The sequence below is a fragment of the Enoplosus armatus genome, chromosome 9 (assembly GCF_043641665.1).
Source record: "Enoplosus armatus isolate fEnoArm2 chromosome 9, fEnoArm2.hap1, whole genome shotgun sequence".
Lineage (NCBI taxonomy): Eukaryota > Metazoa > Chordata > Actinopteri > Centrarchiformes > Enoplosidae > Enoplosus > Enoplosus armatus.
The window spans coordinates 7,666,925-7,811,103 of NC_092188.1; the positions used below are offsets into that span (position 1 = coordinate 7,666,925).

General features: G+C 39.6%; 1 protein-coding gene across 1 annotated transcript; it reads right to left on the reverse strand.

Annotated features, from left to right (window-relative positions):
• Positions 1 to 4,716: 4,716 nt before the first annotated feature.
• grik3 (glutamate ionotropic receptor kainate type subunit 3) lies at positions 4,717 to 89,956 on the reverse strand. The gene is made up of 16 exons (XM_070912060.1): positions 89,842 to 89,956; positions 41,545 to 41,718; positions 41,058 to 41,315; positions 40,696 to 40,877; positions 38,561 to 38,614; positions 34,840 to 35,010; positions 32,666 to 32,809; positions 29,723 to 29,830; positions 27,315 to 27,428; positions 23,526 to 23,729; positions 17,957 to 18,180; positions 14,344 to 14,462; positions 8,966 to 9,183; positions 6,122 to 6,347; positions 5,639 to 5,889; positions 4,717 to 4,911 (listed from the first exon to the last, which is right to left on the reverse strand). The coding sequence occupies exons 1-16, from the start codon at positions 89,954 to 89,956 to the stop codon at positions 4,717 to 4,719; spliced, it is 2,757 nt and encodes a 918-aa protein (XP_070768161.1).
• Positions 89,957 to 144,179: the final 54,223 nt, after the last annotated feature.

Sequence of the window (144,179 nt, forward strand, 5' to 3'; positions counted from 1 at the left end):
GCCAGCAAGGTCAATCTCTGCCCATGACAGTCGACTGGCTACCTCACGTCACGACACATTCATTAATGCACGGACACCATTTGAAGTGACATTTTGAAGTGTTATTCCTTTCTCCAGCTTCAGTATTCTGTGTTTTACATGACAGACTTGAGCTGCGTTACCATGGAGCAGCTGTTGCATGAAAGTGTAACATACTGTTTTGAATTTGTAGACTCCAAAGAAAAGACTACCATAAAAATCATGGCCTTACAAAGTGTACTTTTTATTCTTGTCTAGTATGAGACAATAGATAAGAAAAAAAACAAGCCCATTCCATGGGAAGTATTTAATGGTACTAAATAATTTGTACTACCTTGAAAAAGATTTTCAGATGTTCCGTCTTCAAAGGTTCCTCCATTTCTTGTTTGTGGCACACAGAGCCACCACATGCATTAGCCAGTTACTGACCTGTGTCTTGCTAACTATCTAGGCAGCTGTTTTCTCATCCATCTTCTCCTATCTAATCTCATTGTGAGCAATAAAGCATTATCTGTTTCAGCATTTTCTGTTTTGCTTTGACCTGAATAATAACTGTGGCAAAATGCATTGTGGATATTAATCATGCTTATTATAAAAGGCATTTGGCTAAGGACATTTCTTTATCTTATGTTATTATGTTTATGTGTCCCTCTAGTTTGAGTTTTAGTCACATAATGCTGCCTGGAAGTACTTAATCCCAAAAGTGAAAGTCCTTAAATGGTGGACATTCAATACTTGGATCAAAAGGATATTTCTTCCAGAAAGATCTGTTCACTAAATATTTGTAAGTAATATATGTATGTGTGTTTGTTTGTATATATATATACATATATATATATATATATATTTTTTTTTTTTTTTTGCATGCATGCATGCATGCATGCATGAAAACATCTGTACAATGCAGTTCTCCTGTCTGACATCTGGTAAAAGAGTCAGCAAAGCACACTTGGAAAGTCTGTTAATGATAATGGCGTATCGTTATTTCTATTTTTTTAAATTATTTTCAAAACATTTGCCTGCATCATTAGCCATATTTGCATCTTACATTGTGCTGTGATCCCCCACTGCTTCCATTAAAAATATAATTTTATCTAATCTAAAGTAATCTAATCCAGTCTAATCTAATCTAATCATGTTGCTGGTAATTTGGACAAATATGTCTTTGAGTTAATACTGGGTTTGAAAATTGAGTCGGTGTCAATATTTTACTCACTTTAAATTTCCTAAATGGTTCAACTTAGTATTACAAGCAGGTGTTAACAGTTGAGTACCAATGAACCATAAATAAAGCATTTCTTATGATCTAATCTTAATTTTAAGACTAAAATGAGAGTTCAAAATAGTTAAGTTTAACAGTAAGTTGATTGTCCAGATAAAAGGGACACATACTTCACTTAACTGTGCTAAATTTCGCAACATGTTTTTAACATAACGCACCAATCAATCAATACCTCAACAGCAAATATAAATAGTTTGTATTTTTTATTTAAAACTTCATATAACCCATACAGCAAACTGTACAATTGAATTATTCACAATGTGTTAAAAAGAAAATAATTCAATAGCTTTTCTATAATATTTCGTTGAATTTCCCCATGTTTTACTCAGATGTCGGTTATTCTAATGTTCTCTTAACACATACAGTTACTAGGAAAACAAAATCTTTTTTTTCTCCCTTTTTTTTTTACAAAACCTTACAAAAACTATATTCATAGAAATTCTGCATGTCCACAAAGAAAACCCTGGTTGGCACCAACATATTTTCCGTATTGTTTGAGAGGTTTTCTGCCAAATGATAGAAGCTGTGCAACTTAAAAGAAAGGTATACATAAAAAGGCATACCGTTGTGACTGCTGGAAAATCAAAACTCATATCACACACTGCTAATGGAACACAGGTTATGTAGCTTACATTTTGCATTACTTTTCTCTCACGTTTCATACAAGTTTGTGTAAAATGACATTATTATTCACATTAATTTATAAAAAAGATGTATATATTCAGTAACCAAACTGACTGAATCAGCCAAATCAGAAACCCTGTTGTAAATTCCAACAAATTTTGATTATGATGAAATTTTCAATTCTTTTCACATATTACATAGGTGAAATACAAGCAAACTTGAGTCTTTGAATCACCTGCATGGAAAGCTACAGTACACATGAGGGTAACAGTAATATAGTATAACCATGTAACAGCCGCGGCTATACTTAAGACCAGGTCCTAATTGGGATTTCAAGAGTAGTAAAGGTCCAGTTACATAAGGTAAACCCTACTCTCCCTACTCTAAGGGAGTTTCCCCTGAATTCTTGGGGAATCTCAACATTTCCATTTCTTGTTCACCTTGTAGAAATATATTAGCCATCATAAAAGAAGATTTACATACATTTTCCCATCTGGATGATAGTAATCCAATATACCATAATATAATGCATTTCCATTAAATAAATAAACAAGGTTTGGGGCTGTGGAACTGGGGTGAAGTGAGGAAGTAGGTTAAAGTGACCTCTCTAAGGAAATAAATAGCATCTCTAACATATTTGACTGTGAACAGAATTAATTTATAACAGTATAAATTTAGCAAAATACATTTTCTCCTGCTGATCTTATCTACATACTCTACTTTGCAGAAGGGAATCGATAAACAATTATACAGTGAATCTCTACCAAACCAATGCTAAGCTTTACAGATTGGAGTTTCCTTGAATCATAGATAGTTCCGATTTTTTTGTCTCAACGTATCGGCAACATAAACCTCACAGAGGTTTGCTGTTTGTTCAGCTCCCAGGTGAGCTCATAGCAGGTCACAGACTTCTCGAATCCTCCTACGACATGACACTTTAAAGTCAACATGAACACACAAAATAATCATCTGTCTTCTGTCTATTCACCACATTATCTGTCAGCATGTTCACACACTACAAGTATGGATTGACTCTGTCCACATCAGGTCATTAAACAGAAAAAGTTGGAGATCACCTTCAAAATCCAAAATCACATTTAAAACCAAACCCTTTACCCAGTTTTTGTGACGTTCATAATGCAAAACAATCAGTTTCCTGCCAAAAAGCCTCCAGATCACACCTGAAAAATTAAGTAACTACTCAAAAATGTCTTTTGAAGTACTTGGGACATTCAGTGGTCCTGTAGCCACACATGGACAATGTCAAGCACGTAGTTCGATGGATGTGTCACAATTAAATGCACTGAAAAGTTTACTTTAGTTTTAAGGTCACAGTCTCTTACCTATTGTCTCTGTGACTTACAATTCTTTATTAAACTAAGAACAGAAATAGCAGATCCACTGCCTTCCAACCCAGTCTGTACATATACGTTTTTGAAAAGTACAGACATGCTACCATTTCATCAAAGGTGAGCACGTTTGATTCATATAATTGCCATTATTATTTCCACAATTACCCTTTTGGAATTCATACAGGACCAGGGTTATGTTTTAAGAAAGACATTTTATCAGGAAATTCATGTTTTTTTCTGTTTGCTTCTTATGCGATGATTGTTTTACATTACAGTGTTGATAACAATATTTTGAAGTGAGGTGGTTCGCAAAAACCAGCAAATACAATGCCATGACTGTGCCAGATACAATTCACTTAAGATACATATTATTCTGCACGGTTGGAAAAACTGTTATAGCAGGATCCCTTAAAAGCCGCATTTAAACCACTTCAATTTACTTTGCATTGAACACAAAATAAGTGCCCTCTAAAAAGCTAAGTGAGCAGGAACTGGCCCGTACTGTATAGTTCTGTTGAATGGTCAGATCTTTGGCAATTTAACTGATTAAAAGTCAATCATGGACAAAATGATTTTTGACATAAAATGGACTTCTGCTTAAACAAATCTAATCCCACAACAACATGGTCCAATGGTCCATCGTGGAATCTTTGAACAAAGACATCTACCCCAGCTATGCTTTGCATCAAAGATGAATTGCTTCTGTGTGACAATGTAGTTGGTTTGACAACTTCAACAAACATATATTCACTGTTGAACAGTTGTATCTTGCTGTGGGTTTTCACCAGTAACAATACTGCAGATACTGAATGAGTATTCTTACAGGTTATCGTATGTGTCCCTGTGAACCATGCTTTCAAAAGATCTTGCCTCAAAGATAACCGTTCAAGCCTGGTCAACATGTTTGAGGTAACATTATTTTCCACTGTCAAAGGCCATTCAGGAGTTTGTGTAAATCAACGGGATAAAGGTAAAAACTTGATATCATAATTTGAATGTGTGGTAAAACTGATCTCCAATGAAAACTGCTCTTCCTTGTCCTCCATGTATATCTGTCATTTATTGCCATTTTTCTTGTTTCAGTCCACATTTTCAAATAAAATTGTCTTTTCTCTGATTCCTTCAATGACGTGTATTTTCTTGTGTTTTTGTGTTGCACACGTAAACATCAGACTTGAAACTGATTATTTGGGTAAACAGTTTTCTCAGAACCTCCCTTAACTATTTCTTTTACCTCTTGTGGTTTGGAATACAGTGGTGAATGTTGTCATACCTGTGTGGCTGATGCTGCCATTTTGAGTTGCCCATGTTTTGTTAGTGTCCCCATGTCACTGTGGTTTATGGTGAATCTGGTGATCCCGTCTATGCCATTGTCTCTAGTCTCTGGCACCACCCCTGACACGTTGCTCAGGAGGTTCTTGCCCTGGGGGGAACACATTGTCATGGGAACACGGGAGTCATCCCAGTGCTGCAGCTCATGTTGTCCTTTCCTGGGAGTCGTCGGTCGTTGTAGGCGTGCATGTTGATCACTGCATCCGTCTTCACCATGACTGGAGGCTGAGGTTTGTGTTTCACCCGCCTCTCGCAGGTGAACGACAGTCTGATCTCGTCCACCATGGCACTGCACAAAGACCTCTGGGCAAAAATGGGGATGCGGGGAGGGGAGCAAGAAGGAGAAGAGGGGAAAAGGGACGGGGGGTAAATGCCTTAGCTTTAAATTGTTCTGACAGCAGAGAGTGTCGACAGTCTACAGAGCACAAAATGCATTAGAACATAACATTCATGCTGTGTTACTGTCGGTGTGTGTATGTGTGCGCGTGCGTCCATGGCTGTCAGCAATGTCAAATCGCAGCACCACATGTAGCCTGCACACGGTTCATTATTGCTGCTGTGTCAGAAAGAGTGAACAAGTATGGTGCATGAGCATGCATGCAACTACTCACTTAGCATGACTCAAATTAGTGATTTACAACAGTAAAGGGTTCATGCTATTCTGTCATCTCCAATGACTAATAATGGATTAATTCTCTATGCTCCAATTTGCAATTATGCCTGTTAAAATAAGTAAATGTTGTGGTGTTATGGCCAAGTACTCCTAGGGATTAGCCAAAGGCATGCAAATCCTTTTATAACATGTTTGAACTAAAAGCCATGAATAGTGCACAGCTTTGGTTTAGAGGCTATGTGGAATAAGTATCATAGCAAAATAGGCATGGTTAGCAACTTCTTTGCTAAAATTGGGGGTGAAATAAACTGAAATCCTAGTGGAGTGTAATTAAATTAATGTTAGATTAATTTCCCATCCATCCAAACCACAGAATAGAAATCAAATTAAGAAAATGTGATTTATGGGGACATATACCTGCTCACGTTCTGCAGTCTTCCTTAGCTTGTAGATGAATTCAGCAATTGCCACAAAGACAGACAGCACTAGGCCAGATGCCAGCACAATGAATATACCACCCAGGTTCTGGATACCCATGGGGCCTGTCTCGCGCCGCTCTTCATCCAAGCAGCTGCTCCCACTCCACCACTTCTCCTTCAGCATGTGTAGGCGCCCATCCTCCAAGACGCTTAAGATTGCTATGGTGATTTTGTCCCTGTACGGAGAGCCTAGAAGCAACATAAGGCCTGTTTTACTTTGGAAGAAACGCCAGCTGGATTCTGTGATAATAGGGTTCATAAACACGTTGTGGCATACTGTCTGACTAGTAGCTAAAAAAAAACATGTCTTATGTTGCTGTCTTACCCTCATCCTTCAAAAGGCTAGCTTATAAAAAAAGGGCTTGAATTCTTTATTGCTTGGTAGCCTCAAATGTATTCTCTGGTCATTCACAGGTCTTACCGAGAGGAGTGCCGATGCCATAGCCTTTGCTGTCGATGATCCCTCCCACCTGTGTCAGGTTACAGTTCCTCCTAGTGATGTAATCGATAGTTGTGGACTCCATAATGAGGGCATAGTCAGACTTCAGCACCCTCTGAATCCCATCCTCAATAGACTTCACCAGTGCTGTGCTTGGCTTGCTGCTCATAAAGGCCCACATCTTCTCAAAAGTAGAAACCTTAGATTTCTGTAAGGGATGGAAAGAGACAAAATGTGCCTTTGAACCTCATTTGAACAAACTACCTGGCTGCAGATGAGGAAAAAGTAGTAGAAAAATATACAATGCTTTTACTACTAAAGAAAGGTTGAGCTTTAACAAAATTACTTTCAAACATTATAGCCCAAGGTATTAAAGCTAAATTTACCGCTAACCATGAAATCTTGCTACTCCCCTTGTAGCCCTGATGAATGGAATAACTTTATACCAATAGGGATTTTTTCAAATGCTAGAATAGAAAATGTCAAAGATGACAGATCTAGTATTTACAGCATTGATTCCTCTCCATTGTTACAGCATTTAGGGGCAGTAAATTGAAGCTTTGCGCACATCTATTCTCATAAGTGCTACTGAAGCTGCAATAATAGAATGCCTCTCCATTAGTCTTGCATGAGGCTATGTGGTATTTCATGCAATTTTATATGAGGTCACATTTATGCCATGTCTAATCCTAGATAATTACTGTCTAAAGACTATAAGCCATTTCAAATTGTGAAAGATGCTATTATAAGAAGCCCTACATTATGTGTAACTACAGTAAATGCACATTCCTGGTTGCTTAAAACTGAGATATATGATAGTTGATGATATTAAAACTTAAAAGTGCCAATTAGGATGTATAGCAAGGGCTTCCAAGTTGGCATCTTTGTAACTGGATTTAGTGACCCCTCTCCCAGATGAGTAGACAAGGTCAGAAAGGAAAATAGACTATATTGCAACAGCTGGTCCTGGTTTGCATTACAGCAATGTGTAATTCAAAAAGGTCTCACGATAAAGAATGCTTCCCGATTGATCCCTTCTCGCTGCTAAGAGTGCAAAATGGCATACAACCACATCCAGTAATTTCTGTCAACCTTTTAACAGTAGGTGAAAACTACTTTCCTTGGAAGCAGTTGACTTGCTTGTGGGCGTCCTTCAATGCTCTCAATACAATGTGCAATTTAACAAAACAACAGCTCCTCATAAGAGGGCTTTCAGGTGACGTGACAACCTCTTGGCAAACACCAATGCAGTGTCTCATGAAGGTGGTGGAAGTCGTGAATCACATCAGAAATCGCAAACAAATACATACAAGCAAAGATGTGTCACAAGTGGATTTTTCCCACGATCCACACGAATATCCTCGATATTAAGTAGTTGTCTCCGGACATTCTTTGTGTCTTTGTGTTTCAATGTCACAGAACCACACCTGGCTCATAACTAACCATCTGCTATCTAGTGGCTAGTTATTTGAGTGGACTCTTCTCAAGCTATATCTTGTATCACGTTTGAGTAGATTTGAGTGGCAAAAAACACAGTGTAGTGTGTCACCGTAACATAAGTTTAGCACCAAATCCATCCAGTTACATACATACATCTGCAAAGCCTTTATCTACTCCCCGGTCTCCTCAGTATTTATCATGCTTCTCTGCCTCATTGAGTCGACATCATTAGGCTTTTCTGTAAGAGCAAGAGGCGGCAGAGGGCACTTGAGCCATGCAGCTCTGATGAGGTAATTAAACACCTGTGTCTCCTTCTATTTATGACGCTACAATCACAACTACGATTTATCAAAGTACACAGAATGATCTAAGATAACTTTTTTTTACATAGCTGTTTAGAGGAACTGAAGGTTGATTTCTCTTCAAAATGTCAACGAGTTGAGCTCGATCCAGCGCAGTAATTGTCATTACAGGACATTTCATATTCATGGGATGCAATGCAAAAAGTAAGCAATCTTACAATATCGTCATTAGTAACTTAGGAAACACGATTAAACGTACATGATATCAGCAAAAACCCTGAACCTAATTACATAATCAAAGCAGGGGGATTCAGTATACACATCGCTCAGCAGATGCAACAATGAGGCACACCGTATTTATGAGCTCAACTATAATTTTTTTTTTTTGTGGGGGGCAGACAGATGCCCTGGAAGGATCCATTTTTTGCTGTCTTGCTATTGAATGTCATAAACTTATGGACCGTCTTCAACAGAAATGTGCAGTGTTTTCATTTTCTTACTCGGAGAAACTGTAACTGTGTTACATGTGTTATTCAGCAGCAGCAGCATCTAAAGCAAATCTCAAAATAATAAAATAAAGTCAAAGACCCTGCAGGCAAACGCTGAAACTTCGGAATAAAAAAATCATTATGGAGGAACACATCAAACACTGTAGAGTAGTGAAGAAGCTGGAGTATTTGGATTTGCTGTGGGAATTAAGATCTAACTGAAAAAAAGGAAAAAAAAAATATATGTACTATATACTGTATATATCTACTATATAGAAAAAAGTTGTTTGAAAAGTCAGTTTAAAAACTCAAGATTCAACATCTTGCCTCATTTCTTAACACATACATTTTACAACATTATTATTACTGTACATGTTTGTACTTGACATGCTTCAGCTGCAGCATGACTGTTTTCACACTGTAAAATACACAATGAAATCCATTTCAGTGACTATATTACGGTTAACATATTTTATTCTATATCTGCATAGCACCTTCAGTAATTGATCCAACTTCGATTTTTTCTAAATATGAAACTTCATAATGATAACACAGCTTCACCCCATCATAACTACTATTTATTGTTTGTACTGTACCTTGAAGAAAGACATGGTGGCACCATCTTTGACCACACCATACTCAATCTTGGTCTGCTTAGCGATGTCATCGGCTGAGTCCACAGGTGAGTCCATTCTTTCCACAGTGAGGAAAGCTGCTAAATTAGCCGTATAGGATGATATGATGATGAGCGTGAAGAACCACCAGATTCCGCCAATGATCCTGGTCGACAGGGCTTTGGGCATCAGTTCTGAGCCTGTGCGCAACACAAAGTGAGAGAGTATTAAGCAATTAACTAGATACAATTGTACCTGCTAACACTGTAACTGAATTGAACAAATGCAGAGACATGATCGCTTGCGTTTTTGGTAATTAGCCTGCAAATGTTTTTGGCAGTGCCACTGGTGTTGATCAAGGTACTGTCAGCGAGGAAACAGAAAATGAAGCCAGTTTGGCAGGTTAGCCAACCTAAAAGTTAAAAAAGGAGATCAGACCAGCAAACTGTATGTTCCTCAGGCTTCTACATTAGATATAAAAGCATTTCCCAGTTCATGTAAGCCTTCAGAGTTGACAACTTTCACTGTGTACTCTATCAAACTTCGTAAGTTTGTTGCAGATGATTATCATTTCATGTTGCTTTGGAAGGTAACGTAAATCAACAACAAAATGTGTTTTGATTGAACATATATGTATCAAAAGCTTTTAATGAGGGAATATAAAAACTATCCCCACACCTAATTGCCTTATTTCTAGTATGGTGTAGTTAATGTCCAGTCATTGATGCATTTACTATTATCACTATAACATGGAAGATAGCTTTCTTGTGCAATTCAAACAAGAGCCTGATTCATACTCTGCAATTAGGCAACTGTTCACCACTGTAATCACACTTAACAGCTTTCTACAGCTAAAGCACTGCCGGCATTAAGTTACCAATTTAGATTTATCTCATGAGGATTAATAGCGTTTGCAGTTCATCCTAGTCTACTACTGACTCTTTGGTCTGAAATGAGTTTTGGTGAACCAGTTGCAAGTTGATCTGTGAAAACAGCATCAATGCAAGATGTGAGATGAAATATAAATGAGCAAACTCAATTCATTCCAATGCAGTGGCTCTGTTAATCAAGTAATGATAAAGCCTATTTTTTGACATATCACATGTAATTCACACAACAATAATTCCTACCGTGTTCCAATTTTGTCATTTTATAGCTCATCAGGTTTACTGGATGTGCACATTCATATATTTCGCAAACAAATGATCAATGTCGAAAAAAAAAATAGAAAAAGAAAAATCAAGATGGTACTATACCTAGCCAGACTAACAGTACACCTCTGCATCAGCCTTGACTTTGAGTGGTCCTCTGCTGAGTAATACTATGTTTACAATGGCTCACTGACTGGTGTTAAAGTTACTTTATATCTCATCTCTGACAACCTTTAAAATACCCTTGTGCTTTGAGCACTCTGTTACTTTACTGTGAAGATTTATGAGGGCAATTCTAAAGAGTAACAAGCCCACAGAAGGGGGGCAGAGTGGTCAGCTCTTTAACCTCTTCTTCCAAATTTGATTGGATATGTCCTTTGTGGTTTGACAAAGACTCCACATGGTTACAAAGAAGGGAAGACAGTAGCATCCCTTAATTCACTGTGACTTCAGAGAGGGAAGATCCAGATGCATTCTCTGGTTGCACTAAAAATGAAGTGAAGCAAGCAACGGGTAACTCAATTGAATCCCACACTATAAAGTGCTGTTGTCGGCAGGGAGCAGTATATGGCGCTGCATCAGAACACTCTAATAAATACAAAAAGCATATCAGTCATATGGTGCCAGGGAAATAAAACGGTGTCAATAGCCATACATTTCCTTGAGGAAGGACTCATGTCTTGTAAACCAAGGAAATATAAATGCTTTTCTCAGGGAAGACGATACTGATACTATTTCAGTAACCAAAGCATCATATCTATCTAGCTGACTGCTGCACTGCTCATTCACATGAATGATGTAAATAGCTGCCTAAGACAATACATACTATTACAAAACACTGAAGTGCAACTATCATTGTGGGATTAGTGTTGTGGCAAAATAGACATTTTTGTATTGTGACCAGGTTCAGGAATTTACTTGTAATCCAAAACAAATAAAGGCTTATTATACCACATTATTTTAAGAATTGAGAGTGCTTCACAAAGCCACTGAAGACGATACAAGAAAAAGTACAAGAAAAAACAACATGGAAAACAAGCTAATGTTAGCTACATAACGTGAGCTAATGCAGCCTAGCAAACATTAGCTTGCCACAACTCTTGTTTTATTGTCCATTTGTCAGTTTACACTGGAGTAAAAATGCAAATTAAATTTTGAATATGAGCTATGCTACCTTTAGCTTTTACTCATAGTTGAGGTAGTGCTAAACCCCACCTGGGTCTGTTTGTAATGTTGCTTAGATAAGAAATTTTGTAATGTAGCGTAGGTGTCATTGTTATATTCTTATAGGAAAATGACATGTTTTATTGATGGCACATTTGAACGTAAACTATGTTGAAATATTGGTGACATTTGTTTGGCATGATTTAAACAATTTTATTTTTTTCAGCAGATGGTTCAAAAGTGTTTTGACAAAAAGTGTTACCTCAAGGTCCACTTACGAGCTTCAAAAATGGCTTTACGGAGCTTATTTGTTAATAATATAAAAAAGTAGTTTTAATTGAGGTCTGAGAAAAGCTGTGCTGTTGCATTTTTAACTCTGTTTCGATGTGTTTTATCATCCAGTCTCATCATTTGTAGCTTTATCAAGGTGAGCATGGAGTTTTGAGGCTTTCTCTTTCTGTTCTATGCTTCAATAACTCATCTGTAATGCATAAATATTCTTAGTTAATCGGCACTCAGGGAAACTGTCTGTGGTTTTAGACTTAATGTTGACTGAGGCTAACAAGAAATGAATGGACTTACTTGAATTGTTCAAGTAAGTCCATTCATTTCTTGTGTGTGAGCCTCTTCATGCGACATCTGTGAATACCATATACTAAAGGGGAGTTAATGTAAAAGTCTAATAGATTACTAACACTACAGAACATATTTCAAGTCACTCTGACACTGCTCTTCTCCTTTGACTAAATTAATGTTTAATGTTTAATGTCTTTTTCAAATGTCAGTCTGGTGGAAAGCTGTTCTCTGTGGATTCAGTAGTGCATGGTACTAAACATGATGCTCGGGTTTTCTGGAGTTTTTCTTCCCACCAGCAACGCCTCACCTTAACATGAGAGAACTAAGGCTTTCCCATGAGAATGATTACCTGCACTTAGCATTCTCTCTGTGGAGTCACTGCACAAAAACTCCCTTTCAGAGCTGGAGGCTTTTACTAGTCTTTAATTGCTTTTAAATAATGACACTTGTTTATTCCATTGCAAGTAAATCTTGATCTGAATCTCAAGAAGGGGCCAAGTCATAGCTCCAGTTTCTTAACCACAGACAAAATGCCACCACAGGTAAGTTCTTGCATAAAGAACCAAATAATGAATACAATATTTTAGGCTTCAAACCATTCATCTATATGGTGATATTTAGAGTAGAAATATATTTTAGAAAATCAAAAAATAATGTCAGTGAGAATGAGAGAATTGGGAATAAGTCGACTCATAAATCACTTTATATGGGGAAACCAATTTATGGGAAATGATCAGACATATGTTTGTTCTGAACAAAAGCCTACTGAGACCCCCAGGAATGCATTTGAAGTATACAAAGTGTTTGCTTTTGCACCTCCTCATATTTTGTGTTCTTTGTGTTGTCTATGACACCTCCCTCCCACAGACAAGCTGGTAGATTTTTTTTTGGATCTCCTCAAACACGTCCATTTGCATTTTAAACATGTCAAGGAAATGGCTTCCGTCTCAGCTGCTGTCACTGTGTTTGGCAGACAAGCAGGGGGATGTCTGTTTATGTGACACAGACAAAATACACCTCGCTGCAGATACCACCATGCAGCATGTGTTACAAGGTACTGTAGCACAAATGAGTGTCACGGAAAGCCAGAATCAGTCTGTCAAATTTAAGCTCTGACAAATTCTATGTTCAAGATCATAGTCAAGGTATTTTTGACGATACTCATTTTACAAATCATGTAGAAACAGTTACGCAACATAAAAAAATCCTGCATCATATGTTCATATTCATAATACAGATAAACGTAGAACTAGAACACACACAACATACATGAACTTCATATTAACTTCATTATCCCAATGTGAAAAATTCTATTCAGATAACTGTGAATAAAAACTGATTAGCAGCAGCAGCTTCAGTTAACTACCGTAAATATGAAAACACTGGCGTTCAGGCATTGACAGACAACACTGTGAGCCATAATATGAATTATAATGAGGAATTCTCCCCTGTTTAGTTTAATAATATGGACTACTAACTACTGTTTTGAGTCTCTCTCTCCTTTCTTTCCCGGCACACTGGTGCTGCACTCGTAGCCCTCTGACTGCACCGGCAAATTGGCAGAGCTGCTATGCAGTTTCACAAGAGTGCTGCCGAGCTTCTGTGCTTAATGAATTGCTGAATGTGTTTGCTATCCTTACGGGCAAAGATCCACTGCCGAGACTCACTAAGCCTCCTTGATTTGTCTTGTTACATTGAGGTTAAACATTTTATTACTTGGGTCTTTTTCCTCCACAGTTGACTTCATTATGCTATTTCTGGGCCTTCATTTGCTTACCTATCCCTTTAAGGGACACCGAGCAAGAAAACCTATTTGTATCCCTTTGGTTTTTCAGTCAAAAGGTAGAATTAAACCTGCAGTTAGTAATACATGTTGGGTTCTTTTGCTGGAGGAAGAAAGTGCTTCTTTTATTCTGAATGGTTTCAAAATTATACATTTGAATCAAGCCAGATCGCAATGACATTTAATTGGTAGGCTAGTTGGACAGTTAGACATGAAACATATGGATTCTCTACAGCGGGTCACTCGCAGTACAGCGCTGAAAACATCATACCAGCCAGTTCTAGCATGGCTGACAGCTGGCATTTGTCAGACATGTTCCTGAACGTACCCTTTTTGTCCCAACACTCAAAAAGCTCTTCAACAGGGCCAGTGCCTGCGTTATGCGGAAATAAATGCAGCAATGTTTTCCATCCTTAGCTGACAATCTCTGACAAGTGCCTGGCATGTACTCTTCCATTTTTAAACAGCAGGTCGGTGACAACAGCCTTCCTTTGTCATGTAAGACTGAGCTCTGAGGTTGTTCTTGACAGGTAAAATGTCTTATGAAACAGTCATGGAATGGAAATCATGGAGCTTGTCAGTGAAAGAGGCAGAAAGGGGGAGCTAGTAGTGCACAGGAAAAGGGGGATGATGGTGGTGTGATAGTATTGCTTTTGACAGAGAAGAGGATGTGTGCGCCGCCATACCTTGTTGCATTAAGGAACCGACTCCAAACCAGAAGCTGTTGAGGAGAGTAAAGTTGTTCTCCACCACATCTGATCCAGGGTTACAAGGATGGGCGTCGTACCATTCATATGGGCTGAACCTGGGAACGAGACAGGAAGTTGGAAAGCTGTTTTTGTATCTTTATCAGTTATGAGATCAGAGAAGATGCAAGAATGATATCTTCTTGATCCTTCTTGAACACCATTCCCTCCTCAAAAACTGAATCACATTAGCTTGAGAGCTATTCTGAGAGTCACAGCTATTTTAGAGTTCCACCTTTGGTTTGGAGTAACACAACTATTGATGACTGCACTAGAGCAGCAGCTCTACTTGTAGTAGTTAAAGCAGCATTAACTGATTTTTTTGGCCACTTGGGTGCAGCAGGACAAGCTTTGAATACAACCCTGACAAGCCTTATGAAGTTGTTGTGGTGAACATGTTAGCTAACAGTTGCCTATTTACATATCCAGCAAATACAGAGCAACACTAGCACTAATTTGGGGTCATGTTTCTGGCCACCTGATAATGTAAGTTCAATAATCACTCTCCTTTCAGCTCTGTTTTGGTCTCCACCTACTAAGAAAAGCGGCAACATGCTCCATTATGTTCACCAGTAAGAAGCTAACTTTGTTTGTCTGCCCTTTAGTGCTGGGCAGTCAGCATACAGTCGGTTTATCAGAGGTTGGAAAAAAGGTTGATGAGAGCAGTAAGAGGGAACCAAAACAAGCTGCGGGCTATAAAAAAGACAACAATGACCTGGAAGACATGAAAAAACTCATAGTTGGGTTCATCACTATGAGCAACAAATTTCAAATTAAACATTTGATCCATTGTTCACATAAAAATATTGACTAGTGCAGCTTTAAGAATGTGACTTGGCGCGAACACAACATGTGTGGAACAATGTGACCACCCACCCATACGTTTCGAGTTGTGTATATGCAGTTTCTCTGGTTTTATAAGTGTAAAAACTTTGTCAATCTATTATCAAATGTCACATAAAAACATTTAAAAATAAACTGACCCTGGTTTAGCCTTACCTTCAGGTATCCCCTCAACTATTTCTTATACGCTTTGTACTTAATGGTGACCAATGATAATTTTTCAGAGGGTATAAAATGTCACGTTTGAGAATGTGAGGTATGAAGATTCCTCTTAAAGTCACATGAAACCATAAAGCATGCATCTTTCCATTTCTCTGCCATTTAGTGAGACACCTGCTGAAAATGCTGCACACCTTTTATTGCACAAGTCATTTTCAGAGGGAGATGCTGAGATAAAAAATGCTAAATGTCACTACTTTCCCCTTTTTAAAATGTATTTATATGTGAAAATCTTTTTTCTGGCTCTTCTGGGTGTTCTCCTAAGTAGAATTGGATCCCTTGGACTCCAGATAGTATCTCCTCGAAATGTGGCATATCTGTTACGTTGATATGATATAGTAGAAAAAAACTTTTTCTTTAAACAGATAAGTAACTAAAATTGTCTGGAACACACTGGAACCCACAATGGTGAATCCTCGAGTGCATATTCTCAGTTCTGAAGGGCCATGGTGAGAATAATCTTGCAAGATTTAATTGAATGAAATGTATATTGTTCAAGAGATAGATACACTTCAATCTAATTACATGCTGCAGAAATATTTTCTAATATGTCAGCATAGTCTATTTTAATCAGACACTGAACAGGACTGATAGTTAATCATGAAACAGCTCTTTAATGGAGTCTTTTCTAGCCATCATTTAAGTATTTCTCATGTTAGTTAAGAAATCAGACATCTGAACTGATGGACAATAAGAGGGTGCCAAAATGGCTTGCCTAGCTTTTGTCTCTTGTACATTACATTGACTACTGTCAAATATACTCAATAGTGTTTTCATCTCAAAGCGTTTCTCTTAACATTCCCAACTCACGTCACTAATAACATTTGCAGACATCAGAGAGGCCTCGGGTTGTACAAATGTGGTACTCCCAACCATTTATATGAATTACTTCAGCCTCATTTTGTTTTACTTTAATGTTAAATTTAAAGCCATGGTCAAACAATATGTGATAGTCAAGAGGTATGGAAAATAGGAGAGGCTTTATGCACATCCAATCTACACATGAACTGGACTTAAACAGGCCACAAATGAAGACGAAGAAAGCAATGTAAGTTTAAATACCACAGAACAGAGAAGTTTACCCAAAGACACTCGCACCATTGGCTATAAATAAATGTAATCACGAATAAGTATTGCCATTTAAGTTATTTAAAATGTATTTCAAAGGCTTTAACTAGCTATAGATAGACACACTGTATTAGCAATCGTTTTGTATCCACAATCTGATGAGAAACCTCCATCATTACACACTTAGTGGACATCAGTACGTTACTGAAATCTTCTAATAATCTGCACTCAGTAGCTTATTTTTAATCAAGTTAGTTTAGTTATGGAGTCAATGAGATATATTCTCTTCTTACATCCTCTTAAATCATCCTTAGTTTTAAGGGATAGGCTGATGAAAATAAAGGGCAACATTTTTACAGTATATTTTACATGTAATTTATCTTAAACTATGTACTAAAGTGTGCCTTTGTTTGGACAAATAAATACAAGGTACCTTGCTACATAATTATAATGGTACAGAAGAGCTTTTGAAAGCCAAAGTGTTTTCTGCCTAATATTGTTGGTAATGACTTGACACCTCTGTCCAGCATTTAAAATGACCTACTTGTGCAGAAGTAGCCCTCTTATTGTTCACCCCTGTCTGTTTTATGCTCATGTGATGCACTTTTAGGGACTCGGCTTTTCAGCTATGTAGGCCGGCCTCCAAAAAACTGATGCAACAATTTAAGATGATTTTGTACTTATGTGAAGGCACTCCAGAATCAGTTTGGTCTCACAACAACGAATGAGGATAGAGGAGAGCAGCTGTTTGCTCTCAAGCCCCAGAACTCCTTTCACTGCCTGCTTTTCTAGAATTTCCTCAAGCACCACTTTGCATGAGAAGCAGCAGGAAATACTGACAATGATACTAACAGGGTATTCATCATATTCATGACCAAAAAATCATTTACCAGTGAGATACTTTTCAACCAATCAAACAGATAATCTCCATCCATAATAATTTTATGACTTATTACTGCCAAGGATTTCATTTTTCTATGTAAATGCCGATGATCAACTATAAATAGCCTCCTCTGATGAAATTTCACATCAGGTGTGTATATTTCTCTTTGTACTGCAAAATGTGATAATTAGAGAAGTTATAATTTTTTGCTTCAGCAAGTATTTCTTCTTTTTTTAAATGATCGTTTTAAGGTGCATCAGCTGCATTGCCAATTCCAAAGACATCACACAGGAAACAAGAAATTGCCCACTGAATGGGACTTCTTTCTATTCCTCCTCCCACTGCTGGGCTGTAGAGAGCCCATGCAGACATAACTGCCTTGATCACTACCCAGCAGCTAACACAGTATGAGAAACTGGCTGGTGTACTCGAATCTCAGCCTGCAATGATAACATAGTAAATGTCTATGTCTATTGAAAGAACTCATGGAAAATGTATGAAGGATTGATAGGACAAATAGTATGTAACTTGTGGACTTACCTGGCAATGACAAAAAGGACACAGCTAACACCCAGGTAGGCCAAGAGGATGTAGACCCAGATGTCAGGAGTCATGGGGTTCAGGAAGGAGAAGAAGCCGTTGTTGGTGGCATTGGGTTTGCGATAGAGGATGCTGATGCCCATGCTCATGAAGGGCTTGGAGAAGTCGATGACCTTTTCACGCATGTAGGTGATGGTGAGAGGAGCAACTGCCAAGTCTGCTCTCTGTAGTGGAAAAACAAAAAAACATAAATGGACGATTGCAACTGTTCTTTCAGTATCAATTTCAGTTTCAATATTGGAACATTATACCTGCTTAACATCAGCATGTTAGCATTGTCATTCTGAGCATGCTGACGTTTTTAGCATTTAGCTAAGTACAGTCTCGCAACAGCTGCTAGTGTGGCTATAGACTCTTAGTCATGTTATATCACTGATACTGTGAATTATGTATGTTACAACAGGGTGATATAACATGTCTTTTATTCAAAATTTGAAGACACACAATAATATATGGCTGTGACATTCTCTGTTAGACTAAAGATTTGAAATATGTTTCTGTCTCTTCGATGATGCATTTTGGGGGAAAAAGTAGAAACATCGTTCCAATGTATCAGATACAGTATCATCTATAAAGCCATTATCTAGGATGACATATGGCACCATATAGCTTTATGCAATGGACATGGCTGGGCATGACAGATAAGTTGCTGTCACCTATTATTTTATGCGTACGACTGCATATTCAGAAGGTTACCATTTAAATTGGCGAACCCAACAACTCCCCTGCACCATGTCTGGACAGGAGGTTAATGAAACCAGCTGCTTGGTTCACGCTCGGATACCTCTTTCCTCCACGAAACGGCACAACTCACAAAGGGAGGCTTTCTTTTCTTCCTACATGTTGAGTGGTGAGAGAGGAACAGGGCTTGTTCATACAACAGTTCACCGTGCAGCATTTTCGCCAAGTAAAATGAAATCTCGTGTTTGTGTTGGAACTTTCTGCAAAGCCATTAGACCTAACTCTACAGGAATTGAATCTGCTGGTTCCAGAAACACACACAACCTCAATAAGATCAAAAGAAAATGATCTGAATGATGCAGACATGTCCTGCCCTCTTCTTGTCAACCGATGTATTGTATGTATTGTATGTTGTATGTATTGTATTTTTTTCTTTTTACTAAAAACACAGTTTCTGCAGCAGGTTACTACTTACAAGTGAATCTAGCACATAAACAGCAGGGAAGCTACAACTTCCTCACACTAAAGTTATTCTTAACATGAATTTAACTCCCTGTAGCTTAACAGCTCTTCCCTCAGATTCATGTGGTAGCTACCACATAGCAGTAAACAAAGGTCAAAAAGAAAACATTTCCACTTTGAGTGTGGCACTGCGGATTACGTACTCCTGTGGTCAGCACCATGGTGGCTAAATACAAGGTGGCCTCTGAAGAGATGGAAAGATGAGAAAACCAGTGCATCCTGCCGTGCATCTGCTGTCTCTCTTAAACTATTCAAATTTGTACATCACATACTGTTCCCTCTGTGCTCTGCTGCCAACTGCAGCTTTGAACCAACCTGCCACTCAGCCGGAAGATCAACCAGCATGCGATTCCAGACATCCCTACGGTGGGCTAATATACATGCCGCATGTCCTTGTTCTGCTTGCTGCTTAGGCACACAAACTGGGCACAAGCAAGATAACCTGATAGTGCCCTGCTGCGTGCCACATGGCTCAGTGTTATCTGGGTTTGCAGATGGTGGGCTTAGTGGTGTTCTCCCTCTGGACCTCCTCACCTGATGATAGCCAGGAGGATTCATGAAGTTACGGCAAACATTTTTCATTCATTTCCAATCTACTGACTGTACACTGAACATTCTTAGCATTATTACAGCATTATTATTATTCTTTATTTTTGTGAAAGGATTAAAGAGAGCGTAGGACATTAGTGCATTTGCTCCAGCTCAACATATAGTAATTATATACTGCTTAAATCAAGGCTTTCTATCCCCCTAACAGTCTGTATTTGCATTTTACAGTTTGCAATCACAACGCTGATATAAAGATTGTATAATACTTACATATAATGCTGTTGCGCTGCTCCTTTTGTTCTTTTTATGAATATTTAGAGCAGATTCAAGCAAATGTTGCTTTAGTGGAATGTGTTGCAAATGCAGAAACACACTTTGCTGAACTATGCAATGGGTACCGCAGATAACAGACAGCAATTTTTGCTATAGGGATGCTGAGGGAATATAAAAATGTCTGATTGGCCAGTTGTACATGTATCTACAAAACCTGTGGTGAGAAATGAATGCACAGCGTGACACTTCTGTGCACAACAGTATAGATATGCCTGAACCCTCTTATATAAAGCAGTCTTATATCAAAATATATGAAGGTAATGATGAAGCATATGCAATGTAATCAAGAAATTGTTGCTTTGCATAAGCAGCACGTTCAGAGCCTGGTGGCCCGGAGCTGTGATTTACTCGAGGGTGCTTTGGCAGGCGGCACAGACATGTTTGCTGTTGAGGCCGTTGAACTTTTGGCCCTTGCAGCTATGGGTCAGCCGCTCTCACTTCCAGGTCACCACCTGCTGCCTCAGATAAAAATCAAAACCACACTGGTCCATCCACTTGTAGTCACATGCTTCCCTGAATCACCAAAAAAATCCACAATTGAGCATAAAAACACAAAATATGTGTGTTTTACCTAAATACAAATACACTAGTGTAGCTTTTCATTCAGACCTAAATTTAATCGACTACAGCATCTATCTGTGTAGACAAAGTGGATGTGGGTTGACTACAACCTTCTGTCGAAGCAAGTATTAATTGCCATGACAGAAACAAATGATGTGCTAAGCACGCTATTAACATTTGCATCACAGCGTGATTAAAGTGATCTTCTATTGTGACTAAATGAAGTTTAACAAGGTCTGTTGCATCATTTAGCACCTTCCATACAATGCCCTTTGGCACTGCAGTGAGCTTTGTGACCACGCAGAGGAAATTAAAGGGCTGTAAGTTACACAATGCTAAATCATTGCACTTGACAACATAGCAGTTTCTCATTCAGAAGAAGCATCAGTTACATGGTGAGTGAATCAAATAATAGCATCATACCAAAGATTATATGTAAAGGCAAACACACATAAACACTCTTACAGCTTTATTCTGTATCTGTCACATCACCTACTTGATGAACTACAGAGTCTTGTTCTCTTAAAAATACGTCAGTCAAACGGTTTTGTGTAATTCTGTAATGCAACTATGATTTATGAGGGTAACCTTTGTGAGCTGATAGCATGAATGCATGAGTCTTGTGTTTCAGCCCCAGTTTATCAGCCAAGACCAAGTGTTTTCCCCTGTTTTCTACCTCAGACCTTATCTAACTCTGTGACCCTTTTTTAAGTAAAGGCACTGATACCCAGTAAACTGTTGCACATCTTATCTATCTGTATTACAATGAGGGGGCAATGGGTTTTTAAAAGGTTAATAGAAAGTAGTTATGAATAAAAATATAACAGATAACAACTATGACAGCCCTTTATTTCTCCCTTCTCTATCTGGTGTACACAATGACGACAATTCATGCATACAATATGTTTCATAAATGGCATTTTGCATAGAATAGATATATGAGAAATAATCTTCTTGGTAGAGTTGGGAAGAAATACAGCCCCAACTTATTGCCTCAATGAAGGAGATGTGGTAGTTTGAGGTTTACTCTTAAGAAATCCTGACCTCTCATATCATTCCAGGGTCAGATCTCTTGAGCTTGCCTTAAAGTTTATGTTTCAGGTCTGCTGAATCACGATCAGCTTATCCATACCGACCAGGGGTAAGGAAAGCACTAGACCACAAAATAGAACCAACTAAAAATCCACAAAGAAGACGTCATGCGTCCTTGGTCATGCGATAAGGAGCAGTAAAAGCAATAAGTAGCATACAGACTCTAATCTTCACTTCAGCTGCTATTTACAAAGGCAATAGACCTAAAAATAAGATAAAATATATACATACAGTATATTCTAAAAGTGCATGCTTAAGTGCATTTCTTTAACTATATTTAAATGCTTTATAAGTTACAATTTCTCTTCTATAAAACACAAGCAACTGGCGCTACTCATTGATGGGTGTGTGTTGAACAGCTTACGTTCATATTTATAGTAAGCTCCGTCCAGAGGTCTTAATCACCAGATGCTACATCTTCACAAAACACATGCAAACCTTATGCCACAAACAACAACAACAACAACACTCTTTTTTTTCTATTTGGCTGTAAGATAGTGAACAGACTGTCCGTGGCCACCTGCACATTGTCTCTTTAAACCAAAAAACAGACTAATACAGAGAGGATATCTGCTGTTTAATGATAGAGGCATGTGTCTCCATTTCGTGGCAGCATTCTCTGCCTTTAGTAATCCATTTGTTCCCCTCAAGGTTATTGTTATTAACATGGATCTAGCAAAAAGCTTGGATGGAGAAATAAAGTGCTGCAGTGGGAGCCCACCTTTCCCAACCCTTTCAGCACCAAGCCATTGACTCCTGCCATACGATTCCCTGCACTAAATGCCACTTAAGCTATTACAAGTTTTCAGCTGAGTACAGCGCTGACCCGATGGTGCTGAGGACAAAGAGAGAGCACTGACAGGGACACTTATGAAATGCCAGCAGAGAATTGCCCCCATCACTTCGTTGTGAGGCTGTTTCATGGCCGCTGAGGCTTTAAGTTTGACACAGACAGCTGTGATTGTTCACTATGCCTCAGCAAGATGATAGCTGGTGTGTTCTCCGGTATCCTTACAATATATGCAGTATCACATGCTCATCCTAGATCTCTGGTTTATCCAGCTGAAGGAAGTGGTTTGTCTCATTGAATGGCATCAACACACTTGTAACTTTTAGGCAACCTTGATATAATTGTGCCATAAATGTAACTGACAGCTCTGCAGGCTCTTGCTGTCTTGCACTCAGTCATTACTATATCACTGGTCACATAGAGGACATGACCTGCAATTCAGTTCAATGGCATGCTTTTGTATGTTTGGGTGATGGTGTGAAACACTTACAGTGTATGAAGCTGCATAATTGTAGAGATGCAGATTGTAAAGGAAGAGTTTGACATTTTTGGAAATGTGCTCAAATCGCTTTCTTGCGGAGACTTAGATCAGATTGATACCATTTTCATATCTGTATAATAAATATGTAGCAGGAGCCAACAGTTGATTAGCTCAGCTTAGCATAAAGACTGGAAACAGGGGACACGGCTAGATGTCCAAAGGTTGCAAAACTGCCTACCAGCACCTCTAAAGCTCACTGTTTAGCATGAGATACCTCATTTGTTAAAAAACAAACAAACGTAAAAATGAAAATACGCCATTTTTAGAGGGTTATATCCCAGACTATTCCATGGCAGGGAGCAGTAACTTCTTGGAGTCTGCTAAGCTAATCGGCTGCTTCTACAGACATGAGAGTGGCATCCATCTTCTCATCTAATGCTTGACAAGAAAGCAAATAAGCAAAACAAAATGTGAAGCAGACAACATGAAGTACAACTTACATGTTCTATAAGTTCCCTGATCATGCCGTTCCACTGGCCCTTCTCGTCCTGAGAGCCGTATTTCCCATCAGGCACCAGACGGATCTCATACGTGAAGCCCAGGATGCTGGCCAGCTCTTTGAGCAAGTCGATGCAGAATCCTTCGAAACGGTCGTTCCCAACAAGCGCCTTGTCAGACTTCTTAAGCATGACATATGGCTCCTCCTGCACAGACCGAAAAGATCAAATGAAAAGCAATGGTGAGGTCAGCTTTTTCAATTTGTTTCAGCACATGCCTCTAATTGAAGCAAAGTGATCCGAGCTGATGAGCCACTGTTGCATTTAACAGGCAGTGACAGCAGATTCAAGTTCAGTGTGCGGAGACAGGGAGTGTTAAAATATGAAAGAAGGCTGAGGTTTTTCCTACATTGATATATTAACGAAAAGAGATTGGAGCTAATTTAAGACTGTAATGTCAGTAAATGTCTTGTAAATTGCAAAGCTGTGACCAGTGTTTGCTATAGTGATGGTTATGCACACAGAAGGAATGTATGTTTATACTCTCAGTGTGCCTGCAGTTTTAAGCTGCTGTGCGTTGACCTATATAGCTGGTGCACAGGTCAGTTCATTTTATGGTCAGGTGGCTGACACTCTTTACTGGCCTGTAATATCCTGCCTGGCTGCTTATAATTTGGGCTGTATAAAAGCTTGATTAGGAACAGAATGCCGCAGTGAAATGGAACATGCCCGCAACGTTGCCTTCATCAATTCACACCAACCTCCGAGGGAGAGCCGCTGAGCTGATGCCTGCAGTGACAATGACTAACACAGAATAGCTCATAAATGATTTCCTTTATTTAGTGCCTGTTACCATTTCCCTGCCAGATAGACTTGCATATCCTGCTGTGCATTTCAAAACATGTTGGTCCATTTATGCAAGGGCTGTAATACAATTTATTGCCTCCAATAGCCAGATGTATAATTTACAAACTGAGCTCTGAAGCACAGTAATTGATTCTCTGGTGAAGGTGACTCCTTGCTTTGTGTTTTTTTTTCAACTACAGCTTGTGTGGCGCAAAGTAAACAGATAGAGTAGAAAACAGGCAGTTACGACACTCTTTATTCCCTCAGGAAATTGTTTTTCATGGGGGAAAGTGGAGGTGGCAATGGTGGAGGTGGGGGCAACAAAAATACAATATCATGTGCTGGTGGCATGTGGACACAGTTTCACTGTTGAGGTTAGTTGCCTGTAAAGAATAGTATAGACCAAACTTAACATCGAGCAGGACATAATTTATGCCATATATTCAAACAAAATAAAAATGCCTCGAAAAATATACAGCAAATAATAAACATCTTTAATTGTTTGCTATCAAAAAATGAAGCCACTTGGACATTACAATTAGGATGGCCTCTTAAATAAATAATAAGTTATGAATACTTGATGACAATGCATTTAGAGAGCAAGTGCTTAGCCACAAACTTTGCTCAAGTTGTCCAATTAACTTGATCAAAAAGTTTGCATGTTAAGGGAAAAAGTCATTACCATCTGTTTCTAGCCTTCCAATTCTTGCTATTCCCCAAGGTTTGGACTCAAATCAAATACCAGTTCTACCCTCACAGTCGCAGCATGGGCGTGCATAACAGAAAGAGGAGGGAGGTGGGCTTGCGCAGAGACATCATGGGCAATGGAGTGCAAACAATTAATGTAAGTGGGAAAACACATTAAGTGCCTTAATCTCTTCGACAAAGTTATCACTATAAAGCTGTCAGACGTCTTGTTCATGCATCACCGGAATCAGTTTGATGCAATGTCATTACACTAAGAGGGGAGATTGATATTAAAGTTCAAACTCTCTCTTCAGCAATGTAAAAGTAGGTAGTTTAAAATCTTAAACTAATGACTCCAAACAAAATAGCAAATTGAGGAGCATGTCAAAAAAATATTCAAATACGCTTTTATAGCAAAAATGATCCAAAGAATTTAAGGAAACTTAAAATGCAACTGAAACACTTGAACCACTTGGTGAGAAAACACATCTACATGAATACTCTAACTACAGCATGAAATCAGCAAATGCTGGCACTTCCTAGCCCAGTAGTTCAACATTATACCACTTAAATCCTTGTTCCAATTCTCCTCTTTGAGACTGAATTAACATAGATGGCACCTGATAGGCATTAATTATGTCTCGCCTTGACCTCACTTCTCATAATTACAGCCTTGTGGTCCAATATAGGCATAATGATAGTGTTTATCGTTGTAGCTTGTATATCTGTCCTGAAAAGGTGCACGGGGGACATCTGTGCCAGCACCTCCCTGATAGCTCCACAAAGACCCCAACATCCAGTGACAGTGTTAAGTACATACAACTGGGGATCTTCGAATGAATGTGATGTGGAGCTGGGGGAGGGATCATCTAGTTCTCTGCACATGTAATTAATGCGTTCTCAGGAGTAGTTCATTGTGCTTTTTTTTCTTGCTCCAGGCTTTCTCACGTAACATGATCATTATATGACATTCAAATTTCATCTGAATCATTGATAATTGACTGTTCGCTAACCTCATGCCCCCTTAGTGCTGCTAAATCTGTCAAGCTTCCCGTTCTTGCACAGCACACATATGCAGTTTATGATAATGGTGGCAGAATTTATAATTCTTTGTAATTTTTCAAATAATGTCCTTTATTTTTGATAGTAGTAGACAAAAGCAAGCTTCTCATTTATAGCCGGTGTTTAGCTAAAATGACAAAGGTCTCCGGCTTTTATCAACGTTGACGATGGTTAAAAAGGCTGTCTGCGTATGTGACTTCTTAATGTTTCCAGCTGACTTGTTTTAAAACCAGAGCCATTTAAAGGGGATCTTAAATATGCCCAAGATGGCCATGCATGAAAGACTGAGGCTAAAGCTGAATGTCTCAGACAAAAACAGCAGTGTTTTTGTACTGCGGTGTAGTTAACTAATTAGTCTATGGGAAAATGTAAGATCAGACATAACCACCTTTAAAGGTTTAAATAGCTTAGAGTTTAGTTCATGCTTTGCTATGCATTATTGTTCACGTTCTGAAACTGTATGTTTCACTTTTAACATTTCAGGCATGGAGGATGAGGACTAAGCAATAAGTTGCACAAAGGTAAAGCTATTTTAGGTAATAAGTTTGGCGTTGCTAGAGTGTAAACTATAAATCCAACTTCCCCACAGTGGGGAAATACGTAAGCTAGCTAGCCAGGCATGCTAATGTTTGCATCTTACGTTAAAGCAGATAAACACACTGTTTAATCCATTCCTCACATTTTCACTGTTGTATTTTTGGTTTAGAAAGACTGAAAAAAAGGGAACACTACCATCTAAACTCCTTGAATGCTGAGTGTCGCTCTTATAACAGCCCCATGCACACCGCAATATGTGGGGGAATCCAAAGCTTGACAGGCCTGCTGTGCTGAGTTATGGTTACTAAGCTATGATTGGACAATCTCTGTCCGGCGGATGGGTTTAGTGACCAGTCAATTATAATACAGTATCTGATGTGAGGTCTGTGATCTATGTGCTCTGTTTAGATTTAGCAAATATCTTATGTGTCAGTCAAAGAGAAAATAAATGTAAACTGAGCACAATTTGCAATGCAATGTTGCAGCACATTTAGAATAAAATGTTGCTGATGCTTTCTAGATTGCAATGTATATCACTGCTGGAAAGAGCAGCGTATAAGACCTCATATTGTGAAGCTTGAATTTGTATTAGCTGGAAGGAAAACCGAGGAGACATGAAGGGTAGGACATCTTTTACGCCAGGCTACACAGGTCACCTACCAGGATGGTGCTGATGACGAGGGAGCGGTTAGCCAGGGAATCAGTGATGTTCATCCCTTTTCGCTTCGGCACTTCTGTGATGTTAAGACCTCCCGACACACTCCACTTCCCGACCTGCGGAAGATGAAAAGCGTGTAGCTAAGTGTTCTGTGTCTGTTGGTGGGCTGTGACCCCGGCAAACTCCTCCGCCAACCAGTCTCCCACATTAGTGCCAGGTTGAACACATCTCCGGCAGCATTAGATGATTGGCTGAGTCACCTTTTATATCAGCCGGCCAGGATGTTTTTAAAAGCAGGGGATAGTTCGGTGTATGTCATAAAAGAAATCAAGCGTGACGGGCAAATCAAAGAAACTGGAATCATTTGATGAATTCTATGTTAAACCAGTGGACTTAACACATATTTTTGTAAAAGGAAAAATACTGTGGATTGCAATGAGATTAGTCTGATACTCAAAAATATAGATAAACAATTTCAAAAGATATAAACCTACTATATCACCTGTCCTCATCTTCAAACTAAGCTATGCCAAAAATAATGAAAAAAGATGCAAGCGTTGAAATAAAGATAATAGCTTCTGTTTAACTCTTCAGTGCAATGAATCACAAACATTACATACATCAATTAAAGTATACAAATAATGATATACTATATAAATGATAATGATTCCTTATATTATACTGGTATATTGAGTCTCTGATGTGTGTAAATGCAAATTAAAAAGAAATATAAGGCTAAACAATGGTGCTAAAACAGAACAGAACAGTATTAAAAATAGCAAAGAAAGGTTATAGTTAATTTGAGTGAAGGTACAGCATAGGGTTGCTGGTTGAATTACATTGTGAAAGTAATTTTGTTCTGCAGTCTCAGTGAGATAAGCCAAGAGATTTGAACAAATAAAAGGAGTTATACATGCGAGAAGCCCTCAGGCAAAAAGCTCTGCATATTGTAGAGACACACTCTGGAACATATCATTAGCACAAATAGTCCTGTGGCTGTCGGTAACAATCTCTGTTTGCAAGTCGAGCCTTCCACCAAACCCTCCTCCCATCCTGCTTTCTCCATTACTACAGACACAGCTTTTAATATTCACTGAGGCTTGTGCTTGAGGTGGATCCATACAGCCCCCCACACAAAAAAGCATGAAAAACTTCTGTTAATGTCCTCCCTGCCTAATCCAGAGAGAGGCATATGCTCTAATTTGAAAAGCACATTAGTTACAGCTTGTCACACAACCAAAGAGGACTCCAGGAGAGAGATTTAAAAATATCTGTGAATGCTTTCCGCTTTGCAAAATTCTTTCTAATTGTACCCAATTACAATTAGCTCAATTCATTAAACATGATTAGCAAAAGTCTTGTTTCAAAAGTTATTTACTCATGCAACCACACGGAGAGCATCACATTTATTTCATCCTCCTGAGCATGCCGGCGTTGAGGGTGGCACTCAACCTGTTCATAATTCCAGCACGAGCTCAAACTTGGGCTAATATTCAATTACAATGGATTAGTTGAGAAAAGTCCACATCTTAACCGGCTCAAACAGTTAAAGCCGATTCCACGGATATACAGGAAAAGAAAAAAAAAAATACAGCAATCCGCAGCACACTGCTGGATCAGCGCTAACACGCTTGAGCGTAGGATTTGTCAGAGACACAATGAGAAGATGCTAATATAGCATCAAATACTTTTGCAAGATGTGCTTCAACTTACAGTAATTGACCGCACGCAGGACAAGATGCCAGTGAAAGGGAAAAGAAGAATCATTTTAAAGCAGCAGTGTTACAAGCTCCATTCTTGAACAGAAGGGTTACAAGCTGAAAAGCCCCTGCTATTATATAATGTTGAGCCTTTAGGGAGTACTTGAGGAAGTCATAATGGGACTTATCCCTATTTGATGTATTCATAATGTATGAAAGCCCTCTAGTAGAAAAAAGCTGTTATAGTCCAGAGGGTACTTTGCCTTCCAGTATAATAAAATAAGTTCTACATTACAAAGCTTTTAGTTGTTTTTTTCCCCTTTTTGTAAAACATGTTTATACAGCTCATTACCACCAAACAGCATTTTGGGCATCACCTCAAATTATCATTAAGAGAGGCTGCAATTAACACCCTAATGTGTACCCTAATCCAATTTGCTTTATGATCTACTAACTTATGCTTATGTTGAAACAGCCAATTTGCTTCCTTGTTAGGAGGTAAATGATATTGTCAAATTTGCATTATCTGTTCCACATCAAGAGGAAAAATCTGAAACGTATTTCTGAAATCAATAACCCATTAAATTCTTTTTATGGTATACTCATCAAAGAAGTTCTACTTTTTTATAGACTGCTTGTGGTGACACATTGTTGTGCTTTTATTCCATCTGAGCATTGAAGACTGCATCGAAATAATAGACAAAATATACCTTTTCAAGTCCGTCCTCCTTCAGACTGATGATGTCCAGGTCGAAGTCTGTACGTAGACCAGTTGTCTTGTTGAATGACAGTCTCCCCGTCAAACCATCCCAGTGGGACTGAAAGATATATGTACGATTACCAACCTTATATTGGCAATGTAGAATACTGCATGAGTCTAAACTGTACAATCCAATGCAATCAACACAATAATCATATAATAAATACCATATTTTGGGGGGCTTATAGTGCTTGTATAATATTGTGTACCCCTATTGTCTTGTACGTATGTGTACGTAACAAAATATTTGGTATACATCACAATAATGAACAAATAAGCACAGAGAAATGGGCAATGGCTGTCAACAAAACACGCAAGTGCACCTGTCACACACGACAACACCCTCTATCTTTCTCTGAGAGTAAATTCACACCCACACACATATACACACACCCTGAGACCAAAAGAACAAACACAAACCATACAGGCTGCATTTCCTTTTTTTAATTACATTTTACATCTCAATGCCTCCAATGCATTTTCCCTCCAGACTACAGAGTTAATTAACAACCATCTCCTTTTGCTTGATTCCCCATGAGGGGGAAAAAACACATACCTGCCCCCTATTGTGATTCCTTGATACCCGCCACCTCCACAGACATGTTGTTCAGCAAACACACGACAGTCTCTGCTACATACCTGTTCTTCTCACACTTGTGCTAATGGCGGGAAGCCATCTTTTAGCACTCATGACGCTAACTCTTACCTGTATCTGATTGCCATAGTCTTGGCATTATCTTATTTATTTACTCTTTTATCTGCTAAAACAGATTTTAAATTGTCCATCAGTGTCACTTTCATTCAGTCACAATCTGTGATGCAGGCACTAGATCTTTAATGAGTCTTGGTACAATAGAGTAATCAATCCTTGTGTGTCGAGTTGCAGCACTTTTCTGATATCTAAAATCCACACCTTGACAACCCTACAGGCTATAGCTCTCACCTGTCTTCCCTTTAGCTTGCCAGAATTTGTTGTGAGAAGATCGAAGCTTCAAGGAGAAATTTGTGACACTCTCCTTTTCCAAACCACCTCATACCTCATTCCATCTGGCCTATTGCCACCGAGGTGGGTGGCATGTTCAAACAGCTCTAATTCAGAGAGTGACATAAATGCCTCAGGCACATTACATCCGAAGGGCCAATTCGACCTTCAGAACATGTCAGACGGCTGTCTTGAAGAGAGTGTAAATCAGGCGCGAGTGAGTGTTTTTATAACCGAACACCACAGTATGTTTGCATAAGGACAATGCAATAATTTCATTGGCTTTAGTCATGATCACTACAAGCTATTGGTTCAGCTTGTTAGGATAACTAACAACACTCACTGTTTCAACTGACCATATGTACCACACACACACACACACACACACACACACATACTAGACATTGTTTGTTGTGTGTTGTAATGGTATAGGCCTTTGCAATATTGTGTTTGTACATTTGGCAGACAAGCAGAAGTTGTTGCTACAACTCAGACACAAACAATAGCATTCATGGATGTTGTGCCTGTTGGGGATGTGTAGCATCAGATTTCAGAGCACACTTTACACAATACATTTCCTGGTAGGTTATACTTTTTCTCCTTTCAGCCTGGATTCTGCCCCTGCCTACCACTGAAATAAACAGCTAGCCAGGTCACCAGTTACGTCATACTCAACTCTCCACATCCTGGTACCCAAGTTCGGGGTCACCCTGGATTCTCTTAAAGGTACAGGTCAATGGACGTACAGCTTGTGAGAGAGACTGCAAAGTGAAGCCCAGGCAATGGTATGACAAAGGGATTCTTTTTTTTTTGTGAAATTTGAAGGTGGCCAGCCACAGCCAAAATGGCAGCATACCCTGACTTTGGGTCCTGGGGCCTCAGTGTTGTTGTGTTGTAGCAAATGTATTATTTAGTGTCTTTAACATCTTGATGGAGAAGGATGCTGCCATGCTGTGGATGGGTGAGTCAGGCTCAGGAGATCTACCGCCACACTCTCCCTCACTGTCATCACAGTAAAGCTCAAGAGGGATCATCACTGGAAAATAGGCCCACACCAGCCAAAAGGCATGCTTGAAACTAGTCACAGGATGCATAGCACTGAGTTGTGTAAAGCACCAGCAGATTTGGTCAATCATGAAGACCTAGCATATGCATGTAAAAATCGAAGCCATGGGTGCTGAACAGAAGTCATCCATTTTGCTAATGAAAAGTGGATGAGAAAAGACGTTTAGCTCTGCCCTTTTATATGGACAGCCCCCTGTAGCCATCATTGTGATTGCTCTGTGGGTATATGCAAATTTACTGGGCAGTTACCACAGATGAAAGATCCTGGTTAGAGGGTGAAGCCTGTGCAAAATGCAGTAGATCCAGGAGGCTAATGCTTTAATTTTGCAATAATATGGGTGATTATAAGAGTGAAAAACTAATGGGATTCCTGCCATTTTTAACATTTCCGAACCACACCCAGGACAAATACAATTACAAATACAAATAATTTTGTTGTTTGAACAAATCAAGGTACAAATAGTAGAATCTCTGCTCACCCTTAATCTGCCATTTTATGCAGGCTTGTTTGTGTATTCTGAGACACTGTCAGACCCTCATGTTAGATTAAATAAGAGCTGATTACTCTAGTTGTGCTTTCAAAAGGTTACAGTATGTGCTTCCTGGAAAACAGGTTATGAATACAGGGAATTTATAAAGCTGACAACAACGCTGCTTTGATGTGTCTATCAAGGCTTGGTTTGCTTTGTATGTTGATATGATTGATTTGCTGAGTAAATATCTAAATCCCAAATGATTACACGGTTCTCACTCCACTTCCTATTGTCGTGTTCATCACTTAATCTGTATGCTCTAATATCAATAACACTTGAATCAAATAGCAGCAGGCCAAAGGTGTCCCATCACCTCTTTGATGAAACTCATGAAGCGCCCTCCAAATCTCCAGGGTTTGTGGCGGTGGCACTGCAGCGAGTTCACCGTCATCTGTGGAGCGTGCTGGTATGAGACGGACACAATGTGGACTGCATCATAGGTCAGAGCTGCATCTGTCTGGAATAAGGGGTGAACATTATTTCAGCTGATGCTTGTGCGAAGACAAAATAGTTTGGTCACCATCGATCTAATCTCCACACTGATATGGAACGATCTAAAGGAATTCTGACACAGGCCTTTTTTCTCATATCATCCTTTTGATACTCACAACTTAGTATTTAATGTGATTTCAAGTTTTTGATTTTAGAGGCCAACTATAGACAACATTTAAATGATATATGACATATCAGCAACCTTGTGTGTTTCTCAACTGATAATTCAATATAGTATAGAGTTGTAGTATACTGTTTTTGTCTTGTTTACATAACTGACAAAAACCTTCAGCAGCTTTAGACAACATCAGTAGTCGGGATTTAGTTGCTGTATACTGTTAGACAGTGTACAGAAACACCTGTTATGTAATAGCAGGTTAGCAATCCTTAGTTAGTGTTTCTTTATGGTCAGCCTATGCTTTTGCATTTGGATAACAGACCTTTAAAACACTTATTCCAAAATAATGACACTAATAATGAAAGAAAAAATCTATGCAAATTTGCTACATTATTCATTTACACTGGATGATAAAGATGATTCTAAATGTGTAATATCAAATCAATGGTAATTGCACATTATTGGGGTTTGCACATTAGTGGACAGGTCAATATGTATAACAGCAATTAATTTCTGGCAGTATGACGCAAATGGGACAAATTTTTAGCACTGGTTTATCATCAACACTTGCACTATAATCAGCATTTATTTCAGACTATATATCTACTTACTGACAACACTACTGTGGCTACACAATCTGTAACAGTATGAATTCTCCTGCAGAACAGCCTGAACAGCCTGAAGTTATGGATTCAACAAGGACTGGAAGCCTTCCATAAAGATCTTTCCGTCTTGATGGCATAATAACGTTTCTGCAGATTTGTTGGTGGCACATTCTTGCTGTGAACATCTTGCTCTCTTATCCCAAACAGCCTGTACTGAGTTTGATATCTGATAACTGTGTGGGCCACTGGAGTCAGCCAAAGTCCCTATCATTGTCCTAGAACCATACTGAGACAATGGTGCCTTATCCATTAGAAACTATCCATTTAAAAAAGAATGGCTGTAAAGGGATGCACCTGGTCAGAAACAATGTTTAGGGAGACTGGCGCTTTCAAAGGATAATTGGTGCAAAAGGGCTTAATGAAGGTTCTCCAAGCCATTATATCACCGACTTCTGAACTGTTGAAAGCATAAAAGATAACCCTGTGGGTTTATGCTATTCTTGCCAATATCTGACCCTGCCATCAACATGCCATAACAGACCCAGGAATGTTTCTGACGAGGTGGCATTTTTTCCCCCCTCTTCAGTCATTCAGGTTCAGGGATCTTACCTCACTGTAGCTTCAGCTTTTTGCTTGGGTAATGGGAGTGAAATCCGTATGGGTTCAAGGCTGGACAGGTTGTTCTTTCTGAAACCACTTCTACAACTAAATGGTTGAGTTGTTATTTACATACTTCCCATACCTATGTGTAAGCTTGACTTATTTTTGTCTTCTAACCTCTCCAATCAACAGGACATTTTTGCTGACAAAAACCATGAGCAAATACGAGACATTAAGGAACACAATCCCAGGACAATAGTTGTTTATAGGAGGCTGAAACCAGGCTGGAGTATGGTACCCATGGTCATACCACTTTTAAAATCACTTAAAATATGTATCTTTCCCATTTAACATTTAGTCGAACTGTAGCAGAACCTCTCAAATCTGTTGACGTACTTCAGTTCATATTCTTTATTCATATATGAGCCATAGCCTGAAAGGGTCAGCTGTTTGTGCAAATCAGAAGGTGTACCGAATAAAACCGTTACTGTATATAGTAATACTAATTGCGGAGGTAAAATAGTTTGTTATGGGTTACTGTTAGGGTTAAAACCATTTCTTACAATAGCCAAAAACCATGATAGATAGATAAGACAGATTAACAGGGTCCCTTTATATTGACATTTTGATGACTAACTTTAAATGGAACAACACAGAAGTAATAAAACATACCGTCATAATGCCCTCCAGCAGGCCTGAGTCAGGTTTAGGTGGCATCTGTCTTTCCATCGACCATTTCTCCACAATGGATGCAACCTGGGGATTATCCACATTGAGGATGCGGAAACCGGTCATGTTGACACCACAGAAGCGATACGGCTCCAGGTCAATGGCCATCAGGTCCTTTTGAGAGACAACAGTAATGAAGGATGCATTCTCATTTAGTTTGCCAACATTGAGCATCTTTGTTTTAAGTATTTATCCTGGATGCTTTCTCATCACATGAAAAGAGAATGACGATACTATATTAAGACCAAATAGAGTGAAAAGATGGAGGAATACAGTAGTTTTCAATGTCAAATCAGGAGATTTAAGCATAGTGTGAAGCCGTGTCTGTGTAATAAATGAAATCTAAAAAGGCTCTGGTGGCAGAGTGGCTTTTCTGCTGGCAAATCCTTTTAGAATTGACAAATTGTTATTGCTTTTGCACCTACATAATAATGAATTATCTTGCCCAAGCTACAAGCTTGTGATATATTTTATCTTTCTCAACCATGTTCATGTGAAAGAATCTTTATACACACATTTCTTATTTGGCAACATTCAAATTATTGTGTTTAGCTGAGAAAAATTAAAGAACGAGAAAACCCCCCCAATTCTGTTGGATCATATTAATAATTCAACTCTGGTATTCCCTTGGCAACTCCTAAGCAAAAAGCAATTCAATTTGAGCCGCTGTAATTTCTGGGGCAGCCATTGTAGCTGAAGTGTGAAGTCACATGTTGACACATGTCGTGTCGGAATTGGCCAGGGGGCTTGGAAAAGACATTTGGATGAACATAGATATTTCATTAGCACCCTGTGGGGTTAGTACTGGGGGAACAAGAGCGTGTAAGACACTTAGTGAAGAATGGTCCCCGCCAGTCACTGAAATATTTCTCCTCCATTTTTCTTCCTTTCCCAATAGGATGCAGTACAGTACTCTCTTTTATGAACAGAGATCAAAGTAAATCACTGTTGTTCTATACGACATTCAAAATTGCTGAGAAAACTAGATCAGGAGCTTTGAAGCTAAGAATACAAACTAACTGGGACAGAATTGTTTGTAAAAAATATAATTCATTTTTTGTGACATCCTCATTTCTAGTGGGGCATTTTGGGATGTCAGAGAAGCAACTTGTTCCAATTATAAGTTCACTTTTTTTCTTTTTTTTCCAGTGCTGCCTTGTTCACACACCTATCACACAAAATCAACATAATTTTGCAACAGCATTACACTCAAATCATTACCCGGAGAACATGCTGCATATGTCTGAGTGCATACAAAAGTGTTATAGACGTGGCAAACATAACAAAGTTCTCAGCTTTAGCTTCTCAGAGATAGCTATGGCAAGGCGCGATAGCTATAACAGACTAATTTCAAAGGACAAAGAAGTTATTACCCCATACCACTCTGCTGTTGCCTTTTCATGCTCTAATAGGTCGGCATTTCCCTCACCTCAGAAGATAAAACACAGACATCAGTGGGTTCTATCGAGAGGAAATTGTATTGCCATGTATACCATGCAAGTATTCATCATTTTGGATCAAATCAAGCTGCCAGATACAATCTTCTTAATTATCAATATGACAGCATATTGCTGCTTTAGATAGACACCACACTGATTCTATAAAGATAACCTGCATTCATGTGAAAAATATTGTTGTTGCAGAAATATCATATAAAAGTTTTTAAGTTAATCCTGTGGTATGTATTTCTTCTGTTCTGTCTTCCAGGACACTGTTACACATTAACATACAAACCAGCACACTGGCAATAAAAAGGAGTTTTGGATTTCCTTATTAAAGCAATAGACATGCTACACAAACACGACGCATGGCAGACCAATGTCATTGCCACGCTGTCGAGCGTGAAAGATGACATACATCATGCCTGGACCTCTGTGTCATATCACATTATCACATCAGACTGGCCAAGTCCGGAGAGACAGGGAGTGTGTGTGCACACGAGAGAGGCAGAAACAGAGACAATAACAGAGAGTGAAAGGAACAGCACAGATCATGCTGGTATTCATTCCCATTCAGTCTGTTTGTCACCAGATAGCCAGCGTCTCAGTGAAACACAGCAACGGCTCCCTGCTGGGTCTGCTTGTGTTAGTCAGACGGGATCATTTCATCAGAGTGGGAACTTAAAATGCTCAAGATGGGAATGAAACAACAGCATACCCAGGTTTGGTTAAACAGATATGATACTGGAAAAAATATTTTGTAATTTTAAAAGATGAGGCCGGGGATATATGTTTTTTATTATTAACAAATTTCATGAAAAACAACAGCATTTTATACTCTCAATACTTTCTGACTTCTCTACCCTGTCTGAGCCCCAAGCTCATTTATTCCTACTGAAGACACACTCAGTTGAAAGTTTATTGACTGTTTATTTAGGCATGATTAGCTAAAACTAATACAGTCTAAACAGTCCTGCAATAAATCCTACCTTCAGGAAGGTTATAATGTTCAATTTTTGATATAAATGGGGTGGACAAAATAATAGAAACACAATGCAATTCAAAAACATCACAAACTGCAGCCTCTGAAATGACCATAGAGTTGTATAAACACACCAAAAAAAACCCTGAACATTATAACCTTCCTGAAGTAAGAATGTATTGTAGGACTGCTGTACTAGACTGCATTACTTTTAGCAAAGTGAACCTAATAGACTGGCAAATGTATAGTTTTACTTTTTGAAAAGGCTGAATCATTTCCTAAAAATGCTGGGCACTGTAGTTTATAGCAAATGTTACTCAAACAGGATTAATTGTTGGGGACTATTTTCAGGCGCCGATATGGTGTTTACGGCATCAGGATGGTGTATCTGCAATCAACTCAAGATAAACTACAGGGCCCATGTTCACCGTAATGAAGAGACATGTCACCCAGGGCAAACATGTTTTTAATAGTTTTCACTAGGTTTTGGACAATGGAAGGCTATTACCTACATGGACGATACGTGTTGGTGGGATCAATTCATAGCTGGATTTGTTCTTTTCATTGGATTTGCTGTTTATTGAAAAATATGGAATATCCACGGGAAATGGTGAAAGGCCAAATGATCTATGACCACATAAATCACAGGCGTACGCAGTACACATATTCATTGAAATGTAAGTAACTTTTGTATCTCACTTCATTATTGGAAATAAATGCCTGTAGTTACTCATGATTTTATTGACAAACCTTTAACAGAGTATGAAATCAATAACTTAGATTTGGCCTAATGATCTAGTCTGTTTATTAAAAGCCTTTTAGATTAATTAAATGGGTTAAATTTATGTTTTAACTTTGCTGGTGGAGTGTTGCCATTTTGTTCACATTTTGATTGAATTTTCACTTAAAAAATATACAGCATTTAATTGAATTATATATCATGTAAGAGCTCACAGAGGAATTTTAGTTGTTTTCAAAGTTGGAAGTCACATTCAGTTTTGAATCTCAAGCTGTTGTTTTTAATGCTGCCACCTCATAGACTTCTGTCGACTTTACTATAAAGCGGAGTGTTTACTACAGCACACTGAAGACTCCATTATGCCTCCCGCTTGTCAAACAAAATTGATATTATGGACTGGATCCAAACCCCATTGGCAATTAGCCACTATTCATCAAAAACTCAAGCGGTGGGGAGATGAGAACAAACGAGACTCTATTTGCATTAACAAGCATGGTACATTACCAGAGTGGTGAAGATATAGTGGTAATACTCTGTCATCATCCCCATGGTCTGGGCCTGGAAAGATATGGAGACGGAGGATGGGAAAGAAAGGTGTGAATGAATAGAGACAGGATAGAGAAAATGGTCAATTTGTAAGGACATTGTTGAATCAACAGCACAGTCTGAACAAACGCTAAAGAGATGCACAAAAAGACTTCCATCAGTAAAGACAAAAATAGCCAGGTTTTAATGAGCATATTGACTAACACGCTGTTCATTTTGTGGGCAGGACACTTGTGTCGCTTGCTGGGATTTCTGCACCATATGTGGTCCACAGAACAGAATAGCAACAGTACTTGCTTTTCTATGCATTTAAATGGTTTGCAATGGTTTTGAGGCACGTGACGTTATCCCAGCAGAGAAGAGAGCCTTCAATCAAAAGAGCTCTGTAATCTTTGCCTCATATCCGAACACTCCATCACCACCACTTGTTTCACTCAATCTACATTCAAAGGCACCATATTCCCATGGCGGCTGTGCTTCCTGTTTAATTGTACCATCTGTTGTGAAAAAAAGCCAAGGTTATGTAAATAAGATGCTACGCTTATGTGAAGACAAATTCACTTCTCCATCTACAGACAAATGCACGACATTGAAACTTTGTGTCATGTTTTGTATTGTAAGCATGAGTTGTCATTAATTAAAGTAATTTTTACACTGCTGCAGAATGAATTGTCAGCATGATATGACAATGCCTGTCTGCATATCTATTCTTCTTCAACCACTAATATTAGCAAACCTCCATATACCCGTTATATACATATGACAACAAAAGGCACACAGAGTTCCTTTAAAAGACGCCAGGGCAATGCTTCCCATTTTCTCCCGTCCAATCTGAGAGGGAATATAACCTGACAAAGGCATGTCGAATGCAAGTGAACATATTGTTGAGAATTATGGCAAGTGCAGTACTTCAGAGGTGACATTTAAACTAGTTGCGTCAGATCCTCCTTCATACGCATGCACCTGCAGTACCACTCAAATCACATTACACATGAATTCAGTGCTTCTGATTTCTACTTGTTGTCTTGGATAGGACCAACCTTTTTGTAAACCTGTAAATGTAACAGTCTGCAAATCTTAAGATACTGTAGTTGGTAAATTTAGCCACTGCTGCCTGCAAATCAAGACATAGGTGATATCCATTCCACATTTCACCCCTATCACCCGTTTCCCCTTATTTCATAAGCTGTGGTGTGTGCTGTAGCGCTCTGACAATTTGGTCATAGAGGGGAACTGTGTGGAGCATTTCTGCCTCAAAACCTTCTGTCACTTCTTCTCTGAAGAGGACACTGATTCCTCAGTGTGAGATGTGCAGACTGGCCACAAGCGGATATATGTCACTTTAAATGACTAGATAACTTGGGAGGACTGAGTTATTTAAACAACTTGGGAGGAGATGATGCATTTGGTAAACATGTTAACAGAAGCTGACAGCAAACTGAATGGAGGGGCGGATCCACCAGCCTGTTCCTGACATCTACAGAGCACTAGACCACCTACACAATCTCTACTCTGTGCCTCATGCTGACAGTTCTTTGTTGACTGACAATCATTTATATCTAACACATGCATGTACAGTTTTGATAATAAGACATTTTGGATCTTATTCCTGTTTGTGGGAAGTCAAACTGGCCAACAATTCATCCATTAAAAGTGTTCTTTTGAACAAGATAAGAATGCATACATACTGTAACATATTAAGGTTTTCACTAAAAACAGAATAAGCTTTTTTGGCCTTGTTTTCTGTCCTCTATATTTCATTTTTATATATTAAACCCTTGATACATCAGTATCACAGTCTACAATACAAAGCCATTTGCCACAAGTGCAAAAATTTACAGCTGTGCATCACCACTGACCACAGCTTGACATCACACACATTTCTCTTCTTTAGATCACTCCAATAAGTTTATCCTCCACAAGTTCATAAATATCAGTTGGTCAATTTTAGATTTGATATCTACTGTTGGACAGTAGCTGTCTCACTTTTAATTTGTCTTTAATGACAGCTGTGTGGAAGAGATTTGTCCGGCCATGCTAAGATCGGACATTATCGGTCTACGCCACACACACACAGTAGGACTCGTACGTACCTGTTTGAGGATCTGTGCAGCCATTTGGTGACTGCAGTCAAAGATGATGCGGAACTCCCGGCTTCTCTTCATTTCTTTGAGAAGGGGTCTCGTGTCCTGTGTGTCAAGAGGAAGCTGCCGGATCTTTAGCCTGATGTTGTACCTGGATGGGGCCATTATCAGCTCCTGTAGTCTTATAAGACCTTAAGAAGAGAAACGGCACAAATGAAGGCATGGCAAACGGTATCACACAGAAAATGCAGTGAGAATGAGGTAGATGGTTAGGACTCACTCAATTCACCCTTTAGCTTAGTACTTTGCACATGTGAACTGTGTTTGTGAGAATATAACAATATTACATAGTAGTAAAATAGTCTGTTCACCTGTGCTGTCATCATATACGACAGTGGCTGTTTTCCATTTGAGAAACTGCACCAGGTCCAGGATAGCATAGCTTAGTGAAGAATAATCCGGGTATAAATTGGCATAAAAGCTGTCCCTGTTGTCCATGGGGTGGTGTTTCCACCGCACCTGGATGTGCGGCACTTCCAACGCATTGCAGATGGACTGCACAGCGTTTGACGATGAACTATGCGAGGGCCCAAATATTGCAACCACACCTAACGACAGCTGGTCACAAGCTAGAGCAGAGCAAGAGAAGAAAGCTTGAGAATAGTTAAGGTGCATTTATTAAAGATTCCTATATACTTAAGGTTTGTTCCACTAAATAGAAGATGTTGATTTGCGCGCTAAAACAATGCTTATTATCAAACTAATGCAGATATTTTGTTGTTTTTTGACTGACCAGATTCTTGCCTTCCTCCACACTGTAATCACAATTCTTGAATAAACACAGAACAAGCCACTCACCTTTTCTTGACGCCTCAAAACTGTCGTAGATATTTATCCTCTGTATGTCATATGTTAATGTAGTGTTTGGCAACAAAGTCCTGTTTCTGTTAATGTTATTGACAGCAAATTTAAAGGCAAGCTCCTCAGCGCTAACAAGTGAAACAGGTCCATCTGTTTGTTCGAAAATCCCACCTGAAAAACAAAAGAGAAAGAGACGTTAATTCCCATGGCACTGGTCTCAAACATAATCACAAGAAAAAGGAGAAGCACAGACACAATTCCAGGTACAGCTAAATGGAGAAACGTATTTAGGGGCATTTGCACTTAGGAGAGAGGGGAGCAGTGCACATTACACAAGATATTAAATTTGCTCAGCAAACATGGAGCAACCCTCTCCATTTTCGGGGAATGCTGAAAAAACCAATATCAGCTTTGAAGTCTAAAGCCATAATGGATTTAAGGAGTGTGTGTGTGTGTGTGTGTGTGTGTGTGTGTGTCTGTCTGTCTTTCTGTTCCATCAGGGCAGCAGAATATCTCAAGCTCTTGTCTCTCCATTAAGATGTCCATTTATTTCACCAGAATACCACATTGGTGGAGCAGATAACTGGACTTGGGCACTCTTCTTCTTTTACATAAAATTCAAAGGAAAGTATTTTTCCATTTTTTAGATAGGCTGGGCTACTGCTCAAAACTTACAAAACATGTCTATATGCACATCAAAGTAGAATATCGCTTCAGATGGTGGTATGTATCAGACCAGCAGTGCTGCTCTACATCCTGCAGTGTAGAGAAAAAAGAGCTTTTTCAACAGTGCCAGATGAATGGGGTTTTTCATTATATATCCCCCTGAAGGACAGACAATAAGGCTTAAAAAACTAAAATACAGTATTTAAAATTACATTTATGTCACTTAAAGGGGAACTCCTCAACCTGTGAAAACAGTTGAATGTATGTACGTCTTCTGTAGCTCTAAAGGGAGATTTTAATAATCCTGATGATGGCCTTGGAGACTTGAAATGTATAACATGTATAAATGTAGGATCCAGTGTTTTTGGAGCTTAATCCATACTAGGGACTTAAAGGAGTACTCCTTTAAATGTGATAGAAAACTCATACTGAACCGGAAAACCAACCAAAACAGTTGCATGATGTGAAAAGGTGTGTGTGTGTGATGAACATAAACTCATTTACGCAGGCTTGTATGAAATCCAGTTCAGCACCCCACCAATCCAGTGCCTATCCTTGCATAAGTGTGCATGTGCATACACGTCTTCATAGCCTCTATTTAAAATGTGATTAGCCTTAATTATGTTCCATTGCAACGTTGTGTGTTGTTTAAGCAGTCTAACACTTCAAAAGTCCCGGAGTATTTTCTTTGAAATGTTTCACTGTCATGTCCTCTGCATCTAACATTAAATTCCACTGTTTGTGTGTAATTGGTAAAGTAACAAACATTACATGTACTGTCAAATGTAAGACAACAAAGTCCCTCTGTGGCTCAGCTGCAGAAGACAGTTTAGACAGCTTCTTAAAAGATGCCTTTAGGAACATCAGCTTATGGAGAGACTGACTCCTCCACCTCCTCTCTCATCATATTAGCCATTTCAATAACAAAGCAAAATGTCTCTGCCATCTTCCGTCAATTGGAAAAAAAGTTTACTCTTATCTAAAATGTCTTTACTTAGGTTGAACTTTTACGGCTTTTGGAAACCTGCTTTTTTCGGCACTGCGCTCACATTTCTAAACACTAAATCAACATAGTAGATATCTTTAAAGTTATTTATGCCGCCAGTTAATGCATGTTAAAGCTGATTTTGAGTCAGATCTGTCTTTAGGAGTTGATAATCATTTCCAAGCTCTATCTAGACTCCAATTCTGTTAGGAAAACTGAAGTACTTTATGGCAATTTTGTTTTGGTATTGTGGTGTTGTTGTTTGTTTTTCCTCTATGCCACCATTACACACTAATGTGTTTTCAAATATTTCTGTATTCAAACAATGTGCCTTGTTGGTTTGATGAAGTACAGTTGTTGGTCCAGTTCCAGCCATTCCTGTGAAAAACAAAGCTTTTATAAATCACCTGCTTTTAGGGCTTATTGTCTTATTTTTGGGGATAATTTTTATGATCTATTAATCTATTGATTGTTTTTGCATTTTCCAAGGTGACATCTTCAAACTGCTTGTTTTGTTCTCCCAACACTCTCTGAAGATATCCAACGTACAACGACATAACAAAGAGAAAACCAGCAAATCCTCAGAGGCTGGAACCATGACAATGTTTGACATTTTTTCTTGATAATTGACATATCGACTAACCAGCTAGCCTAAATGACTAATGGGTTCAGCAGTTGTTTTATTTTGTTGTAGGAAATGAGCTTTTAGTAGATTTTGCTGGTATACTGATATTTCTTGCCTTCAGCTGGAGGATCGAAATACTAGTTAAAGTAATCGTAAAAACATGTTGAATTAGGTGCACTTTGCCACCCAGTACATAATCCAAATAGTTATTGGATTCATATGAACACATTACCATTATCTTATAATAAAAGCCACAGAAAAAAAAAAACAATCAAAAGGCTTTAATTTAATTCAGCCCAATGGGATTCAAAGAGCACAAAGTGATTTATTTTTGTGTTTTTGTGTGTTATTTGCGTTTTGGATTTTTGCACTCCCATGGCCTAGCACACAAACACTGCCTGCCAGTCCGGTATTATTTCACTAATCCTAGAGGATACCTGGTTGCAGAGAGTTGAGCTTCAAAATAGCACCCGTGACCTGCTGATGCCCCTGAACAGACCCCCAGTGCCTGGATCACAAAATCATATATCTCTATTGGTGTGGGTAGAGTGACAATTCTGGAAGCCAAGCTCATCTAACTATTTATGACTCAAAGCCCCCCTGGATTGCGAGGGGACATGATGCATAAACCGCTCGGTGGAATGCGTCACATTAAAATAAATGAATCCGTCCATTTCATGGGGAAATCTCATTAGAGTACATTAAGTAATTGCTGGAGTATATAGTAATTTGACTGTTAAGAGGATAAAATGTGCATTGCTCAGAAGCACTTTAACAAATTTAATAAACAGAGGGAAACCTGCTCCTTGGGAGGAAAATCCTGCGGATAATTTGCTTTGCCGTTTTCAGAATTCAGCCATGAGCACAGTGGCAAGGCTTAATGTACAAGAGCTCCTCCATCAAATAAGGGATAGGCAGTTCTTTTTAGCATCGCACAGAATTTACCCTAATGATGTAGAATCGAATATTATGGAACTTGTTTACAAGTTCCCATTTGAACAACTACACTGAATGTTCGTTATTGCAGTGGGCGCGAGCAAATTGAGATGCATGAATCTCAGACTTGTTCTTGTGAATCTCAGTCAAAAGGCTTCAAATTAGCATGTCTCCAATAGACAAGAACACAAAGGCCTTTAATTAGTCTCTAAGGTCCTACCACAATATATAAATCAGCCACTAATTGCAGCTGTTTCCATAATTTGTCCTTTGAGGACCCTGTGGATCAGCTGCATTCAAAAGCCACAGACTGATGTGAAAAGAGAATGATTCAGATTTAACTCTTAAACTGCAGAAAGTGAAACAAGACCTTCCAAACTTAATAGAAATATTAACAGAGACAGTAGAGACAACTAGTATTGTAAAATATAATGAAATGTAAACTGCAAATAAGGCTAGTCAGGCTACCGTTGGTTTCTCCAGCTATTAGTATCCAAGTCATTTCTTAATTTCTCACTTAAGTTACAAATCTGTAAATCTTACCGCAAGGCTCCAGTAGTGGTGAAATAGCAAGCCTGAGACATACGTCCGTAGCCGATATACCAGTTGTGTTATAATGGTGCCAACATGTACTGTAACATATGATAAGCTTTCTAGATTTCAACATCTAGTTACACAAAGAACAGGCATCAAGAAAGTACAAAGTCAGGATATATACGGACAGCTAACCTACAAGGTAAGTTATAGATAGTAGTAGATAGTATATTATGGTGTTAAATATTGATATTGGAACAAAAACACATTCGAAAATATTTAAAAACAGTTCAACTAACAAAAGCGCCGATTACAAGTGCAAAAATGTTCATGTATTATTTATGCCAATAAATTGTAAATGAATAATTGGTCATCTGTGGCGTAAGTGAAGATCAAGCAGAATTTTATTCTTAAACAGAAGCTGTGAGTGCAGCGGGGTCTGCGAGGCCTAAAGGAACTGACATGCTGTGCAGAGTCAAAATCATAGGTTTCACATTTCAGCTGTACATGCCCTTGCAAAAATCCATGTTGTAGCATGAAAGCCCCACATATTATGTACTCGCAAACAATGTGGGCAAGTACACAAGCATAAACCCACCCTCTGCTGTTATGTAGTGGCAGACTGCCTGCGAGCCAGCTTAGTTGGTTAGGTTGGAATCATCTGGGTTCCACTGAATACTTATTTTTAACATCTACTGCATTTACAGACTTCACACTTCAAAGAGCGTGATCTGAGTGACAGAATGACAGTCTGCCAAAACAAAGCCGCATTAAAATAGAATGATGCCGGGGGTTGATTTTTGCTATTTTTGCTTTTTAGTTTGATGACTCTTACAATATTATGTTAAAGTTATACATTGTCCAGTTTGGAAGTAACATTGTTTATTTAAATTCAATGTCCTGCTTTACTACACAAGTACTGATTTTCTGATTTCTGATGAAATAAGAGGAGATTTTCTTCCTACTGTCTTGAGTTGTACGGACTTAATTCAGTTGTTGGAGAAACACATTGCATTTTTCTTTCATTATCTGATTAATTCTTTATCTAAACTGAATGTAGGCAGTGTTTAATTTAACTTGATCTCAAAGCAGCTGTGTGATAGCATCTGGTATGTTGTCATCCAATTGTTTTGGCTTACATCCAAGATTGAAGAAGTCATATTTGTTTGTAATGTACTGCAAACATAGGCTTTCATGAGAATGCGTGTGTCCCCATCCTTACAACAATCACACAACAGCACAAGCCAAAGATCGTCAGAATTGACAAAACATTCTGATTTTTAACTGAAAAATCCCACTTACTCACTTTCTAGTTTGACAGCAGACTGGCTTTATTTGGATTCCCTCTTTCCAACAACATTGGTAAATAAAAAAATGCAGTACCTACAATTTAAGAGCAAGGCAAGGTCATTTTTGGTGTCTGCTTTACTACTGACGCAAAAAGCTGTGATAGCATTGCCCTTGTGAAACATGAAATTTGTGCAGAAGAGAGGCAAGATCAATGACCTTTCTGTTATTTTCTGCCAAGCAAGAATCTGACCGTACATGCAGTTCCGACTAGCTTCACAACAACAGTGGATGTACTTTCATTACCTCACCTGTCCTTTCTAAACTTGGGTAACAACATATTTTGGGGGGTTCTAAACCAGACTGATTTCACTTGGCCCTGTTTTAGGGGAAATCAGCAACAAATGGGACATGCTGTATAATAGATAGATAACAATTATCTGTATATAAATACAATAAAGATCCATACCCCGCCAGATACATAGATAGGTAGATGGAGTACATACATATTTTATTTTTTTTGCCGTCCATTATATGATACGTTGAGCTTGTTAAAACAAACTCCTTGCTGCCAGACAAACCATTGCAGAAGCCCAAACAATGAAACTAGCTCATTATGCTCTTGGATACGTGTGTGCTCGCCCACTGCATTTCTGAGTGTTGCTCTTTTGTACTTTCTTTTCACTGGTGGGATTCCCAATCTCCCTGTGAATAGCTTCCTGTCTCCCTGGATGTGCAACAGCACTCAGTTTCACAATGATGGCAGCAAACAATGACCAGCACAAAGCACACACACGAACCGCCATGAACATTCCGAAATGCAGCCAATTTCTGGAAGAATATGTTCCTCCGTAGTTATGGGTAACAACACAACACTTGGGACTAACTGTTACACAATACCAAGACCAGTGGTTAAGGGCCAACGCTGCGTTTTGTACCACACATAGCCGAAAAGCAGGCCAGGAATCTGTTACATTTAATCAATGATAAGTATCATGAGAGGAAATTAACAGTGCTGGTTAATTAATGGTGTCTGCCAGCATGTTGGCTCATTAGTTAGCAAAGTCACCTCACAGCAAGACGGCTCTGAGTTTGATCTTAGCTGTGCTTCGTCTCCCCATGTTCATGTTTCCTCAGTTCAAACACATGCAGGTCAGGTGAATCAAAGACTCTAAAATCGCTTGTAGGTGTTAGTGCGAATGTGTTTGTCAATGTGTTAGCCCTGCAGGGGATCAGTGACCTGTTCAGGGTGTTTCCATGTCTTTCCCCACCCTGTCTTTCACCCTACAACCCTTGTCAGGAATAAGGGAGCATAAATACATGGATGATTAATTACTCTACTGAATAGTCTGCTAACTAGTGGTTTAAAATCTTTAAATCTTACCATTACAGGAACAATATAGGCAAACACATATGAAGTGTGCGTGTAGAAATAAAACACCTATAATGGGTACTTTAAAAGTACTACACTACCCATGAGCCTCGGTCTCTGTTGCCATGGGGAAGAAGCCAGTCAGAGGTTCAAATTAGAGCTGTAGGGAGTTCAAAACACTTTGTCATTGCAGTTTAGAACAAAAACCGGCGTCATAGTTGCTGAAGTCATCCAAGATTGACCCAGAATTTAATTGATTTAAGCTGCAGATTGTAGAATCAGTTTTCTCAACACCGCCCGCCTAGCAATGTACGTCACAAGAGTTTTAAGTTAGTTGATAACATGTTTCTTGCCAAAATACACCTTGAGAGTCTTGCTAACTTCTACCTCTAAGTAGAACCAGATATTTTGTAGGCAGTCTGCAGTTGTGTTTTTCTACTGATGGTTCAACCGGGACATTTTCATGTCCACCCAAGCCGTAGAAGTACTCCAACAGTGAGTCACCTAACTTAATCAGAAAAATGACCGGGAATTTTACTTCCAGAACCAGTTGCACCTGAAATAGCTCCTCTCACATGGCAGCTCTATACAATATACATCACTAATACAAAATCATTGTGTTACTACCACTCTGGCCACTACATTGTGTGATATACTGTATGTTAACAGTCACAGACAACCAGAATATACAGCTGTCCACCTGCTACACTTGCTAATGTCGAATGTGTTTATTGTCTTAATCAAAGCAATAACTACTGGATTATAAAGGTCTCTACTGCTGATATTGTTTAAACTAAATGTATGACGAGGGTGACAGCGACTGACGGCTATGTGCCGACATGCTGGTGTTGCCACAACTGACTATTAAAAGTGTAAAGGAGTGATGATTCTGATGAGTGAATTTTAATTATGGAAGTGTTATCTGAAACATTTGTTTGAGTGTGTGCTCATCTTGTATTGCAGCCATGCACATGTCAGACTGTGACAGCACCAAGTAGGCTTATTGAAAGCATACGATATTGTTGGACTATTTAGAGTAAGCCAAAAAACACATTACCTTATAAAATAAACAAGTTTTGTTTCAAATTTAGACTATGTAAAAAATATCACTTTGATATGTTTTAGCCTTTAGTCTTTCCAGTACTATGAATATATTTACAGACATATGATTAAAGATTAAAAAGATGTTGGGACCAAAAGGAGAATATTCTTGTTGTAAATGAATCAGATTATTAGATATTATATATGTTACATATGCTAAAGAGTGTTATAGCTTAAATGATTATACTACTTATGTTATGGTTGGCATTTGCTGTTATAGAAGTGTTTGTGTTTACTGATAATGCATAAAAAAACAAAAACAAATGGAAGAATAAAACCTGCAGTTAAGTTTAATGGCAGCTAATGTGCATCCTTCATTGTAGCCACAGCAATTCTAGTCAACAGTGACCTTATACTAAGCTCTTATTAATGCCTGTTTAATCCCTTTAAAAATTATTTCAATCTCACAAACATATAATAAGACAACACTTATCACAGAGGAATTTGTGTTCTCTAGCAAAGTAATTGCACTTTAATGGTGGCACATTCATATGTCACTGAGCTGTGGGAGCATTCTGTAACAATATGCTAGATAATGCTTACAATATTAAATATTAATAATAGTCTTTTCTAAGAATGTAAATGAATTCTAAAATGAATATCTAAACAGTAATATCAGTTTCCAATGAGTTCTAGTCAGAAAAATATGGTTTAATTGAAACTTCTTTCTTTCTTTTAAATGTCCTAAACAGTGGTTTGGATATTTACAAATTTCCATTTGTTGTTCACCAACAGTATTTGAGTTCCCTTTGTAAAGATTTGAGTATAAACACATTAAACCGTTGTCTTAACTTAATCTTTGATAGATAGCTTGATAGTGGCACAAACATAACATGAATACCACCCATGCACATGCGTTAAAGGGAATACTTTTTTACTTTTATGTTAGTACTTGTGTTTGACATTTGTTTTTGCACTATTCTTTGTACCATGTGGTTTGTTTGTGTTCTGCTGCATCTATCTATCTCACAACCATAAATGATAGAGATAAACGTTTAGCTTTTAAAACTGGTTGACAAATATGCCAAATACATGCAAATCTGTCAAGAGGGCTTTAGGCTCTTGAAAAAACATGAAACCAACTGTTACAAAATTGCAGATATAAAAGTGCCTTGCGACCCATTGTTATTGATGTTATTAGTGTGAAGACCATTGCACTATTACAGATATAACCATCGTTATCTATTTGAAATCTCTAGCAATAAACATCAGGTAAAATATTTCCCTGTAGATTTATCACCTTGGGGAATAAAACCCGCTATATATTTATTCATAGTGCAACACATTTGCAGTGGTTCTCACACACACACACACACACACACACACACACACACACACAAACGCACTATTTCTTCTTGGAGCATACAGTAGATAAAGCTTGCCTCAGTGACTTGTCTCTCACACACACTGTCTCTCTGCTAAGCCAACTTGAATTAGAGCTTCCATTCGTCATTCAGACTGATTCTTTCAGTCGTCATTGTTGTCTTAATGATGTATTTGACTTACTATTTGTAACCAGCAATAACGTGGCAAATAATTGTTTCCTCAAATACTCTGCTTCATGGCAATCCATTATACGTTATGACACTTTATATTTCGTACTTTGACAGGCTGTGAATATGATAAATGTATGTTTTGTTATATTTCTCGAACTAATTTCTTCTAAACAATGAAGGCAGTAGAGTATCCAAAGCAAAGACATTCTTATTGTTAAAACAATCACGTCGGTAATTGAAAGCAGCAGGAATGTTTAATGGTGGAAAGGACAGATGATACATGTTGAAGCCCACTTAATATCAAGTATTTGTGCTCTTGAACCACAAATACTGTATACAAAGACTGTTCTGAAGCTTTTACCATATTAGAAACATTATAAAATAACGACAAAAACGCACATCAAGGAGAGAAATTTCACCGACATTAAAAAAAAAACAGTTATCCTGAAATTCCAAAAAAGCTTTTCTTCAAAATGTGAAATCAGCAGTCAGTGACAATGTTTAAGTGTCACTGCATTTAGACAAATGTGTCGTAATGTGTACAGCTTTCACAGAGCATAATATATTATCATATAAATTGAATTTGGGCTTCTAATGTTGGAGTCCATAATGAGAAAGCCTGTTTTAATTATGTTATTTCTCCCTCTAACTCACTGTCCACATTGAATCTCCATCCAGCTCTATCACAGCTGAGAGGCATTCTTATTTATTTGATACGATTAGTAGTACTCATGCAGCCCTATAATGTTGTGATATCTCCTCTGTCAGAGGACTGTCAGGTAACAACACATTTGTAAAATCTAATTTTATGCTCAAGTGGTTCTGCTTCTGCAATTTATCGCAGCTATCGCTCACCCTTTCCCTTGCTTGCTCTCGCTCGCTTTTCCTTACTCCCTCTCCAGTCTCCACCCTCTCTTCCCAGCTTAGTGAGGTGTTTTGATCTCATTATCATTCCCAAACATTCACACCGGATAATCTGTCAGGGCGGGAGCCTGTGCTCTGCACCGTACAGGGCACCCCGGTCATGATTAGGGGTGTCGGGGCGTGCTTGCAATGAAAATACCTTTTTTTCCCCCTTAAACCAAACTAGAAATAATGGGTATATCTTTCGTCCTGCGTGCTATAAAAACTTGGCTGTGTCAATTAGATCCTTTAGTAAAGAGAAACTGCCTCATACTGTATGAGGACAATTGTGGGACAACCCAGCGAGGACACTGAATTGATTAGCCAAACCGAGCAGCGGGACTCGGATGCCCTTTTAGAAACCACAAATCCCTTTCCAGAAACGTTGCACAATGCACTGTGAACCTCCATTAGACAATCCTGTTCCACAATGCACAATACACACAGCCACCTCCCCCGTCTGTGGCCTATTGTTATCGCGGAGGTAAAACCCTCTCTATGCCAAATCCTCACCTCACCGCCAGTTCAATCAAAGGCTGTGCCAGGAAAGCAGGGAGCAAGACAATGGTAACTAATGCCAGGTGGATGGGGGCTCTGAGCTGTGCCAAGCTACCTGTGTCCATCACCATCCCCACCCCTTCTATCTCCTCACCCGCTGCCACCTTTCTTTGTCCACATATGGTGGCAGAAAATATGCAGACCTGCAGCCTTGGCACTTTGTCATAGTAGGACATAAAGGTGGCCAACAGCAAGAAAAAGCTCCATACTGTGCACAAACAGCTTTGGTGAAGGTGCACCTTCAATAATGCGTGTGTGTTTAAGAAATGGAGTTAATAAACATAAAAATAAATACAGGATACAGTTAAATATTGTATCCTTGGCAACATTTGTCAATAAGTAATTTGATCATGACCCCAAACAAGCTTACTCACCAGCTGCGCTGCGGCTGCCTCCTCTTTCTCTGGTTTAAAAATACAGTGCACATACTCTGCTAAACTCTAAACTTATGTAATACAAAACTAAATATACACTTTGTTTTGTAATTTTATACTTTCTAACTCATTTTTCCGACATAGATATACTATGTCCATCCAGGTCTTATCTGGCTTATTAGCATAGAACTATAACCTCAATTCACACAGTCCAGCTGTGAAGCCTCATAGTTTTTCTGCCGTTGGCCATGCATACCCTCTCTCTCAACACACCCTAATTTTGTCGGTAGCATTCAAGCATGTATGAAAATTGCCAAACTCATCAAACATTTCTCTAAAAAAGACTGGAATTGACCTTGTAACAGTTCACTTTTAAATGGTAATTAAACACTAAATCATGTTGTGCAGAAACCTGCTGCCTCTCTACTGTTATGTGCTGAAACTTTCGAACACTCTTCTGGCCACAACAGAAAGGATGTCACGTTGGGTGTTTTTCATCAGCTATGAAAGGAAAAGCACCAGTCAAATAAATCCTTTATCCATAATATAACATTATTAGTGCAACAACAATGAGAAAAAATATATAACAACATGAAATAAAAGTGACAGAGCAGGATTATACTTGATAAGGCTAATTACATACGAGAACTATTTTGCAAGTGTCTCAATACAAACAAATGACTGTAAAAACACAGTTTGAAACATGAAACATTTCATATATATTTTAACCCCTTGCCCTATAAACTGAAATCTTCACAACGTGCAAAAAACAAAGTCACAAAACATCAAGCAGACACTAAACAAACTGTAGTCTTTGCAGGACAGATTGGTCTGAAAATATTCATTGTCACCTATAAACACATGGCTATGTTCCTTTTCACAGCCAGCACCCCAAGTGGGCTCTATCTGCCAGGGAAGCAAAAGAGGGTGATTTCTCTCAGCATAGGACGTGTTCATACCGACGACAGCACAGTGTGAAAAAATACAGCACCTTCCTTCATCCAATGAGACCACTGCGTTGACACAGCAGGGGTGCCATCGCAGAGGGCTTTGGCAAAAAAAAAAAAAAGAAAAAAGTAGAACCTGGCTCCACATTTCACAGCTTAATGTGACAGCATATGGCAAAGAGCTGTGTTGGCTAATCAAATACATGCAAGCCCACATTCCTGGTAGATTACTTTATAACATATACAGGGTATTTCCACTCGTCACCCGCCCATCCTGGGGACAGAGGATAAAATGATTGATAAATTTCCACAGTTGTATCATCGTTGCTCACAGTATTATAGTATATGAACAGTGTTTTGGCATCTGATAAGCCTTCAACATAATGGATCTACTACTTAAACTGGCCTGGATTACATCTCATGGTCTCACCGGTACTTGCAATAACATGCCTCCACAAACGCGGCCCCTTTAATGTCTTTTTCTTTAGGTATGTTGTTCCAGTTCCAGTTGCTGAAAAAAAAATTTGAAGAACTACTTTCAAGTCTTTCATTCTTTCATTACTGTATGTTACATTTTATGTTACAATCAATATATTGTGACAAGTGTCAGTGAAACGGCAGCACTGAAGGCTGAGTGTAATAGCCTCCCACCTCAAGGCTTCACCATTGAGTTTTATGTTCATATCCTCTGTGACAGGTCACTTGGAGGCTCCAGGGCTTCATTTTCATTAGCAGCACTTTGGAAGGACCTTTTAATTTTACTGTCACAAACCTGTTGCGGACCAATTGACTCATCCGGAGGGTTAAAGCACCACAGTTGGATGTATAGTCTCTAAAGTGGAAGGTTAGATAACTACTGTGGGTCACAAAAAAATCATCCGGTGTAATTGACATTGATTTTACAACTAAAGGTGCAATTAATATCAAGGCTTGTGTTTATCCCTGCAAGCTGCTTCAAAGTCCATGCTAAAATGGAAAGGCATTGTTTAATTTAGGCCACCTTATAAGCGTGCAGTTTTGACAACCACTTAGTTGCTTTAATGCGTAACATAATTAGAACAAGAGTTTGAGTTCAACTACGTATAAAACTCTTTGACAGTGCTATTATCATCCCCCCGCCCACAGAAATTAGTGTCTTTTGCCAGGGGCATGATGAAAACAGGGCATAAGTATATTTTTATGATCTCTTGTCGTATTTTGTAAAAGGCAGCAAACATCTCAGAAAGGCTTTTATTGCATTTTCAACTGCAAGACAGAAAAACACAGTGCTTGATTGTAACCCAGATAATGACAAAGAGGCAGAAACTTCAAAATTGATATACTTGATTGATATCAAAATGAAAAATAGAGCTCAAATATACTATAGAGACGAATAAGGGCCTTGAGCTGAGAGGTTGACATGGGTCTGAAGACAAGAGTCACCCTGAAAGTCATTGCATGCGTGGCTAAATATAAATCTGTCCCACTTATTATTGGACGGACCACACATGCAAAGTTAATGTAGACAAATGAGGAGGAGGTGCAGGTCAGATCATTTGGGACACCTCTGGCTAGTTTTCTGGGACAGGAGGCACTCGGATGGAAATTCACTGTGTCTGCGAGAGCAATCTGAAGACCAATCTGAACACATCAGAATTGGAGCCCTGGGCGCTCATTTTTATCCACGTTCTCCAACTTTTCTGGTGGTATGAGGAGGGAGATTACTCCCCTCAGGCCACGTAGAAGGGCCATGTACTCATGAGGATTAGCAGAGAGCACGGAGCAATGAATGTGAGGGACCAGTCAACCGAGGGACATTAACTGATACCTTCGGAGCGGAATTCAACATTCATAGAATCTAAATTTAAGCTATTACAGGTAGACCTTTTCATTTCACTGCTGTAAAATCTGTCATGTTCAAAGCCCAAGACTGCAAAAAAAACTAGCCTCAATGATCAGCTTCAAAGCACATTCCCTAAAGACTGTATGTAAATCAACATGTTTGACTGCACTGATGTGATTGACAGCCCGCATTAAGCCTCTCTTGTAAACACACTATCCATAGCCAGTCGTGCAGTTTCATGAAACAGATCAGGCAACATAGGTCCATATTTGAATCACACTGACATACAAGGAGTTTTTTTCAATTTTTTTCTTTTTATGATCTCTATTTCAAAACCTACTTGTTAAATAAACATATCAATCTACAGCTTCCAGACACATCAGAGTTGTTCCGGGGATGACGAGACAAAACAAAATGATCAGACAAGAGACAATGTGTGAGAAAACTGTTGCGTACATGGCCATGTCCTGAATGAGAGCCATTTACTCTCAGTGTGGAGAACAAAATGCGCAGAGCTTATATTTTAGTTCTTTTTCAAACATGGCTTCACTATTGTAGGTTTATAATAAAAGCTGTCTGTTTTATCACAGAGCACAAGCATTATTCCTAAGCACTTTGCACCGTCTTTTCAAAGCCGATTAGAGCACGGAGAAGGAGGCCAGCTCATCCTTGCAAAGGCAGGATATTTACATTTCAGTGCCACGTGCAGTGAATTTTAATTTGGCTCCTACAATTTAACACGCCGGCTTCCTAGCAGTTTCACACATGAGTGCTTAATGGCTTCGTTAACATCCTGAGGGACTTTCCTCATTACCTGATCTGGTCAACTCTGACAGGTGCAACGAGTCTCAACACTGATCTTTGTTCATAGTGCCAAGTTCCCTCGCACCATCGATCGCGGTGAAATCGAAATCAAAGAAACACGTGTGAGTCAAAAAGCCAAAGCACAAAAAGAAACGTCAGTCATTGACATAAGGGAATAATTCTAATGAGATCAGTGCCCTTGACAAAAATATACGGCCCAAAGTTAAATGTCTAAATTATTCCTGTATTGCCTTTCTGAATATCTTTGGACACAGACCAAGAACACCATTAGGACATTTTAAACAAACCCATTAAGTATGTGTTTCATTACACAGGCACTGAAGTCCTAAGGCCTGAGCTTTTTTATTTGTTTTCCTCTATTAAATACACCAAAAATATCACATTATTAGCTGCATGTGTCCTTGAAACTGGGATGCTGTACTATATTGTTTATAATCTTCCAGCATACCATGCATTTATCTCTACTTCATATACATGGAAACCCCCTTACAAGTCATAATTCAAAACATTTTAATACATCACGTATCAGGTTCTAGCCTGTAGGCCACTGAAGTTATCTAGAATTGAAGGCAGTTCATCTTTACGAAACAATAATTCAAAGGCCTTGTTTCCAAGCAACTTGTGTTTCAAAACATTGTGTGTCATATTTACAAAATATCAAAATGAGCTCAATGTCATATTGTCTTAACAAACCTTTCTTCTGTTGGATTATCTGTATTATGAAAAGCGTACCCCTGCTTTCTATTGATGTCCATCCTTATAAAAACTAAGCTTTGCAAATTACACAGATACACAGATGAAAGGCATCCTAACAGCAGCACTGTCTTCCTGCCAACATCTTCTGACCGCCGCAACAACTTGTTTTCTCACATCACTTCCTCCACCCTCGCCCTCAGAGTGATGGTCACACACGCTGCACAGCATAAATTGTCTTCACTGTTTGCTTTGATCCCTGACATGGACATGGCATCCCGCTAAAGCGGCTCCGTGTGGAGTACTGACAATCAGCCAACACTTTGTTGTTGAGAGAACACATAACATGTGAGCACCTTGTGAATCGCCTATACGACAGGCTGCGCATCATGTCTGGTCATTCACCTGAAAAACACAGTGGAAATACTGACCTGTCTGAAGTGGAATTGTGATTTACAGTCAGACTTCAGACAACTTTGAAACTGTAGGACAGACTGTGTGTGGAATATATTCACTCTTTATAGGGCATTCAAATATTTGTTGAATGATTTAAATCACTGTCATTCCAATGGAGCAAGGTCAAGTAAAGCAATCAGATATGACAAGCAACGGAAGGAGCTGTAAATATTCTCTCATAATTTTTGGAACATGAGCATGATAACTTTTAATAAACCTTTCTCCGTACTATGATTTTTATTTTGCAGTGAATCCTGCCATTATTACATTCTTGACCTTGTTTAAGTGCTCACTCAAGGGCTGTCCATCATTTCTGATAATAATGTTGCTTCTGTTATTCATGTGAGCCGCAGTTTTTTAATTGCATCCATAGTAAATTTAGTTTGGAAATGTTTCATAAGCAGGAAAAGTGATAGTATTGCAATTATTAATTAGTTTAGCTATATAATTTCTGCATATTATTTTCTTGATTAATGGATTGTCAGAAAATTGTGAAAAAAGCCCATCACTGAAATCTCTTGCTGTGCCCAACCAACAACCCAGTCCAAACAGTGCAAAACCCAAACATATTCAGTTTACAATCATATGAAACAGAGAAAAACAGTAAATCCTCACATTGGAGAAGCTGGGACGAGGGGAAGTTTGGCATTTGTCCCTAAAAAGTCAATTAAATCATGGTTGGTGATTAATTAATCAACTAATTCCAGTTCTAGATATTAATGTGAATAATTGTCAGATACTTGAAATATACTAATAAACATATACCCCATTTAGAAACATCTACTTACATGCTCAAAACATCTTAGATATATATAATTACCCCATTAGTCAATATTATTGACAATAATATAAGTTAATGTTATAATGGCGTTGTGTATTGTAAGTTTTATTGCACTTTCATCCCACTTAGAAAAAGATCTTCATACATTGTGTTGTTTAAGTGCAATGTTACTACATGATGAGGCAGTTATCGAATAATTCCCTTTTAGCCATGAATTTGCTTTAAAATATCACAAGGCCTTACAAGGTATCATAAAAACTTCATCCCACCCACTGCAGAGCAATGTATGCTACCTGAGCCGACGGCATTTTCCTCTGCCAAATGAAAAAGGCAAGAAATCTCAAATGAAGTGAAAAGGGACTGAGGCAAATCCATACCTCATACTAACCTCGCCTTCTTGTGCAGTCAAGTCTCAGTGCTTTTATCTGGCAGGCCTAATACTATTGATGGGCTGTTGAAAAAGAATAGAAAATCCCCATGCTACAACAGCATTTTGGCTGCTTAGCATTTGTGGGAATACACAGTAGGAGCATTATGGGAGCAGATTATTTATTTTGAATGAGAGGCAGTTCGATAGCTTGGGTCCAATGGGAGAAACTAAAATGTGTTCCTGGTGCAAAACAAGCGGCTGAGCGGAGACTTGAGAAATCAGTCGGGGGAGAAGAGCAGCCAAGGTGCTGAATTGAATAATAACAAAAAAACGACAAAGCCAACAAACTCTAAAACCTCAGAGCTGACAAGTTCATTACCCGCTGAAACCACCTGGCTAGCAGCTTTTCTTATGAGGCTTTTACTAATAAGAGGTTTCAAAAATAACTGCACACTCTGCGATTTCTGTCTGGCCACCACAATGCTTGTGGCTTGGTGTCAAATCGAGGTCATGTTTTTAATCCCATACTTCCCCCTTCTCACACTCGCGCTTTTCTATAGCTGCTGCTACTTATCAAACCAAGTATGTTTTTGTTCTATTATTTAAACGCAGGGGCTGCAGCTTGTCCAGTTCATACAAAATGCATTTTGATGAACACGAATGAGAGCTAAAGCGAGATATTTTTAATGATTAGACAGATTAGATGGAATAGGAAATACCAATGTGCCTAAGTGGCAGGGTGTGGTTACTGGTGCACACATGTACAGTACACATGCATGTGCATACAAACTGGACAACACACACACAGCAGATGCCATAAGAAACTCCACCGTGCACTAATCATACTGTTGGGGATATGTGCCAGTTTCTGCCAAGTCACAAAATGTTGATACCAAACGTATAAAATGTTCACTGACGACATATATCATTTGTTTTCCTACAATATCTGCTCTTGCAATACAATATATCCATTTGTAGAAATTACAAGTTAAATAAACTTGTTTGTGGCTATGTTTAGGCACTCATAGCACTTGGTTGAGGTTAGGGAAAGATCGTTGTCTTGTTTAAATATTGAAAAAGTCAAAAGTGACTTAAAGCACAACTTTACTTTATTATAATTTAACCGTAGTTGTTTTCCTAAACTTAAAGGTGCCCTGTGGAGTTTCTCGTGAACAAACAAAAGTTATGTTTACATCCAGTGTTTATCCTTGGAGTCAAACAAACACGTCTAATGCTAAATCTAGTTTGCAGTCTTCTTCTTCACTGCATGCATTTTTTTGACCAACAGTCGATCAGTGGAATTGTCTTAACCAATGGCAAGATGTGAACTTCGCTGCCATCATGCTCACAAGACAGGGACCCTCTCGTAAAGACATGGATCCATAGCGCTATTAGTTGTCAAAAACTCCGCAGGGTACCTTCAAAGTGCTTTTGTTGCCCAAACCTAACCACATGCAGGACTCAGTATTCGAACCCCAGGCTTTGTACGCCCACCATAAATGTAGCACTTCCAATACTAAAATAACATTGCCAGGGAACATAACCCAGGCACCACTACATTTCTCCTTAGAGCGTGTTTGGTGAAACACGTTAGTAGTATATAAACGGTATTTCTAGGGAACAGGGTTGTACTGTGGGAGGTCGGTGAATGCTGTAGGCATGTTGGGTATTTATTGCGGACACCCATGAAACTTGGGGTGGGACCCTGCAACACAGAGAGAGAGAAAAGTGCAATTGTTTCCTTCTGCCAATCTAACACAGTATAATAAAGGCCATATGCCAGGAGGCAACTACTAAATCTGACCAATCTCAGGGGTGCTTGTGGGATCAAGAGACCAAAGCAAGCATAACGCCTGGCCTAAAGAGAGCCAGCAGTGTAGTGAGAAGAGAGACTAGCACACAGAGAAACAACTGTGATACACTTGCTTCCTTAAGGACTTTCACACTGCACTAGTTTAGTAACAGTCACTCCAACGGTAGCACTTGAAACGTGAAAGCAGAGATACTGTAAAGCCAGTGAGTGGATGGAGTCAAGGACCTATTTTGCCATTCAAAGCAGAGACAGCCTGAAGCACTAAGATGTTTTACGAAACTTAAATATGAACTGCTCTACCTTGTCCATAATATCCTGTTACAGTTTTCTGAGGGGACATGGCAGACTGCAGAAAATCAAGTTGTACAGCTGCATAACTGTTGTGCATCACTGAGTCCTGATCCCAAACATCAAGGGAGCCTCACTGTCAACTTTTAAAGGACACTGCACTAAATCATTTTGGGTGTCTGGAGGAATCAGGAAAGACTGGTTCATGACTCATTACATGTGATGCCTAATGTTTGAGACACTGTCATAATCCGTTAACAGTCTTAATTAAAAAGCCGAGTGACTATGCAATCATAATTCGGTCTACTCCCAAACCGACGTCTCCTGTTTGTTTATATAACCTGGATTCAAATGGGCACAGTCAGTCGAAATCAAGTCATCACTCCGTAATGCCCTCGTGAATGCGTAGCGCGCCACCAATGACTCATGAAATATGTTACTCCGATCACAGGTTACATCCACACCATCAATCCTCAAGATTAATTTGGCTTGGGAGATGAGTTATTCAATAATTCATTGTGTAATATTTGCCTGCAAATTAATCCTTATTCAATGTGACAAGGAGAATTAAATGATTGCTTACCAGGTAATTTGGACATAATTATTCTTCTTTCAAGCTATGGTCTACTGTGCAAAATCTACAGGGTTTATCTTGTTTCTGCCAGGTGTTGTTGTTAAGACAAAGAACCAGCCTGTATGCATTTCCCAAAAGATGAAAAAAGCTAAGTTTAGACTGGAGCATATGAAAATGATGCATGTGCTCTAGATGTTGTTCATCTCCCTGGAAGAGATTTATGATTGGTATGTTACACAGGATATTAAATTATCATGTTTCTGCCACATGTCCTAATAAAATCTAGTGTTTCCTTTAGGTTTGTTTGACTTAAATCTAGTGTACGCAGGGAGGACACTTTTACCTTCTTCCCCTTCAAACCTTAGGAGATACAAAGCAATTAAGCTTGCTCAGCACCCACCCCTCTCTCCTTCTGGTGACCCACATTTAGTCTTAATATCTGTTGTGAACTCGCTGTATGAAATTTGACACTAACAGCAGATTTTATTTGCCTTTGAGTGCATTCATGCAAAACAAAAATTAAGACAAGAAAATGCTGAGGTCAGCATTCATTGCACACTTAAAAAGAGTGGATATTCATTACATGTTCAGCATTGTTGTACAAATCAAAGAGCAATTTATTTATGGGAAATAACCTTACTGGAAATTAGTTAAGGCATAATCCTTGCAGCTTGGTCTTTCAAAATAAACACTACATTCGCCAAGACTGACAAAGTGCTATTTTACACTGAAGAAGCTGCCGTGCTTGTGAATTAAATTCAAACAGAAGGTCAACTTGATTAAGAGTAAAGTTGGACAGGAATTAATTCATGTGAAGCTGTTAACTCCCAAGTGAACTCTAATTATACGAGTCTACAGAATGGAAACAGTAGCACTTCAATGAAGTGACCTCAGAGGCAGTTTTTCATTCACTGCTTTTTCCAATACAGTTGAAAGACTGAAAGAGTTATTGCATCAGGTCGCCACAATTACTGTTGAACAACAAACCCTTACTTTGACATTTTAAGTACAACTTGAAATCTACAAAGCACACCACTGGAACGGGACGAATAGATGGATTTATAACTTTAAATTAAACAGAATAGAGAGAAGACTAACCGCAGTCCACACATCCGAATGCTACAGTTTTACAAACATGACATCAGAAACACTTAAGAGTGATACAGCCCACTCTGCAAAGGTAGTATATCCTGTTAACTCACACCTGCAGTCTACCTGTCAAAAGCCTTCACTGTACTGCTGCCCCCCCCCCTCCTTCACTGCCAGCCCCCCTCCACTAGTCGAGCCTATTCACAATTGCAGGCCCCCTATTGCGGTCTGTCAGATGCCAGCCTCAGACATAGTGCACCACTGCGCTGGAGTCTCCGGAGCTAACTGTCACTTATTTTTCCCTGTGCTTCTCATGAGGAGAGCAAGTCAAAAGCACCAAAACACACTCGGGGAGGAAAGATATGGCTGAAGCTGTCAGCCAGTGCTAGAAATCATTAAGGCATACACATGTTGGGAGGCATGTAACATTAGTGTTGTCAGTAATGCACTACTGTATTCTAAGGGAGAATTTGAAGGCAAAGGCAAGGGTGTGTGTGTGTGTGTGTGTGTGTGTGTGTGTGTGTGTGTGTGTGTATTATATCTTATATATCATTTATATAGAAGGGATGGGAGATAATTCAATATTTTGGTTAGGAAGCTGCCCCTTTTTCAAGGAACTAAATATCGCAATTATAAGTTTGATTATCTCATGAAAGCAGCTAATATTAAAGCTGCACTTTTCAATATTTTTATATCAACAATGGATCAAATTACTATGTGCAATGTGAAAGGTGTCACTCGTAATGACAAACCCACAGAGAATTATCACCAGACTCCCATCGGCACTATGGAGCATTTTAGTGTCTTTCAGCTCTTTGTTTTGGTTTTAAAGCCCACAACTTCTCTGTTTTGGTTCACTCTCATTGCTCTAATCAACTCCATTTTCAGCCGCATTTGGAAGCCGTTTTCAGTGAAAATGCTCTATCCCACTGTACACTATCTGCCCAAGACCAAACACTACACAGACAAGGTTAGCAACTAGTTGGTGAACTTAGTGGAGCATTTACATCCGTTGACTCTAAATTAATGTTTATAATCCTCTGTATCTGCTGGATGATTACCATGTGCTAGTTTTAGAAAAAATCCTTACTGATACAAACATTGTGTTATCATTTCACACAATTATGTTGTCCAAATGAATGATTCTGAGCAATTAATTATTAATAACTTGGGAATATGTGTGTCAAGTTTGTGTTTTACATGTGTGGAGAGTTTGCTCTAATGTGTTGCGTAGGACTGGAACAGAGTTGATGGCAATTTGATGTGATATACAATATTTATAGAAAAAATACTTTAATATTGTGATACTGATTTCAACTGTATCTCCCAACCCCAATATACAGTATATACTATATCCTGCCATACACTCCTAGCATCAACTTCCCTCCCCGTCCTCCATCCCTTTTGTGCTTTCCCCCTTGTGCCCACCACTTGAGGTGATGCTTTTGTTGTACATGATACTGGGCAAGTACAGCTCAGCTGAGTTAATCTGTTTTCTGCATCAGTGACTTGCAACAAGTCCACTCTCTTTTTCATTAAGTGACTGAGAGAAACTGCAGGCTGAGCAGAGCACAAAGCAGAGCTGCTGTCAAAACGCCCTGCCCAACTACCACACACATTAGCAGGCACCCATTTTGAGAAATAACAGGTTTGCTTACATTTGTGCTTATAAACAGACACACACAAAATCACAAAAAATATCACATGCACACATTCTCTCTTGTTGGTTTACAACAAGTTAGCTTGCTGTTTTCCACAGCAGAGGAATCCAGTTTGAAATGTTTCCAAAACTATGTGCTGTATGAAAAAAAACATATCAGATGGATTATCCTGAGGCAAAAGTATTTGGCAATCTGTTTGTGTTTGGATTTTTTTCTTTTCCCCCCACTCTTTCTCGGTTAGAAACTATTGTTTACAGCTTCTTTGCTTCCATAAGCTAGAGGAAAGAACAGGAGGGATCAGCCTCCCCGGCCATGAGGTGCCACCATCTCCTCTCTCCATCTGTCTGCCCACTCTTCCGGGGGCTAATTATCCTAATCCCTTGAATCCTGAATGTAGGCTGGTGGCACGCGCCTCAGTCCCAGGACGCTAACGTTTTGCCTCCCAGTTAAAATGTGGAAATTAATTACCGCCTGCCCTGCTGCCAGTGGGAGGAGGAAGAGGAGAGGCAACTGCAGGAAGGCCTGTCCCTGGCAGGTGTGGGAGGGTGCTAGGGACTTCAGCTGGGAGCCTGATGTAGGGGCCATGACTGCAGTTCAGTTTGCTGAACACTGTAAGGTACCACAGGAGACCTGTAAGCGGTTTGAAGTCTCTATAGGCCACCATACTCTTGACTCCACCAAGCTACATATAGAATAGGTTTAAGCCCATGTTTACTTAATTGAAAAATACAACAACAGAAAACATGGGAAACGCCTACCCAGAGGCCTGAAACTTGGATTCTGCTTCCATAAATATGTCCAAACTGTTTTAACCGCTTTAAAAAAAGAGAGAGAGAAAAACAGCTACAGCATCAGTATAGTTCAGGAACTAGGTATGATTATTTTTTTCTGCTACAGAGCAGTTTATTTGAGAGTGACTGTATCATGAAGCATGGAATAGCGTCATTTACAGTATGGCTTAATCTTCCGTTTGAAGAATGATGAATGGAGAACCAACACGGATGCAAAACAAACTGAACAGAAATGTCTTATTTACCATTAAGATGACAGGCAGACAAGAATAACTTCAGTTTACAGTTCAGGAGAAGCGTCATCCATTGTGAACCGTGGAGGGCCATTTTAAAATAGTGTTATTATGAGCAAACCGTAATAACTAATATATGGCATATGTTTTCACCATTTCCTTAGCACAGTTGAGTGAATGAAAAAATAACCTGCAAGATATGTGAAAGCTTGCAGTCTCTTCCAAAACGCCCACATGGCGAAATGACACGCTTCTACCTTGCCAAGGGAAACGGGGTGAAAAATGCCACTATTAAAATGATATTCATAGTTGAGAAATTACGGTTTTTGGCATCCACAAAATCACACTTTATATTTTTCTCGAGGGGGGGGCGCTTGCTCTCATTAACACAAGTACTGGTCTTGAAAATGAACTGCCTGAAATGATGCCAGTATCTAGACAAGGTTTGTTGTGAATTTACATTCTATACCTCTAAGACCAACAGAGGGAGCCACATAGAGTTGTTGGCATTTGATATTGTGCCCTAGTTCTGTTGCACATGGCAAAGCCTCACACCTGTGGACATATCAGATGAAAATGTAATGGAGGAGAGTGTTTTCTCACATGGACACAATCAGCTCTTGATCATAGACACCACCCTCTCAGGTCTGGCCAAATACATGCCAGCATGTTGTTGCTTCAGATCCTCAAGTATCCAGCGTGCCCTAAATTTCACAAATGGAGCGACACTGCCAGTAAAAAGAATTCAGCCTAGCCAGTCATGTCATTCTCTGCATTTAGAGTGCATTTAGTGTTAATCCTGAAGATTTCTGTTCTGGTTGGTTTGGCAAAACTGTTGTGGTTGTTGGTAACTCCGCTGGAAACAAAGTCTGAAATAGCAACCTTAAGATGCGATAGATAAAATGTCTAGCAGTGTAGTCTGCTCGAAATTCCTTCGAAGAAGAGACGGTTGTCTGTACTAGAGCCCAACCAATGCCAATATTGGCTATTTACAGATATATCGTATCAGCATATAAATCAGCCAATAAGAAACAAGAAATCGCTGTCCAGAAATGCCAAAGATATGTTTGAGGTAATTCAAATGTTTATGTAAAAATATTAGCATATATATCCTTATTGGAGTTTTTTAAACTCTCAAATATCAACACCAATATCTGCTTCAAAAATCCAGTATCAGTCGAGCAATACAGTATAGTTATGAGCTTCTATAAGTTGCAAACCAGGGATTGGATCCTCTGAAATGCAAATGCAGCTTTGTTTTGCTTTGAGTTTTATTTTGAGTTTGGAGGACGCAACCAGAATAATTTGACAGAAATAATTTAAGACAGAAAAAAACATTTGACCATGTTGTATTGACAATGTTTTTTTTTTAGTTCAGATAGTCATCAGTCACTGTTAAATTTAAAACCTGGAAAAGCCACTGCAAGCCATTACCCAGGCATAACAGAAAAACACATTTTTTGTCAATGTAATGGCCATAAACTTGCTACAGTATTAACCAAAAGTCTGTTATGTGTTACACATAAACTTCAAAACTTAATGTACTGTTAACTCCAATGGTATTTACATTTTGTCTCTGTTAAGAGCAGCTTCTTGACCGTAAACGTGTATTGTAAAACTGTATCACTTTAGGAGTCGACCAGCGATGCCTGAATGCACCATTCAGGTTTGGTTTAGTTTTGGTCTCTGTGAGGATAGACCATTTCATTTGGGGAGATTATGCAGGATCAGCTTCGCCATCTGAAGAACACACCATTGTATCTATAAATCCACTGTTCACGTCCCTTAATGTCAACAATCGATACCCCTTTGCAACTGTCAAAATAAAGATGTGTATCCTTATTTAGTGGTGGACTAACCATGTGAAAGAGTGGAGAGCAGAGTGAAGTGGTGAGGAAATGAAATTGCAATTCAGCACGTCAACTGCTTCCAATGCCCCTCAACACAAATACATATTTCTGAAACATAATTTATCTCCACATAGACATCTGTGAGGGATAATACAGTATGTTGCAGTGCAGCTCATGATTGAATCAACCAATAGATGCACAGATGGTTCCATTGTTGTCGAGGACCCTCTCCCAGCCTCTCCACATTTTCTGTGGCCTTGCGTGTGGGATTGTCAGGAAGTACTTTTTATTTGACGCAATATGTGCCTGACCTGTGTGCCAGGTAGGTAATGGGGGTCATCAGTGAGCAGGTTGCTACTGAGATAATCAAATACCCGGCGGTGCTGAGAGAGTGAGCTGTGTCAGTCGTGTCATGCTCTTTCCTGCCCAGACAATGTTGTCTTCCTAAAGCCAAGACAGAGCGGGGCTCAGTCCACGCTGTGCCTACACTGCTCATTTACTGATGTGCTTCAGACCTTCAGACCATTTCAGCAAAACAAGGTTTCTTACTGAAACAAATGTGTTGATGTATATATCATTATTATTGTCAAAAAAGGGAAAGGCAGTTGGACAGCTAAAATCACTGAGCTGAAATACCACAACATGCAGGTAGTTTTGAGGGGTAATCCAAACTCAAATACACTATTAACACAATTAACCTTTTTGTGCAAAGAGGTGTCCAAAGTGTGAACCAGTGTCCACCTCCACCAAATGTAGGTAGGTAGCTAGTGGCATGCATTGCTGTCTACTACAGTGTCTGTCCCCAATGTCAAAAAATAGCTAATGTTTTAGCAAACTATTGCCTTTCGTATCCAGCAAACACTGAGCAAAGCATTTGTAGTCATGTCATCCAATATTTACTCTCCTATATAGCGCACAGTGGGTTTACCTGAGCTTTTTTTCCCCATAAAATGGCTGCTGCTGTAAACAGGTTTGCTGACAGCACTAAGACTGGACTGTACAGTACATTTGCTGGCTGTAAAAATAAAACAATGAGCTAAAAGAAACTAAAAAAAAGCCTATTTGAAAGATGATTCTGAGTGCAGCATTGTAAGTGACCACTTTCATGTAAAAAAATATTATTAGTTTTAGTTTTATTAGTATTAGTGGAGCTTTAACAGAGATGAAAGACATGTTAGCATGCAATAAGTACAGTTCCCATCAGGCTTTGACGATGTTTCTGTGGCTAAGACTCATGGAATATGGTGTTGTCTTTGACAGCTTGAAACATGGTGCACAGCAGAAATCTACATCCTATATGGAAAATTATCTAGAAGAATCATGATGTAAAATTTATAGTTTAAATAGTGCATTTAAACTTAGTGGCCCTTTTAACACAGATTTTATACAAGAATATACCTTTCTTGTATGGTAGTATTCTATATATTTTTATATAATCATGAAAGCAAAGAACTTATTATTTGAATCTTTATTTCCAATCAGTTGAAGTAGCCAAAAGAGAACTGGCCGAGCTCAGCTCATTCTCTATTATAAGGCAGGGATAAGCAACCGTGTGACAGGGAATGTCCGAGAGTGTGCAGGTTTTCGTTCCAACCAAACACTACACAGGGCGATTTCACTGATTAGCATGCCTTCTAGCTGACAGAGGGAACTAATTAGTGTAATCACCTGCTGTACCACAGCACATGGTTTCCCATCGCTGCTTTAAAGCAAAGCAACTTTGTTTCTCCCTGAAATAGTGCTAGCTAAGTTGATTACAGCGTCTAATGACCTTGATAGTGTGATGAGTGGGTCTGTGTGCATTCATGGCTTTTAGCATACTGCTGGAATCTTAACACTGCACTTGACTTCCAGAGATGTGATCCCACCTTCACATATCCTCATTAGGAACCCTTTGCTGATCATTAGCGCCTTAAGTGCCTTTAATTGATAGTCATCTCTCACAGATGACTTTCCCATTATTTGCTGACTAGCCCCTGCACTTGTTAGCCTTACAATTCCCCACTCTCCCACCTCTCACCCCTGACTAGATTGCACAGTGATGCATTGAAATGCAGCTTATCATTCCTTGGAAATCAAAGCATCTCCCATACTATACTGCATGATAGTGCTGCAAGACCTGGCAGGTCATTTGTTTTACTATTCAAAAATAATTTTCCCATAATGCAGCGTATGATGCCTCTGACGGTGCATATCACTTTGAAGGTGAGTCAAATTAGATGATATTTTGGGATTCGTTCCCATCAACAGAGCGCCGTAGCGTGAGTGACAGATGACACTAGGTGACTGCTACAGTCACAGCCCTCATTACTTTTTCTCTCTTTTTCCCTATTAACCTCTCCCTGACCACAACCATCTATCTATCTCTTTCTCCGCCGTCATCTACGTCATCTGTCGCTGTGGTTATCATCCATCTTCCAATAAATCTCTGCCTTGCTGTCCTGCAATCTACATCAGTGACGTAAATCCTTTGTGCTCCTTCACAAATTACTGCCAAACAAAATAATTCCCACACTCCGCTCATATATATTACAGTGTGGGGATATATATCTTATAACCTTATGATGAGGCAAAGCACATAAAGGCGAATTCCTTCCGGATGTATACTGAACTCTCCATTAGCAACTCTCAATATAAATTATTTGCCATGACTGATGTGATAGGCATCTTCAACAGCCTCTCATGTTCAATAATATATATATATGTTCTGTAGTCATATTAGCTGAGCTGCAACTGGTGACATTTTAAATAAGGCACACCTGTAGTATGTCCCCACCAGAGAGTCCAAGAATAGATGCAGCAAAAAAAATGTCTCTTTAAAACAGAAATTGTGCTCCAGTTACCTTTTTCTTGCACTGATTTTCTTAATGTTGAATACTAATACAGTATTATGTATTTTAAGTGAGATATACATTTGTTCCTAATGCATACAGGACACTTCATTAACATTTGTCGTTGCCTACATTTAAGCTTGAAGAACTAAGCTGCTACTCTGTGGAATCAGCTATTAATTTGAGATTTTCTGAATATCAGTGTTTGCTGAGTTGGTCAGTTTTCTATTTTTGACACAATACATTTGAATGTATTTATTAATCACAATCCCTACTAAATCCTGAAGAAATGTTCTAACTCTCGTAGAGACATGTCTGCGCTAGTGTTTTATCTGTTCACAAATGAATGAACAGACATCTAGAGCCAGCTCTTCTTTTTCTACAGCAGCAGGAATTTGGCAGGCAGTGTCTGACCTCCAGGCACGCTAACAGGCTAACGATACGCTAATGTGTCCCATTACGCCCGATTTGCCAGGAGGGGATTCTTTTTGTTGAGCATCATGCTGCTGGTGGATTTCAGATGGGCACTGTATAATGATGCGCGCCTTTCTTCCTGGCTCATAAAAGATACAAGGAGTAGTCCAGCTGAGAGTCATTAGGAGGGCCATTTACACTGCTTTTCTTATTCACACACGTTTTTTTGAGGTCTTTGAAGAGAGCCACAAGGCTACGCAGACATCATGAAAATGAAACGTGAGCCACCTCTCGGGCTGAAAGTACATCTTGTGAAAGACTGCTAAACAGCTGTTCATCTCTCATCATTATTACCAAAACCAGCGTTTTGAAGTTTATGCTTTCAGTAACCAAATAAATAAATAAATCAAAGTAAAAAAATAAAAAAATAAAGTAAAAATAAAAATCTAATTCTGTGCCAGGGTTGAGGGGGAGAAAAACTGTGGTCTGGCTTGCATTTGCAGAGCATAAAACACAAATTAGCATGGTGTGATGCAAGCGAGTTGGGGGAATCACACACCATTTTCTGCCTCCTCTCTGTGGCCTTACTATTACCATTGCATCGACAAATTGAATCCAAGGCTAATTTGAATTGCACCACTGTATAACCTGTTATTTATTCATTGCTTTTCTCTCCCCTACATACTATTAAATCTAATCATTCTTTTTTTTCAGTACAGCAGCAGCCACAAACTGTGAACACCAGAGTGATTCCATGCTTCCCAGTGCACACTTCCCAGTGAAAAGAAAAAGTGAGATGAAAATCTGCCACATGGTTTTTAACTCCCTCGTTTTCATCTTGGATCCTGTTTTGCAATAAATTTCCATCATACTGATCGGTTTTGAACAAAATCCTTGACAACTACTTTGCTATATCATTACTTGCTTCTTGGCCTGTGGCTCTTAAATATGTACAGTGATTAGATCCTCTATAACAGTATATGTCATATTTTATCACATTAACTATAAATATAGTGATATATTACATTTTCTAGAGAATCAATTGAGAAATTTTAGATCGATTAACCAGACAGGAATCTTTGTCATCATCACATCACATATCAAACATATGAAATACCTGAAATCAAAGTACTAAATCACATTGATGCAAATATAATACAAAGATCCGATATTGTCATATAGCAGTCCTACTCATTCATTTGCACAAAAGACATTAAAGGGATAGCTACCACGGTAAAAACAGTATGGCAAAATATCAGGCGATAGACTAATTTATGTCATCTCAAAGTAAATATCGTTACATCACCCACAAAATAAGTAGCTGCAGCAGCCGCAGCTAACATTAGCGCAGCCAGGGCAGAAGAAGTTGAACCCTCTATGGACGACGAAACTTGTTCTGACTGTGACAGGCTGGAGGTTGAATTTAACCTTATTTAATAGATGTTTTGGGGATAGATGGGGAAATTGCATCAAGGTTAAAAAAATGGACTGACTTATGGTTTTAGAAACTAAGCTGCCAGTAATTAAAATTGAATAGCTTAATTGTAGATTCCTTTTGATTCTGTTGGACCAGAGTGTTGGTAAGCAGCCCTGTGCAGTCCCCAACTGACAGGTAATTACTCCATTACAGTGATACATCTAAAATCTCTCCACTGTTTACTCTGTGCTTGCCCTCTTGCATTAGGCTGTCTGCTATGCTTGACAGGAAAATTATGAAAGAGGCTGGGCCAGGATGAACTGAGGTGTGTGTGTTTGTTTGTGTGTGTGTGTGTGTGTGTGTGTGTGTGTGGGGGGGGGGGGGGGGGGGTGATGGTATTAAATGGAGCTGTGCTATTTTCCACTACAGAACCAATCAAGTTGTTATAATGGATGACTTGTCTCATATTCATCCTTGCCTGATGTGAGAATATAGCTTGGAAAACACAAATGTCTTATCTGAGTGTGTGTGTGTGTGTGTGTGTGTGTGTGTGTGTGCGCGTGTGTGTGTGTGTGTGTGTGAACAAGACAGGGGGAGAAAGATGAATGGAGCGGAGAGAGATGGGTAATGGTCATGGTGATACTGTGTATGAAGTGTGTTTAAAGTGTAATTTTAGGACAAGTTTCACTTCACATCAACACACTCTATGATCAGTGCTGATCATGAACTTGGTAAGGAATTTACAGACACCCTTTTTCAATTAAACACTGTCAAAGAGCATGACAACCATGAGGTGATATGAGAGGGAATGTAATGCATACCCCTTTGTTAATTAAGGAGAAACTAGAGTGAAGAGCGGTATCACTTTCCTCATATATTTGAACAAACTTTGCTCTGATTACATTTGGAGATACATTGACATCACTCTGGCAGGAATTTAATTGAAGGTCATTTTTCAGAATTGTGTTTTAGGTGCGGACATGCAGGCTGAAACTGTGTGTAATTATACTTTGATAATAAATATGTTCAAGTGATAATGTTTACACTACAGCTGGATATGCGCAGAATGACAAAGTACCAGGAGGGTTTAAACTGAAAGAGGCTGGAAGGGGCAGTTAGTTAATAACCAGTAGCCACAGCGCTGACTTCCCACTCCTGAACCAGTGCCGAGAACAAATGGCTTCCATATTTTCCTGACCTGATCTATTCAGTGTGCGGTATCTCAAGCCTCAGGACAAGTTAATCACAATGCCCACAGAAAACCCTATTGATTCCCACATTTCTTGAAGCTCCAGGGAGTTTTGAAATTAAAATGTAACACTAGGTAGGGAAATACTGTATGTGCATCAACACTGACCTTCTGTATTGGAAGGGGCAAGGCCATAATGCACACAATCACCACCGGGCACTGCTTTGCTGTTCAACATTCATGAGGCTTAACGCCTGGAGATGAGGTCAAACCTGTGGGTTTGCATCCAGGAGGTCACTGATGTTGCCAAAAGGGGTTCTTAACCACAGTAAAGGTGCCCTTGAGCAAGGCAGTTAACTCTGACATGCTTCCTAGAGACATCTTGTGATAAAAATTAACTGTTTTTTTGTTTTAATAGCATCACAAACATTGTTTAGAAACACACGTGCTCAAAAGTCTTTGGTTCAGCTGGTTAAATGTAGCCTGTGGAGTTTTTGACCACTAGTGCTGCTGTGAAGCTATGTTCATTTTGTGTGCATGTCCCGGGTGTGGTAGAATTGAGAATACAAATCTGAATGTGTTTAATAGCAATGTATCAAACAACTGGTGAACAAGCAGAACATAAATTTAAATATGATGTCTTTGACTTCCAGCGGTCAACTCCCCTCTCATCTATAGCCGCTATATTTTACACATGCTGCTAGTGCTGGATAAGCCAGCTAATCTGCATTGTTTTGACTGGGCCTGAACACTCAGCTGTGAAGCTAGTGCTACTGGGATCTCCGTTTTACCATCCAGAGTCAGGTTGTCCAGTAGGACTGTACTTGACTGTCAGTGGTATCAGATTTGGCTGAACTCAATACAAAGATTTGACTATTTTTTCTTTTTTTTTTTTGGTTCATATAGAATATCTGGCAAACAGAAAATCAATCGGCATGCGTTTCAGTGATGATTTTGACCACATTAACACAGTCAAATGCAACAGTCATGGGAACATATTGAGCATTTAAAAATCTATAAAAGACAGCTGCATATGATGCAAGATTTGAATTGCGGCCTATTTGGCTACCATATGGATTTGTCAGAATAATGAGACAGACATGTATTTCTGTTTAAATCAAGCTCTTATACTCTATTTTTTATTTCACTTTAAACATTAAAAACAACGTGTAAATGAATAAACAAATGAAACTCCTTTGTAAGTTTATATGAGTCTCATGTTTTAATGCCTTTCTTTGTGACTATGACGTGAGAACATCAGATTTGCACGCAGCCAGAGAAAGTAAAAGTGGGCATCCTGCTCATAGTTCAGTTCAGTAAAATCCCAGTGCACCACGAAGCGTCTCTCCTGCAGGATGTGACCTCTGCAATTGACTGCCTCCCCTCTCGCTCAAACTCACTGAGGGAGAGGCCAATGTTTATAAAATTAACCAGTAAATTGGGGTTTCTCAAGCATAATGGACATTTTTGTTTATCAAATGGTCAGAAATAACAGGAAAATGCATAGATTTCTGTCAAATAAGGTAACGCAGACTCACACTGTACGCGGACCGATCATGCTTACTGACGTAGTCACCCACCCATTCTGAGCCAGGAAAAACCCTGAAGGAACTGTTTCTGTTTTAAATATTGCATCAGCTCTATCATTATTTGGTCTTTGATTTCCAGCCACATCTAGATGCTCCTGTTAAGTGATGTGAGCACACGGCACTGACAGACTCTCTGTCGCGATGCTGATTTTTCTGAGAGAGAATACGGAATTACATGTCTTCCCAGGCACAAACATTCTCACTGGCACCCAGCTACAGCTTGTCAACAAAATGACATGACTTACTTTGAACGGAGGTGAAGGTGTATCTGTCTCCTGCAGTGACACATTACCAGGAAGGATTGCAGCTTTGCAAGGTATTACATGTTATTCAGCCCCTAAAGGAAACACACTGAGGGTGGACATTGAACTTGTTTCATCCTGTTCCATCAGTAGGTGAAAAACCTCTCAATCAGGGCTGGGTATTATTTATATTTTCACAATAATTAATCAATTTAGGCTAAAGCTGTAAACATCCGGCATGTTACCAAGCTAAGCAACACCTCTCACCGTGCTCATCACTTCCAGTTTGTATTGATTCCTCATTCTTCCGGAATTGTATTTGAGCCATAAATAACAATATGTTGAAAGCAAAAACCACATGTTTTTTGAGCAGACCATTTGACAAAAATAACAAGATATTTTGTGATTCATATCTTGACCAAATGCCTACTAATACCCATCAACAGTCAGGCAACACTGAAGAAGCCGACTTGCGCATCTGCTCTGCTCAGAGCTGTAATGAGGTCTGATGCAGTTGAGCATGTGTTAATGCAAACACAATACTTCCTGTCACAGCTTCTTGTAGCCATAGTCATCAATGTTAGTAACTGTTTACCCTTCAGCTCGTATAAAATACATCCACATAGGAGAAATGACACAACAGCAACACCCACAGTGAGCTGATTTGTTGAGGTGCAAGTGACCTGTGGCATTTAACTGCAGTTTTTCATGAAAACATAAAACTTCCAAAATGTGACCAAGGTAAGCTACACCTCTTGGGGCTCAGTTTCCCGAAATTCCAAAATCAATTAGTTTCATTAGTGTTTGCATTAGTGTACTTGTCTGTGGTGGAGAAGTAAATGTGCACAGTGCTTTCACGTAGCAATCAATTTTGATGTGAATTGGCACAACTTGAACACTTGTCATGACAGCGCTTACCTTTAACGTAACAGACAGAAATGGATAGTCCAAAATAGAGCAAGCAATCATACCAGCTATGACGCACCATTCAATTAAAAAACCTGCTCTGCCAAATAAGAAGCAACACCAATAGAGCTTTACTCTTTATATCCATTTTTTATATCAAACAGTAGCTACTGCATGACCTGCAAGTCATCACTATGAATGTCCCCTTCCACCACCACCTCATGATGATGAACTGCCATACACCAAGAGGAATCGAAAGCACGAAAAGCACGTTTATTAATGAATCTTCAGTTCTTAAAAACTGGAAACCAATACCCAACCTTATTTAGTATTGTTCACCAACACTGACCAAAAGGGATGCCCACCCTTCTGTTCCAGTACGTGATAGAGTGCAAAAGGCAGTGCTTGTCTTATTTATATTTGCCATGTGGCCCCTCATTCCCTTTGGTCAACAATCACAATGTGGGGCACTTAAAGTAAAAGTTTACCCTCAACAAAAACACACACTCAGACGCTCAATTTTCACCTCTTAACCTCACTGTGCTGAAAACACCTTGACATATAACTTTCTCCATATGAACAGAGTGATTCTGATGAGCCCTGAGAATAACGGAGGCCCTATAAGCGATACTGAGTTTGAGCAGCAAGAGTAAAAATGTTATAATTTCATCAGTATCATTGGGAGCCCTGATATCACAAAGGTGTGTTCTGATGCGTCCCCTGCCAATTAAATAGCACACACACAGTTCACAGTTCAGACGTGTCACACTAAGAGCTAGGTATGAAAAGAGCAACAAAATCAAACAAAAAGCTGTTAAATTGATCCCCATGCATCCTTCACAGGCCCTTAATCATTTGACTAATACAAGGAAAATATTTTTAGAGAACAGTTTGTGAAAAAATGCAATACTATCACTTACTATATCTTCATTATCTTTCTGTTGCAGACTCAGTCAGATACAAACACAGACACCCAAGGACAGCTGGTATAAACCAACATGCCATTTTGTACCCTGGTTACAGCATTCTTCAGGGACCCTTGACAAAGCCAATATTTTCTCTGAGGCTTCCCTTTTGACGCACAGCGAACACCTTGACTCATTTCTTGACTGAACAAATGTGCTATGTTACGACAAGCCACTCATCTGCTACAGCCCTCTACTTCTTATGTAAATGCTTGTGCTGAATATGATGGTGGATTTACTTTTCAATACAAGTCTCCTCCAGCACTGTAAAGTCTATCAGCCTGTACAAGGCTGACACTGAGTCCTATTTCATTCGAGAGCTGTGACACTATAATCTCTATCAAAGAACCACAAAGGAAAAACTCCTGTTTTATGCTCGAAGTCTAGTAAACATGTAGCAGGTGAAATCACTGAAACAGTTATGGGTGGGCTAATGTAGATAGAAGATTACACAAAGTCAGAGGAGTGAGAAAAAAACAAGAGTGAAAAGAGCCATCGAATACCATGCTTTTACTTCTGAAAACGCACCAACAAACACTGGTGAGTGATTTTGTCCAAAGCTTGACAACAGGAAAAAGCCTATTTGGTGAGTAAAAACTCTGGACATGGTTAAGCTTGTAGCTGCAGTCACCACTTCTTCCATAGAAAATACGATAATAGCTGCCATGCAGTTAAATGCAATTGCACACATCACAAACAGCGAGCAAGTCATTCTACAAAACATGGACCTCATCTTTTACATCTGAAGTTTGAACACGCTATTCCTTGAACACAGGGAATGGCTTCTAGGAGCCAAAGCAGCAGAGAGATGTCATTTCATGTGTCTCGGTTGAGTGAAAAGCAGCTGCTGAACTGAGTGACTGGAGAGAGAAAGACTATCTAGAGAGTGGACAAGCCTTATAGTTATGTGTGGACATGGCAGACCTGCTGGGCCTTTTACCAGGGGCAAAAAGAGGGATCAATTGAAAGCATAACCAGAGTGCCTGAGACAGGGCTTCAGTCTGATGCACATGATGCAGAGTTGCTCTGTTATGCTGAGCCAAGACACAGGTGTGAATCCATTCCAGCCTGAACCTGAAGACACTAAAAACATGCTATGACTCATGTGTAACAGGACATTGACGGACCTGGGACTCAACACCTCCCTGTGTGTCTGGTGTACTCTGGTGGTCAGGCTGGGCAGTCACACTTCTAAAGCCCTCATCTTCAACATAGGTAACCCAGAAGGTTGCTGTACTCCCTGTAAACACATGACTGTGTGGTCAGGAACAGCTCCAACTCCATCGTCAAGTTTGCTGATGACACACTAGTGATAGGCTGGATCACCAACAGTGATGAGGAGGCTGACCTGGAAGAGGCAGCAGAACTGTCACTATGGTGCAAGACCAACAGTCTTTTACTGAATGTCAGCAAAACCAGGGAGCTGGATGTGGATTGTTGGAGGGAGCAGTAGACAATCCCAGCTCATACACTCAGGAAAACGCCATCTCCAAAGATTTGCTTCAAACTAATGTCAGCACAAGTCTCAACTTTAAGAAATTTGAGTGTGACCAGAGGCTGGTGCCAGGACATAAAAATAATTAATACAGTTTATGATTTGATGAGTTCCACACCTCGGGCAGTTCACCCACATAAGTTAGATGAATCAATAACCCTGGCCAGAGCCCTCAGAGTTCTCCGTTCTGACTGCTTTAACTTTCAATCATGTCTACCAACTCAATGATTATAAATGCCAGGATGGCAATTCTTTTCCAATTGCCTTACTAAAAAAGACATTACACCGGGCCCATTTGCAGCTGCTGGTGCTGGCAGACAGAGAGAGGGATAAAGAGGAAGCACTCCTTGACATAAATGTTGTCCCGCTTTTCTGTATCCGCCAATTCAGTTCACCCCTGCATCTACAAAATTCAATAAGCGTTATTATAACACAGCATTCCTTTGACCAGCATCTATAATGGACTTTTTCATTTTCCATTCATTGTGACTTAGATATCATTTTTAGATCTCAGAGAGATTGCACATTTTAAGATGGTTGACCTGTACTATGAATACAATGCATTGAATGTCTCAAAGAGCATTACCGTGTTGTCATCTCTTAGTAATTCAAATCTCCTGGATGGATGAAATTTCTATGACATATCCCCTTTGTGTGGAAACATTTCGAGTGTGTACATCCTGAAAAGCAACAAGAAAAGTTGAGCATCGCGCAGCACATTCTCTGACACGAAGATGAGATGGCAGCACATTGGACACTAAAGCAGAATGGGGGACAATTATGAAGCACTGTGCAATCAAGGGGGTCCCTGACAGGCTGAGCAAGGTCTGATGAGCCAGTGTGTCACTCCGGAGCTCCAGGGCTCCACAGCTAATCAACCACCAAGGAGGGGCTTGAGGGGTGCGATCACTCAAGCCCTCCATCACCACGCTGGGAGGAAGGCAATCACCAGCCCATTTCCATGTGCTGTTATCCCCCCCCACCTTCGACTCTCAAATCAAGGTGCACAGATGACCAGGGAAGCACTGGATGGAGGCAAAGGTGACTGGTGGATGCAATCAAATGAAGTGTGAAAAAAAAGAGACAAAGGAAAAGAAAAAGAAAGAAAAAACTTTTGGTTTCTGCAAGAGGTTTATTCAAGCCATTTCATATTTTTAAATAATCATAAATGGAATGGAAACATGAGGGGAACAGATTGAATGAGGCTCAATTGCTTTCCAACCAGCAGCTCATAAGACCCCTGTGATTGGGCTTGCAAATTGAAATGTAAGTCTTGTAATACAGTGCGTTGAGAAGACAGAAGGGGTACAGGTCAAGAAAGGTGAGAGATGGGAGTTTTCATTTTACCCTGGCATGGGATGAACACAATGAGCATATGTTAGCAGTGTCACATCTTCTGTCTGGTAAGAAAAGAGGAAGAGCAAGTGAATGAAACCCAAACAAAAGCTTATGTTTTACCCTCTTAAAAGAACATGACTTCAAATAAATGGTTATTTCTTTTTTCAAGGATAGGAAGATGGGTAATAGAAAGAAGGAGACAAGAAATGGGGGAAGCAGGGGATCCATTTCTATCACCATGATATAATGATATAATGTGAAACAAAAATGAATGAATAAACAGACAAAAGTCTGACAGCCCGGTAGCTTGATAGTGCTCAGACTTCACAGATGCACCACGGCACGTAATTGGAGGTAATACCTCCTCCTGTCCTCTGTTTTAAGTCTGACAGTGGCTGGAGAGGCTCCCTGCACTAATAGGCCCCACTCAGAAAAGCACACACACACACACACACCAGGCTCATCCTGTCATCGTGTGCTGTCCTCCAAAGCTTAGGCAGAATATTGACAAAGAACGTGAGGTCTCTGATCTGTCTGGGCTCGAGCCAGCCATCATTACAGACTGGAAATCCAGCTCTCAAACCCTACTGATTGGCCATTGGTCTCCTAAAGGCCCTGATAAAGGGAAAAAAGATCATATTCCTCCCTTTTTAAAGTCATCTCTCCTTCTTGTGTGGTTGAATCTCAGATTTTCCACCATGCTGGGTACAGGGTACATATGCACATCTAACAAAAGGGAATTTGAATCCTTACAATATAATACCCTCTATTGTGACATTTCCAAGTCTTTGTGCTGGATTCTACATCAAACTGACTCTGCTTTAAAACTGCTTTAAATTCTCCTTTGAATTAGGGCTGCAAGTAAACGATTAGCTTCATCATTGATTAACATGGTCATTTCTTTTGGGCTGAAACTAATGATTATTTTCATCATTGATTAACGTGATGATTATTTTCTCCATTAATCATTTGGTCTATAAGAAAATGCTAAAACATGTCTAATAACTTGTTTTGTCCAAAACACAAAAATTATTGATTTACTATCACATACGACGAAGAAAAACATTTAGCTTTAGTCTAGTTGGACCTAAGGAATGTGAAAAAAGATATAAAAGATTAAGACTATAAATGTCAATTATTCAGTCATTTTCATGTATAAAATATGCAAATAAATTTCAAATGCCAGTTATAAGATGTATTGTACCAGTAGCCAAAACATATCCAGTTTATTATGATATGAATGATAATATGAATGACAATGTAGCAATCAGCTGTTTGGTATTTTTACCAAATTAATGTCTAAAAAAAGACTGATCGATTAATTGACTAATTATTTCAGCCCTATCTTAAATTGCTTCATTAAGAGATTGCTCTGTTTTATGCTGTATATTGTGGCCTGTGTTCTCCATATAGTTGGAGTCGTCCTAAGCACATTTGAAGTAATCACCCCTCTGGCAGACAGGCAATCCATATGTGAACAGTGCACAGGGAGGCTGAGCAGGACATTAACTGAGCATTAATTCTGTGATGCCAGCGTGATGCCAATTATTTTAAATGTGGTCAGTGTTCTGATGGTTATAAATTTCTCCAAGTACCAATCAAGCTAACAAAAGCTCCTTAGTGTAAATGGAAAATACGCTCAAAAAGGCAGAAGAGTGAACCGCAATTTTGTTCTTTAAACGAAACCAAAAGAAGACAAAATTTGTGGGTGCTGTACTGTAAATTCCATAGGAATTGAAATCTGCATTATATATACATGGTAGAAATGTAGGTCAGTGGTATAACGGCCTAATGAGAGTTATAAATGTACTTATTTACCATAAACCTTGCTCTCACCTACAGTTTGTGACATTTAGAATATTGTCATTTCTAAACTGTGTTCGCTCTAAATTGTCTTAATAGATTTAGTGTAGACATGTACAGCGAAGAGCTCTTTTTCTTTTCATAGTTTTGACTCACAAGACTACATTTTTGTTTTGTGTCGAAGATCCTGTACATATATATTGTAAATGTGTTTTTAAAGACCTCCGATGATAAATAATGTTAATGTTATATGGGATTTCTGACTGAAATGGCAGGCAATAAGGACATGCATTGTTTGCTTTACCAACGAAAAGAATCAGCCTAATACACTGCAGATGTCTCATTAAATTTGCATACGATTATTGCAGCATTACTTCAATTGATCCTTTTCATCAAACCAGATAATACTCGCTGATTGCAGATTATTTTGGCGCAGGCAAATTTCATGGTATTATTTTCACTCTTGGTGAAAAGCAATTTGGAGCATAGCTCATAGTTTGCCCGGTTTTATTCAGAAATTACCCAGCTTTCATGGAATTAATTCTCCTTTATTTCTCTGGACGAGTTAAAGCACAACTCTGGGGTTGTGGGGTTAAAAAAGGGGGGATTATATGAAGTTGCATTTTCTTTTTTTCTGGATTTGTTGCATCTGAGGTTTTGGCCTGTGAATTTTGATATCAACTAACATAGTGAATACTAAGGAGGACAAGGAAGAAGGGACTTGGTAGATTGTATTTCTTAATGTCTGGAAAACATAATGTAGGTACAAAAAAAACCTTTCTAAGTGGCCACACAATGTTTAGTTTAAGATATGCTCTGATTCATGGTTAAAGACATTCAAATGATGAATTATGAAAAAATAATGAACCTTTTAAACCAATGTAACTAAGTGTAAATTGAAGGTGGGTGCAGTGACAATGTAAAAAAAAAAAAAAATGCAAAAGACTGACACTGATGAAAGAATGAAAATACACTTGAGGCTGGAAGTGAAGAAACAGAAGCACTTGAGACTGGAAAACATGATTTTGGAACAAAACAATCAGAAGCCTAATTTTTCATTAACTCAGTGTGATAGAGAATTGATTTGACAAAAACAAAACTAAACAAAAAAAACCTGCTGCTTAGAAGATAGGCTAATCATACGCCATAATCTCCACCAATCACATTCTAGCTCGCCAACTACGTGAGCTTTGGTTACTATGACAGCCATCCCTAATTCTCAAAGCTCGTCTGAAAGGGTGAAAACCTGCAGGATAAGTTAGTTACAACCATTTCTGGCTTTACATTAAAGGCCCTAATTCATACAAGCATCACTAATAGCTTTACTAAAATGTACTGCCAGCCTCAAACCGCCCACAATCTCCCCTGCGCTTCCCTTCCCTGTCAGTGATGATCTCTGTCTTGTTCCATATATCTGAAGCTGGTCACATGCAGACAAGCTGTCCGCAGATGAGTCACCGGGGAACATTTTGCGGTTAACCACACTGCTCTCCGGGGGCAACCTGGACAGTAGATCGGCAGCTGGTAAAACATTCGCTGAGACAGGAGGGACCGTCCCAGATTGTCTTGCCTGCACACGGCGCAAGTGCTGAGTGGAATCTTCTGGGTATTGGCTGTGTTAACTAAATTGACATTGGCTTTCAACCTCCTGGCTATCCATCAGTGGAGGGATGAGTACAGGGGCTAGAGAGGTAACCCCCGAGTCTTATGCACTTCCTGCAGTCATCCTCGCATTTGTTACCGCAGGGATGAAAAAGGGAACGGGGGAAAAAAAAAAAGATGTGTGAGGCAGAGTGTGGAGGAAAGGATCTGTGTTTCCCCCCTGATATTTTTGGTGATAGCCATTCATTTGTAGTGGTTTTGGCCTGAAGAGGTTTGTCTTATCTGTTCCTTCTCTTTCTCTCTGGGGGAAAAATAGAGGGTGAGTCTTCTCGAGCCTACTCTCTCACAGTTGATTAGTAACTCCTGCTCTACCCCTACGCTCCAGGGATTCTATGCCAGCTCCCCTTATACATCCCCTTGTCATGCACATACTCACACTTCCTCTCTTTCTCTCTCTCTCCTAAACACGCACTCATGCACACTCATCTCCCTACAGTCATGGAACAGCAATTTGAGGGAATCACACAACCAAGACCTGACATTTATAACAATGAGAGCTTGATTAAAAGGGCAGAATGAAGCGGTGTCACCCTCCATTCATTGTCCTTAGCCCAAGTTAAATAGGATTTAAACCTGTGCATTGCGGCTGATACCTCCTCTGTCAATCCCTGATTGCTCCGAAGCAGTGAGAAGAAAAGGTCTTGTTATTGTAATGCATGTGCGTAACAATATGTAACTGAGGTGTCAGAGGTGGCCAAGTTTACACAGAGCGTCTGGGAATAGATAAGGACGACGCTAACGCGCGGAGGGGAAGCAAAGCTAATACTGCTCCGGTGAATGCCATGGTGTTTGAAAGGCACAGGAATAAAGCTTAGTTTTATCTGGCTTGGGGCAACACACAAAAGCACCAGCATTGCAACGTGGCGGGTTTTAAAATTGGGATCAAAAGGTTCAAGCTAATTAACAAGCTAAATAAGAGTCCCCCAGCTTCATCTATGTAACCACCCTCGCCCCCCCCCCCCCTGTCTCTTTTGCTGCAGTACTTTGTGCGCCTATGGTGTGTGTGCGGTTTGCCAACGTACACAGTACAGTGTGGTGTGTCTGGTAAAGTGAAGACAAATTGCTCCCCATGCTGAAATGTAAAAAATAATCACCAAATTACCTCCAACGAGATCATTCTAATTAACTATGTTATATTGCTAGCATGACCCTGAGAGTGAAATGCCCCGTGATCAAGCTTTGTTCTCAGACTGTTTTGATGTTATTTGACTTTTCCAGCGGAGCCCCGAGGAGGGCTGAGATGGGAGAGTCAAATGGAAAGGAGAAGGGCGCATAATAAAGACAAATGGCTCGAGCATGAAATTTGATTCATTGCCTTGGTACAGAAACATTCGCAGGGAAATAGCCAACACTGACATGCCGTGAATTTCAAAACACTGTCAAATCCAAAAAGCACACGTCCTGCTATAATGACATTGAGTCCCCTGAGGGGCCTGCAGGGGGATTGTGGACCAAATCAATCAGGCTGTTGTTTCTGATGGACGTTTCCACGTGGCGTTGTGTGACGATGTTTAAAGGGTCGATAGCCTGTGTCTTTTTGAATTTATTTTAAGATTCTTCTTTTAGTCCTGACGTCAGCCATTTGATCAGATGACATGTTCCAACCAGCTCACCAACTAACAAGCCATCCCTACAATTTGGGGGGCTCAGCTTTCAGTTACAACAGCCCAAAACTGTGTCCCAAACAATCTCAGTTTGTTTGTCACAATCGTACTTGTTGTTGTTGTCTACTTCTTGGCTCTTCGTTGAGTTCTGTTTTATGTGTTTTATTTTAGTTTCCACCCTCTCCTTCCTTTCGCTATTTTAATCATATTTATTCTGTATTGATTTTATGTCCTTATGTATTGTAATTTTCTTGTTGTTTTGGTCTCACTGCTTTCTCTTATTTTAATCCTGTGAAGCACTTTGTTGACTTCATGTTTTTAAAATGTGCTGGAAAGATATTAGTGTCTGTCTATGAGATTTCTGCCTCCATACTGCAATACAAAGAAGGCAAAAGTCATTTTGTTTTTGGTGCTCACAGCATAAAAACATTACGTTTTTAAAAAAATTCACTAGCATCGTGTCTTTCCAAAGACAGCCCTGGTTACTCTGGATAGTCACTGTAAACAGGTTTCATTGGAACTTCTATCTACCAAAAAATGTCCTTTTTTTAAAGTGTGTTATGTGGATTATCTAGAGTAAATTTTTTTTTTTTAATTAAACTTGTCTCAATCCTGTGAGCCTCACAAACAAAATTCCATTCACCTTCATTGTACTGTGGTGGAAGTAGAAATCTCAGAGGCAATTTCTCAAAACCAAAGCACATGAAACTTTTCTTTATAACACTATGGTTAAATAAGAAAGTATGTTTTTTGTAGTTGATAAATCTCTGCAAAACAATATCTGCCATATGTACAAACAACAAAGTGATTTCCTAATTTTTTGAATGAAATAGATGACGTATAGCCATAAGGAACTCAGCACTGTATTTATTTCAATAGGCATCAGAAGCATATGCTTGCAGCAGACCTTTCACTGCAGAGCACCCACTTTGTAGTACGATATGAAAACACCATCTGGTGTGTTAGCAGCGGCTAGGCTAAGCTAGTTGGGGCTAGATAGGGCCCTGCTGTGTCACAGGATTATCTTACTGGTTGGTAGATCCGCTCTATTAGCCCCTAGTGGCTTGGATTATTGGATGATCATTATTATGTGTGACTGAACAAGGAGCTAAGTACCTGCACTTCCTTGACGCAGTTAAGTCTTGTTAGTGTTAGTGATCAGACACATACGAGCATTACACATTTATTACACCTTGTCTGAGACATAAACACACTGTTTATTTAATACCCTTTTTCTTGGACTCACACAGTGCGTTTAATACATGTTGACTGGCTTTTCTGACTTAAACTTAAAAAAACGGGCTCTGCGCTTCAGAAAAGACAGACTATGGTGCGCCTGGAGCACATATTTGTTTGTGGAAGTGGAATGTTCCTTTCTAATGCATCTAAACACGATCACAGGCGAGTACAGAAGACAGCACGTTCAGAAACGGGCCCTCTGCTCAACAAAACGAACATCTGCCGTTTCTCATCAGCGAGATTGAAGCTAATGACGAGCCGCGAGTGTGCTGACAGAGAGAATGGAATTGGATTGTGTACAAGAGGCCCAGTGAGACCAGGCATATGTTTTGGAAAATGTTGCGGATGGAGTATGGCTTTATATAGTGTGTGTCCGTGTGTGTGTGGAAGCTAAGATACAGATGTCCAAGAGTGGGAGAGGCAGAAAATAGGCCTCTGCTATATCTTTTGCAGTTCATTTATCTGGCCATGTTTATACAAGTGGATGAAGGGGAGTGTGTTAGCGCAGGTAAAACAACCAATGTATTCCTCCCCCCTCAATCTCTGCTTTCTCCAACAGATAATGGAATTACACATCAAAGTAGCTTCTCCCTGTATCCAATTCTTCTGTGACCTCTACCAGCCTTTGTTCATATTCACCACGACAACTCCCCAGCCCCAAGCCTCCACCAGCAGGCTTCTCCCTGCTTCCTCCCTCCGTCTAGGGAGAGATTAAATTTAGATGAAAATGAAATATTCATTTCCACTCGGCAACTGATGGCCATCTTAATTTCGTACAACTTTTGATGCAACATCTCCTCATTGTTCTTTTTCATCCCCAAACACTTTTCACCTCCTCTTCCCCCCTCTTTGCCAACCATGCCATCCTCCTGTGGGTAATTCTCAATACAAGCAGCCCTTTGGGTTTGACTTTGTTAAAAGTAGAACTGCAAAAGTACCATTACAGCTTTCCGCGGTCTCTTGAAATATGTCTGAGTCATTTCAGATGAGACATTTGCACAAACCCCGGCGAGGAGGATCTCGGGGAGCATGCGAGTGGAGAGTGCACTCTCTCTATAGCTCGCTAGAAGAGTTAATCACATGAAAACTTCTCAGTCTCTCCCTGCTGCTGGTGTGGGGATAAAGACAAGCCTCTGAAGTGGCTCTGTGTTTGCAGACCAAAGTGGCGACCACAAACCCCCCGATTTATCCCACTGAAGCTTATGAGTGGTCACACTGCATACGGCTTCAAGTGCTGCACATTTGTCAGCTTACATTTAAATGTTCAGGCCTGTTTCACACGCAATAATTAAGTCTGCAGTCATGGCTGCCCAAAGGATTTTAGGGAAGCTAAATGAAAAATGCATGTGATCAGGTGTTGTAGGGGCAGAGCGAGGAGCTAAGGAAATGAAATCAACATGAAATCAAGAGGGAGATTGATTAACTGGCACTGATTAAGTGCTTTAAGTATTAGGTAGATAAAGTAATTGATTATTCAATAAATCCCTGTCAGGCAGTGAATAACCTCACTGAGAGAGAAAAGAGACAACAAATGATGAATTAGTTTCATCAATCCTCAGATGAAAGAGACAACGTATGATAATCTGTCCTTACTGTATGCTTTAACAGTGGATATATTATATACGTGAACACTATGAATATATTTTCATCTAATCAAATTTCCAAATTGGGCAACCCCTATCTGATGGAGCAGAAAGCAATGTATGTAGGGAAGTTAATGAATTGGGCATATTGAATGCAGCTCACTGGGGTTTCAGAACAAAGCACATAAAGCAACTATCACATGTATACTGCTTAAATAAACGTCTTATTTCCATGTTGGCAAACATGCAAATTATCTACATACGCACGCTCCCTTCTAAGAGGAAAAATACATCCTCATCCACCAGCACTTTCGTCTTTGTAATAACAGCGTTGCATTATCAAGTGAAATGGTTCCTAGATGAGATGAAAGGTTGCAAAACATGTCAGGAGAAAAAGAAAAAAATGACAAAAGGCAGGCGGAGGGAGGCTAAAGAGAAGCACAATGTGTAAGAGGACAAATACAGGAGGAGTAGTCTTTTATTCCCTCCAACAAATAGAGGCTTCAGAATGAGACGGAGCGACCATCTGGCCTCAACTTAGAGCAATGCGCTGTAAAAGCACTAAAATCAATGGCAACAACTCTACCTTGGATGCCCACCATTACCCAGATGGTGTACTTGGAGAACTGCACAGGCCACCTAACCAAGAGCAGACACAGAGACACAGACAGAGCGCCGCGCTCAAATACCACCGCCCACCTCGATGATTTTCACAGGTTGGTTTGTGTTGGTAACCAGTGCTGAGGAGCAACTCTGGCCACCGTGCACTGACTATAAGAGAGCCCTGTGTTGGTTTTAGCAGGGTGGCTGTGACACAGAGCGCACACAGTTGCACACCAAGTACCAAATTACAAAAAAAAAAAAGAACAAAAAAGGTCCACTACACACCAACTCAAAAAAGCGCTCATCCCTCAACGAATCAACGGACTGTGAATACTAACGTCCTCTCACAGAGAATACTACAGTATGTCTGCAATAATACATACACACATACAGCATATTTCATGCACACCCTCAAGCTTATCTACTGTGAAAACAGATAAAATGAAACGTTGTAAGTGCGATTATATAGAATATTACTTTGTTTTTCTTGTTATTTTCACGCAGGCCTATTTTTTCAAGTGGACAAAATAAAATGGATACGCACATGGCCGTTGTACATAGAAACTCAGCTTCAAAAGATCATATGAAGATGTAAGCCTTTTGATTTTTTTTTCTTCTTTTGGCATTGAGGCAAACCTTCTCTTGCATGTCCCTCTCCTCAGCTTGTCAAAATACAATCTCAGGAACACACACACACACACACACAAACAAACCAAACTGCTCTTGTACCGCAAGCAATGATAGATTCTATAAAAAGCAATAGTGCAACTGTAGCACATTTCAAGGTAAATTTGTCTCAGCACTTTGACATTTTTTAAAAACAAAGCCTGTCAAGTCTATTTCAGGTCTTCATTTGAGCTGCTGCCACAGTTCAAAAAAAAAAAAAAAAGGTAAAAAGTGTCCCTTTGACCAAACGATTTCAGTTCATATCAGTAGAAAGAGAGCTTTAAGGATTTATGCAGTTTCTAAGTCATCACCAAAGACCGTACACAGCAATGTCAGCGAAGTCATGGCTCCTCAGGGTGCAGCAGTCAATCACAGGGACATCCTGGGCCTGCCCGACAGCTACATATGATGCTCAGCACTGTTCTCCAGTCTTACACTTTTATTCTCTGCGTTTCTATTATATCTCTCCTTTAGAATTTACATTAACTGTACAGAAGGCTTGACAGCATTCTCTTCAGGTTATAGAGCTGTGAAAAGTAGCAGCACTTCATCCTGTTAAAGTCTAACAACTTTAATTTGAATCAATGACCACCCACTGAGCCTGACAGGAATTATGTATTACAGAATCAGAGTGGGATGTTGGTGATTTGCAGATATGCCATACGAGGTACAACTGATTTTGGAGTACTGGAATATAGAATATGTGATTTTGTAACATTCGCCCACTTTCAACCATCATTTATACCTCGAAGACAAAAAGCTCCATGCCATTAAGATGCTCTCACTCCCTGCCTGCACTCCTGCTGCTGTAGTGGTAGGCCAATGTTAATGTGGGCCAATGCCATTTTGAGTAATTGTCCTGCATGGCACTCCGCCAAATGTCAAAAACGATTTGCCTCGTGACAAAAACCGTATTGATCTTCATTCTGCTCCTGTCTTCTGGCGGCGCGAAATGTTTCATCGCATCGCCAACCTCCGAATGACAATTCTCACATTGTTCCCCGGTGAGTGATTGGAAAAAAGACAACGCCAGCACAAATCCTGCTTCTTCTTTTTTGTGTCTCACCTATGTGAAAGATCGGGAGGAAGGACTCAACTTTGAACAGAATAAGACTGGTGTTTTGTATTCTGTGTGTGTTTTGTTTGCAGTGATAAGATAAGATAATATGAGATCAGATAAAACTTTACTTATCTCCCCTGAATAAACTGTAACTTTCTGATGGTGTATTGCTTAATTAGAAATGTGGCTTTTACGTAAACAGACTGTCCTTAAAAGCTGAAACTTACTTCCAGAAGGCATGGCAATGAGCCTGAATTTAGCTGGTGACTCAACATGCAGGCTGCAGAAAATGGAACAGACAAAGCAGAGTGCATAGAGGTCACACTAGCCCACAATATTCCATTGCATGGTCTCCGAGTGGGGAAGGCATCCTCAATTTTACAGGCGATCGTGTGCAATAATGCACTGGTTGCCCCTCGTTTTAGCAAAATGAAAATCCGCACACGACCCGAATGAGGCGAACGGTAAATGAAAGAGACTGCTCATTTACTCCGAAAACTAACCGCTGCCGCCGTGAACGCACGGATGAGGACCCGCACTGAAATGAGCGGAATAAGGGGCAACTTTCAAGGTTATAATACAAACGTGTATGTATGTGTGCGTGTGTGTGTGTGTGTGTGTGTGTGTGTGCGTGTAAATGTAAATGTGGACAACTTACCTATTCGAATAACATGAGGCATCCCGTAACAGTACTGAATCCAAAAGAGGCATGCAATCAGCGATGTCCAGTATTCCCAAATCGCACTCCGGGGAGACAGCCAAGTATTTCGCATGGTTGTAAAGTCGCGGGATCCACTTTTTAAAATTCCAAAGACGACTCAGAATTGCTCATCAAAACTGAACTCGACGGAGCATATATGGATTTTCGTGTCTGCGACAAATTTGCGCTCATTGTACTTGGTGCAACATTCTCTCAGGTTTTTTTTTTCTTCTTTCTTCTTTCTGTTACTCACAAGTCTGAGAGCGGCTCGATCAGGATGAAGCCCCTCAGTCCCTCACAGGCGGATCAGTGATACACCTGCGAACACAGGCTGCTACAATTAGCCTGCAGGAGTCTCTGTATCCCCTCCTACCGCCGATGCTATCTGTCTACTGGCAAGTGCCACAGCAACAGCCGAGCCGGACTCCCGCGCCGCTGTGGAGGAGGAGAACTGCGCCTGCGGAACTTTGGGTCGCCTCGAACGATTCAGTCGCCAGAAAGACAAGCAGAGAAACGCGTTACACGATGAGTGCTGAGGAATTTGAGCGCACTTCAGACAATCAGAAAACGCTCTTTTCAGTTTAATCACTCCAGTCCCTCATTCCAGTCATGAAAACTGCTCAGAAACACAGAAATGACACTTTGTGAAGGCGGAAAAGCCGCTCCGCGACGCTCCTCTCCAGTTGCGCACGGCGATGGCACGAGGCTGGTTATTGAAGACCGTCCAAATCTGTTCAAAAGGGCTCTTTGTTATACAGTGTTCATTTTCAAAATCTTCCCAGTTTGTGCTGGATGGAAAGGTAGTGCAGAAAGCCGTGCATCTGCGTGCGTCTGACGACCCTCCTTCCACGGTGCCACTAGAGGCACGCGTCGTTACGCATACTTGTCAACTATGTCCAAGAAGTATTTCATGGAGGTGAGAGGGATCCGAATAATGACCCGGTTCTTTACTGTTCCAGTTGTTGTATGCACTGTGCCGTTCATTTCTTCATATTCTACATCATGATATTCAGGATTCTGTGTTCTCAGGAATGTTAGAGATGCAGATTTCTTTCTTATTTACTGCACTGAGATGGAAATTGCAAATGTTTTTTTTGCCTCAAGCAAAGAAGCTGGAAACCTCCCCGGCTGCCTACAGTATTGTGAATGGGATGAATTATTTGCATGAGGGAAATAAGTGGCAGCTGAGGATTGGGCCACTGACAAAGCAGGCTTCTTATCGCTGTTATTTGAGACGTTCTGTCTGTGTCAATGAGTGCGTTAAACCCCCGTAACTGCCTGCTGCCTATCTGGCTGTCCATTTTTCATGCCTTTCAAAGAGCCGTCAAATACAAGCTGCAGGTTACATATACAATCACATAGAGAGAGAGAGAGCTGCTCATGTCTGCACCACTGCAGTGAAGGAGGCAAAGCCGGGCTGAAACTATTGAGTTACCTGTTCATGGCACAGATTTCAGTAAGCCCGTTGTGCATTTTACCTGTAACAGATAACTGAAACTTCTAGCATCATCAAAAGGCTGAAATTAACTTTGGAAGGATGAAAGCTGCAGCCTCTAGGATTCATTTTTAACTCTTAAAAAAAATATATTTTCTGGGTTACTTAATCATGTTTTGGATCAAGACACATTTTAATATGCTGATAGATATACAGATAAAGAGATATTTCCTGGAAAAATACAAACATTTGACATTACAAATAATAATGATAATTATTTACATAGATAGATATTTTAGATTTTATATTCCTAATAAGCCAACATTACAATTTGTTACATTAATGATTTGTCGTTTTTAAGCATATTCTGAAAAATGCACAGCTACTTTTCTTTGTGCTTAATAGAACACTGTTGATGAGATAGTGCTGCGGCTCATTGGTTTTATTTTTCTGTTTGGAATGGGTGGAGAGGAATAAACTGTGCATCAGGGGGCATGCAAGCAAGAACAAGCCAGACTGACTGCCACTGCATATTCATGTCTCCCAGAGCAGATTTATCGCCTCTTGGCACAATGTAAGGACTATCAACGTGAGTTATGTGGCCCGGCTCTCGCATTATCGAGATTCATTGACTTGCTGCTCTTTCAAATACAAAATGTACACAGCTCTAGCAAACAAGACATTCTGGGTCTGTGGGTGCCCTCTATAGAGAGCTGGCGGTCTGTGCTCTCAATCACCTGGGCTGATGACAGGAGGGAGTCAGGCCCCGGAGCAGGAGAGTCCCCCACTGTGACGCAAAGAGAGGAAATGGATTTCTACATTTTGAATAGCTGTTGAAGCAAACTGGATTTTAATTGTTTGTGTTTCAGCAGTCGGCATTAAATCTTCATGCAGCCATCAGTTTTGTCTCCCGTTCACTCCTTGTCATTGTAAGAAGTGCCATATGATACAACGTCTCCTGACTTTACGAGAAATAGTAGAAATGATCTTTGACAGTGGGAAGAAGTGGAGCCAGGAGGATTATTAGAAGAGACCAGAGCATCCATGTCATCCATGTTATGATGTACACCAAGTCTGAAATCAGTGTTGGAAGGAGTTTTCAAATCCTTTACTGTAAAATAGTCCAAAAAATCCCACTAAGGTAATGTATCAAATGTCAAAAATGGTAGTATTTTGGTAAACGTTGTAAAATGTTATATTTTTTATATTATGCTATATGATATCTGATGTGGCTGTGCAAGGCCATGTTGAAGCAAAAAGAAATGCAGTAAGTGTAAAAGTGAGTCTGAAGGACACTGATGTCTATTGTAACAGCATCGAACCTCTGTTGAAATAACTCAAACCAGCCTCTACTTTGAGTAAATTAAAAAGTCATTTAAGTTGACTCTTTAAACAGGTCACACATCCGTATACGACAGCACAGTCAGCTGTATTCTTTTCCCTGTGAAATGATTGCTGTTGCATTTACCACCGGCCAGCGATCAATGCCTCGTCTGGCAAGTTGGTCATAACTAATGGCTCCAGAAACATCAGGTCTCCATTGTGAAGCTGGAGACATTGACAAGATGTGTACTTAGTTGACTGGATTGATCAACACATTTTGTTTATTTTGAAGATTGTGAGAGTAGAGAAAGAGGACAATCAATTTTCAAACGGTGCCTTTCAAAGGCTTGCTTATACACCTATGATTGGCTGGAGAAGATGTGAAATCCAAGATGTTAGATTGTTCATAATTATTTGGAAAAATTGCAGCACTTCGATTGAGCCTTAAAAATGAATCATGTGAAACATTTTCACCATTGATTTAGCTTTTCTCTTCAAGAGAAATATAAAGAACTCTGCCACCAGACTGAACATAATGCTGAAGATCGAACATCTCCCCTCAACAATGGGTCAATAGGAACTCATCTCTAAGTCTAAGTCTGTGCTCATAAATTAGATGCCTTTTTTCAAGTATTTTTGATGGGAGTCACTGTTTTTGATGGCGAAGCTTTAGCTTTGTTAAAAGAAAAGATGATTGTTTCATCAAAATGCCACAGAGTCAACTTTTTCAAACTATGAGGGAGTCGTATTGATGTCTTGGAAGAAAAGAGAGTGACAAATCAAAAATAGTTTTGAAGGCATAAAAGCTTGATGTTTGGGAATAAATACTCCTTATTTGGGTTTTCATTGTGAGTGGAATAAAGTACACCTGAGATGTCTATTTAATATTTATTTATTTTGTTGAGGCCGTGTGTCTTCAAAGAATTAAAACATTTCAAAAAGCTTTGTTCAAAATACATGTCAGCTGTCAAAGAGCAAGACATAACTTATGAAACAAGCTGCAATGTCATATGACTGCTGTTTGTACATATAGCTGCCATGACAGGTTTTGTGGCAACTCAGCTACATCAGGTCTACAATGCCCATGCAGCTTTTGTGGGCAGACACAGATAATTAAATGTCGATTTACCCTCTTCAACTGTACTGGGGCAATATAGCTGCTTTGCTGACAGATTGAACACTTGCTACAGCCTCACGCTCTTATGATTCAAGGCAAGGTGCCATGTGCAGACAAGGTTATGAGGAATTGGCCCAATTCTGGCGCTGATTGCAACGTTTACTGGGGCTCTGTACTGCTCTGGCTTGGAGTTAGAGACTGCTCAAGATGTATGTGCTGCTGCTGACGTATGTGGCGGTGGTGTGTTGGGGAGAGGGGAGACAATCACAACCCTGATCAGTCATCCAGACAGTCTGTGAGATGGGAAATGACTGCTAGCGGGGTTCAGCCACTGGTTATAGATGAGAAAGGCACAGAGTAATAATAGATTCCTGACCAGCCTGATTTATCAATTGAATTATTAGCGTTATCATCCTTATCATCCCCATCATCTATCTTCAACAACTACTGAATGCAAGCTTAAAATTGTGAGGCCGTTTGTACGCATGTATAAAGAAAAAAAAAAGCCACAGCCACAGTTGCATGACCTTTAAATCAACACTTCTATATTTGGGGTTTAAGCAAAAAGAAAAAAAACATGATGAACGTCATGGTTACAAAGATGCTTATATGAGCCTGTCAAATAAAGAACAATTCTCCTACTACGACAAAATCCAAAGTCATTCAGCTCTCAAGTGACCGGTTCTTGATGTTTGTTAAGGTCAAAGAGACAAACTGGGGAATTGAAATTACACTTGAACACTTCTGTTGGAGAACCTATAGAGTGCAATCAAGGAGTGATTAATTTTCTCGCGAAACTCTCCGTGATTATACTCGACCCTGCGTGCGCCGTATGCATCACCGGTCTTGACCTGCACTCAGGCTGTCATCAGAATGTAGTTACGACCAGGATGTTGTTTTTGTCCTATGCTGAGGTCTTGTTATTTGCATAGTTATTGTCATGCTTTGAATATGTTGGTTTCTTAGATTGAAGGCGTGTTTTCTGTTATTTAGTCTGGGCTCTCGGTGCTGCATCCAACAGTATGTGGCAGTTAAACATGATATCATAGCTATACACATTTACACTTGGAAGAAAATACTGCTGCACACTGATTTATGATGAGTTTTAAGTATATTAAAGTATTACAAAACCTTATTTAAGTCCTCAAAAACACATGTGAACAAGGCCAAAATTAAAATGCTCAATACATAATTCAATGTATCTTCAAAAAGAAAGATCCACCTCTCATGGCCTGTGTTTCACCATGTTTCTGTCTGCCTGATAAGGCCGTGCTCAACTGGAGTCACAGGGTATCTGCTTACATAGTTTGAGCAAAAATATCCTCTTTTACTTTAGCTTTTTTTCTTCTTCTATCTAGTTTTGACAGAGATCTACACAACGTGTGACAACTTACCTGTACCCAACTTTCATTCATTGGGCAAGTGCAAAGTACCTAAGATAAGCAAAGCTGAAACCTCGCTTGAGTTTACTGAATATATAACATCCAAAATAACAGCGTGGATAAGGTATCCATGTACATAGAAATACCCTATAGATAATAAAATAATAGAAAAGGTGAAGGGAAGGAAGGAGTGTAAAAGGGAAACATATCAATATTTCTTGATACACTGGAGGTACCTAATCTATAAACAAAATAGACATGAACAAAATATATCTACTACACTATACTGTATCCAGGCTGCAACCAACAATTATTTTCATTATGGAGAAATCTGCTGATTATTTTCTCGATTTATCGTTAATCTGATGTCACAACAAACTGGTTTCTTTGTTTACTTACTAACAAAGTTGTGTTGCTGGTTTTCTTCCTGAGCTTAATGCAAAGTATCAGGTTTAAAGTTTGCACGATGTGAATCTATGTAAAAACATAATTATGGGTTTTTAGTTTGGAAGTGAAGGAAGGCCATCTGCGAGGCATCCTTAAAGTGTGTTTACCACCTCCAGAGAGTTCGTTCAGTGCTTCAAAGTGAGGCCGGTATCATGACATGCCTTGCAAATACTCCAGCAGCCAATACCCACAAGGCTTTGTTTCGGAGGTTATCTTCACTCTCCACTTAGTTCACTCGAGTAGCCTATCTATCAGTGACGGAAGGGGAGCAGTGGTGACAGCCACAGTACGATTAGAAGCTATGTCAGCTAAAATTGCGCAGGCAGTTGAACAGGGCCAGCCTTTGTTGTTGTTTACACAGCGTTTGCCCATCATTAGGCTTGGCAAGGCTGGCTGCCTACTCCTTTTATATTAATTAAAATGAATATACAGTAAAGACGGCACGTGTGGCTTCCAGCCAGAATTTTGAAGTAAGACTCAATTAACCTCAATGACCCTGTCTAACACAAACAATGAGAAATTAATTATATGCAGCATCCAACCCAGACAAGCTTAGTGGCTTCAAAACTACATTGTAAATGGTTTAGAATGCATTTCCACCTTGTTTTCGTTTGCGTCTGCCAAATCAATGGCCCATTAAAAAATCTGCAGCAACATAAAATGGATATCATGAAAGCACAGGTGTTTGCAGAGCATGCGAGCTCTGAGAATCAGCGATTTTTTTGTCCTTTTTTTGCTCATGATTATCCTCTTGTGGGCCCTTCATTGATTGAACTTTAATATGAGACAGTCATAAGCTTGTCAAATGTTTTGACACATGCGAACTTGATATACTTCCGTGCTGTGTATTTTTGTGTAGTGAGAGGAACCTTGAGGTTTGCTGCATTTGATTTCAACTTCATACTTCTTGTTTGACATAACGTGCACAAGTTGGTCGTATTGGTCAAAGAGAACACACTCATTTCAGACAGGTCACACAGGGGTGCAGCTCGAGCACTGCGTGCAGCCCTGTGTGTCTTAATATGCGTGTGTGTGTAACCAAATCCCTCTCCGACACACACATTCAGACAACCTGTGAAAGAAAGTGTCTCGCTAATTTGAAACGTGTTTGCATTTTTGCACAATACAAGTGATCCGCAGACTTTCATGTTATCACATTGGCAGTTATGAGTAATTGCACCCTGCAGCAGTCCCTACCCCTGGACAACTTTTAATTATGTTACAAAGTGCACATGCTCTCCTGTATTAACGTCTCCGCTGGAGTCTTGAACAATTACATTCGCTCTGGTTTTGTACAAGGACCAGCTTCCCTAAATCATAAAAACATGTTTATTAATCTTATGAGATAAACTCACACCATGGTACTTGTTGACGTGAGTTAGGGATTATCCTTTGTGTTACAGAAGCTGAAAGGCAGCGGGGGAGGTTTTTTTTTTTTTTTTTTTTTTATGAAGAAAGAGAATAGCAGTGATAGAGTGCTGACAACCTGAATGAATGAACCCACTGTAACATATTCCTCGGGCACTGTGGATCATTTATGTCTTGTATGGCCTATGCCTGGAACATCTCTCCCCGTGGAGATGAATGTGTATGTGTGCTGTCTATCATCGTAGGAGCAGATGAGTGTGAAGTGAAGCACGTACCAACCAGCAACATGTCACTCACAGTTTCATGTTGGGCAAGTCCCTCTTGTCATACTCAAGTCAAGGAACACATCAAGACGTGACTGCTGCACAACCTGTTTTGACCAACACGTCGAGATAAAACATCAATGTTTTTCTTTTTTCTTAACACTGCACATGAGCCAGCAGAAAGCCATTTGTTAGAAATATTCTTATTTTAAAACACATAAGCTTGCATTTTAGTCAGTTTTCTTATGCAGCTCACGCTGTGAAATATGTAGACACCAGATTCTGATTAAAAATTAAAATGTCGCAAGAAGAGATCAATTATTTCGGTAGTTTATCAGATAACTATGAGGGTGGGTAATGTAAAGAACTAGCTCAAAAAGGCGCAGTTTTATACCAACAAGTCTCCTATTCGCACACTTTCTTCCCTCCAGAATTTCTTAATATCCTATGTGATATGAGACCAATTTTCCAGAGAGGATCAAAGAGACCTTTGGGATACATCTGTTGAGATAACATGAAGATGAAATCATGAAGGTGCAGTGAGTTTGAGATTTTGATAATAAGTTCAGAAACATTCCATTTTTTTGTGTTACATGTACCATCAAGATATTATTCATAGAAGATTTATTAGATATTACATGTTGATGATTCTGAGGCATGTACTCGTTTAGGGACAAAACACCTATTTAATGCCTGACTGATTATGACTGCATACATTAAGCACACTGGGAAAATGACCACCACTCTCACTGAAGTAATCACTGACTGGGTTAAAAAAAAAAAAAAAGTAACACTAGACAGGGGTCGTTTGGAGACGTGCTCTTACAATCAATGTACACTGCACGGTGCTGGCTTAATCAAAGATCTTGTACATGGATAATCGCTACAAGTGAACCTTGCCTGGCTGACATTTGCATATATTGAGTTACAGGAGTCAGTCTCACTCAGACTCTATACAGTGGATCATCGCATGTGATGTTATCTGCGTGGAGCTGCAAACATCAAAAGCACTTTCTTCAAATCATTTTTCACACAAATCAGTGCGGTTGTGGTTTGACGTTGATTCTGTTTAATTGAGGGCTGGAATGCAATTCTAAATCAATTATAGAGTCGTGGTGCTTTTGTTGAAGTGGATGTGGAAAATGTCACTGCTTTATACATCAGTTTAAAAGTGCAGTTATGATGGAATAATACGCAAACGTGACCAATCATTATACTCATTTGTATCATTTTTTGTCATTTTTATGTCCTGTAGGTTTGTTTGCCTCTAATGAAGTACATTATAGCTATAGAAAACTCAAAGGGTCACAAGGTTATTGACAGGAGAGAAAAGCAGAAAAAAATATACAGTTATGTTTATCTTTTCGGATTTTCCTTTAATCTGCTTGTGGATACATAATTGAGTCTTAACTTGCTAAGACCAAGAAGACACACTGGCGACCTGATGGTGGCGCTAATGAACCAGTTTATTGTTTTCCAACCACAATTAGACTCTCTGCTGAAGAAGAAAAGCATGTTTCTGGACGACTAATATCGTTTACTCCTCTGATCAGAAGAAAGACACACAATCAGTTCCAATGGAGGTTCTTTCTCTGAGCAGAAAACTCACTTATGAGAATTAGAATATAGTAGCTCTTACCTACAAAATAAGCTCTGTATTGAAGAAAAACTTTGTGAAAGTTAAATCAGTAGATTTCAAATGGAAGTTCTGACTTTGAATTTTTAATAACTACAGATAATATGCTCTGTACAGAAGACAGACTTTATGGAAGTTAAATCAGCAGATTTTCAACAGAAGTTCTGACTTGATAAATAAAGAAAATAAACTCTGTAAGACTGTTGAGAGTTAAATTAAAGATTTCAAATTTGCAAGATGATTAACTGGAGTGGAAAGCAAAATAACTATTTAAGCCAGCATCACTAAAAAGCTTAGCATCAGGACTGATAGCAATACATTCCTGTAGTCAGAGGAAACTTCTAGGATGGGCATCTGATTTCCTTGATTGGACCCTTTTTTCCCCTTCTCTATTAATTAATTATTAAGAGCGATAATGGGAAATATTGTTGATACTTATGTTTTATTTCATATATTTCATTTCATATATATTGTTTGGTGGAATTCAGGGAGGAATTGGTGAAGTTAATTTCATTTTGTGAAAGGCAGTTGCATCAGGATCCTTATGCAAGATTCACAATATTTTTTTTTTGTTAACTGAACTTTTGCTGAATGAGATGATCCTATATTGCATTAGGGAACATTTTTGTTTCATCTAGAAAGAACATTCAACCTCCACTGACCCTCCTGTTACTGGAGAAGTGGTCCTCATGTCTAAGCTTTTTTTGTTGAGTCTGCTCTGTTGTTATTACATAATTCTCTCCTAACATAGTCATCATAGACCAGTACAAGTCTCATGAGAATTAATTAACCTATATTGTTCATGGTGACATCCCTTGAAGGCCCTGTGGGAAATAGTAAAACTCCTTTCCTTGCATAGTCTGGAAGAGGGTGTGACAAGAATGTGCATTTTATTTAAGTTGTTGCAGACGCTTTGTCGAATGATGCACAGTCTTTGTAATTTTTTTTTCTTTCTCCGTTCCTGGTAGAAATATCCAATGTCCTTTGAAATGACATAGTAACTCGTGTATCGCTATTGACAACCGAGAAGACAACCACATCTCTGGTGGTCTGTTTGTCACTCTTTCAAACATGCATTTTACAGTCCATCAATCTTTACTCCATAATGGATGTGTACATCCCTCTCTACCGTCAGAGTGCTTCATTTTCAAGTAAGCATCCTCCATTTTGTTAAATAAACAGCACCAAGCCCTGGCTCCACCAGGGAGCAGCCTTAAAGATTTGAGCTTCAACTCAAAGACCAGACATTTCACCACTGGGAGGTTGCAAAGGTCTAATTAGCCACTGTGTCTGCTCTGTCAGCGATGGCAGATCTGTACAAGGCCCTTCCTTCCGCTGCCAAGTGAGCTCCAGTACACTGTAGCTCCATATTACGGTGTCAAGCACAACTGCGCCTGTTTCCTGTGTGCTGCTTGGTCCTCCCCATGGGAATGCTTCTGAGGAGAGGATACAGCAATTATCCATGGACTGCAAAGTGAAAGGTGAAAGGATTTGTATTTACCAGGCAGTGAGTGGTTAATGACAATACAATATGCTGGAATTATGGGGATTAGAGGCCAGGGATTTGTGTACTGTACAGTCAATGGAGTTTCAATCAACACCTTAGTGCTACCTCAGTAAATTGAAAGGCTTTCGGTGAGGGAGGGTGGGTTATATGCTGTGGGAAAGGACAAATGAGTTGGCAACAAGTATTTTATTATACTCATGGAGTGCATGTGATGTTTAAGTTTTTGCCTGTGTACTACAACTAGGTAAAGAAACAGGACAACAGGAGATCCATCACAGTATGGCGAACATTAAGGTGGCCCAGGAGGGCTTTCTAGTAGAGTAGAGTTTAATTTATTGCCCTTAATTACAGGTGCAGTCTCAAAGGTCTCCGCAGCTCCTAAATAATGAAGTCCCACAAAAAATGGAAACTATTTCTTATTTATTTATTTTTTATTTAAAACAACAACAGGAACATAGTGTAAACATACACAAACAATAAGAAAAAAACATGATGATTTCCACATGTGGCATCAAAAATGAACCCAAACCCAAAGAGATCTGAGAGAGGGGGGGGGGGGGGGGTAATGAAGTTGTGTGGCCATTTTGCAGGGTGCAATGATTACATTTAAGAGTGCAATCACACAAAAAGCAGCAGCACTTAGTTGTAGAACTGTGGGGAGAAACAACACTAAACATTTGTCTCTTCAAACTTAATTTCAGGAGGGATGGAACTGCTTTACCCAAACGGCATCAACCTCCGTGGAGAGCAATAAAATGGCAACAACAGCATTTGGGAAAGCTCTCACCAAGGGGACTTCAAACTTATTCGGCATATTAAACTTGATCTAAATCATCAAAAGCTGAAAAAGAGCCATCCATCTATTTTTGGTGTTTATCCCAGTCAGGCATTTCCCCAGTAACTTTCTTCTGTTTTCAGAGGGCGAGGGTTGGAGGGTGGTGGTACCAAGTTGAGGATAAAGAACATACAGGATGCATACTCTGGTCTCCTGCATCAAAGTCATGTCACACATCCAACCTCCACACCCTTACAGTAGTTCCAGCTTTGCTACACAGAGGACTTCCTGCATTTATGCTGAACGTTGGCACAAGTTGTGTGTTGGCAGATTCATTTAATTGACCATAATTCCTAGAAATATTGAGGTCGTCCAAACGCACATCAGTCAGCTATTGCATCTTCACTTCAGTTTCTGATTCTACTGTAAATAAATTTAAATAAGTAAATCAATAAGTCTTGCTGTTTGAACTGTTGTTCAATTCAGTACAAAACTAGGCCTGTTTATGAGGTTACTACCACAACATCCTGCTATCTGCAACAAATTAGAGTCATGGCTGTTTCTGTGGCTTTCGTGGTCTTTCATTGAGCTTTTAACCAGGAACTAACATACATAACATATATCATGGCTGAACTAAAAATTTTAATCCCTAGTGTTGTTAATTTCTTCTTCATTCCCCAGATGTAGGCGATGATCCAATGATGGAAGGAAACCCCGCTGATACTGACTTTTCACATAATATTCTTTATTTGCATCAAAGATCAGGATCAACAGGCATGCGCATCTTGACCTGTACAGCACCTGTAGCCGAATCAGTACTGCTGCCTCGAACACTGTTCAAACTCGTCTTTTATACATTTAGGCATACAGGGCTCCTACTATAACACATAAATCTATAAACTTATCTTCCCCTAGGGTCCCTCAGTACCCCAAAACCGATGATATACAAGTCATTTGGACAGCAGTCCAGGGGTCAGGAAAAGAGACCTCTATCGCATAACTCCCACATTCCAAGGGAGACATCCAAACAATAATGAATCTTATCAGTATGGGGCCCCAACATCTACTAGTTATTCACCTGGAACATTGCATACGTGGCAACTTTGTACTGCATATTATTTAATGAAAAGACTACTTTTATGATTAGTATCAAATAATACACATCACTAGTAAGGGGAGCTCCAACTCTAAAAGGTGCTTAGTCAGTCGATGATTCTAGTGTAGTTCAGGGTTCAGTGTTAAAGATCTGTTCATCTATGAAATATAGACTCTCCAGCGAGACACCCCTTACAAGAGGTGGTCACCACTAAGATTTTTTTTACGAGGTGTCTACATTCAGTGGCTCTTTTCAATTCAGATAAATTGTGGTTGGACTCCAAGGTATTTTCAGATCACTGAACTCCTTTCTCTGTCTTGGTCACTACCCAAAGCATGTGTCCATAGATGAGACAGTACGAAGACTAAAGCTTTGTCGTGTGGTTTCCATATTTACCACCATAGTCTAATGCAGAGGCTGTATTACTGCAGTGTTCCAGACTACAGTGGGATATGATGAAAAGAAGAAGTTTTACACCACTTACAACTTGAAGATTTTTACAAAGGTTGACTCAGAATAGCACATCAATTGTGACAACGCCATGGTCTAACCGCGCATGTAATTGAAACAATCGATTGCAATTTCATAAACACAAATGTGCATAAAGCACAGAACCGGTAAAGTGAGCTTCTGTTGGTTGAGTGATCAGAGCTACACGCCTATCAATCTCTCCGTCTCCCCCCCTGGCTTGTTTATTGTTTTCCCATTGAATGCTGGATAGGGAGGCATTGCGCAGGCCTTCTATCATCTCGAAGAGAGGCAGTTTCTAAGCTCTGCCGAAGGATCGGTTATCTCACTTCAACAGAACAAAAGGTCTTGTATTACAGGCTCAAAATATGTACTCGATCACTAAATTGAAGCCTTCATAGAGAAAAAAAAGTAAGTGTTTGAAATTCCTCTTATTGGTGTGATGTTGAAAATCTCAGTGCAGGCTGTATAAGACCACTGGATCTGAGCAACGAGTCAGTGAAAAGAACGTGAGAAATGTCACCTGAAGCCTTTCAGCAATTTACAAACATCATAATGGACAAATGTAGCTCAGGTTCTGTCCTCAGCAGCAACAAAACGACCAGGCATGCAACACTCTCAGAAGGAGGTGGTATTACAGTACTTTCTCCATTCAAAAAGAATATCCGATCTTGTGAGCATGCAATTGTCTAGTTCTTGAATAAAAGATGACCCTCTCTTTTTCAAATGTAATTTCCAGAAATAATACAATCTTATATTTGGGCCAATACAGTATGTGCGGTTACAGGTGTCACTAGAAAAAGCCCCGCTCAGGATCGACAAATCCCCTGCACTGGTAACACCGTTCCCAGATGCCACTCTATCAAAGAGTGACATTAGTGGCTCTGTCCTGCTCTGTATTAGATTTGGGGAAGTTTACCTGAAATTACTTTTCCAAACACACTGGTTAATCCTCACCCTCAAAGCCTTTTCTGGTGAAACAGTGAAAAGTATTGCTTCAAAAGCCAGTAAATTATTATGTACAATATTTCAATATTAAACATATGTTTAGCATTTTTACTACTGTAATATAATACTAAGGTTAAGTAGCTCCACCCTGCAATACAAGAACTTTAACTGAATTATGACTTTAATTTCATTGTACAGCCCTATGTTGTAGAGTGACTAATACATGCACCTTGAACCTTGAAGAACTGTGCTGAACCTTGATATCCTTGTCTTCTACATGTTTCATCGACTAGTGAGGATCGTCTTTTCTGATCATGTTGTGGGGTATCAATATGAGTTTGTTGGAAACATTAAGAAGCTGGCTGAAGACTATTTTTCATCCAAGTCACGGAGCTAATGTTATCTCTGTAATGGATGTTCGATAACATCAATGTTCCAGACAACATCGAGAAATTGGAAAAAATACAGCTAATAGTAAAGTATTTGAATCTATCTATCTATCTATCTATCTTTCTTTTTCTTATTGTTTGTCTTTATGATCTCGTTATATTTTCTCTTGCTTGCTAAATCTGTCCGTTTCCTCTCTCTCTCTCTCTCTCTCTCTCTCTCTCTCTCTCTCTCTCTCTCTCTGTGTCTCTCTGCCTTTCCTGGTGTTAAATTAGATGGGAATAGGTAATGAGAACATTTCATGCCAGAAACATTAGTAACGATGATAATTAATGTCCATTGTCTTTTGGATCAGCTAAATATTAGGCATCAGGCAGAATTATCTCCCTGTATCAAATCACATTAATCAGCATTTGGGGCCACCTGCTAATCACGCTAATGTGCTCCCTATCCTGAAAATTGGAAAAAGGAGCTGCATGAATGCATAAGGAACTCCTGAAATCAAATGTGGTGGTGAGCATTCAGATCTCACAAGTATGTGAAAAGCTGATTTTTCTACAACAAAAGGAGCAGTGTCAAATTAATTAATCAAGTCTACGTTTTACTATTTGCTATATTTGATCTTGTTATGAGAAAATCCATTTAAAATCCATTTACTGTGTCACTGTTAAAGAATCAGTGAAGAACCTTGTATTACTGGGCCAAGTTTCCTGTCTACTTGTGAGAAACTGGTCAACTGTGGATCATGTGATGTTGCAGTGAGATATTTTCAGTGCAGCTACATTTGAGTCGGATGGGGAAAAAAACTCTGCATCTGCCATCTGCAACATAAATGTAAACATCAGGTTTTGTTGTTAGAGAGCAAGGGTCTTTCTAGATGTGCCTCCATGTTCAGCAGTCATTCAGGAAGAAATCCATTTCAGACGAAGGGCATCTTTTTGAGTAATGGGTGCAACTCACCTTTTTGTGACCTTAAAAATTCCCACTTTATTACTTTTACTATTTTCATATCACTCTGTTCAACTACACAGATTGAATAAAAGTTCAGGTGTCTTCTTCGGTTATGTAGAAAATCATTCTGGGATACATACTGTATTAAAAATAAGGCTGCAGAAGAAAGTGGGCACAGGAAAGAAAGTACATTTGCAAGACCCACAAAATGATGCACTAAAACCACAGAATTTGATCATTGTATCCAAGAGTGTAATTTCCTTTTAAGTTACATATTTTAGGTAGGAGATGGATGCTCACCACCTTCATCACGAGAAGGTGGTGAGCATTTTTTTTTCACGTTGTTTGAACTGTTGCCACCTCTCTCTGCCAGCACAAATCCTCCCAGAATTCCACTTCGGGGGTTTTGACAGCTAGCATATGCATGATGAAGACCACACCCGCCACAATCCTGCACAATGTGATGTGACTGAAACAGCAAGCAGTTGCTCTGCTCCAGGACGCTGATTAAAGAAGTCAAATGTAAGCCAGCGAACACTCTGCAGCAATCAGTGGCCATGTCTGTAGAAAGAGTTCATGTTCAGTTGCAGGTCATTTTGGACTGTATGTCAGGCTAAGGACTGTGTTTGCAGTAGTTATTGGTGACGTGGGAGTAATCATAGAGGATTTGGAGGAACAGCAGTCTTATTTTGGAGTTATTGATTTTTCAACTGCCACTGGCAATGTTAGACAATTGAGGCAAGGATTTCAGCCCCCCAACTGTTTTTTGTGGAGAGTAATAGAGCTCTTCCAGCAGCCACAATGGCACACTCATTCAAAATCTATTTCCTGGTAATACTTTTAGATATTTAAGGGTAACTTCAGACCTCAGTTGCCTTCATTGCCCACTGGCTGTGTTTTGTTGCCAGTTTAATTTACATGTCATGCATCTGGTACACATTCTGACAAGTATAAAAATTGTATGGTGCTGTCAAACCTCAGGCTTCCAGTGGAAAGCTTCACAAGGAGCTTTTCTAATTTCTCTTCCTGATCCGATCCCTCCCGGTTTTGGATCACTGCACACATACAGTGGTGCATTACAACCAGTGCCCACTCGCACTAGAAACTGCTGCCTTTCTTTCCTCTTTTTCTCCATCTGATTTCTGGAATAATCCAAGTCTCTAAGATTCTACCATTGCATCATCATCCCTTGATTCCCCCCTTTACCTCCAAACTAATATAAAATGCCAATGCAAGGATTAATAGTTGTCTTCAAACTGCAGCTCACAAGGATTTTACCATTTCTACAGTACAATCGGTAAGGAGATTTGCATATTTTGTGATGCTCAATGTGAGTGAAGGGTAGTTTTCTGTTGCTTGAGTCTTACACTAAATTAAAGGTGAGACATCATCTGGTTTTTTTGGGGCATGCTAGTGGCGTGGCAATGTCGATCAGTTGGATCCACCACTTTAGTCCAGACTAAAATACCTCAATGACTATTAGATGAATTGCCATGAAATTTAGCACCAACATTCATCCCCAGTCCCCAGAGGATGTATCCTAATGACTTTACCCTGACCTTTCCTGTAGTGTCACCATGAGGTTGACATTTTTGTTTCAAGTGTCTCAACAACTGTTATATGGATTTCCATAAAATTTAGTAGACACGTTCATGTCCTTGACACGATGGATTGCCATAACTTTGTTGTTCTCCTGACTTTTCATGTTCTGCAATGATCAGAACATCAATTTGTCCAATACTTTGGTTTATGACCAAATACCTGCAAAACTGACATTCCCATCAGCCTCAGCTGTACTTTGTGTTTACTGCTAATTAGCAAATGTTAGCAGGCTAATAAGCAAAACTAAGATGGTGAATATGGTCAACATTATACCTGCTAAACATTGGCATTGTCATTGTGATAATGTTAGCATGCTGACAATAGCATTTAGTTCAAGGCACTGCAGTGCCTCTGTGCATCCTCACAGAGCAGCTGGCATGACTGTAGACGTTTAGTCTTGTTTAAATTAGTCAGCCCTGGATTGCTCTTTGAACAGGTAAAATTCTGTAAAATATCAATAAAGTTACTTCCGAAGATCTGCTCCTTGCTTCTAAAGATGGAAACAGTAAATTAGCCAGGATCAGTAATTCAGTAGGTTCTAATGTCAGACTGAAGGACAGGCTGCTAAATGTAATATGACAGTGGTTCGATATAAGTTGAATTCATCATGTTCCATCGTGCGCTGAACACGGTCAGAGGATTTGTCATTTGCCCAGCCTCGTCTCACTCGCTGGCTTCTGCCGAGGTCATGAACTGTGGAGCAACAATCACTTCCATATCAGGAATCATCCTGTGATTACTGTAATGCTAATCAGCCAGTAATCACCTTAAGAGCCTGTCAAGCCCTTGACGGAGTGTTGTGGGAGCCACCGTTCTCATCAATGTGACCACACAGCTGACAGAAGTCTCATCCTGTTATAGGGCCTCATTTGAACTCCCTCCAGCAGGAATATGCTGACTGAGATATCCATCCTCCAGCTATTGTTCCTCTTCTAATCTCCTCACACTGAACATTTTCAATTTGAACGTTTCACAGCTGTAAGGACCTCCAGGTCTGATCTCAAATTTCCTAAGGAAAGGGCAGTTTCAGATATATGTAGATTAGAGAAGCAAAAAGAAAAGATTATTAGATGGATGCTTTTTTTAGACTATTGTTCCAGAGCCCACTTAATAATGACATAAAACAGAGAAAAGCAGCAAATCCTCACATTTGAGAAGCTGAAACTGCCAAATGTCTAGCATTTTTTGGTCGTTAAATGATTAACTGTTTGATTACACTAATGAAGACACCCCTACACCCCTTGCAACTTCTGCTCAATCCTAAACTACAGAGAGATCTCAAAAGCCCTTCTCAGAATTTATGTCCAACATTTCAAAATAAAAGCTGTTTTTAGTGTTGCAGGGGCCAAATGGACTGGTAACATGAGGTAGTTTGATGAACAGACTGATAAGTCAAGCATGAGTGACTCATTTGTCCCAGAAGACTACATAACATTATGGTAGCTGCTCATTTGGTTGTGTCAGCTCAATTGTGCTGCTATGCATTCTGTTGTTATTCTTTGCAAACATGTTATCTCTTTATTCCAGAGCTGCCGCTATGTCGTGGAAGTAAACAGTTGTCCTACACCTTATTAAAATGGTCATGAGCAAAACACACTGTGAGTCATTGTCAAAGCGTATTTACTCCTCATTTGTGGGAGATGGTAAGCTAAATTTTAATATCTAAAATTTTAAATACTTTTATTCAGACAGCGCAGGTTCCCTGAATATTAAATTGGTAATGAGGAAAAAAAGCATGCCTGTTTCATTTCAGTTAGAGAATACCTTGTGTGAGTGATTGGTGAGTGTGCACTGCCCCACTACGCTGTGTTCAGCTGTGGCATTGTTCATTAAAATCCCCTGAGAAACTTAAATTTTAGATCCTGGTGATGGCATGGATTTTGGTTTTCTCTCCCCCTCATATTAAGACACATTTTGTGAACTCAAAGATACAGTCAGTGGACCTTGCGAGCTCTACTTAATTAGGGGTTCATATACTGTATTTTTCATGGCTGCTCAAGGGCAGAATTACAAAAGCAGTCAGAAGTCCAACAGCAAATATGGCACATAGAGCAAGTTATAAGGGTTTATTTTGTCAACTGCAGCCTGTGGTGATGTCTGTTCCCGAGCTCTTTTTAAGATTACTCCTCCTTCTAAGGCCAATTTTTCCACCATTAAGCTGACAGATTTACTCTTGTGATTTAATTCAATCAATTGGAAGGGGCAGTGAGATATATTCCAGCCATGGGACAAAGGTCTGCATCATTCGTCTGCACTCAGTCCAACCAAAACAATTATACAAATGACCTTTGAACACATTACCTTATTTACTTCATTAGGTTAAGTGGTTCCTTTGAGCTACACGGCCAGATAATCTCCACTTGCCTCTGACTTGGCTACTTTTGCATCGAGCTTTATTTTAAGAAAATGCAGAGAATAAAAAGGTCAAAAAGTCACCTAACATCATATATCAGTCAGTCTGCATCCTACCCAAATTGGAGTTCATACATTCTCATTGAAATTGTACCTCGATGTCAGCAAGAGCTTTTAGCTACCTTTTTATTGTGGAGCTCTACAGATGGAAGAAGGGAGTGCAGCATTTTGGGGGAAAGTGGTTAGTAGTGAATATAGACTGTCACTGCTGGGAGAGCAAGAGGGAACGAAATGAGAGAAAACAGGTACATCTCCCCCAGGTCTATAATCCTGAGATTACTGTTTGCTCTGGGGCCTGTCAGACTGCACTCCGGGCCGCCTGTGCTTCACTTCTAATCTCCTCGGCCCCAGCTGTCCAAGAATTGATTTGAAGATTCTCTGAATCAATTACTCTCCTGTCCAAGGTCTCATTGCCTGAGAGATATACTCACACATGCACATGCACACATGTACACATGCACACATGGAAAACAAATGCAGAGAAAAATGTACGCACACACACACACACACACAAACACAACCCATTCATCCCTCTGTCGTAAACACGTATTCACAGAGGTTAATTGCGCAACCTCTGACACACCAGTCATGAACCAGACCTCTTTGTGGTACATTATACAGTTGGGTAGGTGTCCATTAACTCTCCTCAAATGAGTTTTGATCTTTTAGTTAGTCCAACCTCTCCACTAATGTGCTTGTCTCTTTTCACTTTCATTTTTCATTCAGGGGATATTCTACAATTCTCTGGTCTTCTGTTAGTGGAGTGCCACTTTATTGTGCAGTTATTTTAAATCTGTGAATATATTAGTACAGCAACTGCTTCTACACTAGATGCTATCATGCACCATACTGCATGTCTAAAACTTTCACTTTTGACTTTCAAGCTGTAATGAAAAGATTAAGTGGATAAACAACACAATTCGAACAAAATTGTTGTCAGTATACATACTGTAATTTATTTTTGCGTGTGCACAATTCCCTGTCATTAGTCAGGTTTCCAACCACACACGCATGCATTCCTAAACGTATGAATAATGCATGTGAACAGGGAATAGGGTGGTTTCTGTGTAAGGGAGAAAAAGTTGGAGCATGAATATCTACCAAGTGTCTTCAATTGAGCTTATTATTTATTCATCTATTTTTTATTGAGTCATGGAAAGCCACGGACAAGCTCACAAATGTATTATTATTAAAGCAGGGGAGAAGAAATTGACTCCTTTGGTGCGGGGGAACTTTTAAGGTGATCTTGCCTACCCCCTCAGCAGTAATTATTATCTCTCCATACAACCATGCAGGACGGAGAGGGAGAAATCTAGGGAAGCTGGCACTGGCGTTCTTTTCATTCGCTAGTCCAACATTCTTTTCAATCCGTGTTTGTAGTAGCTTAGAAATGCAGTTTGCAGCTGCAAAAATAATTGCAGTTTATTGCCAATTAAACTAATGAGTTCTAAAATAGCCTCAAGTGTGTTGTCTGACAAAGCTGCGTAAAATCGCACTGTGAGAAAGAATAGTTGTGGAAGAATGGGTGTTGAATAAAGGTTAAGGAAATTGAAGGTCAACTCAAAAGAACCCCCTCACACACACACACACACACACACACACACTTCTCATCCCCTCAAGCCAGTCTGGACTGAAGTACCCCAGCCTAGAAGAAAATGTGCTACTCTTTGACAGATGTCATCCCTAGACTTGGCCTCTAGCTTCTCCCTAAGCGGAGCATCATTAATAATGCAGCATGCTTTTGCTCAAACCTGCCTGACAGATGTGCATAGATTGAGCCTGAGGTTCCCCGCTGCTTGTCAACAGTCTGCTGTTACTTATGGAGTAGGTTGTACTACAGTTGTATTCTATGTTTTTAGGCAGAGGTGACTCAGTCAAAACAATAGAGCTAACAAATTTCTCACTTCCCCCACTGTGCTGGGGATTCAGACAGCAGTGGGCAAGCAGAACCCTGTGTATGAGGAATACTAGATGAAGGAATGAAGAAAATGTTCAACTTCATTCATCAAGTTAAGTTTCTCTGAATGTCGTCCAGACTGAAATATATCAACAATTATTGGATGGGTTTCCGTGAAACTTATTACAATTCATCCTCTGGTGACCATGAATGTGTGTTAACTTGTCACAAGGGTGCAGGAGAGTGGCAGCAGAGCAAGGACTCAAATGCAGACGGACCAGGCAGACTGGTGCAGTTCAATGATTTATTGTAATGAAATGAGCTTGCAGGCAGGTAGACAGGTAACAGGCAGGCAGGCAGGCAGGTAGGCAGGTGCAGGTTTGGGTGACAGAAGCTCAAAGGAACAAACAAAAGGCAAGACAGCAACATAGCAACTAAAATGAACTGGCAAAGGAACAAAGGATCTGGGCAGGTAAATGTGGTGAGTGGCTGAGGGATGTGAGAACAGGTGAGCATGTGAATGAGGAAGTCTGGTGGAAAAGTCTGAGGGCATCTGGTGGACGGCTCAAGGGTGGCAGGTCTGAGGAGTTGGAACTTGAAATACATGGCCTGGGTGAAGTGAGCAGGTACTGGAGACAGAGACAGATAGAGAAAGTAATGCAGAGGTATTGAGAGGCAAACTGTGACAGAGCTTTGGTGATCTCCTGCCTCTTTTTGAGTGAAATGTCTCAACAACTATTGGGTGGATTGCCACTTCAGGATAAGTTGTAATGGCTTTGGTGATCCTTTAACTTTTCATCCAGTGTGGATTTTAATTTGCCCGATACTTTTGTGACCAAATGCCTGCGAAACTAATGGCACTTCCATCAGCCTAAGCATGTTAGCATTGTCATTGTGAGCATGTTAGTCTGATGACTGGTCAGCCTCTCTACCTAAACAAGGCTGATTGAATGCCACCAAATAATGTCTATTGTATGATACAATACATTCTGTATTTTATATTTTATGTATGACAGACATACAGTATCATATTCTATATTCAGCTACATCTGACAGCTGTCAACTTGGTAGAATGGGATAAGAACTGAATCTTTTATATACTCCAAGCTTTGAGTGTGTGTTTATTATGTGTTAATCATAGCCTGCAATGTAAAATATATATATATATCTAAGAAATTTAGCACTAAAGTGCTGCTATATTTACTTTTGAATGAGAATGGAAACATGTTAGCACACAAACAGCATGTACACTTGTTGTAAATGCCTTAGGTTGAATTCAACACTCTAGACTGTAGTATGTATGCTTTTACCACTTATCTCGTACACTCTCAGTTTGTCTCTCAAATGAATGCAGAGTTCAGTGGCAATGACTGAAAATAATTACCAAACCCTAAGTGTAGCTTTACTCTATCAACACGTTTAAACAGTGTTCCTATTAAACATTGAGAATCTCATAGCAGCCATTCTGCAATTCACATCAAATTGCGCAGCAGAGTTGTACATTATTCATCAATGTCCAGTCAATAGTCAGTTCTTTTCTCTACAGGGCTCTCCATTTGACTCCTTAACTGCAATATGATGTGTGATGGAGCACAAGTGTCTCAGTGTGTGGGATTTATTGTTTTAAATGTTATCTCTAGTGATTTTCAATGCTGGATTTTTAAAACCAGAGAGGTGAAGCACAGCATTAGAAGCTTCCAGGTTTTGTTGAGGGAACGCTATGGCTAACCTACACAGCAGTGAGTCATTAGAGCAACAGTATGATGAGCCAAGGCGGTGATTCATAATGCTAATGAAAAACGAGCATGACTGTTAGAATTCAGTGCTCTGTTCATAGACAAGATCAGTTCACATTAACGTTCTGCGGTCAGTTGTGGCTCTTACTGTAACTGTCACCGAGACAGTTAAAGCAGCTTTGCTGAAGCTTGTGAGATGTCAGTGCAGCTGTGCGGACGTCACATGGATTGAGCTTTGCTACTTAAGATGAATGGCTTTGACCTGACGTTTGCTGTGTTTACTTGTAGGCTGCAGCATGTGAGTGATTAATAAACAAACAAACAAAAAAGCCTGCCATACCATATGAACCTCAACGCATAGCCCACAGGAATGGTGCAGTTAACTGCTTTCAAATTAAGAAACCTCAAAGGAATGTAAGCTTGTGACCCGATATCTGGCTGTTGCATTTAAATCTGACTTGCATGTAAAGGAGACATTAACATTTCAAAGAAACGAAAAGAGCAGATTGCCCCTCCTACCATATTGCCATTTTTTCTAATGCAGGAAGAGATGTTATCACCTTTGCCGCCTTACAGATGTGAGTGCCAAGAAGCCGCAACAGTGTGGTGTCCCTCACTAGCACCCTTGTGTCTGGCATCATTGCTGGGCCACGATGGCACCGAGGTTATTAAAAACACAGCCTCTCCATCTGTCTGAGCGTGGTGTGTTTCTGGCCTTTTGTCACTTTGAAGATGCACACTGTCAGGCTTTACCACCCTATGAAGTGATTGGAGATAAAACCAAAATCCTCTATCAGCATGTCTGTCAACTATCGACAATCCCATCTGTCTTCCCTGATAAGACTCGTCTCGCATCAAGGCTTCAGAATTTTCAGAAGGCGTGAACGATTCTGACTGATGCTTCGGAAAAGGGAAATGTGATAAAATTTGAACCAGTCTCATTAAAGATTAAATGTGCTAAATGTTGAGCCTAATAGAATTGCTACTCACATAGCATTGTGAGGGCAGAAACCATGAGCAGCTGGAACTGTGAGTTCTGTACCGAATATTAGTTTTGAGATGCCATAGATGTTTCTTTTTTTGTTTTTGTACAAAATGAATGCTGCATCAGACCTTAATAACTCCTTAAGATGCTGGAAATACTGTAAGATGCAGGAAAAACAAACTTACTGCACTTTGACTAATGCATCGCTGTTTGTGTTCCTTCATCAGCCAATATAGTCTCTAGTCAGACCATTTCCTCCTGTACATGCTCATAATGGTTTAATATGTTTCTTTCATGAATACAACATCGCTTCTAACATGAACATTTAATGCTATCAGTTTTTTTTAACTGCCTGATAACAACACACAGGGATTTAGAGAGCAAATAAGTTTGTGGACTCTTACTGAATGCAACAAAGAAACAAAGCATTGCTGTTACAGAACACCACGAGTGCGAGAGTATCAGTGTCTGAACACCAGTATAAATTCTGAATTATTAATATATGAAGGCAAATGAGAGCTGCCATTTCAGAAAGCAGATAATCAAATGAGAAAGTGTGGAAATAAAAGATGGATTAATAATGAATGAATTTGTCCCAGATTTTTCTGCTTGCAAACCTATCTGCAGCCAAAATTAAATATCTTGTGTCGGAAAAAGTTAAAGTTTTAATTTCATCACCATGCGTGTTACAAGTAGTTTAGAATTCTTACTGTGTTCGTTCTCATGTTGACATCAATAATGAAAAAAGTTCAATTCCAAAGTCTTACTTGCATTTTAGAGTGCAATATTAAGTTTATAAGTTGTCTACTCTCTGTATCGAAAACATATTACAGAGTTATTTATTTATTTATTTTTGTTTTTTAGGTGTAACTATGAATATTTTTCTCAAAGGTCTGTGGGATATCTGCACAATATCATACTGTTTCCATTTCACTTGCAGGAAATCATCAAAAAATAATGTTTTATACTGAGCAACATCTTGGGTTAAAAGTACAGAGAATGATACACAGATGAATGTCATGCTGTAACTCTTCATTGAGTCCCTAGGGGAAGAATAGTCTGTAAATAAAGTATCATCCAAGATTCACAGTGACGCAGATTCTTTTCACTGTCACCTTCATGCAACCAAGGCCCAAGTTTTCAGTGGAAAATAAAATAGAAATGTTATGTTTATTAGTGCATGTTCCAGTTGCTCTCACCGCTGCTATATTTACATCCTATACAGTTTCTATTAAACGTGTATTCAGATAGAACATGTGGAGAGTTTTTGTGTGCCAGCTCTTGATCTCAGAACTCCAGTTCTTTCTGTTATTTCCCTCCAGTCTCTCATCTTCCCCTTGTCTTGAAGTAGTTTCATGAAAGGCACGTGAAATGTTTCGTTTAACATTGTCATTTTGCAGTGTCTTGGTAGCACCAGTTAGACAGGTTGCTTGAAAAATCACACTCATTACATATTATTAATTTATGAAAATAATTACATTAATTTACCGTTTACTCAACAGAGAAAGTAATTAGTTCCATTACTTGTTACATTAGTTTTGTTACTCCTAAGCCTCTTCTGTATGCATGTAGAAACAGAAAACAAGACATTATGGTTTAAAAGGCAGCCGTTTTGGAGGTATTTACCATAAACAGCTAGCTTAACGTTAGCACCGGTGACTGCAGGATGCACTCTGGAAGCCCCATCCTCACACTGAAGCTGCAGGACTCATGTAGGGGTAAGACAACTTTGGAATCGCATTTCTCCTCCCCACACCTCCAGTCCTTGCACAGACTGATTTCAACCCTTATCAAACTCCCATTAAGACAGCAAACTAGCCAACCCCCCAAAATTATTAATAAAGTAATGAAACATTACTGGGATTAGGCATTGTAAGTACCATATTAAAAAGTAATTACTGAATTTTAAATTATAATTCCTTACTCTATTCTGTTATGAAAAAAGTGATCACATTACTGTAACGTGTTGCCAACATTTCAAAGCAAACTATACTGGTAAGCACCACTCGTGTCTTTCATTTGACTTACATGGAATCATGCTGCGCCAAAAAAATTAGCTTTTGCCCTGTCTAAACACTATCTCACCTATTGCACTGAAATTAAACCCTCCAACTGACGCTGACAGCAATGAATAATGAGATATTACATACAATAGTTAATTGGTATGGTATCTTGGACTCTTTAATTACATCCAATTATTCACAACATGTCAGACATATAGAAATGTTGTCCAGCTGAGATCAGAAATATCATTTAATCAGTTTTTAAAATGATATCTCTTGCTGCGGATTATCCAAAGTTCAGTGCCTACAGTAGCTGGTGTTTGACTTCAACATACTCTCTACCACCCCCACATCCCATGAGATTGGGCACGGTTTCAATCATACTCTTCCACTACGGACCTGTAGTGTTCTCCAGAAGCCAAAGTAGTAATGGCCCATTATTTCAATGCACACCAACTATAGCATTTACTATAGGCTGCTAAGGCAAAAGAGCAGAGGTGGAAATAATGATAGAGAGGACGGCTCCTGCCTGTCACAAGGGATCCATAGTAAAAACCTATATTTCCACGAAACAGCTCAGCTGAACAGACTGTTGGTGGCTTTAGTGAGAATCTACTTTCAATGTTTTCAATGCCTTTGATGGCTAGTTGTAAACCTCAGGGGCCCTCAAATAAATGCAGTTAATTGCCAGAGTAACGATTCCAACAACTGGTCAAATTAGCCGTTTAATGTGAGCTTTAGATAATATGCAAAAGCAACTTCAGATTCATAAGAGGGAGAATATCCATGCAGGGAAAGTCACAGTAAACTCAGAATGAGAGGAAGGATGGGATGAGGGCTGGAGAGAGAGAGAGAGGAAGCTCAGTAAATGAAAAGGGAGAGAGAGTGAGAGAGGACAGTCACCAACTGACTAAAAAGTGGGCTTTTATCATTTATTCATTTGAAATGCAAAAGCAGGGAGGCAGATACTGAACATACCCAACTAAGCCCTCCTCTCTTCTGCTCTCTCATTTGCATTGAAAGGACTGCAGGGTTCGTGTGAAGGCTGAGGCTTATGAGCTTCATGGCACTGTGTGGGCCCCCTTGAGCCAGTTCATACTCCCACATGTTGGTGAACAAGTAAGAGTTTGGAGCAAAGGCAAGGCAAACAGCACTCACTGCCCCCACTCACATTTTGGCAGCTATGCATAATATGGACATGGAATACCCAAGTATGGTGTATGTTAATGTATTACAAGTGTTTTTTGCCTGTCTGGGTAGACTGATTAAGTGGGTTTTCGCAGTAGGATTTAACACAAGTTTAATTTTACTGTGTAAAGTCTGCAATTCAAAATAAATAGCAGTTTCAATTTCCGGGTAAAGCCTGTAGCAAATGAAAACTTGTACTACATGTTAGTGTCCTCTAGGTGGCGTGAATTTTTGTTTCTGTGTGGGCAGGCACTAAAAATTGTTTGTAATATCACTTCAATTGCAGTGGCCACTCAGACTGCTAACCAGCAGGAGGGCTGACATTAGCCGTTGCTTAGTACCGTCTGTAATTTGGGCACTGATCTTACTCCATGATTCCTTACGTTACTCCATGTCATGATCCGAATGAAAGGGTAACGTATGGAGCTTACATGCTTTTTCCACATATGTCCAAAAACAGCTTTCTGCTCCTTTAAAAAATGAAAACAATATGCACAATAATAGTGGTGTTATTAAAGTCTATATTTCCTTAAGCAAAAAGTGAGGAGAATTCAAATGTCTTCCATATAATTTGAAATAAAAAGCACGGCATTACTTCAGAAAGTGGGAAATATTATTACAATGGTAAGTCAATGAAAAGATTGTTGCCAAACCCCATACAAGAATTTTATCATTCCTCTATGTTCTAACTATGAAATATGATCAAGCCCATTAAGCCTATCTTACTAATACAATAAAAATCCAATCCACTCTCAGCAGGAAATGAAATCAGAAAACTCACAAAGAAATTAGAGCTCTGCCATACTGATAGATAATTGTTCTCACAAGAGCATTATTCCTTTACCAGAGGAATGTAATATGTAAACAGAAGGGTTACAAAACATGTAGGAACTCGTGTATCTTATTTGTTTCAAAATGTGTAAAATGGAATTTAAATCAGTGCTATACACAAATCCAGTTTAAACGGACATCATTGTAACGCAAAGAGATTACTTCAAATAGTATTGGAGAAAGTGGAGATGATTTGGCTGTAACCGTGCATGTACAGCAATAACTACAAAAGGATGCAATTGAGCATAACTGCAGCCACTGTGCAGTGATCACCTGTACCCAGCTCCAGCCAGACTTTCATTTGGCTCCAGAAGCCCCCACTAACTACAAAGAACTTTGTGTCCCACAGAGAGAAGTCTGTGTGTCTCTGTGTGCTACTGTATGGGTGTGTGTGCGAGTGCGCGCACATACAGCAGAGGCTGTACTGGAGGGAGGGGGCAACATGCTGACCGTCACTTTCCCTTGCTGTCAGGACCAATCAGTGTCTGGCAAGTTAATGGAGAACACAAAACCTATTTAAAAGCTACATTTACCACTTGGCTGATTCCATTACATTGTGTAATTTCCAGGTGTCACATTTCCCCTCCACACGTCTGTCTTAATGCTCTCCCAAGCACCCTCTGATTAGTCAGCCTCGGCTGGCTCCCCCAAATCCACTCTAGCAGAGCACCCCATCCGTTTACATCCTCCTTGAAGTGAAAAACTCCTTACTGCACATTTTATTTAGGTGTTCAGCGAGATACCAAACAATACTGGACAATGGCCTGGCTGTAAAATGCTAAATGTTGCAAGCCACTAGGATTGATCTATACGTGTGTCATCCTTATTCAAAAGGCAGTAGCTATAAAAAAAAAAATGGCATCATATTAATTAATCAAATCAATCCTTGTCGTGTTAAACCTTGTCCACACCTGAATCAAATTCTGGGATCAGAAGCACCTGTCATGGGCAGTTGACGGTGATAGGAACAAATAATGTTATCTACTGAAGCTGATCTCAAATATGTCAGGATACTTTTAACTGGTGTTTAATTCGGCTTCTAAGGACAAAATGGCACAGGTGAACTGCTGTTTTGGCTTCACCTATGAATTTTTCAAAGGCATGGACAGAAACCAGGTTTTATGAAAATCATTTGAGCTGGAGACAAATCACTGAGGGCAAATCATAGCCTTCATGATGTTAAACTGGCCCACAGGCTTTTTATGATTTGGTATTATGTGGACATGCATAGAATGGATAACTACTAAGTACTTTTTGATATCTTATTTGAACATGAAAGTTTTCTACCTGAAAGGTATAAACGTAACATTTCCTCAATAAAATGTCTAAAAATGACTAGACCTGTGTTATATATTTAGTTGAGTTGTGTACTTAAATTATTCCAAATGTTTCCAACAATGTTCAATCCTAGAGAAATCCGTAATTTCATTCAAGGTAATGGTGCGTTTCATTTGGCCGCCTGTCAATGGCATCATATCCCCTTTACCCCCTTTAGTTGCTGTAACTTCAGGGGAAACACGGGAAACACCAGATATGTACGTCAGAGAGTGAGGACGGAGGGAATTATACTCAGCAACAGTAATACAGCATTTTTTTCCTGCACAGCATATTTTTTTTCATTAATTTCAAGCCATTTTGCAACACAGTAAGCCAGTAGAGATCTAATTTATGGATATGATATTTCAATATCGATCTAGCTTACTACGATATGCTAGTATGACAAGTAGCTCATGCCAGCCACCAAGCTAATGCACACTTTAACGTTATAACAAGTGGTTAAATTTGGCCGGGGCTGTGTCGCCGAGCACAGGGCACCGCAGGACAGTGGAGCACAGCGCAGCAACATTACAACGTTCAACACACTCATAAAGTTATTTTTATTATGATTGTTTTGACCTAAATTGAATTTGCCACATAACATTAGCTACAGTAGCTGTATTGGTAGTTGACTCATCTAATGGTAAGTTAGGAAGTTAACTTTACGTTAGCTAACTTGCGGCTATTTCATTAGAATAAAATGACACAATGTGAATAAACGTAACGTGAATAAAAGTAATACATTTTCATGTCCGTGAATGGGGTTAACCTCATAGAACGGGAGTTACATCCAGTAAATACTATTTTCTGCCTGAGTCACGTCAGATAGATTTTCATCGGCAATGGTGGAAGACAACAACTCCCATTATCTACTTCACGACGTCATCAAACTACATCTTTTGTTATTGTTTTGATTGAAAGACCCCTCGCTGCAGAAATGACATACTGTGCATTTTAATGCTGTCTTGATTCCTGATCCATTGTGTGGGAGGGATCTGGGAGTTCTTGATCAGGGGGCAATGGTTTAAACTTTAATCTACAGTAGTTTCAATGTCATTTTTCTTAAAGCAAAAATGAGTACTCCTTAGGGCTTTAAGTCATTTTATTCTGATTATAATTGTATCAAGATCAGTGGAAGTCCTCCTCTTCTACTGTATGTCAGAGGTTGGTTGGTTAATAAGAAGCCGCTCAGTGAGCACTTAAAAATCAGTATTGGATTCCCAGTGGTACCAATAGCGGTCAGGAGATAACCTCCACTACTTTGTCAAACATGCCGCTGATCTTTAATCAGGGACCAGACATTGAATTGTGGTCATCCACAGACCCAGGAAATCAATGTTGGTTGAAGATGCAATCGAGAGCTTCATTTGATTTGTGACCCGAAGTCTGGCTGTTCTTCGGGTTCAGGAGCCACAAGGGAGCTGCCACCACCAAATGTTTGCCCCATAGAGACATCTCTTTAAGAATAAGCAACCTATTGATTCATCGCTACTTTTCCTTTTTTTGTGTGTGTCCGAAGATAGTGCTCTCAGAAAGCCTGTCATTTTCTCCATCACTCTTGAGTTCATAGTCAATGTAGTGTGAGCACTTCCTTCTCATAAAGGTCACTAGCCTTTTACAGTGTGTTATGTGTGGGGACGCTCATTTTAATGTGACATCTTACTAGTCTGTCATTTTATGTGCTCAAGGTGAGGTCGATGCTGCCGCACGCATTTTCCTTTCTCTGTTTACACCAGAATGTGAGCTCTGAAAATGAGGTCGTTTGAAATGCAAAGCCTTGCCACTGTAAGGGCCCCTTTCATTCATTTTAATTACTTGCACTACCCTGAAGTTATGAGATCTATCAAACTGTCAATACTACAAGTGGGGAAATAAGGACACAATTGATTTCAGGATTGGTGATCATTGCTATTGAATTAACATGGCCCTCAGTGTGACTCACCAGTCATAACAGGTCAACACAATTTACTGAAGAAATGCAGGCAGATAATGAGATATAGACGAAGGTAAACAAATGGCAATTAGGATTTTTAATTCAATGGCATCAAGATTGTATTGTGTTTGTTACAGGTCATTCTGCTAGTTTAAATTGAAACGTACAGAAATATACCAAAGCATCAAATTAACATTATCAGTTATATGATTTCTGATTTTAAATAGTGTTCATAAATGTGCGTTGTAATTTTGCTACTCATATAAAGTCTGATGCTTCTCTTCCAACAATCCCACAACAATTCCAACCAGCTAATATCAATAAATAAATAATAGTTGGGAAACACCAGGGGGTGTCTCCTTATTTTTAGTGCTGCTGATATCCAGCCCACAGCAAATTACAGGTCAACAAGGTTGATTTGCGGGTTGGGTCCTCCTACTCAAGTCACTGCTGAATTGCCCACTGTCGGAAGAGTATATTAAAAGGACCCAAAGGGCCACTAATGATCTGCTCTCCATCAATGTGCAGCTTGCCAGGAACTGTCTTGTGCTTTAATTAATGATTCTGAAGCTAACAATCAATTCACGCGTATGTTAAAGGAATTAAATCTGTCCCCTGAAAATGTACCCATTTGGTGGGTGGACGTGGTAATTGTTAGCATTACTGACAGTCGAGCGTGTTGTTTAAAAAAGATAGAGGAAAAATAACAACAAGGCAGGCTGTCCATCTCTCCTAGGGTCAAATGGAGTGTGTGGGCAGGGTAACATTCGTCATGTGAGCTGTGAGCTATTTTCTGTCTGCTGACTGACTGGAGGCGATCCTTCAGGAATTCATCATTTATCAAACTGGGTGATATCCCCTCCGGCAGGACGGGAGTGGATGAAGTCTGATACCTCCGGGTCAGCCTGGAGAGAAGAAGGCCAATCGGGATGCATTAGCTCCTAGCATTTCTACGGGAGGACTACCACTTTCATTACACTGGACTTACAGATGATAGCAAACGAATAGTCACGAGATCTGCTTCTGCTCTCACATGCAAACAGACAGCTTTTTTTCTCCCTTTCTCCTTTTTCATTTTCTTCTTTCTTCTCACACATTAAAACACTGGTCAGCACATTCACAGAACTACAGTACAGGTACACATATATAGTTAAAGAAAATGGATATGCAGTGTATGGAAATAACTTTATATGTAAAAGAACAAATAAGATGCAAATTCCAAAGATGCATTAATTTGACAACATATTCTATATTTTTAACTGAAGAAAATATAGCCTAGAAATTTCATGGCGCAGTATGACCTTACCTATCAAAAAGGAAAAAAGGCTAACTGTCTAGTGTTTCATTGTAAAAATAGCATCGCTTACCTTGGTTTCTTACTGCTTAGACACTGAGATATCCCATACTCAGAGTGACACAAACGTAATGTTCATGTCTAATTGCTTTCAAGCAAGACTTTGCGGCCTCACGATATGTCTAATAGAATAATTGAATCATTACATATCACATTATTTTATTTTTATTATTTTTCAAATTAACAAGCCTGTAAGTAGAAATAAATAGATAGATGGATGAAAGAGTGAATGAGTGATTGAATAAATGAAGCCAATATCTGGGGCAGGACGTTGCAGTTAAATAAGCCATAAAACAAATGTTACACATTGTAATCATAGTTCTGGTCCTGCCAGGTTGTGCAGACTTGACCACTTTCTGCTGTACAACAGACAGTGAAGTGTGCATTAACTTAATCAATGAGTATGATGCATACCCTATTCCCTTGTACCAAGTGTATATACATCTCCAACCTAGCATCCACGAAGTCACTACCTTAAAGAGAAACATGGTGTAATGGTTGGAGGGCACCGTCTGTGCTCATAGAACTAGGATTACAATGTCTAATCATTAGTCTTTTTCATCAAGTGGGGTTCAGCCAGCCATCACATCTCTTAGGCCCACACTCAGGGATGAAGGCACTAAAAGGATGAAAACATCGGGCTAGTGTGACGCTACAATCCTTGACCAGTCAGGAGAGACTCTCACCTAAAATAGTCTACAGGTATCACACAATCATGCTGAAAAACAAGTAGGTGGTCGGATGCTACCCTGCTGATCTCACAGCACAGCCTTGTCCAGATCCAACAATGACTCAACTGACTCAAACAAAGGCTTCTTCAAAGTGTAAAACACATGCCCACAGAGAAGCCAAAAAATACACTGTACAGTGACACAGCCTTCCATCTTACTAAAAGGTGGACAGACAGACGTCACAGCTTTTTTTTCTGTCCTCCCAAGCACACGGAAGATAGAAACTATCCAACAACTGCTGTAAAAGTGAGTGAATGTAGTCCCTGGAGCAGAAACCATTTAACAAGTGTCAACAAAAGCCAGCCTAACAGTTGACTGCAGTTGCCCATGCTGAAAACATCCAGTTAGATTCATCTGCTGACATCAGCACCAAAGGATTGTTGCTGAAACATGCATTCTGATGCTGCCAAACACATATTTGTCAGTATTGTTCCTTGTTGACTGTTCTACATGGCGTGATGTGAGAAATAAGTCAGGGAAGCAGCAACATATTCCTTGACTAAAAAGAGAGAACATAATGGAGGATCATTGAAAGGGGAGAAAATGTTAGAAAGAGCTGCAGGGCTGGAACTCACTACTGGGTGGGACACATAAAGTACATGCATTGACCAGGAAAGGAGACAGTGCCTTTCGGAGACTGACACCCCAAGCTGCCCAGTCAGAGAGCAAGAAAGTGAGCTGCAGAAGCAAGTACAAGGGAATTTCTGGACACTGCTCCGCAATGTAGAGGTGCTGTAGAAGCTGTTGAGAAAGAAACATTTTTAATTTGTTATCATCTTTGCCTGAATATTTTCAAAACACACAAAAAAATGAATTATACAAGGCCGTATTTTGAATGCAGTATTTCCACAACAAAAAAAGACTTAACTGATTTGGGATCTCATCATTTGTGCTTCATGCACAAACTCACACATAAAACCCAGATGTCTCTGTACATCTCCTGCGTATAAATACATAGCATATTCTAGCAGGACTAGTAATGAATGCCCAGAGGGATGACATGAATATACATGACCACTTCTCGATGTGTGTATTTGTCATTGTGTGCACTTGGCATGTACTCTTTGGTGCTTAAAATAGAAACTGTGATGTTAATATTTATATTACTTAAATGATCTGCAACTCTTCAGCAGTGACGAAATATATTCAATGTGCCCGACTTATTTACATGTAAATGGAAGGTTGCCATGCAAAATCAATAATTAAATGCAAGTACTAATTGGATGATAGTATCGCCAATAGTTAAATGGAAAGACCTCCCAGTATGGGGACCAATAATTAGATTCTCTGCTTTACCGAGTTAGCAGCAATAGATGTACATGAGGGCAACAAAACAGAACAAAATAACAAATACATGAACACTGTGCACTGCTGAAAGATAATTTACAGTATGAAGTAAGGAATAATGTCTGCTAGACACCTGTATACATAACTATACAGTGTGTTTACATGCACTTACATAACCGTGTTACAGTTTGCTTTCTACAGTAAGATGACTTCTTAAACATCATGTAAACAAGAAACCTGGTTTCCGTAATCAGGGTAGGGGGTCAGAGAAACCTGATTCTCCTGCTAGATTTCTCCTGGAGAAAGCTGATTTCTTGAAATATGAAGAAGGGTTTTTAATTGTCTTTGTACAACGATGCTTGTGCATGACAAAAGACTGTAGACAGGGAAAGTAATAACGGAGCGGGCAGATGAAAGAAGAGATCATTTAATCATCCCCCTTAAAATTATCCCATCCAAAACTACAGTGCATGTAAACATGTTCTCAAATTACATAAATAGATAGATACATAGATAGATAGAGGGCTAACATGGAAACCTCCTCTGTCCCTTTAATGAACTGATGATCTTTCACACCCCTTGTGACAAACACAGCTGTCTTGCTCTTTATTTCATCCACTGACATCTTTTCTTTCTCACAAGGCTGCCTTTGACTTTGAGTGCCTATTGTACAGTTTTCACTCGGACGACACCTGACACCACAGCATGGTCACAAGACGTCACGCAGGGCCCTGCACAAAAAGATAAAAGCTCCATATCGTGGCATTTGGGAATGTTGATGCTCACAGATGCTGGCGCTCATATGTACAGATTTCTGTATATACACTGTGTGAAATCGATAAAAAGAAGAAAGAAAATTTTATTTACTGCAATTAATCCATCAGCCGTGGGTAAGGCTCAAAAATAAGCTGCTTTGTTTAGAAGAACATTTATCTCTATGCGCCACGCTGGGAAAGAGGGCCATGGCTGGATGATGTCAGTTTTGCTCCACTGGCTTGGTACATTAAGCTGACTATTTGCTCTATGTGAGAATCAATAATGGGGCATCTGTAGAGGACTATTAGAGCCATAATCTTACATGAGGCAGCATCCTCATGATTCACACAAAGTCTAGAAGAACACCTTGTACAAGGTTAATGTCAAGAGTGGAAAAAGAATTTAACACTGTGAAATAGGTATTGGAAGGTAAAAAATATCATGACCTAAAATAGAGGGCCACTGTTATAGATCTTTGTAATATTCATGCAGTGTTTTCAACAATTTCGAAGTCTACTGACCATCCAGCAAGACCTGCACACCAAACCGCCACTGTCCAAATCCTGTGAGATTTCAGATAGAACTGTCCGTGAAGACGGACGGATCTGGTTGGTCAATCAGACAAATCACCAGTGATTTTTAGACATTTGGGAATTGCTGCTGCACCATCCCAAATGTTTTTTATTTCTTTTTTGTCACATGGAACCTGACTCACTGAGCCATGATTGTACAGTGGCCCCCACCTCTCATCAAGCACTCTTCAGTTCAGGCAATCATCCGTGCCCTTACCTGTGTTCCCCTGGCAGTTGCTATGACAACAGCCTCCGCTTGATCAGCCTCCTATTCATGGAGTGACACTTGAATGACCACTTCATGGATCAGTGAAACGCACCCATCTGGATGAAGAAATACAGGAAGGTGTAATAATAATGATCACATGAAACATCGATTACCTTGAACTCTCTAAAAAGTTTCATTACTCCATGACTGTGATTTCATTTTAAAAACATTTGTCTGTTGATGAATTCAGGGACACATGTGAGGCCACTGTAGGCTCAAGGTCAAACTAGATTAGTGCCTGTCTAATACATACAAAATAGAATGTGATTTTTCCAGATTCTTTTACTTCTTTTTGTTCCTTCTTCACAATCTTACACAAGTTCTCATCATGTCTGAACCCAGGCCACATCACATGAGTACATTTCACCAGGCATATTTTGGTCTGACTGCAGCTTCTCTCTCCTACAGCCAAATTCCATTCAATTCAATTATTAATTATTATATTATATATAACGTCAAATCGTAACAGAAGTTATCTCGAGGCACTTAGCGAAAAACTCCCTTTTAACAGGCAGAAACGTCGAGGAGAACCAGGCTCTGAGTGGGCGAGATGTTAAGTAATAGTAATGGTAGCGCTAGTGGTAAAAATATTAATACAAGTAATAATAGCAATAATAGTGATAATAATAATTGTAGCAACAGGTGTTGAGCAGAAACATGGGGGTAGCAGGTGGCTTGCAATCATAAATCCAGACTCTACAGCTCCGTAGACGGAAATACCTGCAGAAAGCAACAGAAGGAGAGAGGTGAGAGACAAGAAAGCACACAACTATGGCACAGAGACGATGTTGAGTTAGTAACTTGAATTAATAGGATAAGAATGAGAGAGAGAGGAGCTCAGTGCATTGTGGGAAGTCTCTCGGGGGTCTAGGCCTATAGCAGCATAACTAAGGGATCGTTCAGGGCTGACCTGAGCTAGCCCTAACTATAAGCTTTATCAAAGAGGAAAGTATTAAGCCTACTATTAAATCTGGGGAGGGTGTCTGCCTCCCGAACCAAACTGGGAACTGGTTCCACTGGAGAGGAGCTTGATAGCTGAAGTCTCTGGCCCCCATTGTACTTTTGGAGACTCTATAGGAACCACTAGTAACCCTGCATTCTGGGAGCGCAGTGCTCTAGTGGGGTAATAGGGTACTCCTTAAAATATGATGGTGCCTGACCATTAAGAGCTTTGTAGGTGAGGAGAAGGATTTTAAATAATATTATGGATTTTACAGAAAGCCAGTGCAGAGAAGCTAATACTGGAGAAATGTGATCTATTTTCTTGGTTCCTGTCAGTACACGTGCCACAGCATTCTGGATCAACTGGAGAGCCTTAAGGGACTTATTGAGGCAGCCTGATAATAAGATTGCAATTGCAATAATCCAACCAAGAAGTAACAAATGCATGGACTACTTTTTCTGCATCTGACCGGATGTGCCTGGGTTTTGCAATGTTATGCAAAAAATGAAGTTTGTTTTACATGAGAGTTAAAGGACATGTCCTGATCAAAGATAACTCAGAGATTCCTTACAGTAGCACTGGAGCCCAGGGCAATGCCATCTATAGCTATATCTTTAGATAATGTGTTTCAGAAGTGCTTGGGACCAAATTCAATATCTTCAGTTTTGCCTGAGTTTAACTTCAGAAAATTGCAGGTCATCCAGGTTTCTTGTCCTTAAGGCATGCTTGAAGTTTAGCTAACTGATTGGTTTCATCTGGCTTGATCGATGGATATAAGTGGGCATCATCTGTTGTATTTCTGACAAAGTAGCTGCTAAACGAATGTTTGCTGTAGTATTAAACCACACTTGCTGTTACCACCAGTAACCACAGGTGTCGCTAAATCAACAAGGACTAAAGGATTGCAACTTCAAGTCTTACGTAAACCAGTACTGATTTACCAAGCAATTTACATAATTTTGAGTGTGAAAGTTTATTCTTGACCTTAGAAACAGTAGTTTGACTAAAAACCTGACGCAAAGTCCACTTACTAGCTTCAAAGGTTTCAACCAATCTAAATATTCATAGAATGCCATTCATTTTAATAATACATTGAATCATATGTGAGTACATTTTGAGGTTTAAGCAGCTGTATGTAAATGTAAGTGAGTATCAGTTTTTTCATTACAAGCTGCGCAGCACACATGCTGCTACCAGCTGATGTAAAGTGTTTCATGCTGACTCCAGCTTCTCGTTCTGCTTGACAAGATGGCAGATCAGAGTTTGGGGAGACCCCCAGTAACATCATTTAGATAAAATCAACCAGTTCTGGTTGGTGACCAGTCAGTCAGAGCATCACTATCAGAAGTGTCTTCATTTTCATAGAGAGCTACACCTGAGGCACACCCTCAGGCAGACAGATGACTGGCCCTGTAATAGAGCCCATGTGGGGTTTTATAATTTAATTGTCTTTGATAGACAAATTTATTCACCTAGTGGTTACAGTGAACCACAATCATGGTCATGGATGATCGATTTTGTCTTCATGTACCTGGTGATACATTAAGGAAATTTTGTTAACCCACGTAGCTGCCAATAGAAGGTGCTAGAATCCAGAAGTAAATGAAGTAAAGCCTGGAATATTTCCCTGTTCCCAAACAACAAAGGATGCCTTATTCTGAGCTACACAGACCCAGAATAATTGGAGAGTCTTACATTTTTGGCCATCTTTATAATGTACAACCATATTCCACCAAAACCCTTTTTTTGCCGAAGTAACATTTTTTCAATTAACGTATAGTTGTAGGAGTCAAAGAGGGAGATTAGGAAAAGACACACACACACTCTCTTCCTCATTCATACAGCAAAGATTAAAATGTGACTAATGCCGCCGCCGAACAAGGATTACACATGCACCTTGCAGCAAGATGAACGCTTAACTGCTGTCAGAGGGGTTGCGTTGCAGTGGAGCTCGGCCGAGTGCTGTTGATGCAGCTCACAGCATTGTAGGGTGCATATCTTGGTTCACACAAATAAAATCCTCAGCAAATGCTTTTCAGCTGTGCATCACAAAATAGTTTTGGTTAATGAAGTCGTCTGAGTCTTACTAAACTGTCCTTTTCTACCCACTATAAGCACATCCAGCTTGGGCACTATTGTTTTATTGAATTCTTCAGAGTGATAATGTGACACATATTTCACTGCAAGCGGTTTTAGGAGTATGCCATATTGATTTTCATGATAAGCATGTCTTAGGCAGAGCAGAGCCGCACACATTACTCATGGGATACAAGTGAATGCATGTTGCATGTGATTTAACAAGCAGCACAACTCATATTTTAGTTCAACTAGCACAGATACTTCAAAGTCTCTCTCCTCAGCCCGATACGGAAGGTGCAGATGCATTTGCTGTGTAGTTGTAATGTTGCCTCGAGAGCCGAGATACAGTAATAGACTATGACAGGGCCTTTTCTCTACCTGCCTTCGGGGCAGTTAGTCATGTGTGGTTGAAGTCAAGCTAGCCCTCTCAGGACCTCTCCAATCTGAAGCATATTCTGTCAGCAACCCCCATCTCCCCTACAACATTCTGTTCATGTCATCTATCAATCTTTACCTTCGCTTATTCACTAAGCCCGGAGTCAGGCCCAGAGATGACAGTGACTGCTGGTGCTTCTGGGGCTTCACAACTCCTCCCTCCCTCCCTCTGCAGCATGTTGGCAGAATGGGCCATCGAGCAGGAGACGGCCAATCACATGTGACAGTATGAGGACCGCAGACCTTAGGAGGAGGCTGTTTGTGGCGTAAACAGGCTCTGACAGCAACACTGACTAACAATACACACAGCTGCAGAAAGTGGAGCTATTTATATCAGCTAAAACCCCCCAACAACCAGGTGACAGTGCAGAGATGAAGCACGCAGGAAACCAAAGGCACTGACATGAAAAAGGAAACAAAACAAACCTCTTTCTGACAACACAATAAGTGAATATGAGCAGTCAACTTTCATTTAAGCAGAACACCTTTATACTGCCGAGATGTCACTTCAGCTTTTTTTTTATGTGAAGCCTGACCACTAAAAGCTGCTGTCATAAAACAATGATAGAAGGTTAATGAAAGGTGAATGGACAGGCATATACCTACAGATACAATTTAACTGGTAATGCCAAGTAGCCTTTTATGAAGGGACATTGGCCCATTTTGGTAGAGAGCAATCAATGGCAATTTTTTTACATCAGTCATGTCATGGCGGCTCAACAGTTTGGCAAAGCCCCAGAAAAAGTGCTGACACAACTCCCTCTGCACATAGGCCAACAATGAATTTACCTAGGTCACCTGGGAGACTGTGGGAATGCAGCCTATTTCTGCAGCTGCAAAATGAAAGAAATGAATGCTTAAAAAATTACGTATATATTTTCCTGCATGTCCCAGCCAAACATTGATCCTAATGCAAGAGCAAGTGATGTCACTTGAGGCAGCGTCAGTTGAGGTTGAAGACTAAAAGTTTGAAAATGAAAAAACCTTGGTGCGGAGTTAGAAAGAAGTGAGCTTACCAGACCTCTGTAGCCCACTCCTCATCTCTGCTTGAGATTCGCTGCTCAAGGCTCTAACTGGGTGCAATGCCCCCCCCCCCCCCCCCCCCCCAGCTTTCAACCATCAGCAGCATTTAAAAAATGTGGTTATGTCATGAGTGACGACTGAAGTAGCCTACATTTTCATATTGTCTCGCTGACAAAAGGTCATGCGGTGCTGTCAAAAAAAAAAAGTAGTTGCAAGGGTAAATCTTTTTGCACAAAAGTGTAGTCTGCAATTGTAATGCTGTGATATTACTGGCTAAATTGCATGCAACTTCAACAATTCCTCCCTGTATTTTGTCTGACAATATATATATGTGTGTGTGTGTGTATATATATATATATATATATATATATATATATATATAATGGAATACATTAAAATAAATTTCCTAATATCATTTGTAAAGATTCATTCCCACCCCGGGAAATCAGATACCCGTCCAAGAAGTGTCCACTGGCTACAGGTCTCTGACCGAACTGTCGACGGATGAGTTGCATTGTGGGTGTTGGCGTCAGGTTTTGAGAAGAAAGACGTATGCATGAAAGAAAGAAATCTCTGGTTCTACAGCATCAATTTCCTTTTTGAGAGGTGGTCGAAGGGGTGGAAGTAGTAGTGACGTTTATATTATTTAGATTACTCATACTAATGCATTGATACACAGTACATTAAGGAATCAAGAATGAGATGATTCTTGATTCATGAGAATGAGATAAACCACAGGTTTTTAGTGTTAGGCCAGTGTTTGTATTCAGAGAAAGCAGCAATACAGAAGTCAAGACTACAGAATGCTACTGTGTTACATACCATAACAGTCATGATTCAGTATCTGACTTGACCTGTTAGCATATACTGTATATCATAGGTACACCATTACGTAGGCAACATAAACTAAGAAACAAATAAGCAATAAGAAATAAAAGCAGTTTTGTTGTTTTCTGGAATTACAACAAAAAACTTGCTAATACTCAAGGGTAATAGGGCAATGCGAAATGGGGAATGGATTAGAAATGAACTTGTTTTCATCTTGTTGCAGTTCATTATTTCAAAGAGAATAAGACATTAAGATGTTCTTTCGATAAACAAAGCCTGATTAATTTCCATAGCAAACAATGTCTAATGGTTCCTGTCTTGTTTGAGATTATTTTGGAATATCTTCACAACTTACAAAGAAGCCTTTCATGCAGCATTTCCCCCCCAAATCCAACAATTATTGAAAAAAAACAACAAATGGTATTGAAGTTGTCAGAAACAAACAAAGAATCCTGGAAGAAAAAAGGTAAAGTACAAAGAGTGTATTTGAAGTGCGAGTTTGTTCTTGTTCTAACACTTAACTAAACCGTCAGCTGAAAACTCAGCATTTAAAAATTTTCATCTAAGTAAAGAAAGGATATGTTTTTGTCAGATTCCCCCTCAGCCTTGTGGGGTATTAATAATTACTCATGTTAATATTTTGAATTCAGACAGTGGCATTTAGAGGTACAGCTGATCCACGTTGGCTGAATTCAAACAGGTGGTGTTCCCATAAGGACAAAATCAGCCTCATTAATGACTCAGAGTTGTCAGCTACATCAAAGAGGATTCACAGCCTCTTTCCTTTTCTGGAGGGAAAGGCTCTGGTTATGGCCAGGCAAAGTAAACAGTACTGTACTGGTGGGGATTTCTCTCTGATCATCACCGGCCTCAGCACTTACTCCTTCCTTTCATGCAGATCTTTAAGGTGCATGAAAAAGAGAATAAATTAAACTGTAATTCCAGGTGGAATCAAGAAGGCGTCGACTCTGCTTTCCACTGATGACTAGCAGATAAGACAGCTACAAACTCAGTGATGTTTAAACCCTCCCACTAAATTGATACAAATGAGCTATTTATGTGGCATTGACCTCAAGTGGTTGAGTCATTTCAAAGGTTCTCATTACTCAGCTGGACAACTTTACTGTAATAAAATAAATGTGATGATTAAATGGATCTAAGCAGGGTTGAGATTTTATTTGTTTCTAAGGTCTGTCATTTTGATTGTTGGTTTGTTAAAGGAATAGTTTAGGAAATACTCGTAGTCACTTTCTTACTGTGTGGTAGATGAAAAGATGGATTTCACTCTCATGTCTGTATGGTAAATATGTAGCTAGAGCCTTGAGACGGTTAGCTTAGCTTAGCACAAAGACTGGAAACAGGGGGAGGCAGCTAGCCTGGCTCTGTCCAAAGGTTAAAAAAAACACGTACTAACACCTCTAGACGTCAGTAATTAACATATTGTATCTCATTTGTGTAATTCGTAAGTAAACCGAAGTGTAAAGACAAGAAGCAGTGGAACTAGAAGTAGTTCTACAAGAGGTTATGTGCTGGATTATTTCTTGGCCAGGTGCAGTGACTTTCTGGAGTCTTTTTGACACCTTGAATTTGCCAGGCCACCAGCAGAGAGCTTCTTCATGTCATTATGGCCATGTTTCTAAATGAGAAACGCATACACTACATAATTACATTATCGCACAAAGCTAAAAATGAGATCTTCTTTGTGTTTTTTTAAGGTAGCTTTTACAACCAAGCTTTCACTATTTGTTACACGTCTATCTTGTCAATCAAGATTAGCTGTAGCCACTGAAAAATGCAGGAATTCTTGTTGCTGCATCCAGTTCAGTGCTTCTTCTGCTTCACAAAAAAATGCATTATTCAAGTCAGGAGCAGCTTGGTTAGCAAGATATCTTAACTGAGAAGGCTGAGTAATTTATGGCATACATGCTGGACCAGGCTCATGTATTGGGTGTCTATGTCTTCGTCATTGTGGCATGGGTCGTCAAATTACATGACATGACGCACATGATACACAAAGGTTAATAGGATGATGGAAAGACAGTGATTATAGTACAGTGGGTATGATAGCAGTGCATGAGGGGTCTCAGCAATTAGACAGCCGTGTTATACAGTGGTGAAAGAAATATTCAGATCCTTTATTGAAGTAAAAGTATCATAGTAGCAATATCACAATACTGTTTGGTAGTTTAATCTGTAACAATGTGCAACATTTTATAAAGCGATTCTATGGTTTGTACTCAAAATCTCAAACTACTATCTAAGTATCCAGTGACTCCAGCAGATGTCATAGAACAGTTAAAATAATGATATCAAAAGACACAGGGTCAGATAAATCACATGATTTTACTTACTCCTAAAAGGAGATAAAGAGGTCAAAATGTTGCTTCCGATCTTATGCCTATGATGGATGCCATCTTTAAGGTAGTATGTACTAAAAATATGTAATATGTACTCAGAAGCTGAGTGTTTCGCTTTGCAGCCACCTTTTTAATGTAGCATGCAACTGCATAAAATCTTATTGATTGAATGAAAAAGAGCTGGCTTCCACTCCGCTCTGGCATCCCGAGCAAGCAGCACTTACAAATTGTGATCTATGGTGAGTAAAACTCCTCACATTGGCGAGCTGCCCTTCCATTTATCACATTGAGCGTAATCACTGTTTATCTGTTTCGCATCATGGCTCCTACCTGCACAGCAGTCACTTTTAGTGGCATTAAGTGAACATGTGGAATTCAGTGCGCCTGGGAACATCACCTTTAGCACCGTCCCTCGTGGACCTTAACCGTAATATATTCAGAATCGCATTCAACGCTGCAAGGTGATTGCAATATTTTTAATATAGAAATAGTGAGACATAAGAGAAAATAATTTAAACCCAACCGGGTTAAAGGTTCAGTAACTGCAAGGTAAGTTCTCTAAGTGCTACTAAGGATAATACATTTAGGCAAGTTTATGGGATGGGATGATGAGCCAAACAAGGTGTGAGGAAAAACCTGGGGGGAGCTAATGATAGAAAGGCATCCAGAGGAGCTGTGTGGTCGTGATTAGATCTCACCACATGTCAGATGAGTAATTCATCTGCTCTTAATGTGTTGCAGCTGCAGCCTAATGAGAGAGACCCAGAGAGGAGACCTGGCCACTAGCTCCCCATCACTCTGCAGTTGTCAGTCACCTCGGATGTGTGGTGAGCAGGTATGCAGACAGACTTGGAGGGTTTCTCTTAGGGTTTTTGTATCTTCCATGTGAGACTAGTGGCTGAAGTCGATATGTGACGCCCCTTCCAGTGTCTTGGAGGCTGTCCTGGCCAACCTCAGCAGGCAATTGGCTGACGTGGGAGAGTTGACAGCTGATCTAGTTCAGCTGGGCCTTCCGTGTTATAAAAGCTGGCCTATGTCTTCACATTGTCTCTTACCCTACAGTTAGCTGGTAGGCTAATAGCAAACATTCCAGTAGCTAACGTTAGCTTGCAAGTAGCAGGAGGAGTCCCTCATTTACTATCTACCTGGTTTGAGCTTCCTTTTTGGTGCTGGAGAGAGCGCACCTATTGGTTGTTCACAATGATCATGTCATGGAACTTCACTATTTGCATGAGCCAAGACTAAAAACGTCCGACAACATTACATGTAATATTTTATGGTAATGTCAAGACAAGAAAGAGATTGACTTAAGACAGCTCGGGCTGAGTTTTATGACCACCTTACACCAAACGATCAAGATCACGGGAGAACGCCACAACTCGAGCAAAACTCTCATAGTTTTATTCCCACACTGGAAAATGCATGTCTGCAGGAGTGAAATCGCATGAAAGGTCATTTGATGTAAGGCTGCCATAAATGTAAATGAACAGCAAATTCCTTGTAATGTATGTTACTTGGCAATAAACACTTTCTGATTCTGATTCTGATTCTGAAATGTCAAACATGGTACACACAAGACTCACACCAACACCGACTGAAAGATACTTCTCTGTATATTTACTCAATAAGACCTCAAATTATGACTTAAAAAAACATCATATTGTAACAGTCTCAATAAAAAATTTACATCTCATGTCTGTATGGTAGTTTTAAGTATTCTATTGTAAGGTTTTTCAGTAATTTTTTTTCACATAGATCACATGGTGCCTTTAAGTACACACAGTAGGGTTATGTTTACTGTGGTCACAAGAAGAGTCCATTTGAACAACCCACGGATGCAGTATTCACAATTTCGTAAGTGGAACATTTCTGCCAGCTCCCAATTCAGGAGTTCTGATGTAAGTTGATGTGTTTTAAAAATGTCTGAGCCCACGGAAGTTACTTTATCATTTTGTTTTCTGCTTCTTCTTGATCCCAAATTGACTTTGAATTGCAGACAACCACATCATTCATCTTTTTGAAAAGGGGACATTTTTTGTAGGCAGTAAGGTAGCAATTGGTGTTCTCACAACTTACCATTTGAATGCCAAGCATGTTGTATAGAATGCTTCCCATGTCAAAAATACAACATCATGAGTTCCATTTGAAGGCAGCACAACAAACAAATGACTTCACCTGTGAAAATATGAAGTACTTAAACTCAGACATCCACTCTCTTGTGTGCTTGGCATTTATTACTGGTGTCATTGAGTGCTTTGTATGTCAGAAAATCCTTACAATTACAACATTATAAAATTATATATACCCTCCACATTAGTCTATAGATTATAAAAACATGTTTTCTTAAAACAGCCTGTTCTGTCCAGCCTGTTCTGTCCATGCAAACACCTCTTTACATATCAGGTGCTCTATAGCATTCTCATTGTTATGCAAAGAGGGCTGGATTCATATTTGAAGGGTTTGAGAAATCATGAGTAACAAAGGGATCTACACTGAGTGAATGGCTGAGAGTGTAGGGTGGGAATAGCAGAGTACGTGTAGGCAGCTAGCAACAACGTAGAGCTGGCAGTTCCTGTGCGGCTTTGCCTTCCAAGAAGCTTCTCATCCGACACAGAGCTGGGCATAAGAACCACTAGCCCAGTCAGGAGAAGCCCTAATAAGGAAAGGCCTTATGAATTATTGATTGTGATGGCCCCCCTTCCTGCAGCCCAGTACCCCTTTTAAGATACAGATTCCCTTTAAATCCAATAGGCTTTGCTGGGCTCTCAGTTGTGGCTCTCTGAGCACAGCAGCTCTCCAAGAGAAAGGGAGCAATGGATGTTCCAGAAAGAGAAACCAATTAGAGGTGGCATGGTGTCCTCTACCCTCCCTGTTCCCCCCACGCTGCTATCCCATGATCCTTTAACTCCTCTCCATTGGTCGGAGTCAAATCTTTCCCCAAGCTGTGCCCCCCTAATGTTCGGCTGCCATTCTTGATCTGAGGTCCGGGCCCTTCTTTCTATTCTCTGTGGTCCACCGCCCAGACCCCCAACGGTCAGTCCCAACCCCCTGGATTGACAGCTTGCTGGTCTGTGATGAGACCACACTGTTTGTTGTTGACAGCAACACACAAACCCACACGTCTCTAGATCACTAACCACCCAGTCAAAAGAACTAACTATGAGGACTTGGGGTTTTTTTTCCACGGGATTAGATGGTCAGTGTATTCCCCAGTCTCATTGTGCATTCTGGAAACACGTCAGTCATCACTCAAGGACAGACAAGGCAGTGTGCTTAAGATGCAGGGAGTACATATATGAAATCACCACTCCAATGGTAATAGATATTGACAAGTTGGCAATCTTGTATGAAGGTATTTGCAGTTCAGTGCAGTCTGAAGAGACGTTGCTGAAGTATTTTGCAAAACATATGAATATCAAGTGATCAGTCACTCAGTAATTTTTAAAGCAAAAATGTCAAAAATCACTAGTTCCAGCTTCTCAAATGTAAATATATTTGGGTTTTCTTAGTCTTCTAGGATAGAAAACTGAATATTGTTGGGTTTTGGACTGCTGACTGGACGAAACAAGACATTTTAAGACATCAGTGTGGGCTTTGAGAACTTGTGATCGGCATTTTTTGCTATTTGCTGATATTACATAGAGGGTTAGGGTGAGGGTTTTTCTATAGAGAAGAAAATCAGTAGATTAAAGGATATTGAAAATAATTGTTAGTTGCAGCCCTACAGTATGACGGCTTTGTTTATTTTATATATTTGTGTATGTATTTACAGTAGAGTACTCCACAGTATTTTGCTTATAGTTTTATTAATTCCCCCAGTCGAATGACCCCAGGCCTCCACATCAAGAAGCCTGCTTCATTAACCAGGGGTGAAATGATTTGTGGTGAACAGAGCACCATGAATGAGACAGTCCTGGACTCTGCAATATTTTAGTCCAATATTTCACTCTCTTGGGAAAACTGTAATGAAATTCATAAAAAATAAACCAGAAAACTTTTACTCTCATGGCTATTTGACTTTCATTTACAAAAAATGCAGAGTTATTTATTTTTATTTTATTTTTTCTGCCTTGGCTATTTGAGCAGAATCCAAGAAAAAGAATCCCAAATGACGTCTGGAATTTAGTATCTGTTATGGAATTCGGTGTCCTTCGACACAAATGAGAGTGCAGGGAGATCTGGTATTCATGTGCTTGCTCACCTCGAGGCGAGTTCTTCACTTATATATGACTGTGTATAGTATCCATTCCACAGCTCGCCGTGCGAATCTCTGCCTCTCCCTCGCTCATCCAGGCAGGTCATAGGGGCTGCCAGATAAGCAGAGCTATATTGAAATATTCAACAGCAGTCAGAGACTAGACCAGGGTGTTAATGCTTGGTGTCTTGGTGTGCAAGATGGAGAGGAGGATGAGGGTGCAAGAAGAAAAAGTGGGAGATGGGGGAAAAAGAAGAAATAGAAGATGAAGAAAACAGGAGAGAGGATGATGAAGATGATGGCAGGCCTAGCTAATCAGCTTACTAAAGCCTGACATTTCCCACTATGCAGAATCCTTGTTAGTTTCCTGACATCCAGAGCCCTCTCCTGGCCAGATGGATTCCCTGTTTGCCATTTTGCCTCCCTTTCCACTCATTCATCAGATCTGCTCCACCAGAGCCCCATACCCCTGCCCTGTCATTACAGATCAGTACATCATCAGTACAGATGATTGTTATCACAGGGCTCTCTCAACACCATAACGCTACAGCAATTGAGTTGGGTTAGAGTGTATTATCCAGCCGTACATGATCTCTCATTGTGACTTTTAAAGCTAAGGAAAAAACACCAGACATCCACTCAAACCGCTGTAGACATGATACAACATGATTGGACTGTGACAGAAATGCTCTCACTGTGAAAATAAACTAAACTAAAACAAAAAACTTGAAAATAATGGTGATAAAATTATAGTGCTGATGTAAGATTTCCCTTTATGTCCAGGGTAGATGAGAGGCCTGGACCTTGTGATCTGTCTTGTGATCACCCTGGAAAAAAAAAAAGATTGAGGAGGAACAGAGCGCAGGCCTGATTTACTGCGAAAGTAAATAAGCACATAATCACCCTGCTCTGTTACTCCAGCCAGAACATGGCGTGTTGGCTTGTCAGGTGAATAATGTGCTTACATCCGACAATCTATCGTTGAGGTCAGTTAGTTGAAGATAGTATAGTGAGGATGAAGGGGGACAAGAGGAATGAGATATTCAGTTTAGAACACTGATGTTTTTGGAGATCTAGGACATCACACTTATTGTAAGTGACTTAATGAACAACACTTTTACTTTTTGCAGCGAGAGATCAAAAGCACGTGGACACACTGTCAATTTTAGGTTGTTTCCTCTAATTTACTCAGGCCATCTGAGGAGCATTTTAGGGAAAGGTTCAGCAAGAGAGCACACATCTTTATGTCTCAACTTATCAAGAAGCAATGTTTTTCTGTCTCTTTGTGAGAAAATAAAATCTTGATTGTATAATCATGATGACTGCACTAACCAGGGATTAAATAGTACTACCAGCTTCTATTTATGCAATTAAGACGCCCACCATTAACAAAATGTCCCTGGTTTGAATCCAGCCAGGGACATTTGTTGCAACTCTCTCTCCCTCACTTCCTATGGAGCTCCAAAGTGTTCAATGTTAAATAAATAAATAAATAATTATGTGGAAAAAATTCTTAGTTAAGAAATGATTCAAACTGAATTTATAAAATGTTATTTCATCCTTCAGATTTTCATAATACACATTTTTATTTTAAAATGCCCTTTGTCAAAAGTCTGCTTTTATTTCATAAAGGCACTTTTCATGACAGTGGTTGTTGTCACCGCCCTCTCACCTTTCAGCCAATCCCATGTCCTCTACCTCTTAAGCTAAGAAGCTCCAACGAGCAGAACAAAGTACTTTACAATGCCTCTCCCCCATGGACACACACACACTCATACCCAGAGCATGCTCAGATAGGCTGCAGCCCCCCTGTGACCCTCAACAGGATGAGAGGTTATAGGATGGGTGTTTTCCTAGCACAGCAACCCAATTTGTCAAATGAGGATATACACTGTTAATTTCAACAGTATTTCAATGAAAACCAGCAACAGGAATATGTAAATTTTTTGGTACTTTCACTCAAATTACATCATTTGCACCTCCTGCACTCAAGCAGCACATCCCTGTCTCTAAAAGTGTGGAACACTCCATGTTTGTTGCTTTTTTGAAGTCCTTTTTTACCATCGACATTGTCAGTGAGCCCAGCAGTGTGCATTAGACATTAAAAGCTCTGTATATCTAAAATAGGCCTCTGAGCATTAGAAGGAGCTGTGCTGCTTTTAACTTGCTCTGGAAAATGGGAGCTTATGCTCCCTCAGTCCTTTGTTTCCTGATGGTTCCAACCCTACACTGCAACAACTCTGAGGAGCTTGGGACTTCAGAGGGCCCTCTTGAAGCCATAACATCAACCATGCAGAGAGTAACACAGAAAGTGTTACAAAAGTGTCCTGGGAATTTGACTGTTTTCAGGATAATAAGTAGAAAGAGCTTATGTTAACTTAGGAAAAAGTCGCTTGAGAAACCCACCACGTCACCTCTCCTGCCTGTTCTATAAGACCACTGTATGAAAAAGGCAATTAATCTGGCAATATGCAGGCATGAGAAATAATGCTCACTGCCCTTTATTAAACATGGACTGTAATGTTTGTACATTTTTAGCATTTCTACAGAGGGGATTGACTCATGTATTAGTGAAAAATTAATATATACAGAAAAGTTAGGCAGCGAGCGAATCAGGTACAGAGTTAGCCAAACAAATCTGAATTGGCTAACAAAATCTGTTTCGACCTTGTGGTGCCTATCAAAAAAGAGGACAGAAATGCATAAATAAATAAAATTAACTTGAGAAGGGCCCACACATACTCTCTGGATGTACCCACCTGGAAGATAAAATACTGATGTTGTTGGAGGATGAGGATGCTTCCCACTTCTTCTGGAGGTCTGCTGAGCCCACAACTCCAGGTCAGAATGAGTCACCAGTAGTCTTGGAGAAGGATGTGAAGGGGTCAAAGGGTCAGGAGTATGGGGGAAACCATGCTGAATGTCAAACTGAGGGGAAGACACAGTAGACCAGCCAAGGCAACAGCACAGCTCTGCACTCCGCTAGCTTCCCTGGCCTGTTGACTGATGTGTTTTGCTCTTTGTCCAACATCCACAGCATTGCACACAAGTCCAAAACAGGTCAGATTGGTAATGACCAGGCACTACATGCTGGAGCAAATGGCATAACATCACAGAGGGTAGTGTGTGAAGGCTACTAAAACAATAACAACAATTTTTGTCTCCCTGGACAGCTTCTGATGACTAATAGGCAACATTACTTAAGATGTTTGCAGCAGGAGTTATTTGTTAATGACAGGGTTAATGATGCATACAGGAGAAATTTACTCTGAGTCTCAGTCAGTGTGGGTACGGTGAATGCACATATGTGTACTTACACACAGCTGTCAGTTTACCAGATATGAAATAAGTTGCTGTCCTTCTGTGAACAATAATAGACAGAAAGGTCAGTGGTACCAAATGGAGAGCAATAAGGTAAGTGCATTCGGTTGTTCCCAGGTGCACTGTGGACAACAGCACATGTGAACTACTCCTTCCCAATAATCTGATGGCCAGGGACATTGCTGACACTGTATCCTTGAGGACTGTTGACACTGATATTTAACCACAGATAAGAAGGAGGATGCTGTAACTAACTTTACCTAATATTAAAACCAGTACAAGTCAATAAATGCATACATTTCCCTACAAAGTATGTGTTTCTTCTAGAAGAATGTAATACTAGCAGGCTATGTATGTCTGTATGTTGTTGGTTAAAGGAATCGTTTTTTGGAAATTCAACAATTCGCTGATTTTCGCAGGGTTATGTGCCGGACTATAGCGTCTTAGTAAGTGAGTGGTGTAAAACTTTTAAACAAGCATTCTGAAGTTAATTTACATGTTTTCGATTTAAAGAGGCAATGGAAGCTCTCTGCAGTTTGCCAGACATTATTCTGTTTTAAAAGTAAAGGAAACCAAATGTCATTCAAAAACAAACTGCAAAAATAACCTCTATTAACTTTATGTCAGTTGCAAATTATGTGATTTGATTCAAACAGGATGGTTCATTTTGCCTAAATTCAGCTATTCTGTAAAAATCACTTTGGTGTGGTCAGACAATTTCATCACTACCCTTCCCTTTCTTTAAAAGCTGCCTTTGCCTTATCTTAATTTATTTTGCTAAAATATTTAGTGAGACCATCACCTGTCCAAATGAACGTATTTATATTACTGTAACATTTCTTCTCACTCTTTTATGGCTATAAAGATGTAAATCCCCAAATCTGCACTGTGCTGTGTGCAGTATTTCATCTCATATCATCAGTGTGAATCAAGATTAAAATTTTACATGCAGGTCTTTTAACTATTGAACATGTCATCCTAAACAGAGTAACTTTGAGTTTGGCTGTTTGTCAGTAGACCAAAGATGTAAAAACTCCCACTTATGTTCAGCATCCAAATACAAATGTAAAATTTGCTTTTGTCAGCAATAAGGATTCAGTGTAACCTTAAGTGTATGATGAAAACCTTGTGGCCCTGAAGGTGACATTTTCCTCCTTTCTGAATGGGAAACAGGGGTTGATATAAATTACCACAGCAACTGCTCATTAACACCATTGATTAGCTGATTAGCTGATCATGAAGTCATTGTGCACATTGTGTGCATAGCAATCAGCTCCATATTTTTATCTACAGCCCCCCTCGTCCCAAACGGATGCCAGGAAAGGGGGGAAGAAGAGAGGAGGGAGGTTTGATCAACTTAATTAAAGCCTATTAGACATTCTGTGAGGTGGTTTGGATCAGGACTGTATAGAATAGAAATTAATGGAGGAGCCGGTGATAAATGAGAGTGAGCCGGTGTGCAAACAGACCAAAAGTGTGTTGTGAGTGGGATAACCATCAAATAGAGTAACAATCATGTTGCCTCAGCCCCAAATTATAAAATGGAGGCATTACTCAGGGATGGATTGCCTTGTGTCTGTATACACCCTGTTAGGTCAATGCAGCCAGCCATTAGTGGCGCTCACATTTCCACATAAAAACCCTGCTGTTCAGCCCATCGGCTTGTATATAACTATCATTAGTCTGTCAGTAGCAGCCTTGGAGCATGTAGCAATACTTGTAGCAATAAAGAGATTGAAGGGACTCGATTCCTCGTTTACTTTCTTTACACTAATATCTGCCTAAAAATGAGGTTATAAGCCAATGTTTCCTTAAGGTATGAATGAAATCCTCAAGCTTTATACGCATAACGCTTTAGACTGTAATAGACACCTCTGATAGGGGCCTCGGAAATCCAGGAAAATTACAAGTGCAATTACTCTGTAAGCCAAGAATTTACATCATTCAAAAGATGAAAAATGTGCAGGTTTAGGGAATGAAATAACGATTCATGTTCATATCCTCAAAGTGAGTATTCAAACAGAGGGAGGAATGACATAAGAGCAGTGTCTCCGCATTGATAGGGGTGCTGAAACACCTTCAAACCTGTCATTACTGTTCCTCATGAATTGAGCATCAAAAGAGAGGAAGATCCCCCACGGTGACATTTAGAAAGTTGCCTTACCACCGCTTTGATATTTCAAACAGTTCGAGGTTTAAACATGCCATCTTTGAAGACTCCCAGTTTCTGGAGAATGTGAAAAATAATTCAGGCACTTTGCAGAGGGGATGATTTGCTTAAGTTTTATCAAACATTTTTCTTGATGAAATCTGATGCTGCCCAACATGCAGTACAAACAACCACAAGATCAAGGAAAGTTATTCTGCTTTCTTCTTGTAGTCTGTGTATGCATCTGTCAAACTACCACTGAAATACCACACAGAGATATACATGTACGTATTGCAAGGTGGGTTTTCAGTTTTACAAGTTAGTAAAACGTCAAACCATATGCCAAGGAATTGAATTGTGGGTAACCACAGTTGAAAAAAGATCTGTAAATGTATTTACAATTATAAAATCACTACTATGCAGCTTGATATCATGTGCTACAGTTTTCCACCATGTCACAATATCAGAAATTTGTTGATAAAGTATTTGACAGCAATAAAGGTACTCTGTATACAAGTTAAAGATACCCCGTGGAGTTTTTGACCACTTGTAGCGATATGGAGCAATGTTTTTACGTATGGTTCCCGTTTCGTTTTTATCGTGCACACGCACAAGGACGCACAGGCACTCTCCGCTTTCCTTCTGCCACAAGAAAGCGTAGCAATCAGCTTTGCAAGGAAAGTACATTCAACACATTTACAGTTTAAACCCCCTCTCAGTCTGCTTAAACACTTTTCCAGAGAACTGCAGCAATGTAAAACATTTATATTTGCCCTTAAAACTCTAACTAAAACTGATATCTAATAGGTTTAACATTAGTTGAGCAACTATGAGTTGCATAATTACAATAGTCTCTGATGAAACTGAAGTAGCTGGAATAAGTAATTTCATAAGTGAGACCTGCAACTCACAAGTTACTGAAGGTTTGGATTATTCTTATTTTTCTTACCTTTTGCGCTCAACATCATGATGTTATGTTTTACAAATTCTT

What these genes read in the sequence shown, in the direction of transcription:
- grik3 (XM_070912060.1), bottom strand. Translation starts at nt 89,956, where the DNA reads ATGCGAAATACTTGGCTGTCTCCCCGGAGTGCGATTTGGGAATACTGG. An exon ending in TGCTGGAGGGCATTATGACG is followed by an intron (nt 32,810 to 34,839) that starts GTATGTTTTATT and finishes CCCTTATTCCAG; the next exon opens with ACAGATGCAGCTCTGACCTA. An exon ending in GTCCTTTTTGTCATTGCCAG is followed by an intron (nt 14,463 to 17,956) that starts GTAAGTCCACAA and finishes TCTCGTTCCCAG; the next exon opens with GTTCAGCCCATATGAATGGT.